This window comes from Felis catus, chromosome B1 (genome assembly GCF_018350175.1).
Source record: "Felis catus isolate Fca126 chromosome B1, F.catus_Fca126_mat1.0, whole genome shotgun sequence".
NCBI classification, from domain to species: Eukaryota; Metazoa; Chordata; class Mammalia; order Carnivora; family Felidae; genus Felis; species Felis catus.
In genome coordinates, this window is record NC_058371.1 from 71,618,970 (window position 1) to 71,755,021 (window position 136,052).

At 38.0% G+C, this 136,052-nt stretch overlaps 2 protein-coding genes and 1 pseudogene across 4 annotated transcripts; 2 read left to right on the forward strand and 1 right to left on the reverse strand.

The window, feature by feature from the left end:
• The first annotated feature begins 10,295 nt into the window (after positions 1 to 10,295).
• ASIC5 (acid sensing ion channel subunit family member 5) lies at positions 10,296 to 39,816 on the forward strand. Its single transcript, XM_045056725.1, is given in 12 exon segments — positions 10,296 to 10,335; positions 13,057 to 13,122; positions 13,125 to 13,362; positions 18,915 to 19,086; positions 19,088 to 19,153; positions 20,609 to 20,734; positions 23,313 to 23,462; positions 24,397 to 24,544; positions 27,091 to 27,147; positions 29,559 to 29,727; positions 36,802 to 36,893; positions 39,486 to 39,816. Coding segments are annotated over 12 exon segments (1,515 nt in total). The 3' UTR covers positions 39,677 to 39,816.
• A 10,620-nt stretch (positions 39,817 to 50,436) lies between these two features.
• Positions 50,437 to 51,634, forward strand: LOC101091443 (annotated as a pseudogene).
• A 22,136-nt stretch (positions 51,635 to 73,770) lies between these two features.
• Positions 73,771 to 121,382, reverse strand: GUCY1B1 (guanylate cyclase 1 soluble subunit beta 1). Of its 3 annotated transcripts, none has more exons than XM_023252746.2 (14): positions 121,225 to 121,382; positions 120,472 to 120,545; positions 103,793 to 103,893; positions 102,193 to 102,311; positions 89,490 to 89,687; positions 85,815 to 86,045; positions 85,288 to 85,404; positions 84,182 to 84,315; positions 80,695 to 80,892; positions 78,709 to 78,946; positions 77,537 to 77,677; positions 76,587 to 76,741; positions 76,118 to 76,244; positions 73,771 to 74,953 (listed from the first exon to the last, which is right to left on the reverse strand). In XM_023252746.2, the coding sequence occupies exons 1-14, from the start codon at positions 121,225 to 121,227 to the stop codon at positions 74,930 to 74,932; spliced, it is 1,860 nt and encodes a 619-aa protein (XP_023108514.2). In that variant the 5' UTR covers positions 121,228 to 121,382; the 3' UTR covers positions 73,771 to 74,929. The 3 variants fall into 3 exon arrangements, with proteins under 3 accessions (XP_023108514.2, XP_044911677.1, XP_044911678.1); XM_045055742.1 differs by lacking the exon at positions 73,771 to 74,953 and adding an exon at positions 74,986 to 75,195; XM_045055743.1 differs by lacking the exons at positions 73,771 to 74,953; positions 121,225 to 121,382 and adding exons at positions 74,986 to 75,195; positions 120,797 to 120,955.
• Positions 121,383 to 136,052: the final 14,670 nt, after the last annotated feature.

The window sequence follows — 136,052 nt, forward strand, 5'->3', positions numbered from 1 at the left end:
ACAATCCTCAAGAGAGTTGTTCATATGCACTGTCTCAAACTTTTCTTCTTGGATTCTCTTTTTGGCCACTGGAATATTCATACTACCCCTTCTCTAACTCTGTCACAGTGTTTAGCTCAATGTCAAATTTCAGGTCTCATCTTGCTTGAATCATAGCAGAATTTAACACCGTTGACTACTCTTCCCCTGTGAGTCACCTTTTTCATTTGGAGACAAGTATATCTCACTCTCTTGGTTTTTCTCCTGCCTTCCTCTCATTGGTCACTCCATACGGTCTTCCCTTTTCCCATAGTTTTTAAAATTGGAGATTAGGGGTCAGTCCTTGATCATCTCCTCTTCTCTAGCTACACTCCCTGGCTTGATGACTCTTTCTAATGGCCTTAAATACAATCCAGTTGCCACTCATTCCTAAATGTCTGTCTCCAGCCCAGACCTCCTTTCTGAACTCCAGACTCAACCCTCTCCAAATGCCTGCCCAACATCTCTACCTGAATGGCTAATAGGCATTGCAATCTCAACAGGTCTAGAACTGAGCTAACCTTGCCGCTTCTGCAAAATCTACAAAGAGCCTTTATTATCTCATGTGATAGCAATTTCATTCTGATTGCTCAGGTCAAAACTCCTGAAGTCATCCTTCACTCCTATCTCTTTCTCACAGTCCACGTGTAATCCACAAGAAAATCCTTTTGGCTCTACCTTTAAAAATGTAAGAATCCAACAGCTTCCTACAACCTTCTCCACTACCCACTCACTCACCCCACCCACCCCCCACACATATGCTATTCCCAGTACCTTAAGCAAGAATAAACATAAATAGGTTCACGTCATTCTTTAAACAAATTCACAAAAATTTTCCATTTTATTAAAATAAAAGATAAAACTCTTACAGTGGTCTACAAGCCTAGTATTATATGCCTTCCCATTATCCTTCTGATCCTCTCCCCTCTCTTTTTCTTACTACAGTCCACTTATATTGGCTTCTTTGCTCTTCCTCAAAAACAAATAGCTTCCACACAGGACCTTGGTTCTAGCTATGCAGAGTACCTAGAATGTTCTCCTCTTGCATTCTCCTTTACTGCTTTCAATGTTCTCCTTTACTGTTTCCAAAACTGTTCAAATATTACCTTCCCAAATATGTCTACACTGCCTACCTCACTTATTACAATAATTGACACCATTTCCTCAAAACTGAGGAATCTTGATCTCTTCTGCCATGTTGTCTGTCTGTCTTTCTTTCTTTCTTTCTTTCTTTCTTTCTTTCTTTCTTTCTTTCTTTCTTTCTTTTTCTTTCTTTCTTTTCTTTTCTTTTCTTTTCTTTTCTTTTCTTTTCTTTCTTTCTTTTTCTTCCTCTCTTTTTCTTCTTCTTCTTCTTCTTCTTCTTCTTCTTCTTCTTCTTCTTCTTCTTCCCATAACACATTTCATCTTCCAACTCATTAGGTAACTTACTTAGTGATTAGGTTTATTGTCATCTCTTCTAAACTAGAAGCTCCACAAAAATAGGGACATATGTTTTGCTCATTGATGCATCCTATACAGCTGCAAGCAGTATCTGGACCACATTAGGTATTTTATCTTTGTTGAGTGAGGATAATTAACCCTGAGAATTTAATGCTAACCCAAGTTCTGTATAAAAATACTTTTCATTATTCTTGATTTACTGAAAATGTTACAAAGAATTTGGTCTTATGATGCAACATAAATGTTCATGAATTTTCTTGCCATTGTAATAATGTTTGTTTAAAAAATCCTCTACATCTAAGGGGCGCCTGGGTGGCTCAGTTAGTTAAGCGTCTGACTTCGGCTCAGGTCATGATCTCGCGGTCTGTGAGTTCAAGCCCCATGTCAGGCTCTGTGCTTACTGCTCAGAGCCTGGAGCCTGTTTCAGATTCTGTGTCTCCCTCTCTCTCTGCCCCTCCCCCACTTGCACTCTGTCTCTCTCTGTCTCAAACTAAATAAACATTAAAAAAAATTTTTTAATAAAAAAAAAATCTTCTACATCTATCTGACATTCATCTGGGTTGTCACATTTGTTTTGCCACAGAGCTGCGCATGAGTTTCATCTCACACACAGTCTCAGCAGTCACCTTTTAAAAACACAGTTGAACTAGGCTCTTTCATCAGGCTTAAAAGTCTTTTTATTTTTTTTTTCAGTTTTAAAATTCTTATATTTGCCAAGGAACCTCACAACTTTTTATAAATCTTAAAATTCATCTGATTTCTCTTCAACATGTGTACTAGGACAACTGTAACAAATCACCACAACAAATGTGGTTGCTAAAAACAACAGAAATTTATTATCTCACAGATCTCTAGAAGTTTAAAATCAAGATGCTGTAAGGACCATACTCCCAATGAAGGCTCCAGGGGGACAACCCTTCCTCAACTTCTCCAGCTTCTGGTGATTTCTGGAGTCCCTTGGCTTGTGGCTACATCATTCTAATCTCTCCCTCTGTTTTCACATGGCCTTTCTCTGCGAATGTCTCTGTGTCCACATCTTCTCTTTTCTCCACGCAGATGGCAAATTGATGCTGGTAAACCATAAATCCAGAATTATTTCATCATCTGAGATCCTTAAACAAATCACATCTGAAAAGAATCTATTTCCAAATTAATTTACCCTGAGGTTCTAGGTGGACATGAATTTGGAGAGAAACTATACCACTGTAGTATAAAAGTCACATGGTGAAAATTTTTAAATCATTTATACTATATTATTCCTCATGCCTCTTGAACGTTCAACTTTTGAATTTTGTTATTTTTGAGTTGTGGTTTTGTTTTGCTTTGCTTTGACTTCTTTTTTGGTAAGATACACTAAGCACACAACTTATAACCTTCCTTTAGAATAGTCCTCAAAAATATGAAAATAATAACAAATGAATATTTTTGCTCTGGCAAATACATTTCTCTCAAATGTTCTATTGCACAAAAAGGTAAGAGGTTAGAGTGAAGAAAACAAAGAAACATAAAATTGCAGCTAGTATGTTTGTATAATTAGACCCTGTCCGGGTAACCTTGACCCACAGTGTCATGTTCTATATGGACACATGATTTTGCAACTTTCTGGGCCTACAAGTTAAGCATTAGTGGAGTCCTTCCCCCTGTCTCGACCAATAACAGGAACGTTTTTCAATCCTGTAAGCAAAACTACAGAGGTGTATAAACAGAGCTGTTTTATTGATGGCCTGGCGGCAGCTGAGTAACAAACAAAAACCTCCCACACACTGAGCCAATAGCACACCATGGCAAGAGATGGAGTAAAAAACTCATTAGCAGATTCTCAAAAACCTTTCATTTTCAGAAAGTTGAACACACCAGCTAGGGATGGGCTTTTTTTTTTAAGTTTATTTATTTATTTTGACAGAGAGGGAGTATGTGTGAGAGGGAGAGGGGCAGACAGAGAGGGAGAGAGAAAATCCCAAGCAATTTCCGCACTGTCAGCTCAGAGCCCAATGTGAGGTTCAAGCTCACGAAACTGTGGGATCATGACTTGAGCCGAAACTAAGACTCGGACGCTTAACTTACTGAGCCATACAGTTGCCCCAGGATGGGCTTTTTAAACAAATAATTAGACTATATTCATGATACATTTATTATGATTGTTAATGACGATGTCACAGATACGTAACATTTTCTTGTGTATGTTCCTACGTAAATTATAAAGCAGTCACTTCCTACATTCATCTAGGGATGAACATCCCATTAAATCAATACATGAAAGCATGAATCAGAAGAATTGCTTGGATACCAAGATCAACATCTTATTAGATACACTCAGATAACAAGACATAGAATAAAGAAATACACAGCATGCTATTCACTTTTGTTTTGATCCAAGAAGTTTGGTCTCTAGTGTATTTGCTAGAAAAACATAAAATAAATATAGTATAAAAAATTATTGAGTTATTTAAAAGAAAAATCCTTCACCTTCTTCATGGAGACAAGTATATCAAGACAAGTATATAATCTCTTGGTTTCTTTTATATAAGATGGAGATATATGTCTATATGTTGCCTTACCATTTTTCACAACTATCCAAATAACTGACAACTGACACTACCATGAACCCCACCTCTTCTCCTACAGCTAATTGTTTTGGTGCTTTAAATTGGTTAATCTGAGTCTAATGCATAATAAGTCTGTCTTTTCAAAATTAGCAGTATTTTTCTTCTAACACATATTTGATTTACAATCTTTTAATGGATAATTATGGAAAATGAGACAGCAGTAAGCACAGAAAACTGACTTCAGTCCTTGCAGAAAAGGTGCTACTTTGAAGAATCCCTTAAATGAGTAACCATAGGACTATGTTTCAATGTATAGAATAATCCATTAGTTTAAAAACAAAATCAGGGGCGCCTGGGTGGCGCAGTCGGTTAAGCGTCCGACTTCAGCCAGGTCACGATCTCGCGGTCTGTGAGTTTGAGCCCCGCGTCAGGCTCTGGGCTGATGGCTCGGAGCCTGGAGCCTGTTTCCGATTCTGTGTCTCCCTCTCTCTCTGCCCCTCCCCCGTTCATGGTCTGTCTCTCTCTGTCCCAAAAATAAATAAAAACATTGAAAAAAAATTTAAAAAAAAATCAGAGAAACCAGAAATTAATGCTCTTGTTTCCGGAAGAATGCCAACAACAACAACAACAACAAAGCAGAAATGATGACAGAAGGAGAATATCATCATTTTGGAAACATCAGAGTAATAATGAATTCAGACAAGACTCATTGATCTATGCTAAAATCCTTGCATGAAAAGTTGGGAACAAGATATTTTAATCTCAAAGAATCGCTCCCAGTGTTACTTATTACTTATTAAAGGGAACAAGTACATTTACAAAGGACACATCTGACAGGCAGCACTTTAACCAAGAGATCAAATGTGCGGTCACCAATAACAGGAGAGACTGAGATGTATAGGCCTCTGGACGCGATGCCTTGTGAAGAACATACGTAACTTTGTGGTACTCCAGTGACCTTAAATAGTTGACTGGAGCCTAATCATCAAGAAGAAACTTGATTACAATCAAGAACTGAGAGGCATTCTGCAAAACATATGACGTGTATCGATTATTCAAAAATAGAAATGTAACAAGAAGACAAAAGTAAATTGATGGCTAGGAAACTGTTCTGGATTAAAGGCAACTAAATAGACATGACAACAGAACACAATCCATGATAGGATGGTGGATTGGGGAAAGAAAACATTATAAATCAAATACCTTTCTGTTTGGGGAGGAAGTTGGAAATTCTGAGTGTGGAATGCCTAATAAGTAATGGTGCTGTATCGGAGTAAAGCTTCCTGAGTAAGATTTTTATATTGTTTTTTTGCAGGAGGATGTCCTTTTTTTTTTTTTTAAATAAAGAAGAGGATGATGTATTGCATTTAGAAGCAAAGATAAAGCAAATGTGGGGTGCCTGGGTGGCTCAGTCGGTTGAGCGTCCGACTTCGGCTCAGGTCACGATCTCACGGTCTGTGAGTTCAAGCCCCGTGTTGGGCTCTGCTGACAGCTCAGAGCCTGGAGCCAGCTTCAGATTCTGTGTCTCCCTCTCTCTCTGCTCCTCCCTACTCATGCTATATCTCTCTCTGTCTCTCAAAAATAAATGTATGTTAAATTTTTTTAAAAAAAGATGAAACAAATGTGGGAAAAAGTTAATAATTAGTGAATTATAGTAAAGCATAGTTAGGTATTCATGGCACAATTTTTTCCACTTTACTATAAGTTTGTACTTTTAATTTTTTTTTATTTTTTTAAGTTTATTTATTTATTTTGAGAGACACAAAGACAGTGTGAGTGGGTGAGGAGCAGAGAGAGAAGAAGAGAGAGAATCCCAATCAGGCTCCACACTGTCAGCACAGAGACTGATGCAGGACTTGAACTCATGAACTGTGAGATCATGACCTGAAACCAAGAGTCAGATGCTTAACTGACTGAGCCACCCAGGCATCACTGTAAGTTTTTACTTTTAAAAATAAGAGGTTAGAGGGGCACCCGGGTGGCTCAGTTGATTAAGCGTTTGACTTTAGCTCAGGTCATGATCTCACAGTTCTTGAGTTCAAGCTCCACGTCAGGCTCTGTGCTGACAGTTCAGAGCCTGGAGTCTGCTTCAGATCCTGTGTCTCCCTCTCTCTCTGCCCCTCCTCCACTCATGTTCTCTCTCTCTCTCTCTCTCTCTCTCTCAAAAATAAAATAAACATTAAAAAATAATAATAATAGGTTGGAAAAATTGCAATAATTTTCTTATATTAGTGTGTGTCATGAGAAAAGTACAAGGCTAGGACAAACTTTTTATTCATTCACAAATATTTACTACCTGCCTCCCACCTTCCAGACATTTTTCTAGAGTTGGATGGATCAGCAAACAAAACAGGCAAAGAGCCCTGATTTCGTGGAACATCTGAGCTTTTACCTCATGTCTGAGCTTCCTCCTTTTTTCCATAGATGAGGATGGAGGATGACAATTGGGCTGGATTCAGTGAGGTCTATCATAAGGTCCCGTTCTACACTAAATGCTATCATTTAGATGAACAAATTTGTGTTGAATAGATATGATCACAGTGGCTAATTTCTTCCACTTAGTGTTTTTTTAAGCTTCTTTATTTATTTTGAAAACAAGAGAGACAGACAGAATCCTAAGCAGACTCTATGCTGTCAGTGCAAAGTGTGACGCTGGCTTTGAACTCACAAAGTGTGAGATCATGACCTGAGCTGAGATCAAGAGTCAGATGCTTAACCAACTGAGCCACCCAGGCTCCCACTTAGTGTTTTAAAAAAAGATTATATTGCAATGAATGCAAAACCACTAACCAGAAATGCTTACGTACAGGATATAACAGAAAATACCAGTATCAGTCCTGCTTTTTGTATTATTACAAACCAAAGCAAGACACTATCAAAGTATTTATTGAAAACATCCTAAGTTGTTAAATTCTCTTTGGTTTTTCTTCCCAAAATTATTAAGGAAAAAATCTATTTCCAGTAAAAGAAAACATATTCTTTACCTTGTCTTCCTTTGTAGATCCTATACTGCTTTTCCAAATCTGTCTAAATTTAAAAAAAAAATGCATCACCATTAATGGTTATGCATTGTCCTAAACAAAATGTAAAACACAGAGTGTTAATTGAAAGCTAAATTTAAAAGTAGTAGCCAAAGATGACTTGTCAAAATACCTTTAGATATCTGCCAATTCAATAGGATCGACATTTTTATGAAAAACACATACGATTTTCTGAAAAATAGAATAAATAGGAAACACTTGTCTCTTTAATTGACTGGGCCAGAATATACTTCTGTAGACACTGCATAAAATTCTTAATGTTGTTTATGTTCTGAATTCAAATTTGAGGTCAGATGAAAGGTTTTGTTTCTTTCCTATTCATTCCCTTTTATCTTTTGAGTTTATCAATAATAATGAGTAGCTTTCTGCTGTTGGTGCGACTTGTACAATGACAGTTCAGAACTCTCTAGATCCTCACTGCATTTGCCTTGCCACGTAATTGCCCACTTTTGTGTGTGTGCATGTTGTGGGGTGGTGTTGGACGGGGTCTGAAAAATCGTATCTTTTAGCAAATGCACTTGCTATGCAAAACAAGTACAAGAAGGCTGGAAAGTAGGAGAAAGGAAAGTGGAAATTTCTGTACTGGTGTTTAAGGAGATCCCTCAAAGAGTTAAGGAAATTCAGATCAGGAAGAAGATATAAGGGATAACTGTGGAAAAGACACTGGGCTTTGATTTCAATCAAACAGGGAAGAACAAGGCAAATGAGAGGGAGATTTTCTCGCCAGACAGAAAGGATGGAATTTAAGTTTACTAAAAGTTGCTAATCGAGTGGGGGAGATGGTTTAGTATTTTTCACCTGAAGAGAGAAGGAGAGAAGAAATCAGCATTGAGAAGTTTATCTTCAAGAGGGAGAGGGGCACCTGGGTGGCTATGTTGGTTAAGCATCTGACTTCTGCTTAGGTCATGATCTCACCGCTAGTGAGTTCGAGCCCCGCGTCGGGCTCTGTGCTGACAGCTCAGAGCTTGGAGCCTGCTTTGGATTCTGTGACTCCCTCTCTCTCTCTGCCCCTCTCCTGCTCATGCTCTGTCTCTCTCTGTCTCTCAAAAAATAAATAAACGTTAAACAAAATTTAAAACAAGAGGGAGAGAGATGAGGAGGTATCACATCAGCACAAGCAGGAACAGATACTTTCATCATATTTAAATGTCCCAGAAGAGAGGGACAAGTTTGAGCAAATAAAAATAAGAAGATGATTTTCTTTCTTTTCTTGTTTATTAAGTATAAGACAGGCAAGAAATGGAGAGATCTTGCCTGCTCTCCTTCCTTTCTGTTTCATTCTTTCTCCCTGTCTCTCTCCCTCTCTAACACCTGAAGGCAATGTGGGGAAATAACTAAAAATGTGGGCTCAGAGCACCTGAGTGGCTCCGTCGGTTAAGCGTCCAACTTTGGCTCAGGTCATGATCTCACAGTTCATGGGTTTGAGCCTGTGACTTCCTCTTTCTCTGTCCCTCCTCCACTCACTCCCTCCCTCTCGCTCAAAAATAAACATTAAAAACAATTATTTAAAGTGTGGGCTCCAAGAAAGAGGAAGTGACATGGAAGTGAAGATATTAAGAAACGTTAGGAAAATTGCTAGTTACTTTTGAGCCTTGGTTAAATTATAAGGCAGATAAAATATAGCTTTGGAAGACTGTCTTTCTCTTGATTTTGCTTCCCTCACCCCCTGTTCCCCTCCTCTCACCACACACACTCATAGGAACCCCTCTCCCCACCCACCTTCTTTATTATTGTTGCCTGCCTGACCTGTTCTTTCTGGATTAGCCCCACTTCTTACCAGTCTGTTCTCAACTTGAATCAAGTAATGACTCTGCCTTTAGAAGTTCAAACAGTGGGGCGCCTCAGTGGCTTGTTAAGCATCAGACTATAGCTCAGGTCATGATCTCACAGTTTGTGAGCTGGAGCCCTGAGGGGCTCTGTGCTGACAGCTCAGAGCCTGGAACCTGCTTCGGATTCTCTGTTTCCCTCTCTCTCTGCCCCTCCCCTTCTCTCTCTCTCTCTCTCAAAAATAAATAAACATTAAAAAAAAAGAAGTTCAAACAGTGGATAACTAATAACTACCTTATTTATAGAATATAAATAATAGGATTTTATAGGATAGAAAATATAGGATATAAATAATTAGGCCTATTTAACACTGTAATCTATGACCTTGCTAACCAAAGGGCTCCAACAGCTGCTGTGGAGAGATGGTGAGAAGAAAGGGAGGAAGGCCAGGAAGGCAAGGTGAATAGGTAACTAGCTGTTATTCCTCTCAGGAATACCTAAATTTTAAAAACTGAAGTTGTCATTTAACCCCAAAGAAGAGATCTTTCATGGAGAAGTTTATCCACCATGAGATTGACCCTCTTCCTGAAATCTTTGATTGTTGGGGAAGTATCCAGGATTTTCATTTACATCCCTTGAAACTTCTTACTTTGCCTCCATATAACACTAGTTTCAGCTTACAGTACTGAGTTTCCAAGAAACAGTATGTAAAATATATCTAACCATGCTAATGGTCAGTGTTACAAAATTCTAAAAGGCTCGGAGTAGTGATACATGCAGTTCCTCAGTTGTGTCAATAGGTGGTGCCATTTATACACAACAATGTATTTTCTCACTTCTTACTTAATATAATAATTTCTCAAAAATGTTAATATGGGCAAATAACTGGCCTGTGTGCTCTATTGAATTTGTATGCTTTCAGCAATCATTACTTCTTGAGGAGAAATTTTCTAATGTTTTATTTTGTTACTTTCATTGATTACTATTTCTGTTCAAAACAGTTTACATCTGTTACTAAGAAAGTCACTTCAGCCAGGAAAAGGCCTCTCTACCCCCCAAATTTCATTTCAACCACGTTTTGATTCAAAGTGGTAGAAAGAGAGAGGTAGAAACGAAAGCTAAAGAGATTCTCTTCCAGGTACACGGCCTAAGTGTCAACAAGGCTGGTCAGGGGTGATTCTGAAACCAAAGATATCTGTAGGGATTGTCTCTTTCATTCAGAGAAAAAGATTTCCCAGTTATATATTTTGTTTCCCTCTCTGATGGCCTCTCGTCAGTCCATAAATACTCATAGCTGGTTCTGCCAGCATTTTGGGTTTGCAGATTAGGTGTTTTATGAGGCAAAACATAGCAACACAAACATTTATACTGCCCCCACGTTTTACAACCTCAATTGGTGCATTTTATATAAAGGCCACAAAATGAACACGGTTATGAATGAAAATTGGATATACCTCAAGGACGCCATAGGCTGAAATTGAGAATGAAGCAGATTGAGAAACGAAAAGCCTATGCTGAGAAAGGTAAAGGAGTGAACTCCTCCAGTTACCATTTTCATTCCCACAGGCTAGAAATTAGCCAAGGGAAAGGGAGATTATGTTTTTCATTTGGGAAATTTGATTTCCGATATGACTCGGATATAAGTAATGGAGTTTCTGTTATGTAGGAATGAAGTAATTTCTATGAAGGAGTCAAACAAAAATAGTTGTGAAATATCACTGTATGCTAGGATCTATTTTTTGGTTTTATCTTGTTTGGGTTTTTGTTGTTGTTGTTGTTTCTATGTATCATGCGCCTCTAAGTTTTTTGTTTTGTTTTGTTTTGTTTTGTTTTGTTTTGTTTTTAAATACAGTAAAACTTGTCTGATTTTCCTTAAAATGCTTCTCTAAAGATCAGTATTCAATGCAAGGGCCACTTGCCGTAGTTCTGTAGGGTTTACTTCAGTCAGGAAAGACGTTTGCTTTGTCTTTCAGGCTGGTGTGTCATTTATTAAGCCAATTTTAACCTTCCTCATAGGAATATTTCACCTTGTTTCTTCACTATTCATGAGCAATAATAATTATTTCCAAAACTCTTTTAAAGTCTTCGCAAATGACTAAGAATATTCCAGTAAAACCGCAGTAATTGTCAAGGAATGGGTCTATATTAAACAAGTTGACAGATGCACCTGAAAACTTTGATTCTTCAGGGTATGCTTGCAACTGGCAATACTTTGGTTGGCCAGTTACTAATTACTAGATCACTCTTCCCCTTCTAACAGCTTTGGGCCCTGGAGTAGGAAGGGTGCCAGATGCCCAGAGACTGAGTTGTCCTTCAGTAAGAGTTCATTCTTTGTGTTTGTAAACTGATGGCTAAGGAATACACACAAAAGAGCATTGTTAATTTATTTTGCTAGGAAATAAAAATAACAATAGCTTTTTTTTTTTTTTTTTTTTAGAGACAGATGCAGAGAGAGAGATCACAAGTGGGGAGAGCTGTGCAGATGGAGAAAGAGAAAGAATTTTTTTGTTTAATGTTTATTTTTGTGAGAGAGACAGAGACAGAGAGAACAAGTGGGGGAGGAGCAGAGAGTGAGGGAAATACAGAATCCGAAGCAGGCTCCAGGCTCTGAGCTGTCAGCACACAGCCCGAGGTGGGCCTTGAACCCACGAACTGTGAGATCATGACCTGAGCCGAAGTTGGACGCTGAACCAACTGAGCCACCCAGGTGCCCCACAATAGTTTTTCTTATATTTCTAATTTTGCCCTGGGACTGGGCCAATTACTTTATATATACATTGCCTAACTCAATATTAAAAGCAACGATACATGGGACAATTGTAAAATTTTTGTCTAAAGTTAGGCTACTCAGATTAATACATAATTTCCTGCTGAGTGTCTAGTCTGTAAAATAATCATAATATAATTTGTAATTGTGCCCTAAGACTTTACAAATGAAATGGAGTCCCTTAGAAAATGTTTATAAGTGCCTTTTATATATCATGATGTAAGCTCAGCTAATTGATTGGGACCTATGATGTATTAAGTAATGATTTAATGATAAGCCACACTTGAAACCTTTTAGAAACAAATGCTGACCAGTTGAAACAAACGATACTTCTTGAATTGAAGCAAAAAATATAAGTCAATTCACTTAATTATAAGCATTTGTGAGGCCATTAAGAACTCATTTCTTAAATGAGAATTTTAGACAATGTTTAAAAATCCCCGAATATTTCGCCATTTGCCACATCACTATTAAATTAGCAGAATAATAAAAATAGGTAATACTAATTGAGTACTTTTCATGCATGGTTCAGGTGATGTGCCAATTTATCCCCAGGTACTGTCTTATTTAATACAACAAACTCATGAGGCAAATACTGTTCTCCCATCTGATGGAAGAGGAACCTCTTACTAGAAAGATTAAGAAACTTGGCACAGTTTCTGAACAGTAGCACAGGTTGTAAGAGGCCAGGCCTGACCAGGCGAATGCTATTTCCATGTCAAAGGCCATCTCATCCTCTGAGCTGTATTTCAGAGTTCCTTCAGCAAAGAAATTCTGAATGTCTTCTACAGAAAAATAAAAACAGATTTTTTTTGTTTCCAACATAAAATTCAGAATATGTTATATATTGCAAGGAAAAATTTAGGGCCACATTCACCAGCCCTTATCAATCAATATAAATAAACACGAGTTGATTTATTACTGACAGTATTGAAAAAACTCACTTTCTGAAGAGGTTGAAAATAGATTGCTTAACTGATAACACGATTCTAAACATTCTGATTAGATTAACCAACTGAAGTAAAATAGTTGTGTTCCAACGCCTGTGACGCTGCAGAGGTTACGTTCAGCCACGCACGCGTTACTGTAGGACTATGATTAATTGAAGATCAATTAAAAGTCAAAGATTAAAGATTGCTTTTTAACCCCACTTATAACTCTCAGAAGAATCAGCCTGATTTTGCTCAAGACATCTAAGAGACTTTGTGTTTCATGGGGGGGGGGGGGGGAGTTGTATTTCAAAACTGAGAGCTAATTCTTTTAAAGATTATGAGTTGTAAGCATCCCATTCAATTCCACCCATGGAATCAACACGTCTACTTAGTTTCTAAAGAAACCATGTAACTCAAGATGGATTTTGAAAAAGGTGAAAAGGGTAACCTGTTCCAACTTTTCTTTGGGTTGTGTTTCTCACAGATTGCATTAAGGTTTTCTAACTCATTACTTGTGTTTGTTTCATTATTTTGCTCAACTTAAGGACTCTTGGAAAAGATAAAGCTATGCCTCTCAAAGAAACCGCTGCCATCTGCCAATGACCAGAACAAGTCGACCATGACTTTGCCATCTCCACTTCTTTCCAAGGAGTACACAACCTTGTTCGCAGCCAGAGCAAAATTCACAAGCTGATCTGGTTGGTGGTGGTCCCGGGCTCAGTGTCACTCGTGGTGTGGCAGGTCTACAGTCGTTTGGTCAGCTACTTCACATGGTCCACCACGATGTCCATCGAGGTTCAGTATGTGGAAAAGATCGAGTTCCCAGCTGTGACGTTTTGTCATTTAAACAGGTAACAATTACTCTTTTAGTAGTGATAGGTCTCTATCACTTTGCTAGGGTAACCTTGCTTGTATAACGTAAGTTGGGTTTTACTATGTGATATTTAATGTATATAAAACCTTTGAAGTTCTTAAATTATACCTAAAAACCCAAATTTAGGAAGGCAAAGGAGCTTATTTGATTTCTTCTTTAATTTTTCTTTCTTTCCTTTCCTCTTTCTTTCCACAGTTATTTACTAGGCATCACACCAAATCCTGCGGTTAGATGAAAGTAAAAGTCTGGATCCTTGCACTTAAAAAGTTCATTGATTAGGAAGAAAGAGAGAAACATAAACAGTCACCATGCAGTGTGTATGATAATTGTGCAGTACCATAAAGGTATGTGCAGGGGCTCTGAAAGCACAGGGGACAGTCTCCGTCTGGAGTGTCATGGAAGTCTGAGTATCAAGGATGCCCAGGCAGTTCCTAGATGGAGGTGAAGAAGAACCTAAAGAGGGAGCCACTGTGCGAAAGTAGTATGGAGACAGGAAATGTTCTGATGTGTACATAATGAGACCTTTAAGGTAACCAAGGCAGGGCCAGCATCACGGATGTGTGACCTGTGCCATCACACAGGGCCCGAAGCTCAGAAGAGCTTTACACTTGGCTTAATACTCTGCTATTCTTGAGTCCTTAGCTACAACTCCCTCCAGAAAACTGCAATTTAATGACTGTATCAGGTCTCCTGTAGGAGGGTGGCTGTGCCCCATGATGCCTTCCAGAAAAGCCCTGTAATTGCCAATGGATGGCCTGGAAGAGCACATGCTGGATTTACCCTAGAGACAGGGAGGGCGATTTCCTTAAGATCCTCCACTGATCCACTACTTGATCATGGACAAGTCACTTAATCTTAGCTTCAACTTCTGTATGTGTAAAATGATATGGCGTTGTCTACCCATTTCCTGTTGCATCAGATGAAGTGACACATACACCATTTTGTCTCATTCCTGGGGTTTTCCTTGGACAGGTGTTCAATATATATTAGGTATTATAGCACACTTGTGTGACTGTTAGATATGTGTCAAGGTGTGCATCAAGGTCCCAAAGAGTAAAAGCAAATCAACCCCATCCCCCAGAGATTTTTAATACTATTGCCTCGTACTATGTTAAATGGTCTATGTTCTAACATAAGCAAAGGCTGATTGAAGATATCTGTTCTTAAAATAAAATGTATATACTATTTTGACAATGGCAGTGTGAGGAATTTCACAGATCCTCTCTTCAGAGAAATAACCATAACTGGTAAAAAATTATTTTTTTTAAGAAGTAACCATTGAGAGGTAAATCTCCAAAATATAAACAACTCCCCCCCCCAAAAAAAAACACACAAAACTTAATAACCCAGTTAAAAAATGTACTAAGGATTTGAGTAGACATTTCTTCAAGGAAGACATACGAATGGAGAATAGTTATATGGAAAAAAAATGGTCAACATCATTAACCATCAGAGAAATGCAAATAAACACAATTAGATACACCTCACACTTGTCAGGATGTCTATTATCAAAAAACAAAAACAAACAAAAAAACAAAGACAGCTAGTGTTGGTGAGGATCTGAATAGATTGGAATCTTTGTACACTGTTGGTGGCAATGCATAAGGGAACATTGACTAGGAAAACAGTGTAGAGGCTTCTCAAAAAATTAAAAATAGATTTACCATATGACCTGGCAGTTTCTCTTCTAAGTATGTATCCAAAATAATTTAAAACAGATCTCAAAGAGATACTGACACTCCCATACTGATTGCAACAGTATTCATAATACCTAAGATCTGAAACAATCTACATGCCCATTGATAGAAAAATGGATAAAGAAAATGTGATATGTGCATACACTGAAATATTATCCAGCCTTAAAAAAGAAGGAGATTCTGCAATATGAAACCTTATAATATAAACCTTGAGGACACTATGCTAAACGAAATAAGCTGGTCGCAGAAAGGCAAGTACTACATGAATCCACTTATACGATATCTCTCAAATAGTCCAATTCATTGAATCAAAGAGTGGAATGGTGGCTGCTAAGGACTGAGGGGACAGGAAGTGGAATTGGGGAGTTAGCAATCAATACGCACAGAGCTTCAGGGGCCCCTGGGTGGCTCAGTAGGTTAAGCGTCCGACATCAGCTCAGGTCATGATCTCACAGTCCGTGAGTTGGAGTCCTGCATTGGGCTCTGTGCTGACAGCTCAGAGCCTGGGGCCTGCTTCAGATTCTGTGTCTCCCTCTCTCTCTGCCCCTCCCATGCTCATGCTGTCTGTCTTTCTCTGTCTCAAATATAAATAAAAACATTAAAAAATATATGCATAAAGTTTCAGTTATACAAGATAAATAAGTTTTAGAGATCTGCTTGCCACATTGTACCTATAATCAACAACACAATATTGTATACTCGAATTTCTAAGAGAATAGATCTCATATTAAGGGTTCCTACCACATAAAATTTTTAAAAAATTAGTAGCAAAAAGAGAAAATCATTGTTACAATAATTAGAATATAATATGGAGTGCCTGGGTGGCTCAGTTGGTTAAGTGACCGACTTTGGTTCAGGTCATGATCTTGCGGTTTGTGAGTTTGAGCCCCGCGTCGGGCTCTGTGTTGACAGCTCGGAGCCTGGAGCCTGCTTCGGATTCTGTGCCTCCCTCTCTTTCTGCCCCTCCCTCACTCATGCTTTCTCTCTGCCTCTCAAAAATAAATAAACGCTTAAAAAACAAAGACATGTTAAGGGATTTTAAATAAAAGATGAAAGCATGAATCTTATACAAATATAAAATGAACACGTGTCAAATATTTTATTTTAGTGAGAGATCTGATAAGATATTAAAATTGGCTCCTAGGAGATCCAACCAGCAGACATTCTTCCCCCTTTTTCCTCTCCATAAAACGATCTGGAAGAGACTCATTTCTTGTTAATGCATGGTGGACTTAAATCTGTTTTGGTGGGATTCAGTGAAGGGCTGAGTCAGGCATCAACTTGGACATCAGATGAAGCATATACATTTGGGTTACATAACCTGGGGATGTGTAGTGAGAGGGCATTAATCCACACAAGAAGGACAGATTCGTTGACTGGCTATCACTTATTAACTTGTTTAAACAAATCAGTGTATTTTTATTATGTTTTCTTTTGCTAGCCTCTTACCAGTGTATGTTAAATAAAAGAGTAAGCACACTCAAACTAAGCAAGGTTTCTGAAAGATTAGACACAGGAAGGTTTTAAAATTTGAATTAAAGTTGAAAATAAACTCAGCAAGGCCCTTCGGTTTTATGCTGAACAATATGTCTCTCAGTTTTTTTTTTACTTCCTTTGTTCCAAATATTGTTAGACTTTATTCATTAAGTTTAGTTCATCTGCTTAAATCACCCTCATGGTCTCAACTATTATTATGTAATACAAAACATTTTAAAAGATTATTTTAAAATGCCTTCCCTTGTGCTCATTTTATCTATTGTATTCATACCTCCTACACGTGTGGTAATTCCTTCATTTCTCTGCACAATCCTTTTGAAAAGAATCCGGTGAACATTATATGAAGTAGTAATGATTCTTGACCCAAAATCGTAGGGCTTTGGAGCTGATCCCTGGTATGCTGTCATCATTCAGAGAGACAGAAGGCTGAAGGAAGTGGAAGGTCCATCCCTCAGTTAGGGCTAACACCATGACTCTCTCCCAAATCCTCTGCAAATGTAGATGGCTAACTCCTCAAAGATCACTACAAACACTTTTGACCAAGAAAAGCAAGGTTGTTGGCTGTAATACACTTAGTAGAATACCACCATGAGTTAGCTGTGTTTTTAAGAGAAGAGGAAGTCATAGGAGGCTATGTATAGGATTCTAGAACCTGGGCTGGTGGATTTAAGACAGGCCCTGCAAGGGTCAAAGCTGGCTAAGTAAGACACTATCTTAGGACCTGGCCATTAAAACAGTTTCTCATCTCTGAAAGGATGTATGTTGGCTTGGGTTTGTTTTCTATTTTCTATGTTTGGTTTTGTGTGTGTTCTACCCTGACCGAGAAAGGGTTTCACGTGGCTTATATGAGAAAGCAAAAGGATATAAAATATAATTGAAAGTGAAGACAAAATATAATATAAAATCTGGGACATAAAGGAAGTCCAAGAGTGTGGTTACATACACACAAACCATGCACCACATAGCTCTGTGTACTTACTTACCAAGGGTGGATACACATTTTATCCTATGCTTTCTCGCAGTAAATTTGAATGGAGCATGTTTGTTCAGTTTCAAGATTTATAATATCCAAAGTATGAAATACCAATCACATTTTGAAAAGAATATAGAGTATACATTTAAACAACCATACATAAGGCAGGGTCGAAGTTGCTCAGCAGAATAAGGGAGTTACAAAATCCTTATTGTAGTTAGGGCGAATAGCTAACTTCTGCTTTAGTTGCCAGGAAAGCACTTTGACCATAAATGAGGCATTCATTTATTTAATGCATATTTACCTACCTCTCACTGCATTCTAGGCACTCTTCTAATTTTTTTTAGGAAAAATAACTTAATCATCAAAATAGCGTTTTGAGACAGGTTTTTTTTTTTTTTTTAACATACACCAATTTTACAAGTGAAGAAACTGAGTCACAGTGAGAGGAAGAAATTGGCTAAGTCATCCCATTAAGTGGCTGTAACAATCAGGGCTCAATCAGAGAAAAAGAAGCCCTGTGAGTGACACAGAATAAGGGATTTATTCTGGGGATTAAGTCCACTACACGTAGGGGCTGGTTAAGCAGTCTTTGTAAGTCTCTTGCTTCTGTTTCTGGTGCTGGGCTTGAAGTCAGCAGCATCAGCAGTCAGAAAGGAAAATAGATCTGAAGTGAAGGAAACAAACACAGACTGGAAATGCGTGTCTCTCTTTTTCACAAGCCCTGATCTTGGTAGTATAGGAGACCTACAGGATAAGCTGGCACCTTCTCCAGGTTGTACTCTTTCTTGACCCAAGATCTGAAGAAGCTTAAGGAGGCCAGGGAGCTCCTGGCTGCTGTTGCACACCAACAAGTTGAGTCAGGAGATCTACAACAATGTGTGTACCAGACCAAAGCTCCGACCCTACAGTGACCTCAGATTGTAACCAGATAAATCCAAGGAAGAAGATGTTGGAAAATAGTTCCAACATAACCACATGGGCACGGTACAAAGCTACAACAATGACAGAGCTGGGATTTGAACTCAGGAAATCTTGCCCCTAAGTCTATATTCTTAGTGACCTCGTGTTCCTATTCTCTTCATGTTGCGTCTCGAAGATCCGTTAGGACGTATCCAGATCAATGTCTGAGAAGTATTCTAGGTAAATGAAACTGTATGTACAAATACAAGGTAAATTGCAGGATGTGACAAAGACTTCTTAGGGATTCAGTTTTGCTTGAATGTGTTATGAATGAAGGAGAGCGTAGCAGATATGCCTGAGAAGTTTATAGGGGCCAGATGTTTGGCTCCTAGATAATGTGTCTTCTAGATAATAGAAAGTTTTTGCTCTTCTAAATATTGCCTTTATTTCTACTAATAGGTTCCAAGCAGATGCTGCAGCCAAATTTAGTATTATTTTTCTCTTATGGAATATTGTATCCAACGTCCTCTATCTTCAGGAAATCAGGTCCAATTATACTGGCTTTAAAGATGCTATTGATTTTTTTGCAAGTTATCAAAACTTCAGCATTACAGAGTTTGTAAAAAAAAAATGGTCTTTATCTCAACAATAGCACTTTGTTGGAATGTGACTTTTTTGGAAAGCCATGTGGCCCACAGGTAATGGTTTGATATTTCTTCCAATGTCATCAATATCATCAATATAATAAAACTATAGCACAGTACTGCTTCACACTGAGATAAAGTTTACTTTCGTGGGGAATCAATTGAAACTTGCACAAAGATTGTGTTTAGTTAGTTGAGCATTATGACATCAGGGGTGTGGAATACACACGAGACGTATTTCTTTTCTTAAGTAGTTTAGATAAGAAAAGGTAGAAAACAGAAATCTTCGATTACCTTTATTGAAGGATAATCTTTCCAAAAGAAAAACAATTTTCACCCCAGGGGATATTTTAATTTTTCCCATTCTTCAGTAACTTATTCCAAGATAGCATTTTTATTATCGTTAAGGAGCCAACATTTAGTTTTTTTGGCTTGGGGGCTATAGAAAATGAGTAGGCACCAGCATTTCACTGTGAAAATTATGTATATTTCTCTGATCACTCATAACACCCTGTTTTTATCCTTTATAGGATTAATCTACACTTAAGATAAAGTTTCAGGTATACCTGAAAACTATTAGCAAAGGCAATTTGACATCCTGTTTCTTGTATCAGCAATTCTGTACCATGTGTTGTCAGGTGATTCCAAGTTAATTTCATAAATTCATGATTTTGGGACACAATTCTGTATCCTTTTGGTAGCCTTCTTTAGCACACAGAAAACAGGGGGAAAAAAATGCCTGACAGACATCTGACAGAGATAAAGCCCTGCTCTACTCTTAATTTAGAGAAGAAGTTCTTCTCTGTTGCTTGTTATTTACCAACCAACATATTTAAACTTGTCACCAAGAAATTTTATAGTAAACATGTATTAGGTCCTCTCTCTCTGTCTCATGACTCACGTTGGCTTTTTCCCGTGTGAGTTCTCCCTCCCAGAGCCATGATGACTCCTGGCAACTCTAGCCTCTCATTATCATAGATTAATACTCCAGTATCCTCTTAATAATTCCATGGAAGACTGATTAGTTCTTCTTGCTTATTTACATATTAAAATGTCCCACCTAGATAATCACATACAAAAAAATAAAAACTATTATTCAGCACAAACCAGAGTCACCACATTATCTATTCTTTCTCATCTTTATGCATTCTCATTTAGACATCTGATTTAAAAAAAAAAAAAAAAAAAAGTTTGAGCAATTTAAACTTCAAAAGTGACCAAACTACCCGGCTGATTGTATTTTCTTTGGTTCATTTTCTTTTTTTTTTCTTTTTTTTTTTTTTAACGTTTATTTATTTTTGAGACAGAGAGACAGAGCATGAACAGGGGAGGGGCAGAAAGAGAGGGAGACACAGAATCTGAAACGGGCCCCAAGCTCTGAGCTGTCAGCACAGAGCCTGACGCGGGGCTCGAACTCACGGATCGTGATATCATGACCTGAGCCGAAGTCGGACACTTAACCGACTGAGCCACCCAGTCGCCCCTATTTGGTTCATTTTCATATTGGAGGACTTTTCACATGTCTTCACTGAATATGGAAATTGTTTTACTTTTAATTATGGTGAAAATATCCGAGCAAGGAACAAAGTGAGTGTCTCTGGAAGAGGATTAAGCCTGCTCTTCAATTTCAATCAGGTACTGAATTTTCCTAAACCTAGCCAGGGCTCAAGACAAAAAAGAATGATCAAAAGACTTGATCAAAACATTTTGCCCCGTCATATTGTGCCCATGAATTGTATGTTATTTCCCTTTTTGATTATGTAGACTGGAGTCCCATGTATGCAAATATTGATCTCTAATATTAAAAATTCATAATTTAGAGGCTAACCTGGACATTTTTAGCTATACTACTGACTGTCAGTTTTGTGACTCCAGAAACGTTTATGCCACAAAATAAGGAAACCAGAGGTTTCTAAATCACAATGTGTGTAGTTAATTTAAGATGACTTTATGTATTTTAAGAATATTTTTAGAAAGATTTTTATGTAAAGAAGGCAATATGTTTTGGAAAGAAGCCATGTACACGTATTTAACAAACCATGGAAACTATAGTCTGAAGGATTATTTTACAAATACTTGCTATGGAAAGAATTTTGTATAAATTGATTTTGCCTAAGCCTAACTTCTGTAAATTGGTAACTGATCCAAGAAGTCTAAGTGTTTAAGCTTGAGAGGCAGATGTCCAGACACCTAAGAAATTCAACAGACGTCAGCTTCAAGTGTACCTGGTGTAGCTCCCACCCAAGGTTAATTGTTAGGTTTTATCTTACACAGCTTTTTCTAGTATTACACATTTAGAGATAATCTACTTCATTATAGTGGTTTTATAAATGAGGATTCTGAAATGCTGATAAATTAAGCATCCGAAATCACACAATTAATGGCAAAGTTGAGAAATACATCTAGTTTCCCCAAATCCCATTTAATTATCCTATCTTCCAATCCAAGTGAATGGGGCCATTGGCTACTTTCAAAGAATTTTTCTTAAGGTATATTTCATAACTTCCTCTTGTATCTCATTCAAGATACTTTTTGCTCAACACAGTACTGCACAGTATAATGCAAGTATATATATTTGATCATATACTGTATTTGCTTGCACATATATTTGATCAATATTTCCAGGTGATTTCAGGGGAGCGTGGGTGGTTCAGTCTGTTGGGCGGCTGACTACCGCTCAGGTCATGATCTCGTGGTCTGTGAGTTTGAGCCCCGTGTTGGGCTCTGTGCTGACAGCTCAGAGCCTGGAGCCTGCTTCTGATTTTGTGTCTCCCTCTCTCTCTGCCCCTTCCCTGCTTGCTCTCTGTCTCTCTCTTTCAAAAATAATAAACAATAAAAAAATTAAAAAAAATATTTCTAGGTGATTTCAATACTGGCCATATGGTCGGTTCCAATATTACATTGTGTATTATACAAGCTAGAATTTCCCAAATATTTTTAGGATGCAATTGAAGTCTGCAGATGCAATGCAATATTCCATAAGTGAATGGCTCTTAAATACTTGTCCAGACTCGCCAACTGAGTATTTCTTAGAGTCCTAACAGACCCAGGAGAAATAGGGTCCTGAGTTACAAATGAAATATTAAGCACGTTGATTAAATGTAATTACATATACAATCGACCTATTCACAGGAAAAATCATCGTATCCCCAAGCCCATTCTTTCTCCTTATAACCTGAAATTACAACTACAGACAGTCTCTGACTTCACAATGTCTCCACTTGCAATTTTCAGCTTTACAATGGTGCAAAGTGATACACATTCAGTCAAAGTCACATTTCGAAGTTTGAATTTGGACCTGTTCTTGGGCGAATGATATGTGGTGTGACAGCGTCTCGTGATGCTGGGTGGCAGTAGCTCCCAGACAGCTACGCAATCACCAGCATAAATAACTGATATGCTTACAACCATTCTGCACCCATACAACCATTCTGTTTCTCATGTTCAGTTCCATATTCTGTCAACTACATGAGATACTCAACATTTTATTATTAAAAAGAGCTTTGAGTTAGATTATTTTGCCCAGCTGTGGACTAAAGTGAGTGCTCTAAGCATGTTTAAGGTAGGTGAGGCTAAACTATGATGCCCAGTAAGTTAGGAGTATTAAATGCACTTTTGATTTATGGTATTTTCACCTTACAATGGCTTTATCAGGATGTAATCTCATTGTACGACAAGGAAGATCTTTAATAACAAAATCACCAGAAGTTTCTTTGTTTTTTTCATCTGGCATAGGATTTATAGAAGAGCATGATGTTAAAGAAATAGTGTAAGCCTTCACTCTTAGGAGGAAATGAATTTCAATTTTAAAGAAGCCCAGAGATTTTAATTGCAAAGAGACGAAAGGAGCCAAATGATTTTCTAAAACCAATGAAGCGAAGAGAACAGCCAAGGAAGAAGCAACTAAAAGGCAACAAGGTGAAGAGAGGGCCGCCAGGAAATCAGATGATTAACAGTCATGATACGTACTGTGGCATTCATCTAAGGTGAAAAGTAATCTATGGAAACTCTTGACACCTTGACATGTGATTCAACCATGAAAAGTATGTCTTAGAGGTGTTTAATTTTCAGTTTTTATATAAAAATTGAACAGTGATATGAAATGTTTGATTTTAAGTAAGTCAAATGCTATCATGAGATAGTATAACTAATTCTTAAACTTTTGTAGGATTGATATCAATTTGTAACTTGGGGAAATTGTTGTTTGTTTCAGGAGGAATTCACTTATGAAAAAACCCTTGGTTTTGTTTATGCTGGCATCATCTTTGTTATCCATTCACCACAGAAGGTGCCCCAGATTGATGGTTTAGGCTTGTCGTCACCTGTGGGAATGCATGCATGGGTAACAATCTGCCAAATCAAGGTAAATAATATTCACAAGGTGTAAAGTCTGAGGGAATCAGGTAAGGTAATAAATGTATATACACATAAATAATACTTCCACTAGAAACCTTTTTCTGCCATGCTCTCAGAAGACCTCTGGAAATTCCATAGTTTCATTTCAGATTCTTTCCCATTACTAGGAGGTAACTATTTAGCAAAAACAATGAATTCACATGTACAACATAAGTGAAAGCTGGGAAACCTGGTAAAATCAACGTAATTTTAAATTCCATTAGAGATGGAAAGGATCAGTAAATATGAAGAGACTCCTAAGTTGCTGAACTGTGCGTTTTCTCAATGAGATGTTCTGGAAAGAAGAAAAATAAGTGGGAAGAGGAGGAATTTTGGAGTCAGACATGTCTGGCTGATTTCCATTGGCCAGCCTCTTGCTCTGCAATTTCCTTAATTAACTTCCTGAAATTCCATCCCCTTTCTCTGATAAAGATAATATTGTGTTTTCATGGTTATTATGAGGTTTACGTGAAATGACATAAAGAAAGCACTTACCCACTGCCTGGCATAAAATAAGTACTCAATAAAGGATTTTTTGTGTGTGTATGATTTTGGTTCCTATTTTGTGGGTGGAGTGATTAATATGCTAACATATTATTTCCATAAATGATACTATTTTTCTTATATGAGTTAATTTTTAGAGCAGTCTGTCTGATTTTATTAATTCACTGCAGGTACAGAGCATTTGGGATATGTGTGAAAGGACCCCTGTTATATCTACCTTCAGGGATTTTCATGTTAATAGAGCAGGCAAAATAGGCAAATGTAGTCAATTAAAAAAAAAAGAATCAAAGAGATCTGAGAAAAAAAGTAAAAATGTGTATTAGCTTCTCTTCTTGGAATGGAGATGTATGGATTGACTCAGATAAACTTCCTGAGCCAGGTATTTATTTTATCTCAAGACAGTCCATCAAGAATACCCCTGGGGAGAATGCAACCCTAACATCAAGCTGCAGAATTTTAGTACCTACAGCACTTCTGGTTGCTTGAAGGAATGCATGGCTCAGCACATACAAGAGCAATGTGGATGTTTACCTTTCCTGCTTCCTGGTGAATAAAGAATGACAAATTTCCCTTATTTAATTTTTCCTACTTAATTTGAGTCACAGCACATGAACGTATCAGAAAATTGTTTTCCATTCTTATGAAATTCTATGCCAGAAAGTCATCCATTTAACAAATACAGCCTCCACTGACAGATTTTAAATCCCGGAGTCATAGTGGAGATTTCTGGAAAAGAAAAGAAAATTGAACGAGGCCCCAATTCTTCTTTTGAGCATGTAAGTCTGGGTGCTCTTAAATATCTAAAACCGATCATCACAGTTTTCTCAGTTTGAAAGCAAAATTAGATCATCTATATAAATCTTAATCAACCCCAAATATTTCATCATTGGGGAATTCTTTTCTTTGTGGTTAGAAAAACAACCAAGGCTCCCTTTGCATAAAATTTGGAACATTCCCAAAGTCATGGATATTGGAAGCAAGCCCCGAAGGATGCAGTAGGGCAGGGTGGATAAGAGCTAGACTCTGACCCAGGCTGTTCATTTCAGCTACACAATTTCTCCTGTATGTGACCTTCAACTAAACCTCTCTGTACCTCCTATAAGCTGGGAAGAATAATAATAGTATCCTAGCTCATGGGATTGTCATAAGGATGAAAGGAGCATGTAAGTAGCTTGAAACCCACCTGACACAGAATACACTCTATATAAACACTGGTTATTTTTATTCAGATTTGCCTCATCCCCCTTCTCCGGCAAATTTATAAAGAAGTGTAGAGTGCATTAAAGGCAATACCAGTTTGGCCCTTTAAATTTGCTGCTATGGCCCATCTCACGCGTGCACACACACACACACAGACACACACACACACACACACACACACACAGACACACACACACACACACACACACACACACACTGGATATACTAATGCTAACTCTGCTCTTATTAACAATGGTTTCTACTTGGCAAACTTCTTAGGAATTTTGAGAATCATCACTTCCTTCTTTCGAGCATTCTGATCATTGGCCTCTAGCCCCTCAAAAACTGCCATTCTGTAAAACTGCTAATGCTGGATCTGATCCATCATTCCTAATTATCTTTCCAAAGTTTCTGGGAAAGAAAAAATATCTGAACTGATGGATGAACCATAATGTTTATAATTTAAAAATGTGTTACTTCTTACAAGTCAGAAACTGGATTACAAATATGTAATTTTGTAATTTAATTACAAATATGTAACTAGGAGCTAGACAAAGTGAAATATAAAATACAAAGCATGGCATTTGTGCCAACTTTTGCATATCCCACGTGCTTCCAAAATGGTATCTTATTTGGTTTGATCCTCACATATCCATCTATGTGAGAACATAGACGAGGACGTTAAAAATATAGAGACGTTAAATGAAGCAGCGAAAGTACCTCTACTAACAACTTGCAGAGCCAATCCCCAAAATCAGTTTTTCAGATATGGATTGTTTCCAAAACGTCATTGCTCTTTGCAATGAGAAAAACAGCATTTGAAGAAGCCCCGCATACTTTGGGAAAGATAGGCTTCTTTATCAATTTAATGCTGAAAGTAGATTTTATTTTTGTATTCCTTTCATTTCCTTTACCAAGAGCACTTCCTCAGAGTTAGCCAAATGTATCTGCAAATTATAAGTGGACAATCCCTTTTGGTTATTTTCAAGATCCTTGACTAAACATTGAGGCTAACCCCAGAGACCGCATGGGGTTACGGCAGTAGACAATTAGCTATGTTAAGGTGCAATGACTAAAGTTTTAGAATCAGCCTGGAATTAATCCCAGCTCGGCTACATATTGATTTTACAATTTCTCGCAAGGTCCACAGCCAATGATTAACAATATTGGTCCTTACCCGCCCCATACTACCGCTAGAAAGGCAACATGCCAGATGTGCCAGGGTGTATATGTATGTTTAAATCACATGTAAGTATTGTAATCATAGGTCAGTTTAAATCATATGTAAATACGGAAGTGTTCAGTCACTAAATTGTACACCGGAAACTAATATTACATTGCAGGTTAACTAACTGGAACTTAGATAAAAACTTTTTTTTTTTTTTTAAAGAAAGTATACTCTATGCTATGCATCTTCCAATACCATAAAAAAAAAAAAAATCAAACAATCAATCAATGGATAGAAGGAACAGGACAGAAGGTGAGCAAAATGAACCAAGCCCAGCTCCCCTGTAACTGCTTGGACAAACCACTTTCTGAACCTTAGTTTCTTATTTATAACAATGATGATTCCCACATCACAGGATTAGTGTAGGGACAAATGATAAGTGTGAGAATAATTTTAAATTTCAAAGCTATGTTTTAAGACATTATCTCCACTTAAATGATTTTGCCTGATATAGATGGAGGAAAAGAAACATGGAAATTAACAAAAACATTTCTATTTTTCCTTCCAATGTATATTTACCTTAAGTATTAGCATGGTTTCATAGTTTGTTGTTGTTCTCGCTGTTTTGCAAACAACAAGATGGATGGATAAAATATATTTTTGTCATTAGGTCACTTATTTCATGAAATGTAAAGTCTTTATGTTTAGATTTATTATTTTTAAGGAAATGGGATAGAGTGTGACCTACAAAAGTTTTACAACTGTGTTTCACCTACACTTGGTAAGTGGTTTAATTTATTTCTTTATTCTCACAATTTATATGAAAATTTCTCAGAGTGATACAAGACATTAAACCATAGTATGGCTAGTCCTGAGATGAAACAGAATAAAGACTGTAAAAAGGAACTTTTTCAATGTTTTTAAAATTAAGAACAGTAGCTTATATAGACATAGAGAGTAAAACGAAACAAAACCCTCTGAATTCACGATGCACCTGAATTAAAGATATTCATTGACCTGGGCACCTGGGTGGCTCAGTGGGTTAAGTGTCAGACTTAAGCTTAGGTCATGATCTCACGGTGTGTGGGTTCAATCCCCATGTCAGGCTCTGTGCTGACAGCTCAGGGCCTGGAGCCTGCTTCAGATTCTCTGTCTCCCTCTCTCTGCCCTCCCTCCACTTGCATGCTCTCTCGCTCTCTCTTTCTCAAAAATAAATAGACATTAAAAAATTCTTATGAAAAACAGATATTCAGTGACAAAGTCACAGCAGAAAGCTTTGATTCTTATTTGTTTTCTTTAAAAAAAGTGTATTTATTTTGAGAGACAGAGGGAGTATGAGCAGGGGAGAGGTAAGGAGAAAGACAGAGAATCCCAAGCAGGCTCTGTGCTGTCAGTGCAGAGCCCAACGTGGGGCTCTATCTCACGAATTGTGAGATCCTGACCTGAATTGAGATCAAGAGACAGATGCTTGACTGAGGGAGCCACCCAGGCACCGCGTGATTTTTATTTCCAAATTTTGTGTTTTTCAATTTTATAGTTTTGTATAATCAAAATAGCTTTGCTTTTTTTTTTCTTATTACATAAATAAAGCATGCTTGTTGTGACTGGTTCCAACGTTACAGAACAGAGAAAAATCTTGCGGAGATCAGTACAAGTTGCATCACTCTGAGAATTATTATCATTATTTAGGTGACCATCCTCTCATTTATTCATTTCGCTATACACCGCATTATATGTAAATGCTTATATAAATTTTTATGCAAATGAGACCAATACCATACACGCCACCTTTACTGGGTACAACTTCTTTTTTAAGCAATATTTTTTTTTTACTTTCATATTATTTATCTTAACTCTGAACCAGTGTTAATACTCTAATATATTCTTTTATTTTTTTCCACATAAATAGGTTCGTATTTGTGATGGTAAATCATTGCTTTTTAAAATTAAAATAGAATAATATTCTATAAAACTTGCTGTTCTATCCCATTGTGAAAATATCTCCAGGACACCAGGAATAGAATGAGAAGTTTCTTTTCCATTGTTGTAAAATATTTCATGGAATGGATACGGGTAGAAGGAACCTGATGTATTTTTTAATATCTTTCAAGCTGAATATGCAGAAGTCAGATTATTGACCAGTGGAGTTAGGAGTTACGTTGTCAAATTTCTTATGATTTCCTATCCCTGATGGAGAAAGTTTGGGGAAATAAATCATGCATGCAGTCCTTCAGGGAGTGTGGAGTGATAATGGGTTACACAGAAAAATGTGTGCTTATGACAGCACGTGTGTGTAGTGGATGTGTTTGTGTGAGTTGAAGGAAAGGATGGTGTTTATTACCAGAATCAAGAACTAGAGAAAGCAAGCAAAAGTCATGCCCTGAAGAAGTATCATACTTAGATTCCGCAGAAGAAACCCAAAGTTTGCCATTAATCAGGGAGTCTTGGTAAACAAAGCATTCACAAGAACAAAGAGTTTTGGTAGCAAAACTACAGGGAAGAACAAGAAAGGAATATTTACCCAGAGTGAGGAGCAGAGAGATTGGGTACCAGGATGTGGTCCAAAGGAAAGCTGGAGACAAATACCACCTCCTGCAGGGGATTTTTCAAGGATACATTTGCATCGATACCCTGATTGCTCTACAGAAGTCAAGACAAGACAGAGGACGGAGAACCTCGGTAGTTGAGTCAGAAGTCACTAGGTCCACAGCTACAAGATAATCTGAACACACAGCCGTGTATTTTACGCTGTTAGAACTTGAGATAAACCGCAGGATAAGTTTACTTTAAACCTGAGTCATTGGCTTTCAGGATTATATTTCAAAGTTCCTCTCAAAGGGATATAAGGTCACACAAACAACTTTCCATCTTTCTCCTGTCCAAATGCATACTATTTTATGGAGATAAACCCAAAGAATTTCTAGAAAAAACTTCTCATTTCTCACAAAGGTCAGAAGCCAGTGACTCAATGAATTTAAAAGATAATAATTCGTATGTTTCATATTCTGTCTCCTTCGCTGTATTTATGTTAAAATATAAAATATAAACACCATTTGTTAAGACAGTGATGATAGAAATTGTTAACCACGTTTTTAGCATTGAAAATCAAATGGTAAAATTTTAAAAAGCTCTTTCCTCCCAACTGTGAAATGATCCCCTTTTCTCAATATCCTGTCCTGATTTTCATTTCAGACTACATTAAAGTTAAGGAATCATGTACAATGGGAAAACATAATTCTAGCTGCCCTGTTCCTTGTGAAGAAACAGAATACCCTGCTACTATTTCTTATTCTATTTTTCCAAGTCAAAAAGCTTTGAAATATCTTTCCAAGAAGTTAAATCAAAGTCAGGAATATATCAGGTAATCTTTTTTAGTCTTGTAAATTCCTTGAAATCAGCACGAATATTTTGTTTACTCAAAACTCTTAAAGGCCGAGAAAACAAAATTCTGATCAATCAAAGGATTTGTCAAAAGACTTATGTCACTCAATTAACAATGAAAACCTAGAATTTTAAAAGTACATAAGGTCATGCCCTTGAATCCTTTAATTGTGTGAAAACTAAAATGAGGCCTGCTTGAGTAATTTGCTCATGATCTCACCCTTGTTGACCCAACTGGAGAAAATAATAGTACTGACTAATATTAGTTGATGCTTTAAAGTATGAAAACCTCCAGGACACCTGGGTGGCTCGGTCAGTTGGGTGTCTGACTGCAACTCAGGTCATGATCTCACGATTTGTGAGTTCAAGCCCTGCATCAGGCTCTGTGCTGACAGCTCAGAGCCTGGATCCTGCTTTAGATTCTGTGTCTCCTGCTCTTTCTGCCCCTTCCCTGCTCACTCTGTCTCTCTCTGTCTCAAAAATAAATAAATGTTAAAAAAATTAAAGTGTGAAAGCTCCTTACCTGCATATCACATAGTTTGTTTTAATAACTGTAAGGTTGATGGAACACAAATTATTTTTCTCATTTTACAAGTAAGGAAACTGAAGCACACCGTATCTCATGTAAATGTCCTATAAAGGTGGTCAGTGGCACAGAAAGAACTTATGCCCAAGACTTATGACCACAGATTCCTTGTGTTTTTCCACACAGATATATACTTCCAAGTTTCATTAACTGAGGATTAAATTAGGTCTCTTTCTGCTACACCATTAGAAATTGCAAGTCAAACTTCATGGAGAACTCTTTTAAAATCAGGGAGCAGCCTTAACATTTCTCTTTGTTTCGTGTTTATATTTTTAAGTTGAGCACCTGAAACAGCAACACAGTACATTGGTGTTTGCAATTTCATTTAATATAATTAAAATACATTAACTAATTAAAAGCTGATTTACTTTTGCACAGCCGGGTATCTAACGGTAAACGCGTTTTGAATCCAGTGTTATCCTGGTATTTATTTTAATGAAATAAATAAAATACTCCCCCATGTAAATACCCAAACAATAAAGTGATCTTTAAAAATCAGAAAGTAGGGCAACTGGCTGGCTGGGTTGATTAAGGGTCTGACTTTGGCTCAAGTCATGATCTCACAGTTTGTGGGCTTGAGCCCCACATCAGGCTCTATGGTGACAGCTCAGAGCCTGGAGCCTGCTTCGGATTCTGTGTCTCTCTCCCTCTCTGCCCCTGCCCCGCTCACGCTCTCTCTCTCTCTCTCTCTCTCTCTCTCTCTCTCTCAGAAATTAAATAGAAACATTTAAAACATTTTTAAATCAGGAAGAGAAAGTACTTTCATCAAGACAGGGTTGATAAGGTATGATTTCAAATACTTAGCAGATAAAAAGAAGAAAAGGCTAGAAAATTTGCAATGATCTCTGTTAATGGTTTTGTATCCAGTACAGATGTCTCTTTGTATTCCATTTTAATATGTGAAAGTGATTTATGTATGGTATTATTTCTGTTATACTAAAATATGACCAAGAAGAGTACTTTGTGTGACTTTTCACTGCTAGAGATCTCCCGAGTTTCATTATTATTTAATATGCAAAGAATGTAGGCATGATTTTGGAGACATATCGGTGAATCAGAAAAGAACCCATGTATAACAAAGATGATCCTAGAGAACATTGAGAGGTTTTTTTTTTTCCCTAAAACTTAGATTATTATAAATTTCTTTCCAATTAATCTTATCACACAATGGATATGTGAGGACCTCACATGGTTGTGAAGAGTTGAGGCCATTACTGCGAGGAATAGGGCGAGTCGCTGAACTGAGGCAGCGGAAGGCAGGGTGTCCAAATCATAGATGGAGCTGGTGGTTAGAAACCACACATATAATTAGGAAACTGGTTTGGGCACAGGTACCAGAAATCAAAGAGTAATAAATCAGAAAACACAAATGCCAGGAGAGCAGATGTGAAATCTTAGCCGCGGTAAGATTTGAAACAAAGCAACTTCCAACATACATGAAGACTTGTCTGTGTTTCTTCCGTGCACACAAGCCAACCTCAGACTATGACCAATCCAGGGCCTCATGTGGCAGCTGCCAAACCCCATTAGAAAGATGATAGGAAGCTTAGCTTGACTAAGGTAGGTAGTTTGCAAGTGAATATAAAGATAAATTTTGGCTGAATCCAGGCCAATTCCATTAGCAAAACAAATGAACTTTGTGAATTGTTCTGTTTTAATTTGACAATTTTTCAAGTAAAAACTGTATCAAATTGTTTGTTTTATGCAAAACTAATTCATTCCCCTTAATACAGCACGCGTACTCAAGCAACTGAAGTCCTTATTTAGTGTTTTGTAAACGCAATACACTCTCGATTTTTATGTTGATCTCCTTACTGTTATTAAAACCCAAATATGGGGACGCCTGGGTGGCGCAGTCGGTTAAGCCTCCGACTTCAGCCAGGTCACGATCTCGCGGTCCATGAGTTCGAGCCCCGCGTCAGGCTCTGGGCTGATGGCTCGGAGCCTGGAGCCTGTTTCCGATTCTGTGTCTCCGTCTCTCTCTGCCCCACCCCCGTTCATGCTCTGTCTCTCTCTATCCCAAAAAAAAAAAAAAAAAAAAAAAAAAAAAACCAAACCCAAATATGTTATAATTGTGCCTCCCCTGACACAAACAAATATTCTTGGACTTAAATCCCAAACAATTTCATTATCTTCAAGAAGCACAGATTCAATGAGAGCCAAATTACTAGGCAAGGCACGTGCCTGCGAGAAGTAGAATAAATGTCACACTATTTTGTAAGGGATGAATTTATCTTCTCTCAAAAACACAGATGGATAACGATTGGAAACAGTTATGAGGTTTGTGCTTAGGAAATGAGACAATATTATCAGTGTACATGCAAATTAGGAGCACAATGGAGAGCAAGAAGATTGCAGTATTGCTAAAATTATTGGACTTCCAAGACTTTATTATTTCCTTCACTTTGGCAGCTGTTTTATTATTTGTAAATATGGCAGCGACTCCTGATGATCAACTTAAATAAAATACATTCTCCTGTCACCCTGGGTTAAACCAGTGGAAATTAAGTAAACATATTAATGATATATTTTGAAGTAAGTGTACTTAGGAATATTGATTTCTAACTGGGAACAATTAGGAGAGTGATTTACAGCCATGTTCCTTAGATATATGAGAAAACACCACCTAATTCCAAGAAACATTGCTAATAGGATTCATTCTTATTGTTGCCATCTGAAAAATCGTCAGGTGGTTGGTTTCCACCTCAGCTTATAAACAGACAGGTTAATATTTACCCCTTCCTTCACTGGTTTCATCTTCAATTTGTTCCCTTATTTCTTCATTTTACAAATATGTACTGAGCACCTACTCTGTGTCAGGATTTGAGGTGTTCTAGGCATTAAGTTTACCTCACTGAACAAAAGACAAAAACCCTGACTTGTTGCACTTATTCCCACTGGGGTGAAGATGAACAATAAATATATATAGTCATATCAGATGGTGCTAAGTGCTGTGGAGAGAAAGGAAGCAGAAAAAGGGCCCGAGGAAGCCAGAGGCAGGGAGAGTTGTTCTTAGGGTTGAGGATTGCAATAAAGTAAGATCTTCCTGAGAAGGTGGCAGTTGAGCAAAGATCTAAAGCAGTGGTTCTCGAACTTTTTGATCTCAAGGTCCCTTTGCATTCTTAGAAGTTACTGAAGAGTCCAATGAGCTTTTATTTGTGTGAGTTGTATCAATATTTGTCATATTGAAAATTTAAACTATAAAAATGTTATTTATTAATTCATTTCAAACAATAATAATAGATTACGATATGGCAACATTAGATAAAAGATTTTTATAAACAACTATTTTCAGAAACATAAAATTTAGGAAGAAGAGTAGTATTGTTTTAGAATATTGTAAATTTCTTCAGTGTCTGGCTTAATAGAAGCCAGCTAGATTCTTATTTTTTCATTTAATCTGTTGGTTCATGTTGCTTTGGTTGAAGACTGTGAAGAAAACCTTAGGTCAAACAGATATGTAGTTGGGAAAGACAGGCATATTTTAATAGCTTTTGTGGATATGTGACACTTTTCTTTGATAACACATCAGAGCTCAACAAGTGAAGTTTCTTACATGTTCATTATAATACGCATCTTGTGGTTGCCCCATGGGGAGTGGAATTAACTCTCTACTCAAAATCTGATTTGGATGTTGGGACCCATGATGCCACACTCGCATCAAGGGAGTATGAAAAAATTCATAGTCATATAATGAGACTTTCTGGGAAGTCCCTGGGGTCTCCCAAGAAGATCCTCTGTTGGCTTGAGAGAACAAGGGGAGGCAGCCACCGTTGCCTTGCAATGTGGTTATGAATTAAGACTTGGCTTAGAAATCCCAAGGGTTTGAACTTTCCCAGGTACCAAAGGAGAAAGTGCGTGGGCTTTCCTATCAGTTTATCTCTTATGGGATAGGAAGAGGCAAGGATGGAACTGGAAAGCTGCCATTTGAAAGTAGTGATATGTCAAAACATCTCAATGAAGTTTTTGTACTTAAATATATTAATATCTCTTGGTCTTGTACTTTCAATGGATCTTTCATCCATGAATGATTTTGAACGTTATTTCTTGGTCATTAGAAAAATTCTAGGGGCGCCTGGTTGGCTCAGTTAGTGAAGCATCAGAGTCTTGATTTCAGCTCAGGTCATGATCTCACAGTTCATGGGATCGAGCTCCTCATTGGGCACCATGCTGACAGCACAGGGCCTACTTGGGATGCTGTCTCTTCCTCTTTCTCTGTCCCTTTCCCGCTCATGCTCTCTCTCTCTCTCTCTCTCTCTCTCAAAATAAATAAGCATTAAAAAAAGAAAAAATTCTCTGAGTTGTGCAGATCTTCCAAATATTTATCCATTTTATTATATAATATATATTTCATTTTAATATCATTATTTATCAGAAAAGTCTTTAAAAATTGGGGAGTTGTCAAGCTCATCATAGCAGACACAAATTCTCCAAAATTCTGTCACATTAAAACCTAGGCTCAAAATTTATATTATTATTTTCTATTAATTTTTTTTAATGTTTATTTATCTTTGAGAGAGATAGAAGGTGCCTGGGGGAGGGGCCAAGAGTGAGGGAGTCACAGAATCAGAAGCAAGCTCCAAGCTGTCAGCGCAGGGCCTGACATGGGGCTCAAACCCACAAGTTGTGAAACATCACCTGAGCCGAAGTTGGATGCTTAACTGAGCCACCCAGGTGCCCCTCGAAATTTATTATTAACTACAAATCTTATCAGCTATTGAAGCAACAAGTCATTGTGTTCATTTCTGTGACAATGTCCACCAAATATCATAGTCTGAATAACCATAGTTTGCCAGTTTGCTAGCTTTCTTGAAATAACAATCACAGTGAAAATATCACATGATATGATATGTTCTTTTATTATGAAAATAATTTTGACTTCATGAACCCCCCAAAAAGATATCGGGGACCCCTAAGTGTCTGTGGCCACACTTTGAAAACTACTGATCTAAAGGAGATATAAGAATTAGCCTCAGTGATAAATGGTGGAAGAACATTCCAGCAGGAGGGAAAATCAAATGCAGAGGAAGATTCTAAGCCAACAGCATGCCTCGTGTACGGATCGAGCACAATGGAGGTTGGTGTGGCAGGAAGCAGTATAAGCAATGACCAAGAATGGTAGGGCATGAGTTGAGACAGTTCAAAGTGGGTGGGTGACAGAGGTAGGGCCATGGAGTTTTACTTAGAGTATCCTGGGGAGTATCTAGGGAGTTTTGAGCAAAAGAGTGATATGATTTGTTAGTTGCAGAAGTATTATTTTGATCATTGTGTGAAGAAAATAGGATATGTAGATATTGCAGTGAAATACATTAAAGTTGGAAGTGGAAAGACCAATCAGAAAGCTATTGGAAAAATCCAGGTGAGATGGATTCTGTACATATTTTGAAGGTAAAGCAAATATTTACCGATGGATTTGGCTGTGTATTGTTAATACCTTATAAATGGAGGAAATGTGAAGAGTTTGACTTGGAATATGTTCAATTTGAAATACCTATTGAACATTCAAAGAAAAATACCATGAGACAACTGGATATGTTATTCAAGTTCAAAGTAAGATCTGAGCTGGGGTGGGGACAGAGTGTGAGGGCATCCAAGGCTATCTGAAGAGATATTTTAAAATAATTTTTATTCACTTTGGTCTCAAGTAAAGATTTCTAGAAGACACTAGGAAAACAGTCTGCCCTAAAATATTAATGATATAAATGACTGCCATTTATTGAACACCCAGTATATACCAGATTCTATGCCAATTCTTTACATACATTATTTAATTTCTCCTCACATAGCTTTAAAATCCCAACTCTAGGGGTGCCTGGTGGCTCAGTCGATTCAGTGTCTGACTTTGGCTGAGGTCATGATCTCACAGTCTGTGAGTTCAAGCCCCATGTCAGGCTCTGTGCTGACGGCTCAGAGCCGGCAGCTTGCTTTGGATTCTGTGTCTCCCTTTCTTCTGCTCTTTTCTCTCTCTCTCTCTCTCTCTCTCTCTCTCTCTCTCTCTCTCTCTCTCAAAAATAAAAATAAACATTAAAAAAAAATAAATCCAATCCAATCCAATCCTGACTCTAAAATCCCCACTACAGATGAGGAAACCAAGGTTCCAGAAACCCACATGGTTTCTCCAGGATCACACAAGTAACAAAAGACAAGATTTGAATTCAGATCAGACACATACTTAAATGTTTGTAAATATTCCAATCTACTCAATAGATATTGACATTTAATGTCTTTTTCCAGTTTTCTCATGAATAAGCCATAGAAAAATTATTGGATCTGGGGAAAAATTCTTCTCCTTAAATACCAACATGGTAAGAGTACCTTCCAAATATAACAAGCTATTGTGATTACAGTGCTGTGTTTAATTCAACATTAAGTGACAACTGAATTAAAAATGAATATTAATTTCATCAAATAAGCATTAAAAGTAATGCTGACAATCTTGAGCCAGATTAACTCTGTTTTTATCCCCAGGGAGAATCTTGTGAACATTGAAATAAACTACAGTGACTTATACTATAAGATAACTCAGCAGCAAAAGGCAGTGAGTGTGTCTGAGTTACTTGGTAAGTGTTAATTTACTTGTTCTTCAATTTTTAAGACATTTTCTCTCAGGTTGTTTTTTTTTTTTTCTTTTTGTACTTAAGGTTTTAGCTTCTCACTGGAGAAGTGATAGTGCTAGTCTTCGTCTGTCATTTAAATCTGACACTTTCTCTCTCCCTAGACACACCTCCAGTAAACCTCACACCGGGTTTCACCAAGAAAGGCTGACATTCATATTCGAACTCAGCATCTTGCTTTCCTTTCAGACACCGGGCACTCCTCCCCGCCAAGCAACTGACTATTATAGAGTGTTTCAGCAATCCTGCTTCTGAGTAGATAAGCATCTCAGACATCCACACAGAACTCCACTCAGACTGGAGCGAAAAGAAGAGACTGAGTGAGTAGAATTTAATCCTTTTGTACTTCCAATTTATTATTTATTTATTTATTATATAATTTATTGTCAAGTTAGCTAACAGTGTACATGGTGCGCTCTTGGCTTCTGGAGTAGATTCCTGTGATTCACCACTCATTCAAAACACCCAGTGCTCATCCCAACAAGTGCCTTCCTCAGTGCCCACCACCGATTGTCCTGCCCATCCCCCTGCCACCCCACTCTCTTCCACCCTTAGTTTGTTCTCTGTATTTAAAGTCTCTTATGGCTGACTTCCCTCTCTGTTTGTAAGTATATATTTTTTTCTTTCCCTTCCCCCATGATCTTCTGTGACATTTCTCAACTTTCACCTATGAGTGAAAACGTATATCTGTCTTTTGCTGACTGACTTATTTCACTTAGTGTAATACCCTCCAGTTCCGTCCACCTTGTTGCAAATAGCAAGATTTCATTATTTTTCATTGCCAAGTAGTATTCCATTGTATATATGTACCACTTCTTCTTTATCCATTCATGAGGTGATGGACATTTGAGTTCCTTCCATAATTTGGCTATTGTTGATAGTGCTGCTATAAACATTGGGGTACATGTGCCCCCATGAATCAGCACTCAAGTAAAATTCAATCTTTAGGGGCGCCTGGGTGGCGCAGTCGGTTAAGCGTCCCACTTCAGCCAGGTCACGATCTCGCGGTCCGTGAGTTCGAGCCCCGCGTCAGGCTCTGGGCTGATGGCTCGGAGCCTGGAGCCTGTTTCCGACTCTGTGTCTCCCTCTCTCTCTGCCCCTCCCCCGTTCATGCTCTGTCTCTCTCTGTCCCAAAAATAAATGTTGAAAAAAAAAAAAATTCAATCTTTAAGTTACAAGCATTGTCTGTTCATGTCCTTAACAAATTTAATTGCTGATTTTGTAGATCTTATTGCATATTTACAGGAAGTGATGTAGGAGACAGTAGAGAGTATCAATCAGGCAAAATAACAGCAATCACACATGGGCAGCTAAGACCCTAAATGGGGAGGAAATATACAAATTTCTCAAAGGTCTAGAGGCAACTTATATCTCACTACCAAACTGTACAAAAAAATAGCATGATTCTAAGAATGGTCCAAGGCAATGAGAAAAAGATTAATAATGTAATCTATTTAAGAAGTCAGTGCTCCAGGGGCACCTGAGTGGCTCAGTCAGTTATGAGACTGACTTCAGCTCAGGTCATGATCTCGCAGTTCATGGGTTTGAGCCCCGCATAAGACTCTGTGCTGACAGCTCAGAGCCTAGAACCTGCTTCAGATTCTGTGTCTCCTTCTCCCTCTGCTCCTCCCTCACTCATTATTATTAAAATAATAAATAAACATAAAAAATTTTAGTAAACATTTTTAAAAATAATTTAAAAAAAAGAAGTCAGTGCTACAGTAGTCAAATTCATAGACAAAAAGTTGGATGGTGGTTGCCAGGGGCTGGGGGGAATGGGAGACTGGAGACATTTTTAAATGGGTACAGGGTTTCAGTTGGGGGGATAAAAAAGTTCTGGAGATGGACGTTGGTGATGGCTGCACTACAGTGGGAATGTACGTAGTGCCACAGAACTACATGCTTAAAATCTATTAATATGGCAAATTTTGTGTCACATTTTACTACAACTAAGCACAATCAATAAAGACAAATATAGATTTTAAAAATTTCTTAAAGAGAAGGCAGTACTGTGCTAACATATTTTAGTTAGATGAAATATTACAAGTGCTTAAAAAGAAATAGTTTGGACGCTAGAATTCACAAATTGCTTCACAAATTGCTTCTGGAAAACATCATCATTCAATTAGTCACCTGAATGCTACATTTGTTCATTTAGCACATGGAAATGAATTTGTAATTGTCTAGGATGTTTTATTGATTTGCCTCAACTTATTATCTTCCAAAATCTTTGAGTTATATTTTTGGAAACAGATTTTATAATTGCTTTCTCTCCCTCTCTCTCTCTCTCTCTCAAGTCATCAGTTGGTTAACTCTTTGTAACTCTCTCCTTTTTGAGATGATTTACATAAATATTATTTTAATATATCATTAATTTCTATTACTTTATACCTTAACATAATACAACTAATTCATTTTCATATAGTATCAACTATGGTTAATCTATTAGCTTCAAATAATTTAAACTCTAGTAATGTTTGATGTGCCTTTTATAAAAGACACATTATTTATTCGATTTCATTATTGGCTTTATTACAGCAGATGTTGGTGGTCAACTGGACCTATTTTGTGGGGCCAGCATGATTACAATTATAGAAATTATTGAATATATATTCACCAATTTCTACTGGATATGCATTTTGTTCTTGCTGAAGATACCTCAAATGACCCAGGGGTCTCCTCCACCTCAGCATTATCTGAAGAAGAGAAATCACATAGAAGAACGCTAATGTTCACATAGGACAAAAGCTTTTGCTTTTCTCTTCATAATACCTTCAAATTTCTTCATGACTAATTCACTGTTATGTAATTTTATCTTATATCTTGGGAATTCAATAAAAGCCACTGTAGGTATCTATCTCTTTATACATCTTTATCTCTGTCTATACTTATGTGTATATCTATAATATATATATATTACATATATATAATATATATACACACACACATACACACACATGCATACACATACAGGGAGAGAGAGAGAGCGAAAAAAAGAGACAGAGCAGGCAGGTACTATTTTTTTTTTCAACATTGAATTCCCAGCACCTACAACAGCAGAAATGGTGTAGTAGGCATATCATAATTTTTTTTAATGAATGAATGTATAATGTAAAAGGACATTCTTTATGTCCTTTATGTTCTTATGTCCTATCTAAAAATGCAAACTGGACCTGGTAAATGAACTGTATGTGAGGAGAAAAGATACTTTTTTATTCTGAAAATAATACGTGCAATCTGCGCTTTACAAAATTTCTGAGAATATTTATTTTCACTGAAATTCAACATAATTTTATTTTACTTTGTCTGGAAAGTTATACTATATAACTGTATAACTTTTGTAGGGGCAGGAATCTCTATGTATTTCCTATACAGGTGGATATTTAAATCTATTTAAAAATAAAGTTAAATTTATTTAACTTTATTGGTATATTGGTATATTGGGAGTACATAGTGTTTTGTCAGTTTCTCCACATATCTCCATGTGCTTATTTGATCAATCAACCTGCTTTCAGCCTCTCAGAATATTCAATCAATGGTGAATTATTCAGAAGTCTTGCCAAAAACATTTAAGAAATAATCAACAAGTCATAGAATTCTAACCCCAAACTCATTCTAGTGTTGCCAGGTCTCATTTCCTTTCCAGCCACATGAGAATAACGTCTGAAAAGTTTTAAGGTGTTGTTTTCAAGTTTATTTATGAGCAAGTGCTTAGTGTTGTGGAGATAAGGCCAGTGCAATTAGGACTCAGTCGAATGAGGAATATGTTTATCTCATGACCTGGCCATCCCTATCATGACAAATACTTCAGAGAAATTCTCTCCCAGAGATGTGACAGGCTAGAAGCTGCTTCATCCTTATAGCTGTCATTGGGGAGGCTTACGGCAATGGTGTGGGTACATGCAAGACTAAGCAGCAGAGGGACCCTATGGATTAAATGTGATTCCCCCCAAATGCTGATATATTGATAAATCTTAAAAAATAAAGTGTTAAGTAAAGAAAAGTTTAAAATATAAAACACTCCTGGGGTACCTGGGTGGCTCAGTTGGTTATACATCTGACTTGATTTTGGCTCTGGTTGTGATCTCAAGGTTTGTGAGATCCAACCCTACGTCGGGCTGCACACTGACAGCATGGCGATTCTGGGATTCTCTCTCTCCCTCCCTCTCTGCCTTCCCCCAGTGTCTCTCTCTTTCTCTCAAAATAAATAAACTTAACATATATATATATATATGTGTATATATATATATATACATATAACATATATATTATAATTTATATAACATATATATAACATATATATATAAGGCTCCAAAACTCTATAATGCAATAGTTTATGTAAATTGAATACGCATGCACACAGAGCAAGTATGTTATGTCTTTAAGAGAACACATATTTAAAAAGTAAAGAAAAATATCACATTAAATATTTACATAAAAACACATCAGAAAGATTGCCTGTAGTGGAAAGGGGAATGAGAAGTGGAGAAATATATAAGGTAATAAAGAAACAAGAAATAAAATAAGAAATAAGAAATAAATGAGGTAAATAAACCAATGAACAGAAAATATAGGACTGATGATACTGCAGAGTGAAAAGTAACTCATTTCTCTGCCCTGTGGACCAAAATCTAGCATAAAATATTTGGCTGCAAAGCCATGAGGTTTTTTTTGTTTATTTTTGTTTTTGTTTTTGTTTTTGTGACCGTTGTGAAAAATCATTTGTTGTGCTAATATTAGTGCGACTGAATCTCAGGCTTACTGCAGGACAGCTTCTCACTTCTTGTGTTGAAATTCTTTTCTCCTCTACTTATTCAAATTTGTTAAGTGAAACCAAGGAGATACTATTCTCACTCTTTTTCAACACATTGAAAAAATATTTAACTGATTTGAATCCATCAGGAAAAACTCCACAAACATTATTCTATGCCTAACATAAAATGAGAAAGTCACAAAATATAATTGAGATAACTCCTATGTTTTGGACTTGAGGAATCCTGAATTATAACAAATTTTAAGTATTTCCCATGACCTTTACTAACTTATCTTCCGATATTCCTATGCTTTAAACATTACAAATATATACTGTTTAAAAGAAATTACATAAGGATTGTTGTAATAAAAGAAGCAACTGATTAAGAACAGAACTTCTCAGAATGTAAGCCTCACTTCCTGTAATTGAGACTTAAGCTCCGAGACCCTAGACCATAGAGTCAGTAAAGAGAATTGAGCAACACAAGCAGTATAAGGAGTAGCTTTTGGACCCCTAAATCAATAGGTCAGAATTACTTTGGGAAAACAATAGGTATTATGGATGTCATGAGATTTTGATGCCTAAGGGTTGTCATCTTACCCTTGGTTAAAAGTAGCAAAAGCTCTAAAACAGATTAAGCAGAGACCAATCTCATCCGTAGACTTTGCCTGATATAGCTTTGACCTCTGGAAAAATGGCAAAATTGATTGAAATAAAGAAGATGAATGAAAGGGGAAATGATAGAAAAGAGGAGGCTGCTGTGTCTGTTAATCACTCTTGTAAAAGTGAAATTACTGATGAGGAAAGGGAAAGGAAAATGAAACACAAACAAGGTAAAATCGAGACTGATACATGAAACAAACATGCAAACAAAATGGGCCTCATTTCTGCTCAAAGCTCTTTTGGGAACTTGGAAACATAGTGTACTATGAGGCTATTTTGTTTTAGTGTTCATTGAATTTTGAGAGAGAGAGAGAGAGAGAGAGAGAGCAAGTGAAGGGAGGGGCAGACAGAGGGGGACAGAGGATCTGATGGACTCCGCACTGACAGCAGAGTCAATGTGGGACTTGAAATCCCAAAACGTGAGACCATGACCTGAGCCAAAGTGGGACGCTTAAGTGACTGACCCATCCAGGTGCCCTGTGAGGCTACTTATTTAGGACTTTATTACAAATGTACCATCTCAGTATTATACAGTAACAGGCCAGAGGACAGTTGGACCACTTGGCTGAAAAGCACCATCAATTGCAAATGAATCCTTGCTTTTTTCATGTCTTTGCTTAAATGATCAAGAGACAAATAATGGAATGGTAAACATCGTGGAATGGAGGAGACTATTCAGGATGAATATTAATTTTGGTTGGTTGCCATGTTCAGCATCCAAACAAAAATCCCAGAATTTTAAATACACAATCCCAAATGTTTTAAATGTAAATATAATTAAACATACAATTGCAGAATTTTAAATGTTACCTCTTTGGGAATTGATGAAGATGGAAATACAGAGGCTGTGCACCTACAGAAAAATGGAATAGTTCTGAAGCATTTGAAATATTGTGGGTGCAAAGAACTCTAGGCCTGTGACATGACAACCAGCAAACCCTCCAGTGATACAACCCTGAGGCCAATAATAGTGGATATCAATAAATGTTTGGGCCCTTTACATAGCCCTCCTATTGAAAGGGGACAAGGTCACATAGGAACTTGAAGCTATGTAGGGCAATATCCAGAAGTTGAAAGAACAACTTGGAGGTTGCATTGGTGCTGCAGTGGATGACATAAGTATTAATAAGAAATTGCACATTGGAGAGCAAAAAAGAAAAACAAAAACATCTTGTTGTGGCATTGCCTATACCTGATAGGAATGGAATGCACTTACCATAATGGAATGCACTTGCTGTATAAAATAGAGGGCTTTGCCATTAATGGCTTGTAGCTTAAATAAGTCAATTTAACCTTTTGCTCCATTTTGTCATGCTAAGTGAGAACCTTTAGAATTACCCAATTTTCATCCACAGTTAATATTTTAACTTTAAAAAAAGCACAGATAATTTTGAAATATTGTCAAATAGATGTATGAAGATTATCGTCTCCCCGACAGAAGCCTAATATTGCATCTCAGCATAAAATAGTGGAAGTTTAGGGTTGCAAGTCGCTGAACGCAGCAACTACAGATGATCCTCATAGGAGTCAATCATTGATCTGTTACCAGGCTTTAGTGGAGACAGAACCACATCAAATAATTCTAAGCCCCAATTCAGCTGCAACGTCAGAGACACCATCCAATAAAGACAGAACAATTCAGAAGGACTGTATGATAAAATGGAAATGGTCTTTACAGAAGCATGTTCAATGGCAGCTCTGAAGGAAGGGAAGGGTGGGAATATATTGCATCCAAGAACAGGTTGTAGTTGTGCATTTAGGGCCATGACAAAATCCCCAAAATGGGGAGTTCCTATTACTGAATGGCCCAAACATCATTATTTCCTCTCTGTTTAAGCAAAACAAGCTTCTTGGTGTACTGATGGAAAATTCTTCACTGAAAGATGTAAGTCAGTTTAGAAATGAGCCCTCATTCACCCTGTGAATGATAAATCTCTGGTTGAAGAAGGCACGGTAAGTCCACACAATGGACATAATAGAAGACATTATATTTGGGGATACTGAAGCATGGGACTCCCACTACCAGAATAACATTTGGATATTCATAGACAATTGGAATTTGTCAATAGCCTTGCTGTGTGTCCAATCAAATGAGCCTTCAGTTAGGACAATTAGGAATATCTCTCTATGGAGAATGAAATTTTAGAAATCTCTGTAAGAATTCTGAAGAAAAATCTAAATGGGTCATGTAGATGTCTATCTGGGAAAAGCCTAGTGGCTGATTCAAAAGGAATTTGGAATGCAAAGTCTGAGGCTTGTTCTGCCCCTGAAGCTGGCTACTTGGTATATGAAATATAAGAATGCAGAGATGTTTAAACTATTCAATGATGGGTATAAAAGTGACATTCTTTTCTCCTGTATAAAACACTTCCCAGAATGCCAAGAGGAAAAGATTATAAGGCTTTGGGTAAGATTCTCAAGGACAATAGCTAGCAGGTAGGTTAGGGGAACTCTTACCAGTGACCCCATGTGACTTCAAACAGGTTCTGACTGGAATAGGCATGATTACTACTTTGGGCTTTATTACGCTTTGACTGAAGTCAATCCCCTCAAAGATTTGGAACAACAGATTGTGTTTCTATTTGATTCTACCAACTGCATTTCACAGATCAAGGAGACATGCCATTGCTGCTAATGTAGCAAAATGAGATAAGAAGCTTAACATCATATGGACTTAATATATCTCCTACCATCTTCAAACTGGAATCAAAAACCTTTATTAAAAATGGAAAGAGTATGATAGAGGTATGAAAAGCTGATCCGACTCATGGGTAAATTCAGATTTTATCTGAATATGAGGGATAGTGGAGGAGCACCTTTGCAAAGCATTCTTTGTAAAGAATATGGGGATGAGAATGAATGTTGGAGGATGATGCAAGCACATACTATCTGACTTTCTCACCTCAAAAATATCTTCCTTATTCTACTGTGTCTAGCTGTACCAGGTCGAGGACTGCACTTGTATGTTCTGGAAGAGGGAAGAGCCACCATGCAAACAATCAATGCCATAATATCAATTTCTCTGAAAGTATAAATATTTCTAAGGGGAAAAATAGACTGAATGAAGATTCCACACTATGTGGCTCACCTGGGAATAACTGGAAGTCCTGGCCCACTGCCTGTGTAGTGACAGTCCCCTAATCTTTCCCTTTCTAACAGTACACTTTATTGGGAATGGACAAAAGGAACACTAAGATTTTTGCTACTTGCCTGTGAGGGGTTGATGGCATGGCTGCATATGAAACTGTAGCCTAGAGAGGTCAAGTCTCCAGGTGAAAAACAGATAGGCAGAAGCTGTGGAATATGGAAAAGGAGCACATAAATGACAAATAACCTTGGGAAAGAATACTGTCATTCTGTTCCAGAGAGAGGGGCTCAGAACAAGAGACCTAGTACTCTTAATTCTCTCAGGTATGGTCATGGGTCATGATTCATGCTGATGTGCTTTTCCTCTGAGACAGAAAAATGACCTGAAGCCAAACTATAAAGTTGACCCAATAAAGCTATTTGAGGTATTTGAAGAAAAGATATTAATTGGCAGCCCTTGGTAAACTGCCTGCAAAATGAGCAAGTAGGAATCATCTTTTGGGTTTTGCTTTTCAAGCCATGTTTATCATATTCATACAGAGAAGACTCAGGCTAGAGGAATACATTTGTGGAAACCCTGTACAGTCTAAAATATGACATGTTTCTGGTAAGAGCACATATATATATATATATATATATATATATATACATATATATATATATATATATCAGTGCTATTTCCTCTCCAAAATGCCATGAATCAACAAAGAACCTTCCCCGTGGTACATCCGATTGCTCAGGAGGTAGATGTCAGATTGTTGGAGAGGAAAATGGTCAGAGCTTCAAAGTGATACCTGAAAACCTATGTTGTTGGAAATTTGCTTCTAGAATTTTGCTCCTCTTATCCCAGATGGAACCTAAAGTTTAGTGAGCAGTGGCCTCTAGTAACTGTTTTTGTAGCAGGGGATGTATTTTTATATAGAAAGAAATCTTTTGGGGACGGTTTGATAAATAACATGATAATATTAACTGAGATATGGTACGGAAAGACGATTTTTCATCTCTCCACTGCAGTTGTACGTTACAATAAAAGATTTAGAGTTTTAATTATGGATTGAAAGGTAAATGAAACTTGAGTAGACAATGATCCCAGGATGAGGCTGTATTTTCAGAAGTTAAGCCAAAATTCCCCCCTGATGTCATACTCATGGAGATTGAGTATTAAGTGAATTTAAACTTTTCATGTTACCAAAACACAGTGTACCATTCAATTAAATATGAACTCTGTCAGTGACCATTTGGAGGTCCTCAATAAATTAGCACATCTCTCTAAGGCACTGGCAAAATTTCTGTCTCTGTTAAAAGTAAATTAAAATCTCCTTCAAGCTAGCCCCTTTAACTTCCTGAGCCTAAAGGGAGCTTTCCTCCAACAAAATCCACTAAATCATTTTTGTTTTAAGAGAGAGAGAGAAAAGAAAACTAATACATGATTATATGTACATATATATTAATAATATGGTATATATACATCTATACTAATACACGGTTAAGTTTCAGAAAGCTTATTGAAAAAAAAGTTCAGAAAAGGTGAAGAGAAATAACTATTCACAGTTTTGGAGATATCTAAACAGAGTTGAATCCTGCAGATCAGATTGGTAGAACTTGGATAAACAGAGAGAAGGCAAGGTCTTCAGCATAGAAGCTTGAAACAAAACCTTACAGCTGCAGATTTGTACAGTGTGTTTGCAAAACATCAAGGAGATTAGTTTAGAGAGAGTGGAAAGGACATCAAGTTGAACTAGAAATCCTTTTGAATAAAAGAAGTGATTAGATTATAGGAATCCTTAAATTCTTCTCTAAGGTAATTGATCTTTGCCCTGCAGCAAATTGAGGAAGAGACACTATCGTTTCTTGAACGGAGTGGTTAGATTGTGGTTGCAGATCAAAAGGAAAAATAGGGTGTATGATACCAACAGAATATGGGAATCTCCATGCAATGCCAATAGTAATGTTGACAGATTCTATGCAAGTAGTAGGCAGATTAAATTTACACATTAATTAGGACCCAGAAATTTTACTATTGAAAACATAAATACATATTATATATAATATATATTTAATATTATGCAGTATGTTATGTATTCATATTATATATATATATCGTATCACATACATCATATATAAAAATCTCAAAAAGTAAATATATAAGTATTTCTTCCAAAAGTGTGTGTGTATATCTATCTCTCTCTCTCTATATATATACATACATACATACAAGTGTGTGTCTGTTCATGTGTATAATCTCTCAAGGGAAGAATTCACACATAAAAACATGAAGAGAAATATACATACATTACAACGTTGGGAGTTGGGGATATTTTGGTAGTCCATTAGTAAAGAAATGTTATTTTGTGGACACTTATGTTGGTGACCCCCAATAGATCATGCCTCACTGTGGAAGAACAAATAAAGATTTCCTATTTCAGGGTCATGACGATATTTGTTTTCAGTCAAGTTTGGCCACATAAATAATTTATGCCTAGAGAATGGTACTTTTCCATTATGGAAATATTATTTGATGTTAATGATGTTAAAGTGTTGATACTTTTGTTGTTATTTAGCTTAACTTGTGCTTTAATAAGGAGCAACATTTTAGAAATGATTTTTAACAATTTGATGATTTTTGAGTGATTAAAATAATACAGTAGATAGTAATTGAAAAATCTATTTGAATTCAGTCATTAAAATGTAGACAAAAATATACAATCCCATATAAATAATGTGTAATAATCAAATTACTGAGTGAGAACCAGGAGAAAGATTTGTTTTCTTTTCACTTAAAGTAGTTGCTGCTTATGGCAAACATCTGAAAAAAATTACCAGGGGAAAAGAGAAAAGTAAATGGGCAAACCCAGGTCATGACATTTAAAAATTTTGAGAAAAATATTGGGTGATTAAATTTCCAAAATAACTTAATAGATGCTTTAGTTCTAGAATGAAGGTCAGAGTAATTTTTCTTCTTTTGACAAAAAGAAAAGGTTGAAGACAATAAAATATTTTATATATACAAAATACTGATTGAAGTGCTAATTATTTAGCAAAATTGTTGGGATCTCATATTTTTGAAAGTTTTAGAAACTTGTTAAGACTTTGCCTTTTTGTTAAATATAGATTTACGATGCAATACAAATTTTATCTAATTTAAAATTCCTTTAAAACGAAAGGGAAAATATAGCAACAAAAGTTGAGTAAACCTTTGAATCAGCACTATTGCAAGAGCTAAGCAGTGAGCCTTTTGTGAGATCTTCATTGAGCTTCAAGGATGAATTTTAACACTGAAAGCCAGCACCTTGACAGCAGTGAGTGCAGGACTTGCCTGGCATTTCTCTTATTTCAAGCCCACAGATCGAGACGTGTTGGCATCTTTTTCCATTTTTTTCTCTTACAACCGTATGAAAAAGCAAAATGTGTATATTATTAGGGAGTTACAGAAACAAGTACAAATAAGGCTGTTACTAGTTTTGGTTCTGTTTAAAGAAAAATAAAAAAGTCAAGGAATATCCAGTCAAAGTTTCGAGATTTTAAAATCCAAATTTTTATATCTAAGTGTGAGTCAGTTTTCTTTAGGTACATATAATTACTGTTTTAAATCTGGCTAATATCATCTTCTAAATTCTCTAAGATACATGTACTCACTTATACACACAGTCACACACACACTTGTGCCAGTGGGGAGAGTGGAAGGTATATCTGGGGAAATCTAGGTTATTTTAAATGAATAAAATGGATTATAAAATACTTATGCTCTAATAATAGCATTTTACTGCAGTAGTCAAATTGAGTATATTTATTGGAGCTATATGAAAATAAATCCATCATATATATCTTTTGCTAATCAAGTCTTCTTTTGATGGCACCATTTAGAAGAAAATACGCATATACCCTTGAATGAATGATGAGATCTGTTCATATATATCAACAATATTTTATCTGATAGCAAGGATAATTGCTAACAATTTAAAATTTTTCCCTTAAAATAATATTAAATTGTCATCCTCTCTACCCCCCAGCCCCTCCGCCCCGCCCTCCGCTGAGATTAAAAGGAAATAGACAATTCCTCCAGGTGGTCAACAGAGAATTGGTGACACCAGAAGTTGGCAAAGAGACAAGATGCCAGAGATTCTGAGTGGTCTTTTGACTAATGCTGGATTGCTGTGATTGAGTATAATCAGTGAAATTCAGACACCTGAGAATAATAATGAACTTTAATGTTACATTTTTTTGGTTTTTTTGTTTGTTTGTTTGTTTGTTGTTTTTTTTTTTGCAGCTATTCCCATCTGATCTCTTCCCTCATATCTTCAGTGAAGCTTTGTTCAAACTGCAACTTGGTACTAACCATCCATGTGCATGTGTATGTGAAGAGAAGGCTGTTTCAGTAAATAACTCCACAGTCAGCACAAAGAACAAACTGCTAAGTGGAAAACACAGATGCTTTAGAAACTGCGCAAATATCATTCTTCCTCCCCAGTAGATTCTCTAGTATTTGGAAGGAGGTCATTTATTTTTAAAGTTTATTTATTCATTTTGAGAGAGGGAGGTGGGGGGAGGGGCAGAGAGAGAGTGGAGAGAGAGAATCCCAAGTAGAGTCCAACGTGGGGCTCGATCCCATGAATGAGAGATCATGACCTGAACCCAAACCAAGAGTCAGATGTTTCACTGACTGAGCCACCCAGGCGCCCCTGGAAGAAGGACATCGACAATCCTGAACTCCTGCCGTCTGGCAAAGCTCTAGCCTGGCTGCTGGGGATTTGAGTGGATGGAGATGCAGTCTTGGACATGCATTGTTTCATAATCTATTTGACAAGAGAACAAGCCATCAAAATTTTATCAGAAGAATGGCAGTGGATTATGCCCAGGTACAATGGAAGCACAGACCTAAACGAGGATGGGAAACCAGGGTCTCCTGTATTTCTGGCAGACCTTGTTACCAGACTTGAGAAAGAAAGTCAGTAAAAGTTCTTTTAGTCAACAACTGCTACAAATAAAATGAAGTTGCTAGTCGATAGAGGTGAGGAGCATGAGAGCGAGGTTGGCCACGTTCGGAGGGTTCCCTCCACACCCAAGGAGTCCGCACTCTTAGAAAATGCCTTAATGGAAAGGTACAGTAAATGACTTTCTATCCTTACTTTTATGGCCCATCAAAGCATACTGTTGGAATTAAACAGTCCCACAACCTGAAAACTTGAGGCAAATCTGGTTTTCAGGCAGAGCATAAGCCTTTCATACCTAGAAGGCCTGAGCGCTATCACGACATCTCTCCTACTACATATATGATCCTCTCGTTCTATCCTTATGATTGTTGCTTTGTGACCTACACTGCGTTTTATCACGTGTTCTTTCTCTGGACCTGCTTTTGTCACCTGCCTGTGCCCCAGCCCTCCAAATCCTGCCTTTCAGTATTAGTCATAAGGTATAGGGCTAAAACCACCTATCATATCTCCCCCACACTCCTTGCACACTTGTCCAACTAGAACTTTATCACCTGACAGATAATAATCTAATGTTAAAACTCTCATCAGAAGCTCACCCCTTGCCAACTGCTTTGCTTGCCTATAATATGTTAGGCATCAGAACGTTCGGCTTAGAAGCGAAGGTTCTGGCACCTAGTTGCCATGTATAATTATTAGCTCTCCCACTCACTCTCTGTTTGACTTTTGGCAAATTACCCAAACTTTATGTGCTCCATTTCCTTTTAAGTAAAATGGAGGTGGAGCTGTGTGAAGAAGAGGCAAGAACGACCCCGGATGGGCTAAAACCGAGGGCCACTGCATCCCCCCAACCAGCACTTACATCCCCCTGTCACGACCACCATACCTAAGAGAATCGTTGAAGGGGATGCTAGCAGAAGGAAAGCCAAGGTGAAGGATGAGCCACAGGAAAGGTCTGCAGGCTCTCTGTGCCTCCAAAGCCAGAGCCCAACCCTCAAAAGACCCCTGTGAAGAAAGGAGAGAAGGTACCCAAAGAGGAAAAGGGAAAAGCAAATACTGGTGAGGATGGGAACAACCCTGCGGAAAACAGAGATGCCCAAACAGACCAGGCACAGGGAGGTGAGGGTCCTGGAGACGCCAAGTGAAGTGTGTGCATTTTTGACAACTGTTTACTCCTGGTGAAATACTATTTTTCATCAAGTTTTATAAAAATGCAGGATTTTCTTTTTCCTTCTTCCTTCCTTCCTTCCTTCCTTCCTTCCTTCCTTCCTTCCTTCCTTCCTTTCTTTCTCTCTCTCTCTCTCTTTTTTTTTTTTTTGAACTATATTGGTAGTATACAGAAAGCTTCATTTTGTTTGGGGAAAGGGCCCATGTCACTAATAGAATATTTCCAAAGCTGGATTGATACAGGGGTGAAACGCCTTTGCCTTATAGTTTTGAGAAACTTCCTCTTGGTTCCCAGGAGTGGGGGATTCCTTGATGTTGACACACATTAGCCACCTTGGCACAAACACTTGTGGTGTGGAAAAACTGAAATTCATTTTGTTACAGCAAATACTTGGTGCCCAGGAAGGGACAAGAAGCACACACTCAGGAAATCAGAAAAGACTGTTTATTTCGCACCGCTGCTGGCCGGCAGAGTTACCTTCAAAGGCCTAGCCTCTGGCTCGGGTTTTACTGATCTGTTATTATATTTGCTTCCGGGTTGGGCAGGACTAGTATAGTCAAGCTTCCGGTTCCTGGCTGCTGGCTGATGTAAGAGGCAAGAAAGATTGCAGAAGCCAAAAGCATGCAAGGCAAGTGTCCAGCATCAGACATCTGGCTGGTCCTTTTTACTTGCGTTTACCAGCTTTCCTCCTCAATTTTTTATGACTTCTTTTTCCTTTCTGCCTTCACCATAGACTTGACTCCCTTAAACCCAAAGACCTGTTGGAACCTGAGCCCAGGAAGTGGTCCCCAGCACACCAGGCAATCTGGACTTTGCAGTGTCACCACGGAGATGGCATCTCTTAAAACCATTTCTTTTTTAGCTTGTGGATCTTGGTAATTCTGCCATTTTCATTTCACTTCCTGAAAGTCAGGACCCACTTGTGAAAAGTGGTGAAACAGCATGTTACATGTGAAATGTCAACCTTCACTTTGATGTTCAGAACACCAAATGAAGACTTCAGTGGGTTTCATAGAGGCTTTCTGATTTTGGTAGTCCATTGAAGAAGGGAATTTGAAAGTTGTTGTGTACTGTTGTGTGTGTGTGTGTGTGTGTGTGTGTGTGTGTGTGTGTGTTTAAGCTTATTTATTTTGAGACAGACAGAGAGAATGTAAGTAAGAGAGTTGCAGAGAAAGAATCTCAAGCAGGCTCCACGCTGTCAGCATAGAGCCCACGTGGGGCTCGAACTCAAGAAACTGTCAGATCATAACCTGAGCTGAAATCAAGAATCAGATGCTTAACCGACTGACCCACACAGGCAACCCAAAAGTTGTTGTATACTGTTAGCGGTTGTCTCCCTATGCCCTGCCTGAAATACCATGATTGTTTATGAAAAGTATCTTTAATAAAGCTGGATACAGTTTGAAAGTATAAAATAAAATAAAATAAAATAAAATTAAATTAAATTAAATTAAATTAAAATAAAGTTAAAAATAAAAATAAAATGAAATAAAAATAAAATAAAATAAAATAAAATAAAATAAAATAAAATAAAATAAAATAAAATAAATGGAGGTAATAATAAGAGTATTTACCAATGGGTTGCTGTAAGGATTAAACACATGCAAAATGTTTAAAACGGTGTTGGGCACATGGGGTACCCAGTGACTGTAGTATCGCTCCCCAAATGCCATTGGTAGTGTAGATTTTTTTGTGTGTGAGTTTGAGGGGCTGCAGGGATTCTGATCACCTCTTTGTTCAACTTTTTCATGCCAAGTTCAAATAACTGTTACAGTACAGTACAACATTTAAAGAAACGTATGCTGAAAGAATTTTGTAACTTTTATTACAGTTTTAACGCTATTTTTAAAAGAAATTTTAAAAGGGATTTACATGTTAACAAATGCAATGAGCGATATATAAACAGCTTTAAATCCCCCAAAATTTATAAATCAGGAACACTTTTTTAGCACGAAAGAGGAGAGCATGAGCTCCGTATCATAGGCACATTTTCTCCCACTGAAATCTGAAGAACTCCTACCTTTCAGGGGATTTTATTGAGCACAAGTGAAGTAAAAATTGCTCATGTGTCCACAGGTGTGCAAAACTGCTAGTAGTTATCTTTTGCATTATTCATTTTCAGTTAGTACTTTGATAATACTCCTGTCAGGTGTTAAAAATAGGCTCCGTTGACAGGGAAAGAGCAGCATTTAACAAGAATACAAATGAAGAGGAGAAATGGAATGTGGGTGGTAACTGAATGATAAACTAGATTTTTATAGTCTTTGTCAAAAGATAATAGGTGCTGCTTAGTACTTTATAATTGCTTCTTTTGCAAAACTTGCAAAAGAATTGTCAAGTGGAAATGCAAGGTTCCTTATAATCTTTATAATATTTTAACATTAAGTTGCTAATGTTAGCAACTTATGAAAAGGTCCAATTTCTCTTTCCTTAAATATTTTTCTAAGAATCTCTCAGATAGAACTCATTTTCCTTCATTACTCTTCTTATCACCATTTCTATTATGTTGTAGTACACAGAGTGTTTAAGTTTAAAAGAAAAAGCTCTATTCAAAACTGCATATTATAAATTAAAATAGGAAGTATAAGCATACATATACTTTTTTCTTTATCACATGACTACTTTCACTTTCAACTGCTCAGCTACTTTTCTTGTTTTGTTCTTATATTTTTACATTTTTTATATTATTTATTTAGTTTGAGAGAGGGAGAGCAGGGACAGGGCAGAGAGAGAAGGAGAGAGAGAATCCCAAGTAGGTTCCCCACTTTTAGGTTCCCCCCTACGTGGGGCTCAGACTCACCAACCGTGAAATCGTATTCTTAGCCAAAATCAAGGGTCAGATGCTTAAATGACTGAGCCATCCAGGAGCCCCCTGTTTTGTTTTTATAAATAACAAGGTACGATTCAACGTGCCGGCAAGGAAGAAACAAAACAATCAAATATTTCATATGACTATTCACTTTTTATAGAAGATGCAGTCGGTATCCTGTGTAGCTAGACCTGAACTGTCTGATAATTGCCATCAGCTTTGAGTGACCATCGAGCATTTGAAAAGTAGCTGGTGTTTTTTATTTGTTTGTTTTAATTTTTTTTTAATGTTTATTTGGTGGGGGGGAGGGGGTAGCAGAAAGAGAAGGAGACAAACATCGGGAGCAGGGTCCAGGCTCTGAGCGGTCAGCACAGAGCCCAAAGCAGGACTCAAACTCACAAACTGTAAGATCATGACCTGACCAGAGTCAGATGCTCAACCGACTGAGCCACCAAGGCACGTAGGACCTCCAAATGAGGAGGTCATTAGACTGATGTGGCTCTAAGGCCATGTAAGTCTACATAAGCAACTCAAAATCTAAGCCTGAAAATGCCTCAGGGTTATGAAATTGAAACCCAAAGACAACCAATCACAAACAGCCATCTATACTTTAAACTATTAGCCATTCAAAATTTTCCTTACTTTGTTTCCACCTTTTTTCTAGAAAAGTCTCTCCCTGATATCCCAGTCAGTGGAGTGCTCCTAACCACTCCCAGTATAGTACTGCCCACTTGGAATGGATTTTTGCTCAAATAAACTCTTTAAAAAAATTTTTTTTAAGGTTGTTTATTTATTTTGAGAGACAGGGAGGAGTAGAGAGAGGAGAGGGAGAGAATCCCAAGCAGGCTCTGCACCATCTTGAACTCACCAACTGCGAGATCATGACCTGAACTGAAATCAAGAGTCAGATGCCCAACAGCCTGAGCCACCCAGGTGCTGCTCAAATAGACTCTTAAAATATTTAACATATAAAATTTTAACACTAGTCTGAATTGAGATGTACTGAGAGTATAAAATACACACTGGATTTCAAAATTTCAGGAAGATACAAAGAATATAAAATGCTTCATTAATAATATTGTATATGGATTACATATTGAGATGATAATATTTTGTATATATTTGGTTACATAAAACATATTATTAAAATTGTTGCACCCTGTTTCTTTCTTCTTTTTGAAGTGTGGCTACCAGACATTTTTTCATTTAAAATTTCCCTATTTTAATGTGACTCAAATTTACATCTGATGTTATATTTCTTTTTGGCCATGTGGACAAAGACCACCCTTGCAATTTTCTAAACAAGCTTAAAAGATATGGTGCTTTGGATGCAGAAATAGTTCTACTAATGCATCAAGGAATTATAACCACCTTATTATTTTATATCCTGCTCTATATTTAAAATTGAGAATGTACAATCATTAAACACACATGTTTCAAAACCATCATTGCACATACACATTGGCACCCTGCTTTTAAAATGCTTTGGACCCCGAGACACGTTTAACTCCCAGATCTTTCCTGCCTCGCAATCTCTAGGTTCCCGGCCCCTATCTCTAAGATACGAGGCTTTCCTGCCAGATCCTAAATTTGGTTTCTACCTACTTCCTGAGACTGATATTTTCTTCAGCCCTGACATCACCTTGTCCCAGATTCCAGGATGCAAACTCCTTACTCCCTGGGAAACACTGTGACCCTTCCCACTGAGAGTGCCAATTGCCCAGAAGCTGGCTCAGCCTGTGCCTTACACTGTAATGATTTTTACACAGAGATGAGCCAAATCCCTTTGATTCTGTTATTTGTCCTAATACATTTAAACTAAACTGCCAGATTTTCGTGTTGTGGTTGCCTAGAACTTTATGATTGTTTTATATTCGTGAATATATATAAATTATGTTGAAATTTATTCATGTGGTGCATAAAACCACAAAAGGGAAAGTATTTATAAACTTTTTTAATTTATTTAAGTTGACAAAACCATTTTCTCTAGCTTTACTGAGGTACAAATGTTAAATTAAAATTGCATGTATTTGAGGCGTACAGGATGATGTTTTGATGTATGTATATATGTATACATTATGAAAAGATTGCCACAAGCTAATTAACATATCTATCACTTCTAATATTTACCTTTTGTGTGTATGTGTGTGCATATGTGTGTGACAGCCCTTAAGATCTTGGCAAATTTTAAGTATACAACACATTATTATTCTTAACAGTAGTCATGCTGTATATTAGGTCTCCAGAACTCATTCCTCTTAAGTTTGTACCTTTGACCAAACTCCCTCCATTTCCTCCAAACCCTATCTCTTGTAATCACCATTCTACTCCCTGTTTCTATGACTTCAACTTTAGTAGATTCTATACATAAGTTGGATCATGCATTATTTGCCTTTCTGTGTCTGGCTTATTTCACTTACCATAATGCCCTTAATGTCCTCAAAATCTATCCATGTTGTCACAAATAGTAGATTTCTCTCTGTATTTTTAAGTTTATTTATTTATTTTGAAAGAGAGAGCACAAGTGGGGAAGAGGCATAGAAAGAAAGAATCCCAAGCATGCTCTGCACTGTTAGCTCAGGGCCTGATGCAGGGCGTGAACTCATGAACTGTGAGATCATGACCTGACTCAAAGTTGGATGTTTTAAGGACTGAGCCACCCAGGTGCCCTAGGATTACTCTTTTTTAAGGGCTGAATAACATTCCATTTGTATGTATGTATCAATTTTCTTTATCCATTCATCCATTGATGGACAAAGATTGTTTCCAAGTTTCAGTAATGAAGCTCTTTTCTTTTTTTTTAAGGGAAATGTTTCATAAGTTAATACAAAATGGGCAATAAATTTCACTAGTAACAATTTTAAACATTTTTATTTTATTTTATCTTATCTTACCTTATCTTATCTTATTTTATATATATTGAGAGAGTGTAAGCAGGGGAGAGGGACAGAGGGAGACAGAGAATCCCAAGCAGGCTCCATGCTCAGTGCAGAGACTTATGTGGGGCTCGACCCCACGACCCTGGGATCATGACATGAGCTGAAATCAAGAGCCAGACGCTTAACAAACTGAGCCACCCAGGTGCCCCTAGTACTAATTTTAAAAACCTTACAGGTAATATTGACACTTGCTGTCTTTAATTTTAAGAGGTAATTTTCTATTCAAAAGGATTACTGCTTAAAATAGAGGTACATTTTCTCCCCTTATTTTAGAGAATCAAAATTTAAAAAAAAACCTTATTAAAGAATTTAAACAGGTATCATAATTAGGTAAATAATATAAGGTCAATTTTTAATAGAAACACATACATTAATATTTTCATACACTAATCAGGATCTAGGCATTCTGATTTTAGCTTGCAGCCAAAAGTCCTCATCAACTCTTTGCCTTGGATTTGTTCATTTCTTAGAAGTTACTTTAAAATGGCTCAGTTGATCTACTCAATGTTCATTAACTGTTAAGAGAGTACATTTAGTACAGATTATCTAAGTATTTCCAAAAGGGCCACACCAAAGTCATAGCATCACTCCACTGGAATTTTTACTGAAGAAATGATGTTATTTTAGAGTAAGCATTAACTTTAGGTATCTTTTTCAACTCCTTTTTTAAAGATTAGGAAACTAAATCCTAAGAAGTTAAATGATGTGTTAAAACCACAGGGCTAAACTCATGAGAACTGGATTCAGATTCTTAACTTTCTGTCCAGTGTTTTTTGCTTTCGTTTGGTTTTTAAAATCTACCCTACACTATTTCCTCTCTCCAATATAGTAGAAGTAGCAAGGAGGTATCATTTAAATACAGTTTTAATACAATAGAAGAGGTTTTCTAATTTTCTCCTGGTAAATAAATAGTACTTGCTTATTTGTATTTAATAGGTTTTAACATGAGACAAATACAGCTTAGTTTGTCTATAATTCTTCTGTACAAAATTATAGCTTCTGTCACAATTGCCTGTTTTAATAAATTTAAACAGCTTCCTACAGAATTGGTAGGAAATACATGGGTGAAATTTTGAAACAAGATGTGTGTGAATACGTTTCATGCTACACAAACGGTTATAATGAGATAGAAATAGTTATTTTGATGACATTCCTTTGAACCTAGGGGAGGATGGATGAGTGGAAGGGAGGCATTCAAGGTTGCACGTAAGAAGTGACAGTCGGGAGCCAAGGTGGTGAACTGTACTTCCAAGAGGTACCGTACTGTGTCCCTCCCAATTCTTTATCAGACTTAGATTCTAAATAGCATTCTCTGCTGCCCTCTAGAGCTCTTAAGAGTCATTAGTGAGGACAGCAAAAAGAGAAACTTACTTAGGGTTAAGCAGGTAAGTGACTTTTCCCCTTTAAGAATTCTGCGCCCATTTACAATGTGGGTTTTTGTTTGTATTTTATTTTTTTTTGCACACCGCCAAGCAGTTCTCATGAAACCAGCTGGGTGTCTTAAAATTCAACTCATCTCCGCCACTATCTACTAGGAGACAGCATCAAATTCCACAGGTTAAGGGCTCAGTCCTACAAGACTGTCCCCCACTTTAGAGGATAATTGCAAGTCTAGATTGTCACCTGTGTTCATGACCAACTGGCTATAGATCCAAAGTTTCCTACAATCTCCTATTTGGGTTTTATTGATTTCCTAGAACAACATGCAAACTCAGAGAAATATTTTCCTTACTAAACTACCAGTTTATTATAAAAGGTATAACTCAGGAACAGTCAAATGGAATAGAGCAAGGTGGGTGAAGGTGAAGGATGGAGCCCCCAAGTCCTCGCCCATGGCATCACTCACCCTTTATGTCCTCATGTTCACCAACCCTGTCCTTTTGAGCTTTTATGGAGGTTTCATTACATAGGTATGATTGATTAAACCATTGGCCATTTGGCAATTCTTTTCAGCTTCCTGTCCTTTTACCCTCCCTGGAGTTCGGAGCTCAGATATGGGACTGAAAGTTCCAACCCTCCAATCAATGGTTGGCTCCACTGACACCAGCCTCCATCCTTAGGTGTGATTTAAAAGTCACCTCATAGGGGCGCCTGGGTGTCTCAGTCGGTTGAGCATCTGACTTCGGCTCAGGGCATGATCTCACAATTCGTGAGTTCAAGCCCCACGTCGGGCCCTGTGCTGACAGCTCCGAGCCTGAAGCCTGCTTCGGATTCTGTGTCTCCCTCCCTCTGCCCCTTCCCCACTCATGCTTTCTCTCTCTGTCTCTCAAAAATGAATAAACGTTAAAAAATTAAAAAATAAATAAATAAAATAAGTAAACAAAAGTCACCTCATTAAAGTAAAAAAGACACCTTTGTCCTCTCATCACTCAGGAAATTCCAAGAGTTTTAGTTCCTTTTTTTAAAATGTTTATTTATCTATTTCTGAGAGAGAGAGAGAGAGAGAGAGAGAGAGAGACTGTAAGCACAGGTGGAGGAGGGGCGGAGAGAGATGGAGAGAGAGAATCCCAAACAGGCTCCATGCTGAGAGCACAGAGCCCGACATGGGGCTTGATCTCACGAACAGCAAGACCATGACCTGAGCCGAAATCAAGAGTCAGAAGCTTAAACAACTGACCCACCCAGCCATCCCCAAGGAGTCCTGTGTTTAGAAACAGGGAGGAGACAAAGATGAAATAGATATTTCTTATTACAATGTCACAAACTTTAATAACACAGAAAACAGAATATGTCATTTGGTGACTTACCCCTATATTTATTTAAACCAAATAAAATAATGAATTCTTTCTGCAAGATATTTTTGTGTGTGTATATAAATTGGTGTTCGACTGCAAAAGTTTTAAAATGTGTACTTCTATCGTCAATTCAAACTGACATAACATTTTCATAACATTTGGCTCTAATTTTTTTGTATGGTTTTCAGTAGGATTGCTTCACTGAACTTTGATCTGTCTTCAGCAAACCTTCTGTCCTGCCACCACAATAAAGTAGTACACAAACTAGCAGAGGCCCCCCAGTTCCACCCTCGACCCTGGTTCTTCTCTCTCTAAATCAGCCCCTACCTCAGTGACAGTATGGTCTCCTCCAAACACAAATTATGCAATGCCACTTTTTAAAGTCCTTTTGTGCTTCCCTTTTTGTCCAGTCTCCATGTATCATTCTCTTTGATTCTCGTTTGTGGCCCCACCACTGGAAGAGACTGCTCCCTCCTCTCCTCCACCCAACATACGGTAAGTGCCCATTTGGTGTTGGGCTTAGGGACAAATCTAGGAAAGGAGGAACTATTTATTTTAGCCTTAAAAAACAAAGCCAGGGGGAGCCAAGATGGCGGAACAGGATGGAAGTTTTCTGTGTGTCTCGCGTCCATGAAATACAGCCAGACCAACACTAAACCATCCTACACACCTAGAAAACTGACTGGAGGCTTAACACAACAATCTGCACAACCTGAACCACAGAATTCAGCAGGTACGCGGAGCGGAAAGCTGAACTTGGGGAGCGGTAAGGGAGGTGCTTTTGTGAGCAGAGAGAGGACTGGGCGGGGGAGAATATGGGAAAAGCACCCCTCCCCAAAAGCAGCGGCAGAGAAAGTGGAAAATTGGAAACAGCCGCAGGGACTAAACTAAAAAGGGAGAAAGGAGAAAGGACAGGGTTGAAATTCCATTAAGACTGTAAACAAAGGGAGAGCAAAGGCTGCAACTCAGCAGCTGGATACCTGGCGGTGCTCCGGTGGGAAGGGCGAATCCCCAGGAACAGAGTGGGGTCCAGGAGGTTCTCAGGCCACACGGGGAAAAGCGGTTCCACTGCCGTAAGGACATTCGGTAGAGACTGTTGAAGCCACATGGTCCCAGCAGACCCCAGAAAACGGCCACATTCGCTGGTGCTGGAACAAGGTCATTAAGGGTGAAGCCCAGTGCCAGATGTGTGTTGTGATTTTCCATAATCTCTGAAAAGCTGCTGCTATACTATCTCGCAAACTTTTTCTGGGGCAGGCTGGCAACTGGCCACAGTCTCGGGGCACTGGTAGAAGCAGGGTCCGGCAAGCGGTCCTGAGTGCAGCCGACATCCAGCCATTGCTCATTCGGCCATTGCTCGGTGAGACCCTCCCGCAGAGGGGAGGAACGGGCCAAAGCCGCAGTCCTTCAGAAGTAAGGGGCCGGGGAAAATAGCCACATCTGAGACAAAGCTCGAGAGAGAGGTACTGCCTGGGGCTTGGTCATGGACAGTGAAGAAGCGGGGAGTGAACAAAAGCTGAAGACAGAGGACAGGTGCGCGATTGCTGATCATTAAGAGTTCCCATACTAGAGATTGGGTATCTGGGTGACTCCATGGAAACCTCTCCCGCGCATGCGCATTCGCACCTACAGGCTCTGCAACAATCCAACCCAGTAGGCTAGCAGCGCCATCTAGTGGAGAACGGAGCCATTACACTGAGCCCTGCCCAACTGGGCCAACCTTGCTCTTGAAGAACACAAGTCTCACCGCCTGCTTAGTTTATGGACTATAAAGCATTTCCTACTCGGACTTATAGGGAAAAATGAAGTAATTTCAGCCATATTTCAATCAGTTAGCGGGTCCATCTATTCAATTTTCTTTTTTTATCTCTTTATCGCTTCTTTTTCTTGAATACAGAAAAGGAAAAATTTCAGTTTTATTTCAATTTTTATTAAAAAAATTTCCTTCAATTTTTTTACTGTATTTTTACTTTTATGTATATTTTTTCAAATTCTATTTTACTTCCATCATTTTATTTTACTCTACAACAGTGTATTCACTTTTTCAATATTTCAAATGATTTTCCCTATTTTGTCTCTTTTTTGTTTCTTTTTTGTTTTTCTTTTTTGTTTCTTTTCTTTTTCTTAAATACAGAAAGAGAAAAAAATTATTTTTACTTTTAATTTTTATTAAAAATATTTTTCTTTAATTTTTTTACTATATTCTTTACTTTTGTGTAATTTTCTTCAAATTCTATTTTACTTCCATCATTTCATTTTAGTCTACATCAGTGTATTCATTTTTTTCAAATTCTCAAATGATTTCCTTTTCTTTTTTTTTCCCCCTTTTTCCTCTAAACAATAAAACCACTTTCAACACCCAGACCAAAACACACCTAGGATCCAGCATCATTTATTCAATTTTTTTGTGTGTGTGTTTTTAATTTTTTAATTTTCAAATGTTTTTAATTTTAAGCTTTATAATTTTAATTTTTCTACCCCATTAATTCCTTTTCTCCCTTCAAAATGATGAAACAAAGGAATTCACCCCAAAGGAAAGAGCACGAAGAAATGACAGCCAGGGATTTAACCAACACAGATACAAGCAAGATGTCTGAACCAGAATTTAGAATCATGACAATAAGAATACTAGCTGGAGTCAAAAATAGACTAGAATCCCTTTCTGCGGAGATAAAAGAAGTAAAAACTAGTCAGGATGAAATTAAAAATGCTATAACTGAGCTGCAATCATGGATGGATGCCACAGCAACAAGGATAGATGAGGCAGAACAGAAAATCAGTGATATAGAGGACAAACTTATGGAGAATAATGAAGCAGAAAAAAAGAGGGAGATTAAGGCAAAAGAGCATAATTTAAGAATTAGAGAAATCAGTGACTCATTAAAAAGGAACAACATCAGAATCACAGGGGGTCCCAGAAGAGGAAGAGAGAGAAATAGGGAAGAAGGGTTATGTGAGCAAACCATAGCAGAAAATTTTCCTAACCTGGGGAAAGACACGGACATCAAAATTCAGGAAGCATACAAATAAACGTTGAAAAAAAATTTTTTTTAAAAATTCAGGAAGCATAGAAGGACTCCCACTAGATTCAACAAAAACCGACCATGAACAAGGCATATCATAGTCAAACTCACAAAATACTCACGCAAGGAGAGAATCATGAAAGCAGCAAGGGAAAAAAAGTCCTTAACCTACAAAGGAAGACAGATCAGGTTTGCAGCAGACCTATTCACAGAAACTTGGCAGGCCAGAAAGGAGTGGCAGGATATATTTAATGTGCCAAATCAGAAAAATATGCAGCCAAGAATCCTTTATCCAGCAAGGCTGTCAAAATAGAAGGAGAAATAAAAAGTTTCCCAGACAAACAAAAATTAAAGGAGTTTGTGACCACTAAACCAGCTCTGCAAGAAATTTTAAGGGGGACTCTCTGAGGGGAGAAAAGATGAAAATATAAATAAATAAATAAATAAATAAATAAATAAATAAATAAATCCATACATACATACATAACAAAAGCAACAAAGATTGGAAAGGACCAGAGAACACAACCAGAAACTCCAACTCCACAGGCATCATAATGGCAATAAATTCATATCTTTCAGTACTCACTCTAAACATCAATGGACTCAATGCTCCAATTAAAAGACATAGGGTAACAGAATGGATAAGAAAACAAGATCCATCTATATGCTGTTTACAAGAGACCCACTTTAGACCTAAAGACACCTTCAGATTGAAAGTAAGGGGATGGAGAACAATCTATCATGCTAATGGTCAGCAAAAGAAAGCTGGAGTAGCCATACTTATATCAGACAATCTAGATGTTAAAATAAAGACTGTATCAAGAGATGCAGAAGGGCATTATATCATAATCAAGGGGTCTATCCACCAAGAAGACATAACAATTGTAACCATTTATGCACCAAATGTGAAAGCACACAAATATATAAATCAATTAATCACAAACATAAAGAAACTCATCAATAGTAATACCATAATCATAGGGGACTTCAACACCCCACTCACAGCAATGGAAAAATCATCTCATCAAAAAATCAACAAGGAAACAATGGCTTTGAATGACACACTGGGCCAGATGGACTCAACAGAGATATATACAGAACACTTCCTCCTAAAGCAGCAGAATATACATTCTTCTCCAGTGCACATGGAATGTTCTCCAAAATAGACCCTATACTGGGACACAAATCAGCCCTAAGTAAGTACAAAAAGATCGAGATAATACCATGCATATTTTCAGACCACAACGCTATGAAACTCAAAAACAACCACAAGAAAAAATTTGGAAAGGTAACAAATACTTACATACTGAAGAACATCCTACTAAAGAATGAATGGGCTAACCAAGAAGTTAAAGAGGAAATTAAAAAGTATATGGAAGCCAATGAAAATGATCACACCACAACCCAAAACCTCTGGGATACAACAAAGGAGGTCATAAAAGGAAAGTATATAGCAATCCAGGCCTTCCTAAAGAAGGAAGAAATATCTCAGATACACAACCTAACCTTACGCCTTAAAGAGCTGGAAAAAGAACAGCAAATAAAACCCAAAACAAGCAGAAGACAGGAAATAATAAAGATTAGAGCAGAAATTAATGCTATCAAAACCAAAAAACTGTAGAAGAGATCAATGAAACCAAAAGATGGTTCTTTGAAAGAATCAACAAAATTGATAAACCACTAGCCAATTTGATCAAAAAGAAAAAGGAAAGGACCCAAATACATAAAATCAAGAATGAAAGAGGAGAGATCACAACCAACACAGCAGAAATAAAAACAATAATAAGAGAATATTATGAGCAATTGTATGCCAATAAAATGGGCAATCTGGAAGAAGTGGACAAATTCCTAGAAACACAAAATATCAAAACTGAACAGGAAGAAATAGAAAATTTGAACAGGCCCATAACCAGTAAAGAAATCGAATTAGTAATAAAAAGTTTCCCAAAAAACAAGAGTCCAGAGCCCGATGGCTTTCCAGGGGAATTCTACCAAACATTTAAGGAAGAGTTAACACCTATTCTCTTGAAGCTGTTCCAAAAAATAGAAATGGAAGGAAATCTTCCAAAGCCTTTCTATGAAGCCATTATTACCTTGATTACAAAACCAGACAGAGACCCCACTAAAAAGCAGAACTATAGACCAATTTCCCTGATAAACATGGATGCAAAAATCCTCAACAAGATATTAGACAACCAGATCCAAAAATACATTTAAAAAATTTATTCACCACAACCAAGCGGGATTTATACCTGGGATGCAGGGCTGGTTCAATATCCGCAAAAACAATTAACGTGGTTCATCACATCAATAAAAGAAAGGACAAGAACCATATGATCCTCTCAATAGATGCAGAGAAAGCATTTGACAAAATACAGCATCCTTTCTTGATAAAAACCCTCAAGAAAGTAGGGATAGAAGGAGCATACCTCAAGATCACAAATGCCATATATGAATGACCCAGTGCTAATATCACCCTTAATGGGGAAAAACTGACAGCTTTCCCCCAAGGTCAGGAACAAGACAGGGATATCCACTCTCACCACTGTTATTCAACATAGTATTGGAAGTTTTAGCCTCTGCAATAAGACAACACAAAGAAATAAAAGGCATCCGAATCGGCCAGGGGGAGGTCAAACTTTCACTCTTCGCAGTTGACATGATATTCTATATGGAAAACCCAAAAGATTCCACCAAAAAACTGCTAGAATTGATTCATGAATTCAGCAAAGTTGCAGGATATAAAATCAACACACAGAAATCGGTTGCATTCTTATACACGAACAATGAAGCAACAGAAAGAGAAATCAAGGAATTGATCCCATTTACAGTTGCACAAAAAACCATAAAATACCTAGGAATAAATCTAACCAAAGAGGTGAAAAATCTATACACTGAAAACTGTAGAAAGCTTATGAAATAAATTGAAGAAGACACAAAAAAATGGAAAAAGATTCCATGCTCCTGGATAGGAAGAACAAATATTGTTAAAATGTCGGTACTACCCAAGGCAATCTACATAGTCAATGCAATCCCTATCAAAGTAACACCAGCATTCTTCACAGAGCTAGAGAAAATAATCCTAAAATTTGTATGGAACCAGAAAAGATCCTAAATAGCCAAAGCAATCTTGAAAAAGAAAACCAAAGCAGGAGGCATCACAATCCCAGACTTCAAGCTGTACTATGAAGCTGTAATCATCAAGACAGTATGGTACTGGCACAAGAACAGACACTTAGATCAATGGAACAGAATAGAGAACCCAGAAACAGACCCACAAACGTATGGCCAACTAATCTTTGACAAAGCAGGAAAGAATATCCAATAGAATAAAGACAGTCTCTTCAGCAAGTGGTGCTGGAAAAACTGGACAGCAACATGCAAAAGAATGAACCTGGACCACTTTCTTACACCATACACAAAAATAAACTCAAAATGGATGAAAGATCTTAATGTAAGACAGGAAGCCATCAAAATCCTCGAGGAGAAAGCAGGCAAAAACCTCTTTGATCTTAGCTGCAGCAACTTCTTACTCAACACGTCTCCAGAGGCAAGGGAAACAAAAACAAAAATAAACTACTGAGACCTCATCAAAATAAAAAGCTTCTGCACAGTGAAGAAAACCATCTGCAAAACTAAAAGGCAACCAAAACAATGGGAGAAGATATTTGCAAATGATATATCAGATAAAGGGATAGTGTCCAAAATCTATAAAGAACTTCTCAAACTCAACACCCAAAAAACAAACAATCCAGTGAAGAAATGGGCAAAAGACATGAATAAACACTTCCCCAAAGAAGACATCCAGATGGCCAACCGACACGAAAAAATGCTCAACATCACTCATCATCAGGGAAATACAAGTCAAAACTACAATGAGATACCACCTTACACCCGTCAGAATGGCTAACGTGAACAACTTAGGCAACAACAGATGTTGGCGAGGATGCGGAGAAAGAGGATCTCTTTTGCATTGTTGGTGGGGATGCAAGCTGGTGCAGCCACTCTGGAAACCAGTACAGAGTTTCCTCAGAAAACTAAAAATAGAACTACCTTACAACCCAGAAATCGCACTACTAGGCATTTATCCACGGGATACAGGTGTGCTGTTTCGAAGGGACTCATGCACCCCAATGTTTATAGCAGGATTATCAACAATAGCCAAAGTATGGAAAGAGCCAAATGTCCATAGATGGATGAATGGATAAAGAAGATGTGGTATATATATACAATGGAGCATTACTCGACAATCGAAAAGAATGAAATCTTGCCATTTGCAACTATGCAGATGGAATTGGAGGGTATTATGCTAAGTGGAATTAGTCAGAGAAAGACAAATATCATATGACTTCACTCATATGAGGACTTTAAGAGAGAAAACAGATGAACATAAGGGAAGGGTAACAAAAATAATATAAAAACAGGGAAGGGGACAAAACAGAAGAGACTCATAAATATGGAGAACAAACTGAGGGTTACTGGAGGGGTTGTGGGAGGGGGGATGGGCTAAATGGGTAAGGGGCACTAAGGAATCTACTCCTGAAATAGTTGCACTATATGCTAACTTATTTGGATGTAAATTATATATATATATATATATAAAATTAAAATAATAGAAAAAAATAAAAGAAAAAAACTTAAAGCCTAAGACAGAAACGGACATATAAACAAACAATATGCTAACTATGGTAAATATTGTGAACAGGAAGATAAGGAAGGACTAAATTTGCCTAGGAAATAGGAGTTTGCCAGCAGAGTATGGGGACAGAGCATTCCAGAAAGAGTATAGTGGAAAATTACAAAGGTAGGGACTAACATAGAAGGCTGGTAAATTTTGTATGTTTTGCTGGGGGTGTAGAGACAATGAATAGCTATTACGTGATTGTAGGCAGGAGAGTAATTTGGATTTGAGAGAGACCACTCTGGCAGCAATTTGGGAGTGTGGAATGCAGAGGGAGAACGATGGGAAGTAGAAAAACTTATAAAGAAGATCTTGTAACTGTTCCGATTAGAGATGATGACTGCCTGAAGTAGGATAATGTAGGCAGAATAAAGAAGACTTTAAAAAATATTCAAGATGCAAAAACTGGAATCTAAGTGGTTCAAACACAGAGCTGTTTGTTCACTGATGCATTCCAAACACCATACCTAGAAGAGTGCCTGCCACAACTAGATGTTCAATAAATATATGTTGGATTCTGGGAAGACGGCAGTGCCACGGTAGTTTTTGAGTCTTCCTGAATCTTCCTTACAAACAGGCATAGCAATTAAAATTGCAAAGCCAAAAACCCACAGGTGCCTAAGCCAAAACAAAAGCACTTACTTGCAACCCAAATGTACCCAAAACCTATGGGTTGGGAAACACTGATAACTAAAATCATCAGATGGTGTTATTATCTAGGAAATAGGAGGAAGAAACTGGGTGCTAAAAATCAGAGAATCCAGATATCTCAAATACATACTAGAAAGCTCAGTCAACTAATCTGAGACTTTAGCAACCAAAATGGGGAAGATCAATCGATAGAAACCAATCACTGAGTAAGCATAAGGAGCCCAAGGGAAGGTCTGATGAGGATGGGATGGCATGGGATGTATGATATCTGAAAATAATCAACAAACTCTCCTTGCCAGAACAAACACCTGTACAGAGAAGAAGGAGCTAGGAATAAAACGCATACTGAACAGGACAGCAGAGTTGGGACACAGAAAAGTGAAGATACAGGGGGGAAAAAGGGGGAAATTAAGAACACATGATTAAACAAGTCCTGGAACAAAAGAATACCATGTAAAACTGGAGAATTCAAAAATAATAATGATAGCAAAACATGATATATCAGAATACTTGGTCCAAATGTTTTCATCAGAAGAAATTGTACAGCATTCAATTCTTTGCTTTTTTTTTTTTTAAGTTTATTTATTTTGAGAGAGGGGAGAGGCAGGAAGAGGGAGAGAGAGAATCCCAAGCAGGCTCCACGCTGTCAGTGCAGAGCCTGACACAGGGCTCGACTCCATCAACCAAACAGTGAGATCATGAGCTGAGCCAAAATCAACATGAGTTGCACACTCAACTGACTGAGTCATGCAGGTGCCCCATATAGCATTCAATTCTTAAGACAAACATATAACTCGAAATCGTGGGGCAAAGAAAAACTGAATTAAATAAATAGGAGGAAGAAATTAATGATTAAAGCAGAAATTTAAAAGTTGGAAAATAGAAAAATAGTAAAACTAACCAATCCAAAACCCAGTTCTCTGAAAATGGAAAAAAGTCGCTAATTAACAGGATTAAGAGATAAATGAAGAAAACAAACACTATTTGAGGCAAAATAATCTTCAAAAGTGGGAAAAAAATTAAGTATCAAAAAGGTTTATTTTGTGTGCCTATTAAAATACTTTTAAAAATCTGAATGAAATGGATAGTTTTCTTTTAAAAAACTAATATTGTTAAGTCTAATAAATTGAAAAGGTAAAGAGATCAGTTCCCAGAGAAGCAACAAAGAATACAATTAGAGAGCTATTCCACAAACCAAGCAAAACAAAGGCACTAAATCTGGACAACGTCACTGGAAAATTTTTTCCAAACTGTTAACTATCCCCCCAAAATATTAGGCAAACTTTCACATCTGTTATGAGGAAATGTATGATTAATTCCCCAAACCTGACAAAACATACACAACTACAAACCATTCCTTTTTAATAAAAATGGACGTAACCATCAGAGTGAAATGTTAGCAAACAAAATACAGTAACATATTAAAAGATAAAACATACTTATTCAGGTTGTTAGGATGTGGATACAATAAGCCATCTAAAGTGGCAAGGAGAAAACCTTGCACAAAGTAGATGTGCAACTCCTGTTAGTCAAGATTATTGGTAGTCACAGATTTGACAAGTGAGATTATTCAAGGATATGAGGAAGAAATCTTGAGAAACATCAGTGCCTAAAGGAGGTGTTGGGGAACAAAGTTAGAGGGTTCATATTTCCCAATCTCAAAACTCACCGCAAAGCTACAGTAAACAGGACTGAGTGGTACTGGCACCGGGATAGACATAAAACTAGGGAGAGAACTGAGAGTCCAAAAATACACCCTTACATTTACGGTCAATTTACTTTCAAGAAGAGTGCCCAGATAATTCAATGAGGAAAGAATAGGCTTTTCAACAGAGGCTGCTGGGGTAAGTGGACTTCCACAAGCAGAAGAATGAATTTGGACTCCCAGGGTCATCATATACCAAAGCTAACTCAAGATGCACCAAACACCTAATGTAAGAGCTAAACCTATGAACAAAACTATGAAGCTCTTGGTAGAAAATACAGGTGTAGGGGCGCCTGGGTGGCGCAGTCGGTTAAGCGTCCGACTTCAGCCAGGTCACGATCTTGCGGTCCATGAGTTCGAGCCCCGCGTCAGGCTCTGGGCTGATGGCTCGGAGCCTGGAGCCTGTTTCCGATTCTGTGTCTCCCTCTCTCTCTCTGCCCCTCCCCTGTTCATGCTCTGTCTCTCTCTGTCCCAAAAATAAATAAAAAATGTTGAAAAAAATATTAAAAAAAAAAAAGAAAATACAGGTGTAAATCTTTGTGACCTTGGATTAGGCAATGGTTTCTTCGGTATGATATCTAAAGCATAAGCAGCCTAAGAAAAATGTGCACAAATTTAACCATATCAAAATTTAAGCCTTTTGAGCCTCAAAGTGCACTACAAAGAAAGTGAAAAAACTGACATATTAGGTGAAAAAAAAGTATTTCTAAATCATGATCTTATTAAGTCTAGTGTCCAGAATATAAGAACTCCTAAAACTCAACAATTAAAAACCAAGTAACTCAGGGCGCCTGGGTGGCTCAGTTGGTTAAGCCTCCAACTCAGCTGAGGTCATGATTTCTTTTTTTTTTTTTTTAATGTTTACTTATTTTTGAAAGAGAGACAGAGTGTGGGTGGGGAAGGATTCAGAGAGAAGGAGACACAGAATCCAAAGGAGGCTCCAGGCTCTGAGCTGTCAGCACAGAGCCCAACACAGGGCTCGAACTCATAAGAGATCATGACCAGAGCCACACTCCAACGCTTAACTGACTGAACCACCCAGGCATCCCATAGCTGAGGTCATTATTTCATGAGGTCATGATTTCACAGTTGGTGAGATCCAGCCCCCTTCGGCTCTGCGCTGACATGGCCCCTGCTTGGAATTTTCTCTCTCCTCTCTCTCTGCCCCTCCCCCACTGTGCTCGCTCTCAAAATAAATAAACATTCTAAAAAAAGCAAATAACTCCATTTACAAAGGGGCAAATAATTTCTGTGTTTTTCAACTTTTCAGTACCTAAATGTCTTTTATGGATAATGTTATCAATAACGTTTTGCAGAATAAATGCAGGGATAGGAAAAATGTCCACAAAATGGTGAGAGAAAACAAAATACCAGGAGTCTCCCAACGAATCCCTCCCACGAGGAGAAAATGATCATTCCTGTATTACAGATAATGATACCCTGAGGTTCAGAAATGTTAACAGGCCTTCTGACTAGCCCCTGCCAAGTTCCTCCCCCTTGTGATGTAGTAATCATCCACATTTTCCTGCCTCAACAGTCAAAGATAAATTGTCGCACCTCACCAAAGCCCAGCGCAGCTCAGCATGGCTTCCTACACCATCACCATCGCCCCTGGGCCTCTGTGGGGCCTCATGGGGTCTCCAGTCCCCAGCTCCAGAGAGCTGCCTGGGTTCCTTTCCGGAACTGTGAGAGGCCGACCCTGGCCGCCAGCGCCCAAAGAGAAGCGCAGGGGGGGAGAGGGCGCTGGGAGTGCAGGGATGGGGGGGGGGGGGGGACGGGACGGGGGAGGAAGTTTGGGGGGACGTTGCAGATCCCCTGGATCCTCCACAGTGCTGCCGGGGGGCTCCTTCTCCAGCTCCGGAGCAACACCTCCACTCACGCCTTCAAGACAGAGCCCAGCCTGAGGGCAGAGGCCAGTCTGAGGGCAGAGGCCAGCCGGCAGGCGGCCAATGGAGAACCCAAGGGCAGGCTGGTGCCGCCCACCCACCCAAAGAGCAGATAATTTGAATAGGAATTTCTCAAAAGAAGATATACAAATGACTAACCAGCACTTGAAAAGATGTTCAACATAAGCAGTCATGAGGGAAATACAAATCAAAACCGCAGTGCGATGGCACTTCACGCCCACTGGAATGGCTTGGATCAGAGAAATGGACAATAGCAAGTGTTGTCAAGGATGTAGAGAAATTGCAACTTTCATACACTGCCAGTGGGAAAGAAAACTGGTGCAGCCACCTTGGAAAACAGTTTAGCAGCTTGCCACAGTTAAACCTAGAGTTCCATATGACCTAGAAATGAAACTCCTACGTTTAATACCAGAGAACTGGAAATATATATGGACACAAAAGCTTGTACAGATGATCGTAAGTGTGATTCATATTAACCAAAAGTGGAAACAACTCAAATGTCCATGGTTTATGAAGGAATAAACAAAATGTGGCGAATCCATACAATAGAATATTACTGAACCATTAACAAGTAACGGAATACTGATTTATGTTACCACATGGACAAACCTTGAAAACTGTATGCTAAGCGCCGGATACAAAATGCCACATATTGTACAATTCTGCTATATGGAATGCTCAGAATGGGTAAATCTTTAGAAACAGGAAATAGATTAGTGTTGCCAGGGGCTGGGGGAAGGGGTTAATTGGGATTTACTGCTAATGATTACAGGATTTGGGGGGGGGGGCGGTCATGAAAATATTTTGGAATTAGTTGGTTGTACAACCTTGTGAATACACTTCTAAAAAGTGAACTGTACACTTCTAAAAAGTGAATTTTATAGTATGTGGGTGAGCTCTCAACAAAAGAAATAAAACCCAGCAGACTACAAAAAGCCAGAATATGAATTAAAAGGGAGTCGCCAAAAATTTAGTAAATTTTTAAGAAGTGTAGAATCCAGGTGCTTGGTGAATGGTTGTGCCTTATAGGAGTCCTTTAACCTTTTCTTCATGTTTTAAAACTCTTACCAAAAAAATGTTTGTGAAATAACTGAACAGAAACAATAAAAAGAGGATGAAAACAAACAAACGTGAAGGGCTCATCAGGGTCAGTGCAACAGAGACACGTCAAGGAATTGTAGAAATTCGGAAGATATGCAGAGCAAAGTGAATGCACAGAACGCGTGCTGTGCAGGAGGATTAGGCAGGAGAGAATCTGGAGACACTTCCTGAGCATCTGCTGCTGGAAGAGTCTAGAGTCTCGCTCCTGTGGCATTGATTCATCTTTAAGTGAGACCCTCATAAAACCCTGCCTGGTCTCCCTGCTGCCCCCTGTCCCCGTCTTACCTTGATCCCCTCCTTTCTCATTCTCTACGTATTCTCTCAGTTCCTTAAATTGGATGAACACTACAAATATCACATGTTGTAATTATTTGTACATGTGTCTTTCACTCCTGAAAGACTGAGATCCTCAAGGAATGATGTCATTTCCTATCGATCCATGGATCTGTCCCCCCAGGTCTTGTCTTGCTTCTGCATTTAGTTGGTACTGAAGAAAAAGAGCATCTGAGACTAAGCCTATCTAAGAGCAGCCATTCAACTTCATAACAACACTGAATCAAAATTAAAGTGCAAAACAGGGAACATTATAAAATGTATATATAAAAATGGCATTAATAACATGGCCAATAATGACATTAATATCATTTTTGGTGAAATAAAAACTGTCTAGAGACAAGTGGAAAAAATAATTTATTGCAGATTTTCTTACACAGGAACATGGAACATTTATACATGTATCATTGTGCTGATACGAAATACTAAATTTAAAGACAAACACTCTTACACAAATGTAGTTGCACTATATTTTATAAAGGTAGATATTAATAAATTATTTAAGAACAGCAGGCCAATTATTCCAATAGGGATGCATTCTATGTCAAAATTAAAGTTAACTTTTCTGAACCTGATGGCCTGGATATAACCACATTCTTCCAAGCTAAGAAAAAGAAGCTCATTTCTGGAAATAAATGGCCAGAAATGGCTCTTACAGGAGTATCCCAGTAGTACTCCCAATTTTATTCTCAGATGTGGTTAGAGCCCTGACATTTATCTCAAGCTAATGTAATAGCTCACTGTGAAACAGTGCAACTTTTTATAACATGTTGTTAAAGGGATTTAATACAAGGGATATAGTACAAACTACAGAATTTTAGAGGAATTATAATGCCACATGATTTGGGTGAGCAACCAAATATTTTAAGAACAGGATGTGCATCCTATATTTTTGATGAAAAATTAGCACAGTTCAAAATACTCATTATTTTCTTAGCATGGTATATTAATTCTTATTTTGGGAATCTGAAAATAAATTGCATTTTTCCCCTAAAAGTTAGAATTCACTCTTTTAGAAAATGGTTTCTATGATGATGTACACCAACACGATATAAACTTTGTTATATGTTATTATAGTCATTAAAATATACATATACATATACATGGAACACTAAACAGATTTGGCAAACCATGATATGATATGTACACATGACCAAATACTGTTCAGTGTCATTTAATTAAATTCAACAACTACTTATTGGGTGCCTACCACTTGCAAATTACCATGTTAAGTAATGCTTGTAGTAGATCTTAAGACACATGAAATTCACATTATCCACATCTAAAGCCAAACTTTAGGTAATATACTAAACCTTGAAAATTACCAAAAGCAGAGCAAAGGTTGAATAACGAATAATGAAAGCTATGCCTAAGAGAAAGGCTTGGGGTCATTGCAAAGGACAAAGCGAAATCTGTATCCACAGGGAATAATTGCTTGGTGTGTGACAGGGGACAACTGGAGCCCACTCTGCGGTCCCCGTCATCCCACAGTCTGAAATTCAGTTATCATCCTGTGCTGGTTCCTTTAAAGAGTGGAATAAATAAGGGTTCATTTTCAGTGATAATAAAGCTTGTAGTTTCCCCCAAAGATTTTCTTTTCTTTTTTTTTTTTTTTAATATATGCATGCACATCTGTTTTTCTAAGTCTTCCCATCATAATTCTGGGTGAAACAAGGACCACCCACCTAAAACGAGCAACACTTGAGGTAGGGTTTAATTTATCAGAAGAGCCTCAGTAAGCATGCCAAAACCACAAGTAAATTATCTAAAGTAAAAACAGCAGAAAGAAGATAAAGATAAATATTTTAAAACTTGGCATTCCATTCCTTTTAGGACTTATGCTCTACCAGCATTTTTAGGGGATGTATACGTTCGGAAAAGGAAATATAATCAAGTAGTCTCACCCTCTCTAAAGAACCTGTACATCAACAGGGAACAAAGTATCAACTTTACTTCTGATATAGCAGCCTGTGTGTGGGAGTGTACGAGCCCAGCGTGAATCAGGATTCCAGTTTGGAGGGCTAGTGTCTGAAGTCAGCCCAGCGTGAATCAGGATTCCAGTTTGGAGGGCTAGTGTCTGAAGTCAACTCTAGCACGTAGAAGTACAACCGGAGTATAACCACAGCACTAGCACGGACCTGAGGTTCCCCTATGCAATCATTTAGATTCTGGGAAAGTATAAATCGCTCTGCTTTCTAGGAAAAATGCACAAGGGCCTAGGATGTCTAAAGATCCCCTAACATTCCACAGGGAGATAGATTGGCCCTTAGAAGGATCTGAAGCTTCGTGATTAAGAAACCTCCCGTAACTTGCAGTCCTGACTCTGGCCAGATGGTGATCTCAGAACCCCTTATGGAGCTAAGCAAAGAGGCCAGGGAGTCCCTCATTGTCCTCTCACCTCAGCCAGATTATGGAGGAAGAACCAAAAACTGGTCTTCCCGGTCTGGTGCTTTTAAGTTTAATTTCATTAGAGGTAAAAAGCCAGCAACAATAAAGTATCCCCTAAGAAGTTTTTATTGTTCTAACTGGCTCATTAATGTTTCAGTACTTACAGTGCTTTACCTGAGAGTTCATTTCAGCAAGTAAGAATTCTTTTCAAAGGAGACATATTTTCAGTGATTACAATTTAGCTCCTTGTATTTATATTCTGTCTTTAAAAAACGTAACTGCATGCTGATTAGTCATACCTCTGTTCCTGTATTTTTTCTGGATAGAAACCAAACTTGCATTGGCTCTTTTTTACCCTTCATGGACACTGGGCCTCTGTGCTCCAAATGGAATTGTGGATCTGAGTTTTCTGGTGTCATAAGACATCTAAAAGATAGGGGACAGGGAATAGGAAAAGACGTCTTGACTATGGTTGTATGGAGAAAGGGACATGAACCGAAGTTCGAAATTGAGACAGTAATGACACATGTTAAAACTGTATTTAAAAGTAACACAGGATTTTAGTAATGGTGGTCATGCAAGGAATTCCTAAGGTGGTGTAGATTCATTGAAAGTGGGAGTGATGATCCGTTCTCAAATAAAAAATAAACAATCCTAAGAGCATAAGTGATGACTGTTTAAAAGTAACAAAATCATGCAGAGAGTTAAACCACATGCGAAGAGACATTTTTCTTGCAAATCAGTAAATACCAAGACCTGTTCTCTTACCTGTATGTGTATTCAGACACATTTATTTTTCCCTTTTCTCCAGTGGTTTCTGTTCTGCTTGTGAGGTTAACAGTATTTCCAAAAAGACAATATCGAGGCATCCTCTGCCCTATGACACCAGTAACTACTTCTCCAGTGTGTATCCCTATGGTTATCTGCAGAAATCAAAGCTTTGTTTCAATAAGCTCGATCACCAAAACACTAATTTTTGATTACTTTACGTCATAGAATAACGTAAAGTCATCATAAAGAAATCATAAGAATTCTCTGGAAGAACTCCAAGTGTATTACAGACAAAATAAAAAAACTCTCGGGGCACCTGGGTGGCTCAGTCAGTTTAGCGACCGACTTCGGCTCAGGTCATGATCTCACAGTTTGTGAGTTCAAGCCCCACGTCGAGCTCTTTGCTGACAGCTCAGAGCCTGGAGTCTGCTTCAGATTCTATGTCTCATTCTCTCACTGCCCCTCCCCCACCTGTGCTGTGTCTCTCTCTGTCTCTCAAAAATAAATAAATGAAAAAAAAATTTTTTAAAAAGAGATTAAAGGAAAGGAAAAAAAAATCAAGCATTAATATTAAAAAAAAAAAACTCTCACTAAATCTGTCTTCCAAGAGAAATATTCTTTTTCTAAAGTCAGAAGATTCCAAAGATATGAATCTGGCAACTTATATGAGATGCAGGAAAGAGATTTTTAAAAAATAAACCAGAAAGGATAGGAAGTTTGGTCTCATCCTCTTGATTTCAGCACATGGAACAGACTAGGTAGTTTCAAAAAGGTGGACAGATTTCCCATCTCTGTGAAAAAATGTAATACAATGGGTTCAAAAATATTATAGTCTGTTGTCATGATGATGTCTTCCCTTAGACGTAATGACTGCCTGCCAAAGAATGTGAGTCAGTTGACCACAAAGGTCTGCTACTGCTATTATAGTATCTATTTTATTTACTAACCTGAACAGATTCTCCATCTACTTGAACCTGGCCAGCAATTTCCATCATATCCAAGGCCAGGTGGCAAATGGATCGTGCATGGTGGATGCATGGCTCTGGTAAACCACTCACTGTCATATACTTATCACCAACTGTCTCCACCTAACACAGCACATATATTTACATGGTCATTGGTTACAATAAACATTACTGTTTCATTTGCTACCCTTCTATATAAACAACATTTCCCCAAGGCTACCAGTAACTTTAAACTTTCCTCCCGTGAATTCTTTTAAAATTATAATACATTCAATTCCAACAAGATGAAACCTTGTAATTATTTGAAACTTGCACACAGCACTTGAGGTCTTTGATTACAGCCAGGCATGGACACAGCATTATTTCCCCCCTAGTAATTCCTGATTTCTCATCTCAGATACGCTTATAATTCACTAGAACAATTTATTACCAGTATCTCCCTAAAATAATGATGGTTTATGACACAAGAGCCACTGCCCAACGTCCAATGGTTTATCATGTTCAATAACCATTTACATTTATGATGTGCTCACAAAATGTCACACTGTACCTCAGAAAACCACTATAAAATAAATAGTCCTTGTGGCACTCCTATTACTCCAGATGCCTGGAGATGGTCTGGTTAACATTCTCGCTTTTATGAAGCAATAATCCCCTGGCTTCATTTTTTCCAATATTATATTTGTTTTTAATTGAAACAAAGCGCATAAATGCCTTATAAATGTTTATCTTCAGGTCGGTGTAATCTAAAAGCAAACCCGAGTCCCCAGTCCGCTTCTCATGCTCTAAGACTTCTTTACTATGCAAAGCATTTATGTATTTCAGTAAAAATGTCTCCGACAGAGCACTAAAACAAATGCTGTGTTTACATGATGGGTGAGAAACCACCCGTGCAGATTCATTAATGTAAGTGCAAAAAGCTGCTGAACATTTCATTTGAACCAGGGAACCATCAGCTCTATTCATTTTGGTTACAGGGAAGAGAAAGGTTTACAACAAGAGGTCAATTATTTAAGAAAATGGTAAACAGTGGATACATGGAGGCCTACTGCACCAAGGCTGTAGGGCTATAGTCAGAGAATGGTGCCTCGGAACATAGGGTCTCAAAATTCAGACTCTGAAGGGCACTGCATTAGGATGTGGTCTGGACTTGCCTTATAAACAAATGGATTTTTCCGGGAGTCAGTCAGTGTGTCAAATCTGGTGTAGAGGTCATTGAGCAGGTTTACAATCTTCATGGCCCCTTCTCCAGATGCATGCTTGCTACAGAAGGCATTGAAGCCCACAATGCCACTGAAGAGGATGGTCACGTTGTCATATCTCTTGGCAGGCACTGGACGCTTGTGTCTCAGCTCATTGGCAACGGATGGAGGGAGGACAGAATACAACAGCCTATTCAGCGGGATGGGGAAAAAGCCGCAGGAAGAAATGCTGGGAATCAGAGTTTTGATGTCGTTTGTACTGTAAAAACCTGGAGTCTTATAAGACACCCATTATTAGCCATCTATGTAAGTTTTCAAAAATACCATAATTTATTTGTTTTAATCACATGCAACACCTCCAAATCCAAACCAATTCAAACTAAATGGAAATAAGGCAACCAAATAGGCGAAGCGGAACCCTGGCAATAGGAAGTCAGAGTTTTCATCCGTGGTACTGAATTCTGACCTGTTATTACAGTATTCACAGTAGGAAAGTTGTCATTACCAGCACTTAGAACACTGTCTGAGTAGTATAATACCAGGACCGTGTTTATCTCTCAGGAATAAGAAGTTTACCTGAATTTGTGTAAATACCATTAAACCAAGTAGATCTCCTCCCAGTCTCATCCATGCCTCTTTCTTCCGTGGAAGAAACGGAAAAAACAGGTGGAGCCTGAGCTCGGCAAGAAAAGACTGTACTTCTATAGGCAATCCTGCGATTTTTCGATGGCATCAGGTACCACGCAGAGGGACAAGTGTGGTAAGCACAACGGGAGGAGGGTGAGAGCCGAGGGACTGATAGGACAGAAGCAGAAACTGGGGTAACCGATGGCTCTTGGCATGAGGACCCAGAGGAAGAAATGATGCCTCTCTACCTTTTTCTTCCCTAAAGCCAGAGGACGTACTGTGCTAAGTTGAATCTTACAAGCCTCATACAATGTGTTATTTTCAAGGATGAAGTTGTACCACATACCAATAAAACCTACAGTTTGAATTTCTTTTTTCAAGCAGTGGGAGGAATTTGAGCCGCCTGTCCCATATCCTTTTTGAAATCTGCAAAATATCTGGAGGGATTCAGGGATCTGTTGAGGGCCACAAGGAAAGTAAAGAGGCATCAAAGAAACCAGATATAGCTTTCAGCTTCTCTATACAAAGGTCAAGACAAGTGAATTAAGAAGCTATGTATAGGCAGACATTAAATGTCGTTCTCTATTTCATCCATGTTATTAATAAATAGTTAACTGGCGTGTTTATGTGTGGGCACAGCATTCATTTCAGGGCAACCACACACATATCAATGCAAAGAAAAGTACAGAAAGTGATGCTGTTATCAATATTCTGGGTGTTCAAGTAGAATGAAATAGTTCTTAGGAGAAGTCAGACAGATCACTTCAATTCTCCGACAAGCCATCAAAAATGAATACCCAAGACCCTGGGTAAAATCTCTCATGAATGTCCAGTAATTTAGTGCCTTTAACGAATACATACAAGCAAGGCCAAGTAGTATGCACAGTGCATATCTGAATGAATTTTTTGAAAATGAAGGCCAATTCTGAGTACAGTGTTCACTGCAACCCCGAGAACCCAGCCAGCCCTTGGCACACAGAGGATGCTTCGAACATATCTCTCATATGAAGGAAGGAATGAATGGATACTTCACCTTTAAATACACACTTGGATCATTATATTGATTTTCAGGGAGGTATTATGGCATTTATTCTTTCAACTTAGTTTCTAAAACTAGAAGACACATTTCCACTACCATTAAGACTGACGTATTTCTGTATGCATAATTTCTTTCTAAGTGATATGGAAGATTCTTACCTACTACTCCAGAGTATAACAGGTTCCGTGCCTTTCTACTTTGGTTACCAAACTTAACCACAGTAGGGTCACAATATACAATGCCCTTCCTTACCCACAAGGTTACATTCTTACGTGTCTGTCTTTTTCTTTTCATCTTCCAAGGCTCTTAATGTGAGCTGCAGCCTATCTGTGAGGATTTCCAGTTCTTGGGTCAGTTTGTATTCCTCTCTGAATTGTTCTCCCAAGAGAACGAGATCACGCGTGGCGTCATGCAGAGGGATGTCACTTAGGTACAGACCTCTCCTTGTCAGATCGTCCAGGTTCATCACACTGGTAGATAGGGAAATGAGGAGAAGTCAGTGCCAACTTGTGTACATGCTAACATCAAGCCTGACTACTGTCAAGGAGTAAAATCTGGTCATCTCCTACCATTCAATAGGTCAGGCTAAAGACAGAAAAAAAAAAAAAAATGGAGACTTGCATGAAGACTATAACTTCATTCTTTCATATATTTAAAAATCTATCAAGGAGCAGGGGCACCTGGGTGGCTCAGTCGGTTGGGCGTCCGACGTCGGCTCAGGTCATGATCTTGGGGTCGCGAGTTTGAGCCCCGCGTCAGGCTCTGTGCTGACCGCTCAGAGCCTGGAGCCTGTTTCGGATTTTGTGTCTCCCTCTCTCTGACCCTCCCCCCATTCATGCTCTGTTTCTCTCTGTCTGAAAAATAAACATTAAAAAAAAAAATCTATCAAGGAGCAGTGAACTTGACATACATTTTTGCCAAATCTCACTTTTTGATTCCATCAGCCTAAACTGAAAGATAAAGGAGAAAACTATCCTGTGAAAATTAACCTGGTATTTAACACGTGGCCGTTATGGACTGCAATCACATTTTCCCCTCATTATAAAGAGATGGAGAAAACTTTCTTTTTGCCCTCTGTAACAGGGATGATAATGCTTCTTTTGAGAAACCAGTTCATTGTTGCCTTATGCATCCATTGACTGTTGTAACTGGTTGCTTTTCTCTTTTAGATGCAGTGATAAAAAGTTTACAATCAGATTTATGACCTATCTTCCACATGTATTTTATGTGCTTATAACTTTATGACATGTATTTTATGTGCTACTCTTACTTCTGATTCTAATTTCTTCTACTACTTTTGTTTGCTTTGAAAATTTTTCTCATTTTTGAAACATTATATAATCTTACTAAAGTGTATGCATATTTGTAACCTATGTTTGTTTTTGTTTTTTTTTTTTACCAAAGTTATTTTTAGATTAGCATAATAGGGGCACCTGGGTGGCTCAATTGGTTGATCATCCAACTTCAGCTCAGGTCATGATCTCATGGTTCATGGGTTAGAGCACTGTGTCAGGCTCTGTGCTGACAGCTCACAGCCTGGGGCCTGCTTCAAATTCTGTGTCTCCCTCTCTCTCTGCCCCTCCTCTGTCTCTCTCTCTCTCTCAAAAATAAACAAACATTAAAAAAAAATAGCATAATTGTATTGATTCAGTGATGATCTGATAAGTGACTGCTTTTTAAAAATTTATTTTTTGGTTAAAATATCTTAAGGTTATATTATTGGTTTGAATTCTTTAAATATAAAGTAATAACTTCTGGGCATTCACAATAAGAATGTCTCTAAAATGACATAAGGAGTTGTGGCTTTACTGAAGAATTTTGGATTAATAAAATGTCTCCTTGTTATACATTCTCAGCAGAAATGTCCACAAATCAAAGCCAACATAAGCATGTCAATATAGAAAAATAAAATGATCAAAGACTTTAGTAATGAACCATATGGTTTCTTTAGATTTTGTTAAAATGCATATGTATGTTAACCTTGAACAACTCGGCTCAATGGCAGAATAGACTTATCTGAAAAGAGGACAGATCACCTGCTTAGCTGATATACAAGAACTGCCCATGAACAGAGAGAAAAAAAAAAAAAAAGATTATAAGCTTAAAATAAAAATGGCTAAAAATTCTTGTATGGAGTTTAAAAACAATCAAATTATATCTCACTTTTCTTTGTGTGTGTGTGTGTGTGTGTGTGTGTGTGTGTGTGTGTCTGTGTGTGAAAGAGTACCTGTGTGCACAAGAGGGAGTGGGGGAGGGGCAGAGGGAGACAATCTTAAGCAGGTTCCATACTCAGCAGAGCCCCACACAGGACTCAATCCCATGACCCTGGGATCATGACCTGAGCCGAAAAGAGAGTCAGATGCTTAACTGACTGAGTCACCAAAGTGCCTCTATGTCTCATTTTTCTAAAAATTTACTTATTATCTTAATGAACTAGTAACATTTTTCCCCTAAATTTAAACTAATCATCTTAGAATTATTTATAAGTAAAACTGCTTTTAGTGGATCTCATTTAACACCAGTACAAATCTTTCTAAATACACAGACAGGTACCATATGACAAATTGTGAATGTGTCAATATGTGACCAATTTCTTCATATGGTAATTAACAAAGAGCCTCCAAATTTTCTGCTTCTGTTTCCAAAGAGACCCTTATCTCCATGAATAGAAATTGTCCCTATTGAACAGATGTCATTCTACTAAAGCTCAACTTGAAAAGGGCAAAAGAAAAAAAAAACACATTGATAGCAGATAAAAATATAGTTAGAACAACGAAAGTGACTAATAAAAAGATATAAAGGGTTGATATTCTCTAAGTTTTCTCTTTTATTTTCACGATGCATATTCTCAGGAAAAAATAATCATTAGTCTTAGGTAGTCCTTAATAGTGTATTAATAATATTAAAGGAAGTTATAAAGTTCAATAGATTTTTCAGAAATTTTCAGGCAGTATCTTTAAATGAAGAGTGATCATGGTGGACTTTAAATTAAATTTTTAGCCAGTAGCTCAGCAAAACATGCTGTAGTGAATGTGTTACTAAATAATGTGCATATAATGTTTCTGTCATACAAAGTTATAAATACACAAAATACCACCTAAAAAGTTCCAGTTATCTTTTTCTATTTTTCTAAGTAAATTTAGGTATGTTTTTCTTATTCTGAGTTGCCATGCATCTTTTGGTAAAATGTTTTTTCAAATTGGAAAAATATCATCCTACAGTTTTACTTCCTTCTGATGTTCATTACAAAAAACATAATTTACATAAATTTCAATGTAATAATATATTTTGAATAGTATATCCTGATTAGAGTAGCTAAATATTTTCAATATAGGGTAGTTATATTTTAAATCTAGAAATAACTGTAGAAAGTAATTTTTCGGTGCCAAATATACCCATGTATTTATGTCATCATATTAAATGCTTTATGGAATTTCTTTTCTACGTGGTGCCTCTTTGGAAGGTACAAAGCTAAGCATTAGCTACCAGCAGATTAGATTTTTCCATGATCTGATGGCACATACACTTGGCACATTGATTAAGACAGGACAAATTAAAAAAAAAAATACAGGATTTCTTCTGAGCTTGTTACAAATGTTAAATGAAATTATCCTTGTACTAGAGTGCTGTATGAACAGGGGTTGTAATACCTAATTATACTTGAAACACATAGACATCATTAAATAAGATGCTTTTGAATTTCTCTGTTAGCTAAAAATGGGTATTTCTATCCATTATAATTGATCTAAAAATGATTACCTTGGTGAACACAGAAAAAGGATGCTATCGGCTTCAGGTAAGTAGATCATCTGCCCCTTGAGACGTAAGCAGCTGCTCTCAGTCCCAGTCAGCTCATCCTCACATTCTAATTTCTCTACATCCAACAGTCCTTCCTTGAAAAAGCAAGACACAGCCATTAAACTAGTACCTTTCTCCCTACGCAACAAGTCAGCAAAAAGAAGGGCATGTATACCTCATTTCCCACCAAAGTGTCCAGGGGGAATAAGGACACCAAGTAGATCAGGAAGGGCATTTCACAGAAATACTGCCAGGTAATAAGCAAAGTGATTACCTTGCGAACACTGCAGAAAAACGAATTGACTATCTCCTTTGGACCCAAAAAGATAATAGTCTTACTATGCTTGCATATTGTTTTAAAGCTACTGTGAATCTTATTTCTGGTTTTCCAGTATGGCTCCAACATATAATACTAAGTTCTATGAAAAAAAAAGAAACCAAGTGTCTCTATTCCCCATACCTGCATTCACAGAGAGGCTGGGAGTAGTTCCAAATACATAAAGTATGTGTGGGTAAGACCTTTCCAAGGGCTTCAGGAAGGACAAAATATATATTCTAGGACACGTTTGCTGTATCACTCCCAAGAACAGAAACTATGAGATCTGGGTATTCCTTAAACATTCAACCAAAAGAATATTTTATCACTTTTAAATTCCCACAAAAATGGCACCAAGAATAATAGACAATTTAAGGAAGAATTAAATCAGTGGCTTTGGGTGAAGTTAAAAAAGTGTATTTTTTTTTTATCAGTTCTTCTGATGTCTAAAATAGTACATTGTAGCTGTACAGGGAGTAAAAGATATTTGTTTTATTATGTGAAATTGCAACAATACAGTCTCAAAATTTACTTTGTTAATTTTGATCAGTTAGTAAGAGTTCCAGTGCTGCTCAGGCAAACCAAAAATCAATAATCTTGCCTTTGAAACAGGACTCCCTCTGAGGTTTGGTTTGAATTTTTCTATACCTGCTCCATATAATAGAATAGTATAGTAGGTAACTTTCCATCAGGGACACTTCTAAGATATAACATCCCTTACTCACATTGAAAGAAATAATATTTTGATTACCTTGCTTCTCAATACAAAAACTGTATTGATGTGCGAAAGGATCCCATGGAAACTAATGTCAATATGAGGACGAACCAGAGAGAAGACAGACAACAGACTGCAGTTCCCAGGTTGGAGCTACAATGTGGATGAAAAGAAAGGATCATGTGATCAGTAGAAATAATTCTTATGATTTGAGATTAGATTAAGCCAGCTCAGTAAGACTTTAAAGTAGAAAATCATAATCATTTGGTAGGGGAGTTGCTTATGACTAGAAAGCTATCCATTTTCTCATTAAAACAATAGTGTCCCCATGTAATTTTCCCATTGTCCCTGTGAGTGATTAAAACAGAAGAAGAATAAATAGCTGTCCTAGGGAAAGTTGCAGTATGCTCAAATACACTTAGTTCAGTTTAAAAAACTTATGTGATATACGATGTACTGCACATTACATGATATATAATCAATGTATTAAGTGAATAAATGGCCACATATAACAACTCTAGAGCCTTTGCCTCAGACCTCAAGGAAGTATGATGTCATTTTACCTGGGGAAGCACTCTGTATATGGCATTGCCACACTGAGTAACCACCAGGTCCCGGTCAAATATTATGTGGAAAGGAAAAGCTTTGCAGAAGGTATACGGGCTGATGCGTGATTCCTGGGTACCGTTTTCTTCAAATCTATCAAGATCTTCATAAAAATCTTCTTCTTTTGACTCTTTTTCCTCAATTAAAAATTGAGTATGATCACATTCTTCATTTCTTTGCTGAATAACCTGGATTTTTCAGAGGGGGAGATGAGTTAATTGCCTGCATTTCAGTTTACTCAAAATCCTAAATGCCTAAGAAACTGGTTATGAGAATTGCATTTAGAGAGTTAATTTTAAAATATGCATAAATGCAAATACTATGCATGTCTTAAATAGGAAACTATTTCTGGACATTGACTTATGCAATTTGAAGACTGAAAAATTACTTACAATAAAATTGCAAATCTGGTATGAATCCTTCAGCAGCCCAGATGGCTTCTTTGATAGAATTGGGAGAAAATCACCCCCTTGTCCTGGTAGGCTCAGCCCGCTCAGCGAGGTACAATTGTACAGTGAATATCCCACAAACCATACAAAGTGGTTTTATTTAATATGATGAAAAATGATATGTGCAAACAGAAGGAAATGAAATAATAGAGCTACATATTTAAAAATACATGCAATGTCACTTTTTATCCGTCAAATAGCAATTATACAACATACCAAATTGGGTAAGATATAGAAAAAGAGTTATCTCCAATACCACAAGTGGGAGGGGATCTTGATTAAATTTTCTGAAGGGTAGATTGATAATATACAAGTAATCCTTAAAAAGTTGTGCATTCTTCAATCTCATTACAAGTCTAGGAACTCATTCTAGGGAAGCAATCATAATAGTGAGTAAAGCTCTATAATTTACAGAAATAGTGACATTTCTGAAATATTACGCATAGGCAAATACATTATTAAGGTATAGAAAAGATGTTTATTCTTTTAAGAAACCAGACACAACACATCCTCTTCCAAAAGGAAAAACTGTATCTCAACTGTGGCCAGATCCAAATGGGAAGTAGTGGGCACAATAGTTCTTCAGTTATAGCTCAATGAAGGCAGAATGTTGCTCTTTTTGGCTTTTTTTTGCTCATGCATTCCCAGCAGCACACTCTGAGACTTAACGACAAATCACAATTAACGTGACGCTCTTGTACATATTCTTTCAAATCATTTCATGATGAAACTAGGATATTACTCCCTTGAGTGTCACACTCAACTACTATACTGGCTAAATATTAGTATTTTTATCGATGATTTAATTTTTTTAAATTTTTTTTTCAACCTTTTTTATTTATTTTTGGGACAGAGAGAGACAGAGCATGAACGGGGGAGGGGCAGAGAGAGAGGGAGACACAGAATCGGAAACAGACTCCAGGCTCTGAGCCGTCAGCCCAGAGCCTGATGCGGGGCTCGAACTCACGGACCGCGAGATCGTGACCTGGCTGAAGTCGGACGCTTAACCAACTGCGCCACCTAGGCGCCCCATTATCGATGATTTAAACAAGTCTGCTTCACTAAGGATGTTTTCTCTAAAGTTTCATGAACAAAATAAGAGTCAGTCTTCAAATTCAAGCCCAATTTTGATGGTCTGCTCTGGTTCCATTTTAGCTAAAGGAACTGAATTATGTGCAACCTAAATTTACTAATTAATTCCTCAATCTTGTTCCTTTGCTTTGATTAAATTGTCAAAATGAACTGCTTTTTTTAAAAAAAAAATGTTTTTAATGTTTATTTATTTTTGAGAGAGAGAGAGAGAGAGAGAGAGAGAGAGAGAGAGAGAAGGGGACGGGCAGAGAGAGACAGAGACACAGAATCCGAAGCAGGCTCCAGGCTCTGAGCTGTCAGCACGGAGTCCTACGTGGGGCTCGAACTCACGAACCACTAGATCATGAGACCTGCGCCAAAGTCAGACACTTAACCAACTGAGCCACCCAGGTGCCCCTAAATGAACTGCTTTCTGATCATATCTTTAAGCTCTTGTTGGCATATCATTTCTTGACACGGTATAATATTCCTTAAGTAGTTAAATTATCTGGTAACCCTGGACTCGTTAAGCTTACGGATTCAACATAAGAATACTTCAGGAAATTAAAGGTGTCTTTGACAAAAATTAAATATACCAAATATAACTAAAACTGAAAATATTCCAGAAGTCTGTGTGGGAGCACTTAAATACATGAAGGTCACAAGGCAACAAAATATTGTATAAAGGAAACCGTGCAATTAAGTAAAATCTTGAATTTTATATAGAGTGTGCTCACGGCTGCCAATCTCCCATGCCAAGCACACTGATAACCATAGCAACTGCAATCTCCAAGTGCGCCCTGATTTGTGTTTTTTTCTTGAAGTTTCTACGTACTTGTCTTTTGCTCAACCTGCCTAAATAAAGACCAAACACAAGAGTAGACACAGTATGCTAAAAGCCCCTGACAAAGGCTCACTAGGCATAAGTGTAGCGTTAGTTTGGGGTCAGGATCAAAAATAAGAAATGACAGGCATAGAAGATTTTGACTAAATTCCAGTGAGATTCCTAGCCATGGATACATGTTGATTCTCTACCCACGGTTTTAATTTTTTAAATCTCTTTGGATTTGATAATGTCAAGTTACACAGAGTCCTACTTTCTAGTTGTAGAAAAACTAAGGATGCACCTGGGACTCACCCACAAGTGTCACACCAAGAATTGACATCAACTCTTGAAAGAGAGAAAACCACCGAATCTAACATGGCATCACTAGATTAAATATATGGGACACTTTTCCAATATAAACAATTTAAAGATGACAATTTTTATTTTGTATAATATTGTACTTAAAGTTTGGGCTTCCTGTATGTGCTAGAACATAACTCTGACATCTAAGAAATAGCCATAAAGAAAAAAAGTTGAAATAGGATATCTCTCTCCCTAATTCTCTCGAACTTCGAGCAACTAAAAAATGGCTCGTAAGGCTAAACATTCTGGGCACACACCGAGCAGGTGACTGGGAGAGACTGCAGGGTCAAAAAGAGAGAAAAACAATGGTTTTCTTTATTACACAGCTGATGTAGCACTACCCTGATATTTTCACTCAAAACTTAGAGCACGTATTATCAATAGCAACAAATTTTTTAAATATTAAGACCTGACTTCCTTCACCAAGTAATCCAATTTTTTCTAAAAGAACAAAATTTTTAGATCACAAAATGAAAGATTCCAACTATTATTTCAGGAACAGATAAAAAAAATCTACAAAGAGACAATGATCAGTAAAACAATATCTAATATTATATATCTTATATATCTTAGAATTTGACTATCAACATTTTGGGTTTTCTGTATTCTGAAGGCTACAGCTTAACCAGTCACTTTTCCTTCTGCTACCCAGCTGATGCATAGAGGAAATGCAAGCTAGGTTTCACATTGCCTTAAGCAATGTATAATTGGAGAGAGATTTCTGCTGCCATAGGGAAAAAATATCCTGTATAATGATTTCCAAGGCCAAATATAGAATATTGCTGGCGTAGCACTGTTATGGCTCATAAATATGCCTCTGGTGAGGTCCACTAGAAGTGACAGCTACAGGTAAATTCACAGTGTCATGTTTAATATTCTGTATGTCAGATGTGTTCAGAAGAGCCTCCACTACTGACCATTACCTTCATGTCTATTTCAGTGCCATGTATTTGTTGAGCTACTGTTTTGATGATTCCGATGACAATATCCTGAAGTCCTTCTCTCTCTGAGTAGTAGTGCAGAATGAGTCCTTTGCCCTTTTCTGCATCAGTGCACCTAAAGGAAGGCGCACGCATACCTGGGTAGATAGTAGCGAGGTGGTCATGCAGAGCATCAAGATTCTGTAATAAAGAGGAAATGAGGTGAATAAATGATGCTCCCACAATGGCAGCTGACTTTGAGAAAGCAAGATAAGGAAACAAGGCTCAAATCTGACTTTAGTTGGTGGATTGACTGAATAAACATTCACATAACACAGCCTTCCCTTGTGCATGGAGACAACTACAAGGCAAGAACCACACGTGGAGAGAACTTAAGGCTAAAGTAGTGGAATTAATAAAAACATCTGAGCCTATTATCAGTTACTACATTTTTAAAAAGGATAAATAAACAAGTGGGATGCAAAAAGAATGGGCTAAAGCAAAGATATACGTATTTATAGGAGTTTGGGGAAGTTGTATATGCATGTTATGATAAACAATACGGATGCCAAAAGTGACCCCATGTTACCCTCTGTTTACATTACAAACCTAAAAATCATTCATTCAAAAAACTATATCAGAGTGATAAGCATATGAAAATATAAGCATACTACTTTGTGAAGTAATATTTTAGAATTAACATTTTCTAAATTAAAGTGGCAGAATTTCTTCATATTCATTAGTAGCCTCCAATCAAGATACAGCTTCATAGCTGACCTGTGAAATGATTATCTTTTGGACCTGAATCTTGGAAAACTAAAACAAATAAATTTACCAATAAGTATTTTCTGTTCTTTCAGCTTTGCCATTAATAGACCATGCCAAACTAGCATGCATGCGTTACTCACTAATACACAAAACTTGTTTGCATTAACATCACCAGGAGAAATGGTGCAAACAATATGTTTTCCTTAGTCCAACATGGTTTTTCAAATAACAGTTGATAATGTGTTAGTGTATGTGTGTGTATGTGTGTGTGTGAGTGTATGTGTGGATGTGTGTTACACATATATGGTAGGATACCCACAACATAGCATGGTATAAGAATTAAGAACAAGGTAGCTTTAGAATTTAGACTTTGATTTAAAACATGACATTGCCCTCAGCCCCATGACAGCATGGAACTGAATTGTCAACACCTAAATGAGAAAGGAAACAATTATCCCCTAGAGACTACATAAAGGGACATAGCCTTGCTGGCACTTCATTAGAGTCTAGTGAAACTTTAATGGACCTTGACCTCTAAAAATATAGTATAATAAATTTGTGTTGTTTTAGACATTTATATCTGTGGTAATTTGTTATGACAGCAATAAAAACTAATACACCAAGCAAATACTAATCCATCAATAACTGATGATTATCACTAAAAGCAAATGGGTAAAATAAAATAGTTTCAGAATGCCATGAGCATAAAAGAATGCATCAAAAAGGTGCTGGAGATAGGCCAAAATTGAACTATAGTTCCAGTTCCAAATGTCTCAAGGAAGTCAATTAGGGAAACAAAAGTATCTAGTAAGATATTAGGAGGTGAATACAAGGTAGCTCGATGGGTACCCAAATTTGAGAAATATTCCACCAAGGCACCAATGGCACTGTGGTTTAATTTTCTCTCCTCTCCTTTCAATGATTCATCCATTCTATAAAGTTATTTCATATGCATTATATATTATGAACCGTATGTGGTACAGGCTGGTGGCAGGGTAGAGGTTAAGATACAAATCTGCATGACATAAATCTTGACTTTAAGCAGCTCATGGCTCATATCATAAAAGAAATGTACAGAGTGGCTTTTGACGCATAAATATGAGAGCCAATAACTCAGACTTAAAGAGTGGGGTCCAAAGACTTCAAAGTGAAGAAAAGCCCTCAACTAGGTCGTGAAAGATTGACATTCTGATTCAGATAAATGTTTCAACAGTCTTCTTGATTGGGTGAATCTGGTTTATTTTTTAATTGTCTTCATGCCAAGTGATTTTTGTTTTCTTTCTAAAAATTACACCGGTTATAATCAACTCAGGCCAGCTCTTGACAAAAATTTCAGTTCGGCCTGTTTGCCTCTAGAGGCTGCTATTGCCATATAAAAGGAATCGAATATGACAAACCCTGAGTATTGAACAGTTTATGTAAACGACAAGCCGCTGAAGGCCTAAAACTGTTTTATTTGGTTGAGTAGTACAAGGTTCTTCCTATAGTTTTCCTCATGAAAATTCTTCCCGAAAAGGGAAGGCACAAAGACTGTCTGACATAAAGATCCCTTCTGCTACTACTGGTGTTGCAAAAAATGTGACAAAAAATCTGGTGAGAAGAAAAAATCACCAGAAAAAGCTTGATACTTATTTCTATTTCTCAAAGTAAAAATTGAGCTGTTTGCTGTGTTTATAGGAAACATCCTAACGTAATCAGCCCTAACGTACGATGCTATGGCTGATTTCAAAGAAAAAAAGTGGAGTCCAACAAGAACTTGAAAATATGTATCTTAATTTTTTCAAACTGTCCTCTACAAAATGTTTAAATATATCATAAAGCAAGGCCAATATCATTTCCATACTCACCTATTTTCATCTTGTGTCATATTGTGCCATTAGCGCATTTCTATATGCAGCTAAACAGATGACATGAGGCAGTAACAACTGGCACCATTACTGTTAAGCAGCACCATTGATGCTAAGGAAGGTCAGAGATCGGCCAAGATAGCCCAAGACCGCTTTCCCATGAGTCACACAAAGACAGGCACTGCGCCTTAAATGCGGGCCCATTTTCAGGTGCCTGGGTGGGTAGCTCAGTCGTTTAAGCTTCTGACTTTGTCTCAGGTCATGATCTCACGGTTCATGAATTCGAGCCCCCCACTGGGCTCTGTGCTGACAGCCCAGAGCCTAGAGCCTGCTTCAGATTCTGTGTCTCCCTCTCTCTCTGCCCCTCCCCTGCTCACACCCTGTCTCTCTCTACTTTTCTCTCTCAAAAATAAATAAATGTTAATTTTTTTTAATGTGGACCCATTCTAATTTAAATAAAAATACTTATAATACTAAGGTATTAGAATTGGTAATAAAATCGTGTTTAAATTTGTCACTTCAAAGCAAGAGGGACACTAAAACACATCAAGTCAGAATGTTCATCTTTGAAGTTTTTGTGGTAACCAGCTCTCCAGAGATTTGCTGTTTTATTGAATTTGTTATTAATTAAATGGACAAGTAAAGTGCTTTCCCGGAGCATAAAAAATTTAACACCACTTAATGTAATATTGATTTTCTTTAGATTGTATCTAACATAAAAAATACTCTTGAGATTTCTTTAGTTACAGCTTTCCTTACTTGGTTTTATTCTCTCAAAATTAAAGTGACGACTGCAGCCTGTTATATTAGAAATAGAATTCATGTTTAAAAATTAAATTGATTTCATTTGAGTATATTTATATTGCTAAAAATGTGCCTTATTTGTAGTTAGATTGTACTTATTTGCAGCAACCTCGAAGGCCACAAAAAACATTCTCAAAAAAGCCAAGGGAAAACCATGCCCACTTTGTCTAATATTATCTATATAAAGCTAATTATTCATCCACATGGCTGTAGCAATGTATTCTAGAGAACAAGAGTTTCATATTAAAACTGGTATCCTATTTTATTTCTAAATGTGCCCATGGGAGTAGGATTACAAAAAAAGACCTGAATGACCAATTACAAAGAAGTATATACATAAAAGAGACATAAAAAATATATATAGATACACATATTTCAGCATAGTGGATTCCCAGGAAACAATAAAGCAAACCTCAAATATGCTCTGACTTCATTCTTCTTAGCTTTACAATGTTAGAAAACAAAAAAGGGATAGGGAGCAGGTCCATTCATCTATTTTCCCTCAAGAGGCCAAAAAGGTTGGTCAGGTTTTCTGAATTCACTTCCTAATGTTCTGATATCATTTTACTGCTTTTTCTAGAAGCAAAATGAATATACTTTTTCTACTCAGGAATTCTGCTATCCATAAGTCCAATCCATCATGTCACCTAGCATTTATTATTTACAGAAGAAAAATTAGTGCTCTCATCCTGGAAAACTGTGCTGGAGTTCTGGATTCACTACAATCCACAGATTTAGGAAACAAATGAGTATTTATTATTCCTTTGAGAAATACTTTGAAGTTCCATATTTTCAAAGATCTTGGAATGGCTCAAAATAAATGCAAGTTGTCTCTATAATATGCACAGTAAAAATAACTTCATACATAATTACAGAGACAAAGTTTCCAGGAATTAACTACCTCATTTCCCTCCTTCCTTGGCATCTAATGAAAAATCTCTAAATGATCCACATAAGTGGGTGGAGTAAGTCCTTTCCTTGAAAGTTTTAAGAGAGATTTTTCAGTCTCCAAGTAGCCTCTTCCTAGAGAAGGGGGAAAAGGGAGTTGCCTGTGTTATTTGAGAACATTACTGAAGTGTAGAATGGGAAGAAATCTTAAAAAGCAGTCATTTCAAACCTCTCTTTTTTTAAGGAAGGAAAATGAGATAAAGTATCTCCATTGATTTTGCTTCTTACACTTCTGAGAAACACCACCGACACCATTTGTTACAAACAGCCTGCAATTTGCAACAAATTTTGTCGAGTTTGATAAGGAATAAGTCATTTTAGAATTTGAACATAAAAAAATTCAAACAAGCAGGCTCTAAATAAAGTGGAAAACTCAACCCCGTATAATGGGAAGAACCAAGGTTGGGGTGTGAACAGCATGAGATCAGAACAAGTAAAAAGTTAACACTTTTAATGATATTCTTCCTGCCTCTTGGTGCTACTTCCTGCGATGGAGCCTTCCAACTGGAAAGACACAGAGAATCTTTTTAAAAAGAAATAATGTAAGAGTCTATTTTTTTTTATTTTTTTTTCAACGTTTATTTATTTTTTGAGGACAGTGAGAGAGCATGAATGGGGGAGGGGCAGAGAGAGCGAGACACAGAATCGGAAACAGGCTCCAGGCTCCGAGCCATCAGCCCAGAGCCTGACGCGGGGCTCGAACTCACGGACCGCGAGATCGTGACCTGGCTGAAGTCGGAGGCTTAACCGACTGCGCCACCCAGGTGCCCCTGTAAGGGTCTATTTAAAAAGAAATTAGGGGTGCCTGGGTGGCTCAGTCGGTTAAACGCCTGACTTCGGTTCAGGTCATGATCTCAGTTTGTGGGTTCAAGCCCCGTGTCAGGCTCTCTGCTGTCAATGCAAAGCCTGCTTCGTTCGGGTCCTTGGTCTCCCTCACTCTACTCTTCCTCCAACCTCTCTCTGTCTCTCAAAAATAAACATTAAAAAAATTTTTTTTAATTGTTATCAGAGTCACTAAAATTATTTCACTGGTAATATTTTTAAAACTACATATAATTATCACTACCATCCTCTCAAGAGAAATATTTCAATTAAAGAAAAAAAAGACAAATAGTCATAAAATTACCTGCCTAAATTGTTCACTTATTCTACTGTTTTTAAATTCATGTTTAAAAAAAAATCCTGGTTATTTTGTGAAGAAATATACCAATTACTCAAAGAGAAAAAATATCTTACAATTCTAAAATACTCATCTTCCCTTACTTTTCAATTTTAAAATTATAGTTTAAAGAAATTGGCATTTTAGATGTTGAGAAAAAGCTCCTTTTGCAATTCAAAAGTTAAAAATAAAATGAATGGTGCATTTTTGTCTAAGAAATATTGTAAATAATTTAGGGAAGTATTAGAATTTCACAGCTGTTCAGGAAAATCCTCAGATTTCCCAAAATAGCATTTTGCACAAACATTGAAGAATTTTAGATCTGTCATCAATCCCAGATTGCTCCTGGTGGGCTGGCCAAAGCACAACGTTGTGCTTTAAAAGCCAAAACCTTGAGCCAACATGAATTTGAGGAAAATCCCATTGCAGCCTGAACAGAGGTGCTTGTAGAGGAACATTCACATACAGGAACCGAATGAATGAGTGAAACTGCCACCATGCCAAAATTAGGGAAGGAACCGGTGTTTCCAGAAGACGATAACAGAATATGTGTTTGATATTCAACTGAGATTCCGATGCCTATTTAAGCAAGCTCACAATTTCAATCGTGGCGAACCTCTAAGACGGCAAATTGCTCGCTTATTAATTTATTAATTTTTCAGTAATCAACCCTGGCAGCTTCCCATGCTCATTGCAATTTCATTTTACCTCTGTAAAATCATTAGGGAGGTAAAGAATATATAATGTATGTAATCATAATGTAACACCACTGAGAATGAATTGGTAGCCGTGCTATAGATTGACTTGGGTTTCATTCCCTAAGGCTATATATTATCCTTATCAAACATGGCCTATTCAAAGCTCTTGACTCATCCATTAATATGTATATAAGTGTACATATATGTAGTAACGAAAATAAAAAGTAATTTTTTCTATGTAGACATAAAAAATAAAGAGGCAAACAATACGCAGAGTGCTGTCCCAATTATGCATTCCTGCATGTCAAAGCACCCCAAACTGATTGGCTTGAAACAATAATATATCTCTCACGGTTCTGCCAATTTTCTGGACTCAGGAAGTCCTTGGGTTGGAGTCAGATGAAGCTGGCGATGGTGTCATCATAATGCTCTACCAGGCTGTTTTCCCAGGATAGATCACTCAAAAGACTGACAGTGGTTGTTGGCCCTTTGCTGGGAGTTCAGCTCGCGCTGCTGACAACCTACACGTGACCTCTCCATGTAGCTTGGGCTTCTCATTTCATGCTGCTGGGGTCCTGGAGGGAGCATCCTAAGAGCAACTATTCCAAGACACTCAGGTGCAAACTTAAAGACTTCTTATGAACAAGCTTAGGAAGTATCAAAATACCGCCATGTTCTATTGGTCAAATAATCACTAAAGCCAACCCAGATTCAAGGTAAGGCAAATTCCACCTCTTGATGGGAGTGACAAAATCATATTGCACAGGAGCATGTGACATAGATATTAATGCAGTGATTTTTGGAAAAATACGATCTACAATAATGCAAACAGGACACTGGAAGTAAGATGAGCATAACTTGAGTGGAAATGCTGTCAAACTGGACATTCCTTACTAGCTATTTTTTTCTTTTTTCTTTTTTTTTTTAATGAAGCTTTCAAATCCTACATATTTCCTGTGGTATTTTAATCAATACAGTAGAGGCTTCAAATAGAAATTTACTACAGTAGCAGCATGAAACTACATGTTTTATTCTTAATTTAAGAATAAGAAAATGGCAGAATAGAAGAAAAACTTGCTGATATAAGGTCTTATTTTTAGGACAACATATTCAAATAACACGTATACAATTCAAAATTAAAAATGTCTTCCTGTTTTCGTTCGTCTCTTTTTGATAAATCATGTTTCTTTCCATTTACTAAATCACCTAAAGGATAATAATACATTCCAAAGTTTATCTACTTTTATCACTAGTCCACAAATCGATGGTTTCACAGGAGATTTAAAGAAAAACAATTCCAAACTATGTAATGTTGAGAAGTGTAATGTTTCTAAAAAGTTTCTTCTGAAAATGTTTCCTCAGTTGGGGCATCTGGGTGGCTCAGTTGGTTAAGCTTCTAACTCTTGATTTTGGTTCAGGTCACGGTCTCACAGTTGTAGGATTGAACCCTGCTTCAAGTCTCCTGTGGGGTTCTGCACTGACAGCATGGTGCCTACTTGGGATTCTCTCACTCCCTCTCTCCTCTGCTTCCCCCCCCCCCCCACCTTACACACTGGTGTTCTCTCTCCTCTCTCTCTCTCTCTCTCAAAAAAGAAATAATCATTTAAAAATAAATGAAAAACATAAATAAATAAATATTCCCTATACTTAGCCATTTAGTAGTTTTAGATGTTTTTTGTTAAGTCTTGAGGTAGATTAAAAATAAGCATGGTGTAAAAGTTTTAAAATTTAATTTGGAGGCACCAAAGATAAGCAGGGTCACAAATTTGATATTAGTAGCAAAGCCTTTTAAATAAGATCTGTTCGTTATTTAAACTGTTTAAATTGTTAAATTTAAATCATTAAATTGTTTCAATTGACTAATCAAAGGAAATGATAAAATTTACATGAGAAACATTTTTCTGGAACTAAAAGACAGATAATATCTATTCAGTGTGTTCTGAAATATAATATTTCTATAAAGGAGAAGAACAATTATCTGAATAAAATAGCTTGAGCCAAGTACACACACACACACACACACACACACACACACAATTCAGAATTAACTAATTCTAACATTCAAAGACTCTCTATTACTCTTAAATACAGAGAACAAACTGAGGGTTGATGGGGGGTGGGGGAGAGGGGAAAATGGGTGATGGACATTGAGGAGGGCACTTGTTGGGATGAGCACTAAGTGTTGTATGTAAGCGATGAATCATGGGAATCTAATCCCAAAGCCAAGAGCACACTGTATACACTGTATGTTAGCCAGCTTGACAATAACCAAACAAAAACAAAAACAAAGACTATTGATTGCTTATTATATGCTGTTCCTGGTACTCAAAACTTTTGAAAATTATTTCAGGAAAAGCAAAAATAGAATATATGTTAAATTCTTAATAATGTGTACAATTGAGAGGCTGAGGACAGACAACTTCCAAGGACATCCTCTTTAGAACCATGATGAATGGTCAGGGCTGCCCAGCCTAAGGCATGGCCAAATGATTTCCCACGTTGTAATTCCAGTAGCTATTATACTGTTGCCTGGGAATTCCAAATGGAGATATTAGGACGATCATTTTATAAGTTTCCATAGATATAAATAATGTAACTTGTACGTTAATTAATAAACACTAATTTGCCCTGTCCACATATGATGGACATTTCAAACTATAATTCATCTCTAAATAAAATTATAGAGTCTCCTCAAAATGAGTTTTTTTTATCTTTAATACAAGAATTAATCTTGAGCTCTTATTGCATTCGCTTCCTATTTTTGTGGAAACAAGCAAACCTTCATTCTTCAATCTTCAAAATGGTATTTATTCTTTCCCAGATACAAACTGTATCTGTGGAGATACCATCATTAAGAGATTATACATGGTCTCTGGCTCCATGAAGTTTACATTCCAGCCCGACAAACAGGAAATGATAATACAGTCTGAGAAACATGAAAACATGGGAAACAGCAATTGCCCTGAGGCCAGAGATTGGAGAGAGGGGTGGTGTCTTCCTGGACAAGTAGTTTGACCAGCAAGATAAACAGGATTTATTTAGATGAAAAGTATCAGTAACAGTGCTCCAGACAAAGGGAAGAGCAGGTGCAAAAACTCAGAGGATAGAGACAGAAAGATAAAAACAAAGATTCTAAAGGAAATTCTGTTTGGCTAGGCTGGGGGAGAGGAAGAGGAAGGATGGATAGGGGATGTAAGTAGTTTGAACTGCTTTAAGTACTTTCTACATTTTCCAGTGAGTAACTGAAAAGCATTGAAGGGTTTAAGCAAGAAAATAATATAATGAGATATATTTGCATTTCAGAAAAACCAGTAGAGTGGAAAAGAGATTGGAAGAGTCTTGAAGGGAGGCCAGGTAACCCATCCAATCTCTAGAGAATGATAGCTCCCACAGAAGGGTAGAGGAAATGAAAAAAAGTGGTAGAATTCTCAAAATACAGTATTTAAGAAACAGACTCTAAGGATTTGATTACTGATTAAAATCAGGGGGTGAAAAAGAAAGAAGAGTTTTTAAACTCCATTTATTTTTTAGTGTTTATTTATTACTTTGAGAGAGAGAAAACATGCAAGCAAGAGAGAGAATCCCAAGCAGGCTCCTTGCTATCAGCCTGATATGGAGCTTAATCCCATGAACTGTGAAATCATGACCCAAGCCAAAAGCAAGATTCGGACACTCAACCAAATGAGCCACCCAGGTGCCCCTAAACTCTCTTTAAAATGAGACCCAGTTTATCTTTCTCTTTGGTGAAGGATTAAAGTCTACAAAAACTAATGTTTTGTTGATTTATGTAACAAAAAATGTAAATTTTTTATACGTGAATGAAGATCTGAAGACAATTTATGAAAATCAGTGGCTTTATTTCATAGGATCTTAAAAAAATTTATTGAAATCAGTTGCTTCATTTTATAATCACTTACACAGAATAAAAATATTCATTTAATTTCTATAGAAATAGGTTAATCATAAGATAAATACCTACTTTTAAGAAAAGGAGTATTTTAGTACATTCAATTTGCTGTTAAGATAATGCAATTTGAAAAAGAGGAAAAAAAAGAATTAGATAAAAAATACATAATATTGGTGAAAACTTCACAGTATTCTAACTTTCTAGTTTCTTCATTTTCACACACTGGGAGACAAAATCATGTGCAACTTAAAGACATGTTAACTAAAGCTGCCTACTGATTTGAGGAAAAGGGACCTAGGCTTCTTTGAAATAATACTGTCCAGTGGAAACAAAAGGCAATTATAGCCACTAAAGCAAGCCACAAATACTAGTCACGTGTGTAATGTTCAATTTTATAGCCTTCATGTTTAAAAAAGAAAAAAGAAACAGGCAAAATTAATGTCCGTGATATATTTTATATAACTTTATATACCCAAAATATTATCATTCTAACATGTAATTTATATGAAATATTTATTAGCTATTTTGTGTTCTTTTAGTAATTCTTTTTGCCTTTGAAATCTCCTGTGTATTTTGCACCTAGCACATCACATTTCAAATATAATAGTAGGGGCGCCTGGATGGCCCAATGGGTTAAGCGTCTGACTTTGACTCAGGTCATGACCTCATGGTTCATGGGTTGAGGTCATGGTATCACTGTTCATGGGTTTGAGCCCTGCCTTGGGCTCTGCGCTGACAGCTCATAGCCTGGAGCCTGCTTCTGATTCTGTGTCTCCTTCTCTGCCTGCCTCTCCCCAGCTCACACCTGTGTGTGTGTCTCTCTCAAAAATGAACATTAAAAAAAAACTTCAAATGCATATTAGGCACATGTGGCTAGCGGCTATCCTATTGGATGGTGCAGTTCTAGAACCTGGAGAAACACACCAATAGGCTGCTTGCTCCCTTCCTGGGCCATTACAAATTTAGCAAAAGGTCAATGAATAAAGGTTAAAAGAAAAAATTGTTAAGATCCTTTGGATAGTTGTTTCCTTATGCAGACGTGGCCACTGGGAACAAAAGTTAAAATTAAGACAGAGGAATCACAAATTGAAACTTTGCTAGTAAGGTGGCAAAAGGCAACAAAAGTATTAAAAAATGGAATTATGTATTCAAAAATCCAAAATCCCAATAAACTTTAAATATCAAACTTTAATCCATTTAAAATAACTCATTTACATACAGCCTTTTAAAGTTTAATTTAAAAATCTCCTGGCAGCGACTTCATTTGGAAGTGGCAGGTTTTTTGTTTTTTTTTTTTTTGACACCAGTAGTTCTGTAAATCCATGGCAGGGGATTGCAAACCAGTTTCCATCTTGATTTAATGCTGTTTTAAGTTTGTAAGAAAAATGTCACTATGTAAACAGCAGACATTTTGATTAAACACGAAAGTTCTTATTTTGGCTGTTAAATCAATAATGCAGCTGGATTGAAAGTAGTTTACATTCCCTCAAAACTGGGCTTTGGTTCAGCTAGTATTGCACTGACATCATTTTCCAGCAAGATCTGGCTGCCTTCAGCAGCTGGTGTAGAAATATCCTTTACAAACAACCACATAATTTTCAACCTTAACACATTTCAAGAAGAGGGTCTTACAAATTCCTGTGCTTAAAATAGGGCGGTCAATCCAAAAATAGTCTCTCATCTAATGTGTAATTTACTGGTAAAAATTTTTAAGGTAATTTAAACAAGAATAGAAGACAAAGGCCTCTGGGGACATTAGTTCTTTCATTTCACCTGAAACCAACTTTGGAAGCGCGTTCCTACTTTCCTTTCTACAGCAGGCTAATTAATATGTAACTGGGAGCAATGCTTCTCACACTTGTTTTGAAAGCTCCTGAAAGTCACGGTGCTTTCTCCTCAACGTTGAGCCCAGGTCGAACTTCACAGATACTGATGTACTATTTAATTATGCTATACAAACTAGGAATGCCTTAAAAGAGAAAATAAGACCACATTATATACATTTAAAACATAAAACCAGGGGCGCCTGGGTGGCTCAGTCGGTTAAGCGGCCGACTTCGGCTCAGGTCATGATCTTGCGGTCCGTGAGTTCAAGCCCCACGTCAGGCTCTGTGCTGACAGCTCAGAGCCTGGAGCCTGTTTCAGATTCTGTGTCTCCCTCTCTCTGACCCTCCCCCATTCATGAGCTGTCTCTTCCTGTCTCAGAAATAAATAAATGTTAAAAAAAAAAATTAAAACATAAAACCACAATTACCAGTACATACAAACCATTAAAAAGGAGGCAGTGAAACAGATCACAACAGACCATGTTGAGATTTTCAGAGATCATTAATTTACAACTTGAATATTCAAGATCAGCAATCAAAAGTTAAAGAAAAAATATGAAACAAAAATGCTAAAATGTATTCAAGACTACCCAATAACCATAATTTTATATGAATTAGAAAAAGTCACTATGATTCCATTTTGGTAGGAAGACAACTCTCATCTAGTTGGCTGAGCAACAGTATTCTAAAGCCTCTGCTTAAGAATCCCTAACTCAGAACCTTTAACTACAGGACCTCAAATCGCTTACCTGTAGAAATTCTCTGACATTAGATCCCAGGACACGCAAGATTGTATCATAACCAGATTCTTGACAAAAGACAAAAAACATCTTCCCAAACATTTGGAGGATTTCTCCAGCATTGAGATCTATTTTATAGATTTGAGAGAACAACAATAAAATATATTATAGCTAGAATATTGTTAGTGGGAAGAATGAAAATAGGTGTGTAATGTAGAGTTAAAACATCCTCAATTTTTGTGCAAGTAGACATAGATTACAAGAGAAAATAATGGCCTGAACAATACAATGAAATCTTTGAAGACAACACATTGACAGGTAAGCAGTGTCAATTTGTACTTATATATAAAATAATCAGTTTCTCAGCTTTCACGAGAAACTACTAAATTAATTTCTAGCTTTTTAAAACAGATATTTAATGTATTAACTTATTTTTTCTGCAAAGTACAGAAGGAAAATCATCAAGAATGCACATGACTTAATTCTGTGGTGAAAAATGGTTTTCTTCAGGTAAATACACATATTTAATAAGTTGGTTGCATATAGTGTCCCCCAATATTCTCTTCTTTCTTAATGTTCAATTATTAATATTTCCTAAAATCTTCAATTTTTTTTCTATAACATCAATTTTAATTGCTGTCTCATTAACACAGGAACACAACAATTTATTTAATCAATCCACTCTTATGGAAAATGCAGACTTTTCCAATTTTGATAATACAAGTAATCCTGAAGTGAAAACATACATAAATCTTAATGCAAATAAACATAATAATTATGAAAAATTCCCAAAGGGTTTGTAGATTTATTTAAGAGACTTTGACTAACGATGCAAAATTATTCTCTACAATGTGTTAATTTACCATCAGATGAAAAATGTGTGCAATTTCCCCTTTATCTCTACTTTTGACTACACTAAACATTTAATTTTTTAAAACTTGCCAAATTTGTATGAAAAACTTATTTCAGACTTTTTTCAGTTTTGATTACTAATGAGGCTGAATATTTTTATTATTAACAATTTACTGTACTTTCTTTGTAATTCTTGTATTCTGCAATAGACATTTGCTCTTCTACTCACAGTTGGCAAAGCTACAAAGCATCTTTTCATTCTACCCAAACTGTAGCCTGGTTGTAAATTAAGCACTGTGTCAATAACTTTGAGATCAACGTTTTTTTTCCGTGACGCTCTTTTTAAATTTTGTCTACTTTGTATGAGCTTTCCCGGGCATAGACCTCAGTTTCTTGTTTCTTTTACCAACAGTTAACAGAATCCATGATCGCAAGAGAGATTTGAGGACAGTTTCCTCATACTACCCTTTTGTAATTACTATGTTGTTGACACCAAAACTAAAGTTATTATTACATTAAGTGTAAAAATTTTTTTCCTCCCCCAACAGATGGCTTTCTGTGAGGGGGTGCAGAGAGCTTCTCCATTCTCCAAAGAGCTTGTAAAGGAAAACTGGGTCTCAGTGTAGCCTGGGCCTTCCCTCCACCATTGTGCAGTGTACAACCTGCATAACTATACAATGGGATGTTGGTTTGTGTATTCCTTTGGGCTTCTTCTACGTGTAACTTAGACAAAGAACGAACGTCACGTTCAACTTACTGAGGACTTTGCTTGCAGCAGCAACCAAATCGTAAGTTTTAGAATCATCATATATTATTCTGACAAGAAACTGTCCTTCTTCATCTAACTGTGCCTCTTTTCTGGAAAACAAAAACAAGAGACGGGAAAAAAGTTGAAATAAAAGAGTAGCTACCACAGTTACAATGATTGCTTAAACCATGGTTGTATACCTGAACTAGGATATTTTTGGCAAGTTTGTTGAAATCAATGTCATTTGCCTAAAAGTCTAGTGCTCAAGAAGGGATTATTTCACATTCCCCTCCTCAAATTAAAATGATATATTTAAGCATATTTTAGCAAAACTTACATGTATATAGTAATGCCCAATGCATTTACCTGATAGTAATGTATATAGTAATGCCCAATGCATTTACCTGATAGTAAACAGAATCAAGAAATAAGTTTCGGTTTAACAAATGGTTGGCAAATATTTGTTGAGTCCCTATATGTACCAGGCATTGTTCCAGGGATTAGGGATAGAACCTTTAGCAAGTTAAACAAAAATACATGACCTCTTGCAACATATGCATTCTAGGAGGGGAGACAGACAGGAATAAAACTAGTACGTAACACATAATGGCAAGTAGTGTGAAGAAAAATAAAGACACGTAGAGGGGGAGGGAGCTTGAGTACAAAAGCCAGGAAGCCTCACTGAGAGGCAAGTGAGAGGAGTCTGAAGAAGCTTTGGGACTGAGCCATGAGCAAGGTGGGGCGGGCTAGGCAGGAGCAGTCTGGGTGTCTGAGGACCAGCAGAGCCCAGCGTGCCTGGAACAGAGGTGGGGGGCAGAGTAGCTGTAAGAGAATGAGTCAGAGTGGTAACAAGGAGGCCGGGTGGACATTCACTTGAAAGAGATGGATAATTCTGGCCCTTGTGATACGAGCAGTGAGACAAACTGACGTAGGTTAAAGGACTTAATCGTGCTGCTGCATTGAGACCAGACCAGAAGGGTCTAGGACAAAGTGAGGAGACCAGCTAGGAGGCAACTGTCAAAACCCAGGCGAGAAAGGCTGGTAACTTGATTCAGAGTGGAAGCAGTGAATAGAGGAAGTGGTCGAGATGAAATATATTCTGCAGGCAAATCCAACATGATCTACAGATGGATTGGATCCAGGGTGTGAGAGAAGGGAAGGGCACACAGATGACACCGAGGTTGTAGCCTGAGAAACTGGAAGGGTGTTGTCACCAACAGGAAACTGGGAAAGGCCAGGCCGTTGGAGGCGGACTGGAGGGGTGTGGGTGAGGGGAGGTAAGATCAAGAGTTACGTTTTAAACACGTTTGAGGTGCCAAGTGGACTGATAAAATCTGCTAACAGATCCTTAGCTTATTACATGCAGTAGCTCAAAATATATAGAGTATTCATTCATTTTTAATAGTTGTCATATATAAATACATTTATTTTGATAGGATTTGGATTATTTTCGCAAACACATGTCCAAAGGAGAAATCTATTATTCACAACATTGCCAGCTGTAGAAGAGAGCTGACAAGTTTGCAGATATCTTTTCCAATGCTAAATTCACAAAAATACGTGGAGCTTGGGTATCAATCTGACTCCCAATCCAATTCCTCTAAATCCCTGTGTGCTGCCAGAAGAATGCAAGACCAACTAGCCACTGTCATCAGGGGAACGTGAAACACTGTAGCTCAAATAGCTCCTTTTGAAACACTGCCAAGGCAGGCCACAGTGCCTTCTCTCTCTCTCTGGAAGCTGCTGTAATCTGTATCACAGCTGCTGTTCATGGTTGGAATACCAGTGTCTGCTCAGGGGGAAAAGCTCCAAATGGTGGCAAGTCTTAGGTCCAGGTGGGATGTAGCTATTCTTAAAAAGTACCCTGTGTTCGTCATAGTATACTACATGTTTCCTTACAGTTATGCATAACAGTGCATGTAAAAGACAAAATGAAACAAGAGAGCCTGATTTCGGTAGGTATGAAAATCTGACTTTCAGAGCCTGAAATTCACCAGCTGAATAAACGTGGACAAATCACACAAAGCACATGAGTATTAAACCCTCACTTTTTAAAAACAAGAGCAATAGTATAACCCAACACCTACACTGTAAGAGAGACAGTATGCAAAAGTATGTTCTAAGTTGTTGAGGAGTCTGTGTGTATATATATACACACACAGTATAATATTATATATATACACACACACACATATATACACAATTATTATATATATACACACATACATATATACACACATTATTATACATACATATTATATATATATATATATATAATTAATGACAATAGGGCTTCTTATGTCTACATATTCAAAAAATTACACAGCTGTGCATAAGATGTGGAAATCTTCCTTTTACTGAACATGCACAGCTATTAAATAAAAGAAACACATGTTCCAAACCGTTAAGTGTTTTTGATACCAGAAGTCAGTGAAATATCCCCAAATTATGAAGATATAATGTACAAACACTGACTTACCTTTTGATAAATGCTATTATGTGTCTTGCACATTATAATTTTTAATTGTGTAAAAATATAAAATAAGGAAAGGAAAAACTTTTTAATTTTTTTTTTCAACGTTTTTTTATTTATTTTTGGGACAGAGAGAGACAGAGCATGAACGGGGAAGGGGCAGAGAGAGAGGGAGACACAGAATCGGAAACAGGCTCCAGGCTCTGAGCCATCAGCCCAGAGCCTGACGCGGGGCTCGAACTCACGGACCGCGAGATCGTGACCTGGCTGAAGTCGGACGCTTAACCGACTGCGCCACCCAGGCGCCCTGGAAAAACTTTTTAAAAATCCTTCATTATTCCGAGAGAACTACTGCTAATATTATATTAGAGTTGTTCATGTTTCAATACATTTGTATGTATAACACAGACCAGATTAAACTGCTTTAAAATCTCCTTTTTAGACTTAGTATTCGATGGATATCTCTTCATGTCAAAAAATATATTTCTATACTTTGCATAAAATTGCAAGTGTAGGCACACTGAAGTTTTAGTATGTATTTAGATTGCTTCTATTTTTTGCAAGTATAAACAATGTTTTGATGCGTACCTTTGTAGCTAATTGATTATATTTCTATGTAAAAATAGAATACATTCCTAGCAACGGAATTGCTGATTTGAAGGATACGGATAGCCTAATTTTTCTCATTTTGCCACTGACATTTTATTACAAAATAGCATTGCTCAACAGATTAGAATTCTGAAGCCTCTGAGGTGACTGGGTGGCTCAGTTGGTTGAGCATCCTACCGGCTCAGGTCATGATCTCACGGTTCATGGGTTCCAGACCCACACTGGGCTCTGTGCTAACAGCTCGGAGCCTGGAGCCTGGAGCCTGCTTCCGATTCTGTGTGTGTCTCTCTCTCTGCCCCTTCCCCACTCCTGCTCTGTCTCTCTCTGTCTCTCAAAAAAAAAAATAGAAATGTAGAGGCGCCTGGGTGGCTCACTCGGTTAAGCGTCCCACTTCGGCTCAGGTCATGATCTTGCAGTCCCGTGAGTTCGAGCCCTGCTTTGGTCTCTGTGCTGACAGCTCAGAGTCTGGAGCCTACTTCTGCTTTGGTTTCTGTGTCTCCCTCTCTCTCTCTGCCCCTCCCCAGTTTGCATTCTGTCTCTCTCTCAAAAATAAACATTAAAAAATCTAAAAAAAAAAAATGTTTAAAAAAAGAATTTTGAAGCCTCTAACTTAGGGCATTCTAATAAAATATAGATATGTTTTAATTAAATATAACATAATAAAATATAAATTAATTTATGTTTTCACTGTGCCCTCTTCCAATGGGATAAATCAAATGACGTAAATTTCTGTAATAAATTCACTTTCTCGGAAACACTCACCAATCTATAACAAGAGTTAAATGAATGAAGTATAAGCAGTATACTCAATCTCTCTTCATAAAATAGAAGAATGGCCATTTCCCTAGAAATCCCCTAACCATGAGTCAATGCATTCCTTCTTTCCTTTCTCTTGTTTTAATAAAACAAGCTCCCTTATCTTTTAAGTTTTACTTCCTGAAGTGATCAGACCCACATGCTCCCTGGAGGGAGGCTGAACTATAAATTAAACAGTAGTACATGGAAGGAAGTCATCATCTTCTTTGAAAAATGTTACACTAAATTCTAATTAATTATTTAAAACACTTAGAATTCCTTATTTACATTTATTTTAGAAATCTTTTGGAATTTTGGGTGGCCCTTTAATTACTCTCCCCACCCCCAGCCCCAGGAGGAGGTATTTTGCCACAAATATTTGAGCACCTATTACTCCCCAGGCATTTTCTTAGGTACTTTTGATACATCAATGAAGGAAATAAAGATCCCTGCCCTCACAGAGCTTACATTTTAACTGGCAGAAACAATGAGCAATAAACATATCCTCAAATTTTATAATCTATCATGAGGTGATAAATGCTACAAAAGAAAGTAGATTAGGATAAAAGGGTAAGAGTAAGGATGTAGAAAGAAGAGGAAGGATGCACTGTTAAATACAGTGATTATGAGGAGTTTCCTTGGAGAAGTTAATTTCCAAGCAAAATTTTAGCAGGTAAAATTGATCTCCATGACCTAATCTTCCCGGACCCATTTTCCTTCCTTCTGGAGCTCATTCTTCATTTTTTTCCTTCTTTGGGGGAAAAGTGAATTGGGGATATCACAGACACTTTAGTGCAAAATGGTTTAATACATTAGACTGAGCAGGAGAATTCACAGTGCAAAAGGAATAATATGCAAAGGAATTAATTTCAGGCAATAGGGTCACTGAAGCTACTAGAAATGCTTGCTCAGTGTGTCTCCATTCTCAATACTATTTTTCTTCTAACCTCTGGACAAATTTATATTTGTTCAGACTTTATACTGTCAAATGATTTAGCCTCCAGAGGATGCAGAGATGTGACAATAATAGATCTCAGAAACATCTTCAAGATATGTCTGCCACTATTTTTTTGAAGGAAGCTTCAATGGGCTTCCTTCTGACCTTATCTCCTTGGTTTTGGAGATGTTTTTTCGCTAGCTACCTACAACCACAGAGGGTAACCAGCAAATGTGAGAAAAGCTGGGAAGAGGATATTCAGATTACATAAAGGACTTATACAATTCAAGTAATATGACCTCACCTCATAAATCTCCGTAAGTTTCTAGCTTTTTTCATAAAAGAAAAGCAAAGGATGCATCAAGTATATAGATGTGACATTTAACAATATTTAAGGCTTATTTTCTGGATAGAGTTTCTTTTGTGCCTACATTATCCAAATTCAGCCAAGTACACTAACCAAATTTTCAAGACTCACTTATCTTTCAGAATATATTTTCTGAGCCTTAATTTTGTTTAAACTGCTGCATACACAAAGCAATTATGTAGTTCTCTGTTATTTAAATTATATTTAGTTGAAAAATTATATTTAGTTTACATGTGAAAACAACACAGGCTTTTCCGGGAAACATAATTTAAAATTTTCTCAAAAACTAAGTATTTTTTTTCCCAATAACTTTTAGATCACAGCAACTATCATATAAAACCAGAAGTAAATTGAATTAAAATTTATTCGGTAGTGCTCATCTATCAAATGGCAACCAACAGAACTATTATCATCATATATCCTAGTTTGTATTATTACATCCTCCTGCTTCCTATTATTTTAAATATTGCTTGGATGACCCCAAAAGAATATAGTCTTCCCCTATTTCCAAATAGTATACCTTGCAGGCATTCGTGTTATCTTTACCTGTATACGCAAGAACTGTGTTTGGATTAAGCATTAAATTTTTCTACTTAGTAGTGTATTACTCAGTAAAAGAAGTCAGCTGATAGTAAGACATATTTAGAGGCTCATTTTTTAAATGGCTTAAATGAGGTTTGATGAAGTTAAAAAAAAAAAAAAAGGTATTTTCTTTGGTTAACAAGTAAACCTAGATAGAGAGAAGCCCATTTGGCTCCATCTGTATGGTAAGTCATGGCGTTTTCTCACATGGTGTGCAAAAGCACCAGCTAAGCTACTCCCACATGCAATTGCACTAAACTGGGCCAAGTTCACCTCTGGGGTTTTGGTTTCTTCATCTGGGAAACAGAGGAACAGCAGTACTTACATGGAGTTGTGTTGGTTGGCAAAGTTAACCTATGTACTGAGCTTAGAATAGTGTTTCCCACCGACTTAATGCACAATACACCCAGCTAACAGAGGTCTAGTTGTTGAAGATGATGAGGGAGGAGGGCTGAAGGAGGGAGACAAAATGGCAGGTGGAAGAAGAGAAGGAAAGAAATGACAACCAAATGTTGGGAATTTTGATTTAGCATCAAAAGAGTCAAACTAAAGGTACACTTAATTTGTTGTTGATTCGATGGTAACTTTTCTTTCTTTTTTTATTCTTTGTAAAACTTTTAAATGTTTATTTATTTTTGAGAGAGAGGCAGACTTCAAGCAGGGCAGGAGCAGAGAGAGAGGTAGAGAAGGAATCTGAAGCAGGCTCCAGGCTCTGATCTGTCAGCACAGAGCCTGACACGGGTCTTGAACCCACAAACCGTGAGATCATGACCTGAGCTGAAGTTGTGGGCTTAACCGACTGAGCCACCCAGGCACCCCTAGATGGTAAGTTTTCTTAATTCAAATAGCTGAAAACAAATAAGTCCTATCTCTTCTCACCTGGAGATGAAATGAGAAATCATCATATTCTATGTATCTGTAGCCACAATAATTATTTAAAAATTAAGTAGGTGTACATGAAAAATTTTCCCAGTAGTAATTTCCCACTTAATTTTAAAAATGGCTATTTGTTGGAATTTAAATTGATCATTTATTTACACTAATTGCCTTTCCCCAAAAGAATAGTAGGTATTTTTATTATGGTGTTTTGTGGTTTTGTGGTTTTGGTTTTCACCTTTTGCTTTTTTAATCACTGGGGCTTAACCCACGTGCCTGGAATAGAGCATTGTGCTCAATAAATTTGTACATGTTTTAAAAGAGGTGAGGGGCGCCTAGGTGGCTTGGTCGGTTGAGCGTCCGACTTCAGCTCAGGTCACGATCTCGAGGTCCGTGAGTTTGAGCCCCGCGTCGGGCTCTGTGCTGACCGCTCAGAGCCTGGAGCCTGTTTCCGATTCTGTGTCTCCCTCTCTCTCTGCCCCTCCCCTGTTCATGCTCTGTCTCTCTCAGTCTCAAAAATAAATAAACGTTAAAAAAAATGTTTTTTTTAATAAATAAAATAAAAGAGGTGAATGGAGTAATTAAACACATTTCCCTCTCATGTTACTAAACTGCGTACTAAAAATCAAACAATCAAACATTACTGGCAAAAGTAACCAGTTTGTTTTCAAACTACTATTTAATTTTTAAAGAGTAGGCACACAATTTGTCAGAAATATCCAGGCAGCATTTTTCATAGCTCCATACTTAAAGAGATATTCCTTTTTTAAAAAAAAAAAATGTTTATTTATTTTTGAGAGAGAGAGAGAGCATGTGCGAGAGGGGAGGGGCAGAGAGAGAGGGAGACAGAGGATCCGAGCGGGTTCTGCTCTGACAGCAGAGTTGAGATATTCCTTAACTGTAAAATGGGAACATACAAAACCTGAATCCGTATTTGGTCACTGAATTCCTGCTGTTAGACACTTTTCAGATAAGTTAAGTATGCCAGAGGGACCTGGCTTTCAGGTAAAGAAGTTTCCCAGAGAGGTATGGAAACAGGTATTCTGTGATGGTAGACCCTGAATACAGGCATTTTGAAAATAAAGCCTCAAAATCGGGTCTGGTCTCAGAAGGAATAGGCCAGCATACGTGATACAAGCAAACTGACCTGTGGCAGTTTAAAGGGGTACTGAACCTTTAAAAACCATCATGACAGAACATGCTTAATTAAAAGACGGACCGTAGATGTTGTCTTGACAATGAACCCCAAGGTGGTCTATTTTAGTGCACTGTAAGGACATCATAAATGCTGAATGGTGTCCAACCATTACTAAAATTGAAATCTCCCACTATAAAACACAGATAACTATATATAATACCTAAACAGTTAAAAATTCACATTGTTTTTTTCTTTTTTCTGAGTGGCTGTGAAGTATGAATGACCTCTCAATTTTCAATAGTTGATTCCCACTAAGTCTGAATCTCCAGAGAAACTGGTTTGAGGCAGTTACCGCAGGGAGAGACAGACCCTTTAAATGCAGTGACAGCTCTCTGCTTGGAGTCTCTTGCAGTTAGTAAAGGTTCCTCCTGAAGTCAAGGTGTTTGCTCATCCGAGTACTGTAAACAGTAACAGTAAATGCAGTCAAGAGTGACACAGATGGCGGCAAAGTGACATCATTCTTAATATATAATTGCAATTTTTTTCCTTTGTACAAGTTGCCATGAGAGTCTAATGAGAGTCTCATTAGTAACTGCCTGAATTCTGAAGACACATCCACAAACGTCTCTGAACCCTTTTCAGTAGCTTCATCAGACACAGGAATTCACTTAGATCCCTCTGTGTGCCCTTCAACATTAACTCACCACTTGTAAGCAGAGTCACAGCTCTTTTAAGATAAATAGGTTGCTCAAAATTTCTGAGGCTCTGAGTTTCTGCAATAGATGTGCGAGTTGGTGAATAAAACCACCTTTAAGAAAGTCACAGCTTAAATCACCCGTGAAAGTGCTTGAAAAGTCCAGGAAAACAAAACAAAAAATGAGTAGTACTAATACACATGCATCTTGCCAATGACGATGCTAAACTGGCTTCCTTTGGAAAGAAGGTCATAGGTCCTTCTCTTTAGGGAAAAGCATGTAATGTGATTCTTGCAAGCCTACCTGCATTCACATCCCTGCTCTGATGATTAAGAGCTGAGGGATTTGAGACCGCGTTTTAAAGTCTTAAAGACTCATTTATTTCCCTTGTTTATAAAATCAGGACAATGAACAAATCTATTGTCTACAGTGGCTGTAAGGATTAGGGGAAACAATGAGTATAAAGCACATAGGACTGTGACTGAGGAACCAATGGTAAGTGTGCAATATATATGAGCTGTTACATTCACAACTGAACGACCTGATGAGCATTCTCATCTGGTTTTTACATTTAATTTTGGCATTACAAACATTTATCTACAGTTTATAGCACTGACTTTAAACAGCGCCACATCTACCCGACTTTTAGACACTTGTGAAAGGATTCAATCTTGTCCTGAATCCAATCCAGTAACTGTTTTTTGGTATATGAAACTGGTAATCCAACAGCAGTGCTTTTAATTATTTCATTATATCCATGTACACAGGGAAATGACATAAAAGAACTCTGACTCTTCCAAAAGGAGATGCTATAATATACTGCTCTATCTTCTGCCTTTGCTGATATGTAAAAAAAAAAAAAAGTCCATTTCAACAGAGCTTATATTGTGTTAAATGGTGACATAAAAAATAGTGACATAATAAATTCTGGTTACATAAATTCTGACATAATAAATACTGGTTACAGAAAAAAAGTCTGTGAATATGTATGTGTTCTACTCTTTAGAAATTAAAAATGTGAAGGATTATAAATATACATATATATACATACACGTACACACATACACAGGGGGAAAGAGAGAGAGAGAAGAAAAGGACAACAATCTACCAGGCTCTTCCCTAGGAAATTTTTACGAAGGCTAGAATCTACTAAGACAAAACGAACATTAACCAATAGTAGAAATACATGATCATAAACCCTGGTATGTTCTATGAAGAAAAACCAGCTTTGGAGGTGGGAGAAGCTTTCCTTTAAGAAGTAACTCTTGTTCTGGGGTGCCTGGGTGGCTCAGTTGGTTGGGCGTCTGAGTTCGGCTCAGGTCATGATCTCGCAGTTCATGAGTTTGAGCCCCGTATCGGGCTCTGTGCTGACGGCTCAGAGCGTGGAGCCCGCTGTGGGTTCTGTGTCTCCCTCTCTCTCCGCCCCTCCCCACTCATCCTCTTGTCTCTCTCTCAAAAATAAACGTTAAAAAAATTTGAAAAAGAAATAAAAAAGAGGTAACATTTGTTTTGCCATCTCAAGGCTGAATGATGTCTCCTTTTATGGGTAGGGGATAGGGAGAGGGAAGATGAGAACTGCTAAGCACAGGTGTTATTCCCACACATAAAATTCAAGGTTTTCAGGAACTGAAAACTGGCCCATTGAGGCTGAGCGCTGAAAGCGGGAGCTGTGGACCGAAAGGTCCCTATGTTTGAGTGATTTGAAAACTGATCACAAAGAATTCCAAGAAGGCAACAACTTAATATTTCAGGATTCAACAATGAATGGCAAGCAGATCAGAACAGGCAATGGACCCATAGCCACAGCGACAAAGAGATACAAAAAAAAATACTGCAGAATATTTGCCTGTGCCTGGAATAGAAAGATCTTGCAGGCGGACATAGATGTCGGTGTGTAAATCCCTTCACATACCTACCAGTGAGCTCTTTTTGTAGGGCTCTCCCAGAACCTGGATCATGTCTGCTGAGCAGACCTCAGTATCTTTTGACATAAAAAAGGTGCTCCGTTTTACTAGACACGAAAACACCATTTTCCCACCATTTCCTCTTTAATGAACAGGGAGGAAAAGAAGCAGATGGAGAAGCTGCAAGTACTCATGTCTTCTGAGTTGTCACCCTCTGAACTGGGCCAGTTGTACAGATTTCCTAAAGTGTGTTTTCCTGTTGATGTGCACACACTATCAGTTCATACCTACTGCTTTCCAACACACTGAAGAGAAGCATGTGTTCAAGTCCCTTATCCTGTGGACAGGAGAGAGAGCCAAAAGGACATCGCTCCTTGCGAACAGCAGCAATGTCTAGCTAACATCTGCCCCAACTAGGTCTGGGTGTGCTAAAAGGGAGAATACAGATTTTCTAATGTCGCCTGTGGCTCTGATTTTACCGTGCGAAGTTCCTTCTCTGAGACACCCCATTAAGTAAGATAAGGCTAGGACCTGGCCTATCACCTGGCTGCTCAGCAGACATGGTCCAGGTTCTGGGAGAGCCCTATGGAAAGAGCTCACTGGCAGGTATGCGAAGGGGTTCACACACGGACATCTACTGCCACCTGCAAGAATAACTTCAAATGCTAGTGAGCTTATCAGCTCATGCACTATGCCTACCTCTATCTTTCGGGGTGACTGGCAGGTCTTTCTACAGAAGAAGGTCTCAATCCTAACAATGATCAAATTTACCCATTTTTACCTGCATATTAATTTGTTTATTTGTACTGAAGAAGCTTCTAGGCATGACAATATGGTTTCCTTTTTATACGTATATTATATTTGCCCCTATTTCTATCTTAAGAGAAACAGTAAACTGACACCAGAAGAGCAGGATTGGAGTCCTGACCTTTCAGCTTCCTACATAGAATCCCCCAGGACAGTCATTTCGCCTCTGGAAACTCAGCTCGATCATTAAAAACAAGCCTCAAACAACATTGAGCTCACTTATACGTGGGGTCTACACAGGGCAAACTCAGAGAAACAGAGCAGAGTGGTGGTTCCCAGGATGTGAGGGTGGGGGAAATGGGGAGCTATTGTGCAAAGGGGAAGACAGTCAGTTGTAAGATTAACAAGTTGATTATAACTAATAACACTGGGTCATATACTTGAAGATCTAAGAGAGTAGATCTTAAATGTTCTTACCAGAACAAAGAAAGGGTAACTGTGTGATAGGAGAGAAGTGGTAGCTAATGCTATGGTGGCAATCATTTCACACTTGATCAATGTGTCTAATCAACACACTGGCACACCTTAAACTTACACAGTGTTATGTATCAATTATATCTCAATAAAGCAGGGAAAAAAATGAGCTGGAAAGGACTTTTCCTATCTCAGATGGTACTGTAGCACTCAACTGAAAGTGCACAGAGGAAAGGACTTTGGAAGTTTTAAACAATTTTTATAATATAGAGTACCATTAATAGATAAAAACCTACTTGAACAAGGGTCAGAATGATATAGAAATTTAGTTATATGGCCTCGATGAATACGAAAATCTATTAAAACATGGCAAAACATGGTGCATTCTTTTGTTTGTTCTCATTTATTTTCATAAAATAGATAAGGAGAAACTGCTGCTAGTCTTTCAGACAATGCATAGGGATGAGGGGAGAGGGAACCAGAAAAGTATAATGTAAGTTTGATTCCAAAGTGGGACGTGAGCAGAAAAGCAGCATAATGAAAGTAACAGTCTTCCCTTGATCTGCAAAATAGAGAGACTGGGACAAGCCTGACACACAGAACCCAACCAGGGTGCTGTTCGAGCGGCACAAAAGAAAGTTCTAAGAACCAGAATGCAAGAAGAAGAGAGTCTAAGAGGCACTTCAAATTTAAAGAACTGGTCTCAGTTGCACAGAAAGGACAAAAGAGAAAAACAAGTGACAGTGACAGTGAAGTGACTCATCTACACCAATGAGGGAACATTTAGTCTATGTAGACTTCAATGACCTACCTACTATTACTCAAAAGAGAACTTCATTATCTTTCAGGTGAGTTGGGGAAGAGAAGAGTCAAAAAACTCTGGCTCTAGAGTAAAATTAATAATAGCTACCATTTATTATTAAGCAGTTACTTTTCAAAATCTGTGTTAAACATTTTCAGACAGTTTTCAGCATATTATAACAACAACTGTATACAGTAGGTATAATGTTTTCTTACGCAGGGAGGCTTGGATAGTTGAGACAATGTGGGAAAAGCCACATAAGTAGCTGATAGCAAAAACTTGCTAATATGAACAATAATGACTGATTTGTGACTAGCAAATTCAACTAGATACATTAATTTCAAAACTGGGAGGTCCAAATGTTTCTATGTTTGAGTTACAGGCAGAAAATATCCTGATAACTCTGATAAGAGTTAGTAGAATGATAAGACTTTATTTGAAGCAAAGGAGCACATCTTACTTTTCTACCCTCAGTGCCTGACGGACTACGCTATGTTCATTAAAAATAAGCTTAACTAGAGAATGAAAAAAGGAATAAATCAATGAATGAAAAAGTATGCTGCCCTGCTGTAGGTACATCAAATAAAACCATACTAAACATACACAAATTCTTTACTCAAGATGATCAACAGCCTTCTAGAGGAATTTGCTCCAACATGTTATCAACTAACAACACGATTACATTGTTTTCAAATCTCATACCAAAATTTTGATCCAAGTATTTATCTCATACCTTTTAGTGAAAACAGAGAAGGGATAAGACATGTACCATATAGCACTTGCGAATTTCAAATCTATTTTTAATTCGTTCCTTGGACCACTCAACTCTAGGCAAAATAATTAGTTGTTAGGTATTTTTTTGGTTTGTTTTTTTATAAACTTTCAACCATCTTAGATTTTTCCAGTGTTTTGAATCCATCCCTATGCTTCAGTGAAGTTAAACCAATCTAAATTTGCACCCATTAACTTGATGCAATTATCTGTTTTGCCAGGGATGATGGAAGGATAACAGAGATAATTAAATCCAGTGCTTAGGTGCTCTTCTATTATGTATATCTTGACCTTGTTTTCTCTGAAATCATGATTATTTTTTTTTTCATCACTTTGGAACCATGGCTTCTAGAAAAGCCCATCTGAAAATTGAAAAACCAACAAAACAAGATTTGAGGTAGATTCAGAGGTCTCTTTTGCTTTTTCATATATATTTATGGTCTAGATCAGAGGTTAGTAAATGGGTTAAATCCAGCCCACTGCCCCTTGGATTGTCTGGTCTGAGAGCAAGGAATAATTTTTACATTTTAGATGGTTACATTTTAACAGTTAATATAGGTACCTACATAGTATCCTCATTATTGACTCTTGGCCTACAGTACCTGAATTATTTACTAACTGGCCCTTTAAGAGAACATTTGCTGATCCTTGGTCTAGATGATTTTTTTTCTTAAAAAGAGGAACTTAAAGCTGGTGTAAAATGGTTACATGATTGGTAAGAGTGTAAGTGTATATGGAGTTTACAGTGAAGCATTTTTGGCTCCTACCGCTTAAAATTTTCTGTCTGGAATCTGTTACTTAGAGTTTTATTTGTCATTAAATGTTTGGTATTCCTTCTCATGGAGGATATATGGCCATTTCCTACTAAACAAAAAAAAGTGTTATATATAACTTCTATAAACATCAATTTGTGTAGTTTCTCAAAAAGACCAAAGAGGAAGATAGAGATGTTTGGTACTTACTGAGACACACACACACACCAAATCACAGATTTAGTTTTTCATAAAAAGTTAAAACAGAAAGTGTCTTGTACCATTGGTTGCAATGATCCTCCCTGGACAAGAGGATGAAGTTGAGAGGAGGCATCAGAATCTCCCAAGGAGCATTTTAAAGTTAAGCTGCTCCAAATTTTCCTCTCCAGCCCCCAGGAAGTGAGATCTCTTTGCTGTGCTAAGCAAATACTCTTCCAGGGAGAGCATAGTAACCCCTCAGAGGTGCTGACTGGGTTGGAAACCAATGAGCTGCTTTAATCCCTCTCAACACAGAAAACTGAACAATATTCTCTATTCCAGATACTAAATGGTACCCAAGACAATATGGTCTCCAACAAAAGGGATGCTCAGACAAAAAAAAGAATCAAAGTTAACACCTGCACTACAACACTAGTTTAATAGTATTCCTCTTGCAGAGGTACATAATTCTTGATGTAAACATATATATGTATATATATATATATATACACACACACCCATATGGTTTGTTTCATGTTACCAGGAAAAAAACCATTTTGAATGATTTAAGTTATTAACACTTGAATGGGTTAAGAACACTGTTCAGAAATAAAGATAAATTAGTGAGTCAAAGGATACTGATGTGTAATTAAAAATGCATTGTTTTGTAAAGTAGAATGTAACAATATTCTTAGCCTACTTTGACAAAGTTCTCACACCAGTGGAGTTTGAATATTTTTAGATAGTTTGACCTTCTCTGGGGAAAATATGGCCAATCCAAACAAATCACTTGATAATGTAATTTTTGAAAACTGCTGATACATCCCTCTTAAAGTGTAATTTTTCATCTTTGTATTTAGCAGTGATTTAAATTGATAATGGCTAGGACATACACTCTAAATCTGGTTAAAACACATAATGCCTATTTAGCCATGATAGATTTTACTGTGCTCTCAAAATTTTAAACATATTGTCGTAAGATTTTCATCCAGAAATTTGGGGATTTCTATATTATGGATGGGAAAACCTGTGGGGACATGCATGATGCTTTCATAAATTCACAAAGAAAGGGGCTTAAAAATAACCCTATACTAAGTTACACTGTTTAAAATCTTGCTTTTGATGACTGCCTTCTCTGTAACTCTACCAGGCAAAATAAAAATTACGAAGGTATTAATAAGGCAGACAGATTCAAATCCCAAAGTCAGCTTTAGTGCCTAAATACTCATTTGATTTAAGCCATAATTTCCAAATCTCCACTTCTCTTCTTAATATGTAAATGAGCCCTGTGAGTAACAGAAATGGCTCATGGAACATGAACCCATGCTCAACCATACAAACCCAAGGAAGGGAAAAGTTGCATTCTAGTGCTTAATATTTAACCCTGACCATTTCCGTGGAAAGAGATATTTAAAAGAAATCATTATCATGTGACTGCATAATAAGACCTGTTAGCATTGATTGCTAATGATTGGAATATATTGGGGGGGGGGGAGGAAGCATGAAAGCATCACCCACTTGATATAACAAAATGAAATCAGTGAGGTTAGGAAATGAAAGTAAAGAATAACAATGTGTTTGTTCTTTTCTGCGCACCCAGGTAATCACTCCCTGTATCTCCATTTCGATGTGACAGATTGGTGTTCCAGTATGAAAACCCATATACAGTATATGGCTTTGCTTTATCTAGTTGGTTGTGCCCATCCATACAAGTTAAGTGCAAATTTCACCAGAATAAGAGAGAAGAAAAAGGGAGAGAATTTTGTTAGATCAAAATGCTTAACATGCCTGCAGAGATGACCCATCGTTCCAACAGGTTTAAAGTCTCAGGTGGCTGTGGTATTTCGGTCCACAGCCCAAGTACTGGGTTCCCCGCGCGAGGATGCTCTCCTGCGAGGCAGCCTTCGCCATAGTAGACACAAAAATTTTGAGAAAATGAAAGAAAAAAAACCATTCTAATTTTACTTCATTTCAAATGAATAAATGCACTTGATTCAATTGCTCAAGAAATTGTCTCAAGAGAAGTTGAGTTTTTGCACACTAAAAAGGCTCAGCTGTTTTATGGGTCTGCGAGGTGTGTCAATCATAAAGGAGTCCAGGTTTGCCATCAGTTCCTAAGGCCTCTGGCTCTTTGAACGTCGCGGAAGCCTTAGTGGTCCCCCGGGCCCCACTCCGCGTGGGAGTCGCCCAGCCTGCAGAGCTCCGGAACCGCCCCGGCGCTGGCAGAGCATTCCCACGCTCAGGCCGGGTCGGGAGGCCGCGGTGACCCCAGGGGCTCCTCCGCCTGGCTTTCGCCCTCGCAGCCCCGCCCCGGCCGCCCCTCCTCTCCGGGTCCCAGCTCCGGAGCGTGGGAGCGCAGCTGCAGCCGGGAGCGGCGGCCGGAGGCATCTCCGAGGATGCGCGCCCACGACCCAGGCAGGAAGCGGAGGACGCGGCGAGGCGCGCGGTGCAGCGCCGGGGCCGCCCCGGGACCCCCGCCGACCCTGCTCCCACCCCCCCGCCCCCGCCGCCCCACACACGCGAGCGAGCGCGCGCGCAGAGCCCGTGCTAGGGGAGCCAGTCACTTACTTGATGTCTTCCCACACCTCCGGGCCGTAATTGCGGATCACCAGCAGCTCCAGCGCGTGATTCACAAATCCGTACTGCGGGGACAGGGGAAACCTGAGCGTCAGGGACCCGCAGTAGGTGGGCAGGGGCTTGCGGGCGAGGCTGCAGCCTCAGCTGCCACGGCTCTGGTTTAACCTTGTGCCCTGCCCCGTGGCTCCGCTCGGTTCGGAGTACTCCGTGTTAAAGAGGGGCATCCGAGGCGCGCCACCTCCGTCCCAATAAAGGGCAGATCCTCTCCGTCCCCGGCCGCCCCACCGCCTGGACACCTTCTTACCCCTCCACTCACCTGTCACCAGTCCGAGGCAAGTCGGGCATCCGGGAAAATGTGGCGAGGGGGACGCGAACCCGGCACCTCCCCGCCACTGGCCCTCAGCCACTCACACTGATGGGGTCAGCCTGAGCCGAGAAGCCCTCGCGCCTCAGCCGCACGTCCCCTTCCCGAGTCTGGGGAGTCGCTGCGCGGTGCAGAGTGGCGGACCCTCCCCTAAGAAGCAAAGGCACTCACCGCCCCTGTCGCGACCCCCAGCGTTCCCACTACCCCCACCCCCACCCCCCGCCCTGGACACAGGCAAAAAGGCGAGACGGCTCCTGCGACCCACTGTGCGCTTCCCCGGCCCCCGCCCGAGCTCCGGTGGCGCTGCCGGCTCCCTCGGGCAACCAGGCCCGGCGCAGCGCGGTGTGATGTTCCAGCCCGACCCGGCTGGAAGCACTCACCATGGTGTCTGCGACCGGAGCCGAAGAGGCAGCCCCCACGCAGAGGCACGGCCGAAGGGACCCGGGTGGCGGCTGCAGCAGCGACAGCGCAACAGGACCGCGGCGGCAGCATAGAGCTGGAAGCGGCGCAGCCGCCTGGGCCGGCCCTGATTGCCACCTCCTCGCAGCCAATGAGGAGTCGAGCCGCTGGAGGCTGGTCATTGCCTCCCAGTTTTCAACCAATCAGCGACAGAGGAGGGAATTCGGTTGCTCGCAGGGCTGCTGCGCTCCAGTGCCTTCCAACCCCCGCCCTGGTGACAAGGTTTTTTTATTTGAGGCCATTACAATGACGACGGAGAAGCTCCAGTCTTGCTTCTTGCATGAATTCTGGGTGAGGAAGATTGCAGCTGTTGTGGTCGCACCAAATGTATTCTTACGCAAAGACTTGCCTTCAGGGGTAACAAAAACTAAGGGTGTGTGTGTGTGTGTGTGTGTGTGTGTGTGTGTGTGTGTGTGTTGCAATGGCCAAGCCCTAAAAAGGAATATGCGCCCATAGTCAGCATCCTCGTGTTCATCCTTGTTTTGCAGATAAGAATTTCCTTTGTGGCTTGATCCCTCAACAGCTTTTGGCAAACTGAAAGCTAATAGTACTGAGCTTAACACATATTATTTGTAGTTAATGAGACTAGTTGAGTGAGCCAGCTAAAATAATGAGTTCGGTGAGCATAATAATACAGTTTGGTGAACATTGTGTCAAACCCAACTCTGCCCATTACTAAACATCCCTACAAGATTCAGTGTTCTGTGTTTGATCCTGATGGGACACCTGACCCCATCCCATAGACGGTATCCATGACTCCAGGGAATTTTTAACCGTCCAGAATTGAATTTTCCTCCTCTTTCTGAAAGGTAACAGATGAACTGGAAAAAGCCCAGTACAAAATGAGCAATGTTTGAATTAATCTATCTCCCAGTCTACATTCTACCAGGCACTCAGGTTAGTTAATGCTCTGAGCCCCACTGCAGAGAAAAGATGAGAGGAACAGGAGCTGTCTGTTGATTAAAACTCTGTGCCTGACGTGCATGGATATGGTTAACTAGTGTTAGGTCAAAAGTGAGGAAGGAAAAGCAAGCATTACTTCTAGGTCACCAGTCTCAAGTGGACCTGAGAAGCCAGGATACTATTCTATAATGTGAACAGTTTACTGTGAGAACAATCTCAATACCATTAGAGAAAATGCCAAAGCAATAAAACTGTACTGGGATTGGTACCCAGAGACCTCTGTTGAAGTGTAATTGATAAAGAAATACTTATATAGAAAACTAACAAAACAACAAATAACTTATAAAACACTGATTTTATCAATGATGAAAGGATAGAATAATTAGAGTCTTTTATACAATGGGACACTTTATACCATAATTAAAATACAAAGCCATTATTTAGTATTAAGTATTGATTTTTAACCATTGAAATAGCCTATTACTCTGTACAACTCTGGAAAAAGATACATAACAATACAGAATAATATGTTGTTCAATAAACAACTGACATATGAATGTAATTAGCCTCAATTTTTTAATGGTTATATAGAATAAAATGCTATTTGGTTAATAAGAAAACACACACACACACACATACATTGCTATAAGCATAATCTTTGGGAAGGTGCACAGGAAGGTTTTGATATGTCTATTTTCTTCTATTGGAACCAGTGGCTGGAGACACCACGACTCTTGCAATTTGTATTATGACCTTCTGTACCCGTTGATATTTTTCTATGAAGATGTAACAATTTTTTAACCTGTTAAAAAGAATTTTGGCCCTACGTCGACCTATCCTCTTTTGACCAGCAGTACACCCCTGCTATGTCTCAGTCTGGAGTGTGCTGTGGTGTCCTCCACCATAGACTTTTTGTAGGTAAAAGACAGGGAAAGGAAACTGCTTGCTAACTATGAAAAATGACAAAAGTCTACCAGAAGAAAGATATGAGATGAAATGAAGGATGAGCATCCCTATCGACTTTCTTCTCTCTCTGAAGTTCAAACTTCCCCCATCATTGCTCTTTCTGATAACTTTTTGCATTTATTGCCCTTCTATCCAACACCTATCCGCATTTGTTAATATATTTTCTGTCCTGTGTTCTAATTGTCTTATATTCACTCTGAATCCAAAGGAAGTTCTGTCCACTAAATCTTTGCCAGTTTCTGTTTGGTCCAGAAGACACCGCAAAGGATATGAGGTTCGGGGAGAAGGGAGTGCCCACAAGACATAGAGGAGCCCAAGAGGAGGTCCCTCTGCTTCTGCAACACCCTATCCATTGTTGCCACTGCTGACAAGGAAACATAGGAATACAGTCACAAGTAGACTAAGTGGCATTCGCAGAAACAATATATTACTCTTGTAGGACCAAGGGCAGACCACCTCAAGATGGACTGCTTTGGCATGCAGACTATTTTTTAAAGGCTGGGTTTTTTTAAAATGTTTTATTTTTTATTTTTTATTTTTTATTTTTTTTTAATGTTTATTCTTGAGACAGAGAGAGACAGAGCATGAACGGGGGAGGGTCAGAGAGAGGGAGACACAGAATCCAAAACAGGCTCCAGGCTCTGAGCTGTCAGCACAGAGCCCAACGCGGGGCTCGAACTCACGGACCATGAGATCATGACCTGAGCCGAAGTCGGCCGCTCAACCGACTGAGCCACCCAGGTTTCCCCAAAATTTTTTATTTTATCTATTTTTCTTAAGTAAACTCTATCCCCAATGTGGGGCTCAAACTCACAACCCTGAGATTAAGAGCCACGTGTTCTACTGGGGCGCCTGGGTGGCTCAGTTGGTTAAGCATCCAACTTTGGTTCAGGACATCATCTCACGGTTTTTGGGTTCAAGCCCCACGTCAGGCTCTGTGCTGACTGCTCAGAGCCTGGAGACTGCTTCGGATCCTGTGTGTCCCTCTCTCTCCGCCCCTCCCCCACTCACACTGTCTCTCTCTCTCTCTCTCTCTCTCTCTCTGTCTCTCTGTCTCTCTCTTTCTCAAAAATAAATAAACATTAAAACAAGTTTTAAAAAAACGTCATATCTTCTACTGACTGAGTCAGCCAGGTGCCCCTGGGATGCAGACTGTTGTGAGCTAAAGGCAATCGAGACCCTGCACGCTCAAGAGAAATTTTACCCCTCCCTCAACTACATAGAAGAATCTAAATTGAGGGTCTTTTTTTTTTTTGCAAAATAAGGGTTACCAATTAAATTTCATCTGAATGACCCATCTTTATGGCAGGACAAACATCTAATTATGAAATATCTGCTCTCCTTACTGCCCTGTGAATAGGATTTCTTCTGTTAAAAAAAAAAAGATTAAACCAAGTAAATTTGAAGATTTAACTGGCTTTATTAACTAATTCATGAATCTGTCAGCACTGTAACTAGCAAGTAGAGAGACTCACTGAAGAGTTGCTCAAAATGGAAGGTTTTTATAGAAGAATGATGGAGGCAAGAAGGTTTTTAGCAAAATAAAAGGATTGTTTCAGGTGATGGTTTCTAGGAGGCAAAGCAAGGTGCCTCACGTGGAATACCTCATCTTTCTTTGGGGGATGGAGAGGATCCAGATGACAAAATCAATGTCACAGATTGAAAAAATTCCTGGCTGAATAGTTAAAGACTACATTTCTGTGGGATATTGAACTGCATTTGGATTATGTATCAGGCACTAGTTTGGGAACTCTGTCTAAGTGACACCATTTGGGGCTTGTGTTTATTTTTTACTGTGTTCCTCTGAAGTCCCAGACCTGTAGCCCCTTCTCCTTAGCTCAGGATGACATATATACCTCACTTTGCCTGACGGTCTTTGTAATCTCCATTCTGTGGATTGCCTGTGCGTACACAATTAAATTTTATTATCTCCTGTTAATATGTTATTCCAGGTAGAACACTTGAAGGAGACAGGAATTCTTGCTCTGGGACAGTTGGCATAGTTGGCAGGACACTTTAACTTGCTGGACACTGCTTTCTCTGGACACAGCTGCAGCTGAGAGATCCTGGGACATCTGACTTACAGCCGGCACCAGGTAGGATTTCTTACCATGTCAGCCTGCTGGAATCTATCTGGGAAGTCCAACGGAACAAGAGCGGCAAGAGTCGTTTTTCTCTTTTTCTAAATTTAGATTAGCAGAAGAAAATATGTGTGGAAGTTGTTCCTTGGGCTTAACAACTCTTTGGTTACTGATCCCTTTCCTCCCAGAGATGATCTTTGTTTTCTTTTGTCTGTGTCTTTCACGTTGTTTGTCAAACAGACTTTGAATGTACACATGAGGGAAAGGCTATTGCTGATGGACACCTTGGAAGCCAAAGCTGCAAAACTGGTGGACAGGAGGCGAGCATTTAAAACCTGGTAGAGCTCTTGCCACTGAACTCAGAGACTCCCATGATAGGATACCTTGGTCACAGAATGGGTTAGATTGACACTAAGCTATCCACCAACTTCAAGAAAACTTCTGTGCAATCAGGTACACTATAAAATGGCACAAGATCCCCAATCCCATGACACATTTCTCCTAGGTATTAGCGTGGCTCCAAGAGAAGACCCAAAGCTTAGATAAAGCTGTTAATGTACATATTCCAGATGTGATTTTTCCTTTCACCTTGTTCTATGTCCTAAGAGCTTGGTTTTGTGGCCAGTGAGAACAGTCTCTTTGGTCTCCACCTTTCAGACGGTGCACTTACCAGGGTGCATTTCGATGGCCAAATAGACTAGAATTCCAGCTGTCTCAGTTCTGCTGTGTCAGCTCTTAAGGGAGTTTGTCATGAGAGGTACGAGCCTACAGGAACCTTTGTTGTCTCAATCTTCACTGTTTGCTACTGCTGGAAATTTCCATTTCAGTAACAACAGCCTGGTGTCACAGATTAGTGGGCCTGTGACTGGAGGTATCTCATGTTTTTATGGGAAACCAGACATACACCATTCTTACTGCCTGTGCAAGGAAGCCCTTTGAGGTTTTAGACTAATTTCAGGAGTAAACTTTTGGATCATGGGGGTTGCATCATTTATACCCTCTCTAGACACCTCTTGTGTCTTTCATTAAACAATTGAAAAACATACTGGTCTCAGTGGGTAGTAATAGATCTTGCTCATTAATGGCCACCTAATGGATCCTTTAAATTGACTGGGGGTGTGCAGGTGGCTCAGTTGGTTAAGCCTCTGACTCTTGATTTCAGTTCAGGTCATTATCTCACGGTCATGAGGTTCTGTGCTGAGCATGGAGTATGCTTGGGATTCTCTCTCTCCCTCTCTCTCTCTGCCTCTCCCCCATTCATACTCTTTTTCTTGCAAAATAAATAAATAAACATTTTTAAAAATTGGCTGTGAGAGATATATATATACACATATATATGTGTGTGTGTGTGTATATATATATATATATATATATATATACACACACACACACACACATACATGCAGTTGGCAGTCTTAACCATGTCAGTCCCTTGGAATCTATCTGTGGAGTCCAATGAAGTAAGAGTGGTAAGAGTCGTTTTTCTCTCCTTCTAAATTTATATTTGCATATAAATATTATTTATAATTTATATTTATATTATATATAAATATGATAGAGAACACTCCATTGACTTAGTGGTAAAACAGCTGGCCTCAGGGACTCCCTCGGCAGGATAAAAGAACAGAAACTAGACTTAAGACAAAAATAAATATCCACACCCAATATAAAATCCCCTTCTTAAAGTCCAGCCTCATTTCCGTACAAGATTTACAGAGATCACTCAGGCCTAATCTCTAGGTACAAAGTGTAAAGGCTGCTCCTGTAAATGCTGAAAGCCAGAAATGAATTTAACAAAAGCACCCAGACTGACAATAGGGCTTGCTTAACTCCTACGTTCCAGGGCTCTTGAAACCAGGCTCTGCCAGCTTCAGACATTATTACCATGCAATATCCTTTACAGGTATATCCTAGACACCCTCTGCAAAAGAATTTGTGTCCCCTGGACAACAGCACATCTTTTAAATTATAAAGACCTTTTACCCCTACTTTGAAAAGATCCTACCAAATTTAGAAAGTAACTAGAAAGATTATTTGACTATATTCACAACCTTCCCTTCACAGAGGAAACAAGACAACATTTTTTCATAAGTCTTCCTACAAAGGATCAGTGGAAGGCCAATATTCAGGGGCTGAAAGAACCCAAGATTGAATGGTGCACCCGGGGTGGGGTTGGGGGGGGGCAGGAAGAAAGGCTTGTGTTAAAATGCATTACACAGACTTTACAAAGGCATAAATCTTTTGGTTCCTATGTTATTTAATTTTTTTCCCTGATATAAAGAAGCAAATTTAGTTAAAAAGACAAGTGTGACCCTTGGTGTTTAGGCTATAATCCAGTTCTTTGGGGAATTAGAGTCAACTGTTTTTGTCTTACGAATTTCCGCAAAACCAGAAATGCAACTCTAAAAACAAGTCAAAACCCACCTATCTTTACTAATCTCTAAACCTCACCTATTCCTATCAAAATGTTTGTGGATATTATAAAAGATCAGGATATTGGAACTAAATTGTTCTGTACTTAAAAAAAAAAAAAGGTAAGTTTTAAATAGCAATTACCCTGAGACATTAGGAAAAAATAGGTGGTTTTTTTTTTACATTCTTTCTCTATCCCTTCAAGTTATAAATCTATTTTTTTTTTTTGAAATATAAACACAGCCCACAGTTGCCTGAGACTGAAGAAAGAAAAAACAGAAGGGGAAAGAGACCTTTTTAAAAATACAAACTCCAAGGGCGCCTGGGTGGCTCAGTTGGTTAAGTGTCTTGACTCTTGGTTTCTGCTCAGGTCATGATTTCATGGTCTGTGAGATCCCGCCCTGCATTGCACTCTGTGCTAACAGTGTGGAGCCTGCATGACATTCTCTGTCTCTGTCCCTTACCTGTTTACGTGCTTTCTCTCAAAATAAACACTGAAACATGAAAAATAAAAACTGCAGGTTCTAACACCTCTGATAACGGGCAGATAGGTTCCAAATACCCACCTTCGAAAAATTGTGGGTAATCTCTGTGTGCCTTTGTGATGTAAATTTTCTACCCCTACATTCTTTAGGACCTAAGAGTCATTCTTTGAAATACAAACTTTAAGGAAGAAATTTTTCATCAGAAAAAAAGAAGAGGAAGGTATTTGAAAACTGAGCCTGTAACTGAAAATTGAGCCTATAATTTCCTCTTCACAGATATTAGTAAAAACAGCCTTATCTGTGTATTTTTTAAAATGTATCTCCATGTATGTTGTAAATGTGGTATTTTTTCTGTCTCTGGATGGTGTTACTAAAATTAATCTGAAAAAGGACTCTATTTAAATGGTTTGAAGGCAAGTATTTGTAAGGATTGGGCATTCTAAAACTCAGAAAGATAAGAACTAACTCATTTTTTCAAGGTCACATGATCTGGGAAAATATTCAGTATTAAAGCAAATTTAATGTTGTTGGTTTAATTAAGATATACATGTCTTTAGAATTATCAGCATTAAATATAAAACTTTTATTGTGCTTGTGTTTACTGAAAGTCAAATAAGTTTATGGTATCTCTGTTGCAAATTATTTTTAGAAAAAAAAAGCTTAGAATGTCTGTGTCTAGTGCCTCATGAAGTTTTATTTGTAGTATAAACATAATTAAGAACAAATAAAGATATATAAGTAAGTGAACAGTTTTGTGGATACACTTTTAAATAGCTCTCCAAATCTTTGGTAATCTAAAACTTTACAGTGTTGCTAAGTTAAATGATGAGTTAAGTTAAATTTATTGAATATCTAGGTCATTTCCAAATTAGATAAATAACGAAACACTAAGTGCTAAACCTAGGTATCTACTTTTGTCTTATTACAGAAAAAGTGAAGATAAATTTGTGTCTTTTTGTAAATATGCTTTATTGAAAAAAATCGCTGTGAAAGAGTTTCTAAGAGCTATGCAATACAGTCATATATTTGCCAAAATAAAGAACTCTTGTGTAGCAAACAGTTCACAATTGCTTACTACTTAGCTTTTGCTAGAAATTAAGGTTTCTAAGCATCAAAAAATCTGACCAGTGTAATGACGACTACTGGAAATCATAAAGGAAACAACTTTGTATGCAAGGAAACTAAGATTTGTGATTTCAGTAAGAAAAAGTATGAAGAATGAAAGTAAAGTTTTTGGGGGGAAAAGAAAGCAGTTTTGTCCTAAAGTGAGACAAAGACTTAGGAAGACTTAGGACAAAGTCTAAATGTAAAAAGGTTGCAGATTTGTGGAGGAGGAATCTTTAGAGAGGAGTTACATGTGTGGTTGACGCTTGCTAAGATTAAGATAAATTTAAGTAAACAAATGACTTTTAACATCAAAAGTACACTAGTGTAAAATATTTGTTTTCTCTTTGTTAAAAGGACAAATATTTCTCGAATATGGGTCTGCTCTTTTTTTTAAGTTCATTTATTTATTTAGAGGGAGAGCTTGCACACACACGTGTAAGTGAGAGGGGGACAGGCAGAAACAATGGGAGAGTAAGAATCCCAAGCAGGCTTCAAGCTGTCAGCACAGAGCCCAACGCAGGGCTGGATCTCACCAAGCTTGAGATCAGGATCTGAGCTGAAATCCAAAGTCAGACATTTAACCAACTGAGCCACCTAGGCACCCCAGTCTGCTTTTTTTTTTTTTTTTTTAATATATGAAATTTATTGTCAAATTGGTTTCCATACAACACCCAGTGCTCATCCCAAAAGGTGCCCTCCTCAATACCCATCACCCACACTCTCCTCCCTCCCACCCCCCATCAACCCTCAGTTTGTTCTCAGTTTTTAACAGTCTCTTATGCTTTGGCTCTCTCCCACTCTAAACTCTTTTGTTTTTTTTTTTTTTTCTTTTTTCCTCCCCCTCCCCCATGGTTCCTGTTAAGTTTCTCAGGATCCACATAAGAGTGAAACCATATGGTATCTGTCTTTCTCTGTATGGCTTATTTCACTTAGCATCACACTCTCCAGTTCCATCCACGTTGCTACAAAAGGCCATATTTCATTTTTTCTCATTGCCACGTAGTATTCCATTGTGTATATAAACCACAATTTCTTTATCCATTCATCAGTTGATGGACATTTCGGCTCTTTCCATAATTTGGCTATTGTTGAGAGTGCTGCTATGAACATTGGGGTACAAGTGGCCCTATGCATCAGTACTCCTGTATCCCTTGGATAAATTCCTAGCAGTGCTATTGCTGGGTCATAGGGTAGGTCTATTTTTAATTTTCTGAGGAACCTCCACACTGCTTTCCAGAGCGGCTGCACCAATTTGCATTCCCACCAACAGTGCAAGAGGGTTCCCGTTTCTCCACATCCTCTCCAGCATCTATAGTCTCCTGATTTGTTCATTTTGGCCACTCTGACTGGCGTGAGGTGATACCTGAGTGTGGTTTTGATTTGTATTTCCCTGATAAGGAGCGACGCTGAACATCTTTTCATGTGCCTGTTGGCCATCTGGATGTCTTCTTTAGAGAAATGTCTATTCATGTTTTCTGCCCATTTCTTCACTGGGTTATTTGTTTTTCGGGTGTGGAGTTTGGTGAGCTCTTTATAGATTTTGGATACTAGCCCTTTGTCCGATATGTCATTTGCGAATATCTTTTCCCATTCCGTTGATTGCCTTTTAGTTTTGTTGGTTGTTTCCTTTGCTGTGCAGAAGCTTTTTATCTTCATAAGGTCCCAGTAATTCACTTTTGCTTTTAATTCCCTTGCTTTTGGGGATGTGTCCAGTAAGAGATTGCTACGGCTGAGGTCAGAGAGGTCTTTTCCTGCTTTCTCCTCTAAGGTTTTGATGGTTTCCTGTCTCACATTCAGGTCCTTTATCCATTTTGAGTTTATTTTCGTGAATGGTGTGAGAAAGTGGTCTAGTTTCAACCTTCTGCATGTTGCTGTCCAGTTCTCCCAGCACCATTTGTTAAAGAGACTGTCTTTTTTCCATTGGATGTTCTTTCCTGCTTTGTCAAAGATGAGTTGGCCATACATTTGTGGGTCTAGTTCTGGGGTTTCTATTCTATTCCATTGGTCTATGTGTCTGTTTTTGTGCCAATACCATGCTGTCTTGATGATGACAGCTTTGTAGTAGAGGCTAAAGTCTGGGATTGTGATGCCTGCTGCTTTGGTCTTCTTCAAAATTCCTTTGGCTATTCAGGGCCTTTTGTGGTTCCATATGAATTTTAGGATTGCTTGCTCTAGTTTTGAGAAGAATGCTGGTGCAATTTTGATTGGGATTGCATTGAATGTGTAGATAGCTTTGGGTAGTATTGACATTTTGACAATATTTATTCTTCCAATCCATGAGCAGGGAATGTCTTTCCATTTCTTTAAATCTTCTTCAATTACCTTCATAAGCTTTCTATAGTTTTCAGCATACAGATCCTTTACATCTTTGGTTAGATTTATTCCTAGGTATTTTATGCTTCTTGGTGCAATTGTGAATGGGATCAGTTTCTTTATTTGTCTTTCTGTTGCTTCATTGTTAGTGTATAAGAATGCAACTGATTTCTGTACATTGATTTTGTATCCTGCAACTTTGCTGAATTCATGTATCAATTCTAGCAGACTTTTGGTGGAGTCTATCGGATTTTCCATGTATAATATCATGTCATCTGCAAAAAGCGAAAGCTTGACTTCATCTTTGCCAATTTTGATGCCTTTGATTTCCTTTTGTTGTCTGATTGCTGATGCTAGAACTTCCAGCACTATGTTAAACAACAGCAGTGAGAGTGGGCATCCCTGTCGTGTTCCTGATCTCAGGGAAAAAGCTCTCAGTTTTTCCCCGTTGAGGATGATGTTAGCTGTGGGCTTTTCATAAATGGCTTTGATGATCTTTAAGTATGTTCCTTCTATCCCGACTTTCTCAAGGGTTTTTATTAAGAAAGGGTGCTGGATTTTGTCCAAGGCCTTTTCTGCATCGTTTGATAGGATCATATGGTTCTTCTCTTTTTTTTTGTTAATGTGATGTATCACGTTGATTGATTTGCAAATGTTGAACCAGCCCTGCATCCCAGGAATGAATCCCACTTGATCATGGTGAATAATTCTTTTTATATGCCGTTGAATTCGATTTGCTAGTATCTTATTGAGAATTTTTGCATCCATATTCATCAGGGATATTGGCCGGTAGTTCTCTTTTTTTACTGGGTCTCTGTCTGGTTTAGGAATCAAAGTAATACTGGCTTCATAGAATGAGTCTGGAAGTTTTCCTTCCCTTTCTATTTCTTGGAATAACTTGAGAAGGATAGGTATTATCTCTGCTTTAAACGTCTGGTAGAACTCCCCTGGAAAGCCATCTGGTCCTGGACTCTTATTTGTTGGGAGATTTTTGATAACCAATTCAATTTCTTCGCTGATTATGGGTCTGTTCAAGCTTTCTATTTCCTCCTGATTGAGTTTTGGAAGAGTGTGGGTGTTCAGGAATTTGTCCATTTCTTCCAGGTTGTCCAATTTGTTGGCATATAATTTTTCATAGTATTCCCTGATAGTTGTTTGTATCTCTGAGGGATTGGTTGTAATAATTCCATTTTCATTCATGATTTTATCTATTTGGGTCATCTCCCTTTTCTTTTTGAGAAGCCTGGCTAGAGGTTTGTCAATTTTGTTTATTTTTTCAAAAAACCAACTCTTGGTTTCGTTGATCTGCTCTACAGTTTTTTTAGATTCTATATTGTTTATTTCTGCTCTGATCTTTATTATTTCTCTTCTTCTGCTGGGTTTAGGCTGCCTTTGCTGTTCTGCTTCTAGTTCCTTTAGGTGTGCTGTTAGATTTTGTATTTAGGATTTTTCTTGTTTCTTGAGATAGGCCTGGATTGCAATGTATTTTCCTCTCAGGACTGCCTTCGCTGCATCCCAAAGGGTTTGGATGGTTGTATTTTCATTTTCGTTTGTTTCCATATATTTTTTAATTTCTTCTCTAATTGCCTGGTTGACCCATTCATTCGTTAGTAGGGTGTTCTTTAACCTCCATGCCTTTGGAGGTTTTCCAGACTTTTTTCTGTGGTTGATTTCAAGCTTCATAGCATTGTGGTCTGAAAGTATGCATGGTATAATTTCAATTCTTGTAAACTTATGAAGGGCTGTTTTGTGACCCAGTATATGATCTATCTTGGAGAATGTTCCATGTGCACTCGAGAAGAAAGTATATTCTGTTGCTTTGGGATGCAGCGTTCTAAATATATCTGTCAAGTCCATCTGATCCAATGTCTCATTCAGGGCCCTTGTTTCTTTATTGACCGTGTGTCTAGATGATCTATCCATTTCTGTAAGTGGGGTGTTAAAGTCCCCTGCAATTACCACATTCTTATGAATAAGGTTGCTTATGTTTATGAGTAGTTGTTTTACATATTTGGGGGCTCCGGTATTCGGTGCATAGACATTTATAATTGTTAGCTCTTCCTGATGGATAGACCCTGTAACTATTATATAATGTCCTTCTTCATCTCTTGTTACAGCCTTTAATTTAAAGTCTAGTTTGTCTGATATAAGTATGGCTACTCCAGCTTTCTTTTGGCTTCCAGTCGCATGATAAATAGTTCTCCATCCCCTCACTCTCAATCTAAAGGTGTCCTCAGGTCTAAAATGAGTCTCTTGTAGACAGCAAATAGATGGGTCTTGTTTTTTTTATCCATTCTGATACCCTATGTCTTTTGGTTGGCGCATTTAATCCATTTACATTCAGTGTTATTATAGAAAGATACGGGTTTAGAGTCATTGTGATATCTGTATGTTTTATGCTTGTAGTGATGTCTCTGGGACTTTGTCTCACAGGGTCCCCCTTAGGATCTCTTGTAGGGCTGGTTTAGTGGTGACAAATTCCTTCAGTTTTTGTTTGTTTGGGAAGACCTTTATCTCTCCTTCTATTCTAAATGACAGACTTGCTGGATAAAGGATTCTCGGCTACATATTTTTTCTGTCTAGCACACTGAAAATCTCGTGCCAATTCTTTCTGGCCTGCCAAGTTTCAAAAGAGAGATCAGTCACGAGTCTTATAGGTCTCCCTTTATATGTGAGGGCACGTTTACCCCTTGCTGCTTTCAGAATTTTCTCTTTATCCTTGTATTTTGCCAGTTTCACTATGATATGTCGTGCAGAAGATCGATTCAAGTTATGTCTGAAGGGAGTTCTCTGTGCCTCTCTGTGCCTCTTGGATTTGTGCCTTTTTCCTTCCCCAGTTCAGGGAAGTTCTCAGCTATTATTTCTTCAAGTACCCCTTCAGCACCTTTCCCTCTCTCTTCCTCCTCTGGGATACCAATTATGCGTATATTATTTCTTTTTAGTGTATCACTTAGTTCTCTAATTTTCCCCTCATACTCCTGGATTTTTTTATCTCTCTTTTTCTCAGCTTCCTCTTTTTCCATAACTTTATCTTCTAGTTCATCTATTCTCTCCTCTGCCTCTTCAAGCCGAGCCGTGGTGGTTTCCATTTTGTTTTGCATTTCATTTAAAGCGTTTTTCAGCTCCTCATGACTGTTCCTTAGTCCCTTGATCTCTGTAGCAAGAGATTCTCTGCTGTCCTCTATACTCTTTTCAAGCCCAGCGATTAATTTTATGACTATTATTCTAAATTCACTTTCTGTTATATTATTTAAATCCTTTTTGATCAGCTCATTAGCTGTTGTTATTTCCTGGAGATTCTTCTGAGGGGAATTCTTCCGCTTGGTCATTTTGGATAGTCCCTGGCGTGGTGAGGACCTGCAGGCCACTTCCCCTGCGCTGTGGTGTATAACTGGAGTTGGTGGGCGGGGCCACAATCGGACCTGATGTCTGCCCCCAGCCCACCGCTGGGGCCACAGTCAGACTGGTGTGTGCCTTCTCTTCCCCTCTCCTAGGGTCCAGATTCACTGTGGGGTGGCATGGCCCGTCTGGGCTACTTGCACACTGCCAGGCTTGTGATGCTGGGGATCTGGCGTATTAGCTGGGGTGGGTAGGCAAGGTGCACAGGGGCAGGAGGGGCAGGCTTAGCTCGCTTCTCCTTAAGTGATCCACTTCAGGAGGGGCCCCTCTTCCTGGGCCTCTCGTCTGTGCTTGGCTCCGGCGACTCCATTCTGCTAATCCCTGGCGGTTTTCTGGGTTATTTAGGCAGGTGTAGGTGGAATCTAAGTGATCAGCAGGACCTGCGGTGAGCCCAGGGTCCTCCTACGCCGCCATCTTCCCTCTCCCCCAGTCTGCTTTTAATACGAAAATAGAAACAAAGTGTTTCTTTACCTTTTAAGTTATCTGCCTAAAAAAAAAAAAAAAAAAGGATTCTGTTTTGCCAAAATAATTTGCTATGTTTATTACAGATAATTTATTATTATAGTCCTTGATTACTTATGTAAACAGTGTAATATTAATACTAAAAGAGCTAAATTTTGCTCACAACTACGTAACCTTCTTTATCTGCCTTTGATATCTTTTATTGTCATTTCATTAAATGGATATTTCAATATTATTCCATAATGATTTCTGTTCATGTTTAATCAAATATTCAAATCTTTTCATATTTTTTGACATATTTCCCCAAATGAAATTCTAAAATGAAAAGTTTTGACCACAGTCTAACTGAAATTTCCAGTCGGCCCTGAAACATTTCAAAACAATAATATTGTGAGAAATTAAACTAATTAAGCTTATTTTGTATGTTAAGTTACAGGGGAAGCATTGTCAGATAAGTGATATTAAACTTTCTTAGATTATATTTATAGAGATATGTTATTAAAATAAGTGTTCTAAAAATTGTGTAAAGTTCCCAGAAAGCTGGTGATAATAACCAGGTATGTTATTATCTTGAAGTGTGTGTGTCACAAACTACCCATATTTTCTTGTCAATTGCACTGT

Coding starts and splice junctions, on each gene's coding strand:
- GUCY1B1 (XM_045055742.1), bottom strand. Junction 85,405..85,814: donor TATACAGAGTGCTTCCCCAG/GTAAAATGACAT, acceptor TCCACATTGTAG/CTCCAACCTGGGAACTGCAG. Junction 77,678..78,708: donor AAAATCCATTTGTTTATAAG/GCAAGTCCAGAC, acceptor GTGCTGTGTTAG/GTGGAGACAGTTGGTGATAA.